Here is a 109,005-nt window from a genome sequence, read left to right as displayed (position 1 = left end):
GCATATTTTCCTCTTCTTTTAAAAAAGAAGTTTTCTAATCCCCTGCATATATGTATTTAGTAAAGTCTGAGAAAGATTTGTAAGTGGTGAATGTAAATTTCCTCTCAAAAGAAAAAAGGAAAACCAGAATCTTTAGGATGAAAAAGAACTATCAGATTATCTCTGCCAAAGGGTCTGGAAGGCTTTGAAGATGAAGTGCTGGATGTCACCACTTCACACAATTAATTTTTTCTTTCCTAAACTTCAGGTTAAGTCTGCTGGTATAAATTCCTCCAGGATGGAAATTAAAGATGATTAAATAGGATTAATTCCTGTAGGCAGTGATGCAGGAGATTTCTGTGGGAACTGCTGGCTATTCTGTACTACTGAAAATCGAGGCATTGGATTTCCACCCTCAGAACACAATACGGTGGGCTCTCTTTTGGTACCCATTTGTGTATACGATGGTGATGACAAATTGACTTGATGTGCTCATCATGGACTGTTACAGCTGCAAAATCTGGTTGGTTGTCATTTAGTAACCTGCACTCAGTTAAGGTTTTAAAACCAAATGCCCTGTCTCCGTTTTAGTTTGTTTAAAATATCAGAAAAAGAACCGAGGTTCTAACAATTATTAGAGAGCAGCTGCAGGTGGGTCTTGTCTTTTTCAACAGTCTGGTCTCTACTACACTGGATAAATGGCTTGACTAGAAGCAGATGCCACCATTCATTTATCTGTGTACAATTTTGAATGTTCCAAAAGTCTGTATTTTCAGCAGCAGCAAGTCCATGCAGCCGCATCAGATGCTAACACCTTAAAGCACAGACACCGGGGGCCAGAATTCAGGCTTTCCATCTGAAATGGCTCCCAGGATCTACCAGCCAATCTGTACAAACCGATTCCCTGTATTGCGCAGTCAAATGCACTCCCTGGTAGGAAAAGCAAATAAAAGTGTTTTTTGTTGGTGTTTTGCCTAGTTTCACGGCAGCTACCCACTTTTCTCAATACCCTGCAGAGCAGTCTGCTGGTGGTCTAAGAACCACACGTGGATATATTGTGCATTATCAACAATCTCAGCTGCAGCACCAACTGCACATGCACTGAGAAACTTTGTGCTTACTGCTCTTGCTCGCTTTCGCAGACCACGTATGCTTCACACAGAGCGTGGAACCTGCAGAGGCCTCTCGCCTTCAAAAGGCCCAAGCCAACCTTGTCCTTAACAGCAGTGAGGTTTTGTTGTCAATGTAATATCTTTTATAACCATTTTTTTGCCAATTGCAAAACAGGACCAGACCCTAGAGACGGTCTGTAGAAAAGGATTGTTTTGTTTCCACCCCTGGATGTGTGTCCAACCTATGTTGCAATGTTTGGCTGTGGACTCTTTTTTTTTTTTTTTTCCTTTTATTTTTTGTTAACTGCCTAAAAACAAAAGAGTATATCCGTACAAAGGATCTAGGCTTGAATTTTAAGCTGAGCTCCTCACACTTAGAATTACTAGAGCCTGAAAACAATTATGAAGCCTGAACACTTACTCATCTCTGAGGAGTTTTGCAAGTCACCAAGAAGTGAGTCAGGCATGAACTGCTGTCTGTACATTCAGGAGGCAGCTGAAATACAAAAACGCAGTTACCATAGACTGAATTGAGAGAAAAGAAGGGAAAGCGTCTTTTACTCTAAGTAACAGTAAGTACCTATTCTAGAAGTTTCACACCAATAACTCAACCCAGATAAATGACCTGTACCAGAGAAAGTTTACACGCACGGAAAATAGAATAAAGTAATTGTAAAGGAAGGTTGAACTGTAAGATAGAAGAGTGAAGAATTCTGATTCCATAACTGGATAGAGAAGTTAATTAAAGTCTTTGTTGTCTTCTAATATGCTGCATAGCAAATAGTGCTGTAAGATAATCTGCATTGCCAACTCCAGAACAGCAACTCCAGAGGACTCCTGAAAGTCAGAAGCAGTTGGATAAAGACAGCAAGTTACTGGAAAGCTCTAGCAATAAAAAAAAATCAGGAGACTGGCTTAAAAGTCATGAGATTTTAAAAGTATACAATTCTTTGTATTTGCCTGTTGGTTTCTGAGTCTGTAGGATGGTTTTGAGTCAGGTTTTCAAATTACTGTCTGCAAAGGAATGCCAGAACTAACTTTTTCTTGCAATACAATCTGAAGTGCTCAAATCACGCTGGAATTCCAGGAACTGGAGCTTGAATGAAAAAGCAAAATGCATGAGATGCTGCAATACTAAAAAAAATGTAAAGACAAATGAAGCACAGCAGTTGCAGAGACTTATTTTTTCTGCCTCATTTTTTTGAAGAGAAGACTGATGTAACAAAATACATCCCATAACCTAAGAATGATAAGACATTCCTTCTCCACCAGGGTTTCACTGTTGGGGCTTGTAAAGTCCGTTGAACTGATCAGACCTCTCTAGGAATAAAGGTCTTGGGAGCATTCCCACTTTTTCAGGGCAAAAAGGACAACTCATGCATGAAGCAGTTTTGGCTGTCTCAGGATACAGTCAGTGAAGTGGCTCCTCTGAGTTCTCTAAAACTAATCTAAACCTCTCCAGTTATACACAGTTGATGTTTCTAGACATTTGGCTTTATGTGCTCTGCATACAGATATCTTCTGTGAAAGAGAACTGTCCCCATAACTCATGCTAAGCTTCTGCAGTATATTATTTGCAGTAAAATCACAGTGTAATAATTTGCAGTGAGTTCCTTGACCTCCCATTAGGAAACATCCTCATGTGCTTCAGACCATTTGTTTTCCCCTCATGCAGTTTAAAAGTATGTCTACAGCTACAGCTCCTGTGATGTTATTTCTTTATTAATAACAAACTTCAGGGCAACAGTGAGAATGAGCTGGTGTGACTTATTAATTGAATGTTTGCCTTCAAGTGGCCTATTGTTGGTAACATTGGAAAACTGTTCAAATTGAACGCGTAGACTGACATGAAGTAAGGCAGCATCTTACAGCAGAAATTGTCCTGTTTCTCCTTAATTAAATTTGAAAGGAGAGAAACGATAGCCAATATATTTCTAAAGAGCAATGGTAAGCATAAGCTTTTCATTTCTTTCGGGAAGAGCTACACAACATGAAAGAAAAGACAAAAACTCCCTACCCTTCCTCCTCTGCTCCCTTCCCACTGCCTCCCCCTCCATCCTAACCTCAGTTGGACTACAACGTTTAGCGTGGGTGCTGTTATTACTGGAATATGGGGAATTTCATCAGGCACAGAGTCTAACCACTTCCCAAACTGCAATAGGCTATACCAGTTTATGCACGATAACCACATCTGTATCTAGACCTCTTTTTCTGGCTTTAACACTGTTAGTACAACTGAAGTGGCAAAACTCTCAGTAGAGACCATGCCTTGGCACAAAGCTTGTGACTCTATGCCGCTGAAGACAAGAGAGCTCTGATTTTGTTCAGCTTCTCTGTCATCACTGCCAGGTACCTATAAAACAACAGGATTCCTTCCTTAATCAGTTCTCATCCTGGAGCAGTAATGACTCCACTGTAGCATTCTGTAAATGGCTAAAGGGAATAAAAAGAAAAGCCTAACACCACCAGGCACAAAGAGCATTAACAATCCCCGACAGAGTTCATCCTAAAGTTTGGGTTCCGTTTTAACTGTCATAAAAAAGTGTTTTAAAAAACACTCTACAGGCCTGAAGTTCTGTGCTCCTAAAAGCAAAAGCGAATGCTGTAAATAATGCCAGATGCCCTGAACTGAGTCCATGACTGAGTTCATTCTTGAACACATGCTGCTATACATAAATTCTTCATATCTTATGTTCTCTTAAGTAAATTCTGAAACCATGAGTTCATTTTACCACTACTGCATACAGTCTTGTTGTTCAGTGAAAGTACTGCAGTCATTTGATCCACTGGTTTTCAGTCCCCCGCACAGGAAACACACCAGCAACATTCACAATTTTTAACTTCTTCTCCATCAACCATCATTCCTGTAGATGTTGCTCTTCCAAAATGATATAAAAGACACACCCTCCTTTGGCAATGGGTATTTCCTTTTAACGATAAAAGACAAATTAAAGAGGATACGAGTCTGTGGCTGATCAAGAGCACTCATCTGTACAGCCTGCAGCAGGAAGGGTGCTGAAGTGTAGGACATGTCTGAAAGAATCAGAGGAAATGGTGTCACCACAAGGTTTTGATCTCAGGTGGGAAAAAGGAAATTCAAGATTGAGCTGGACTCATCTCGTAACTAACTTACAGATACTACTGAAATCTCCGAGATCTTCTAAAATCTAAATCTTTATCAATATTAATAAACACTTCAGTAAGGGATGTTAGGATGCAAAATGGAAACTTCAGTGGTTAGCTATGAGACAGTTTAAATATTTATTTAGATATTCCTCACTTTCTACTAATTGTAATTAAAGACAAGGCCTACTGCTTGTTAGGAGGCACGTATTCAAAACTACCTACCCTCCTCTCCCAGTGCTGGGAAGAAAGAATCAACAAGGCCATCGTATGTGGAAAATAGTCCTGTACTTCCCCATTCTCCGTGGACTTTGCTAACCAAGTCACGGCATTGCTTTAACCCAGCACCTCTGAACAAAAGAATATTTGGTTTTGTTTAATTAAGCTATTGATTCTTGCCTGAGATTTTCAAAAGAAGGCGACAGAGTGAGGTGTACAACGCATACAGATGGTATCCACTGATGTTATCCAGCAGAGGTTTGACTGAAACAAACCTTGGGTGCTTAACCTCTCATTGTCATGGAGATGCAGGCTTTTAACTGCCGTCAAATTCGGTGGGAGCGAAGTACTTACCTACTTTAAGGATGTTGCCCTTGGCTCATTTAGATTGCTTAACTGATCAAACCAAAGCACTGCTATCACTAGTTTATTTAATTGCAGCCCTGGGAAATTCAGTACAAATGGTTTGCACAGTCTGATTAACACACGATTAGACGCACAATTAGGACACAATGCAAAACATTTCTTGAGAATAATTTCTAGAACGATCTGTAGAATAAACACATAATTTTTTGTAGACACTGTGAACAAAATAAGATACAAACTTTCCTTTTTTCCAGTTGAATATGCTCCTTGGTATATTTGTCTTTGCAACCTTCAGAAGGTATTTAGGGTTCAATAGTGGAACGTCTCCAGACAGCCTCTCCCCAGGGTACAGGGGGCCTTGAGGAAAAATAAACACTTCCCCCTCAGCCCCAACTAATTGAAATTCATATTGGAGTACAGGAAATGTACAAGAAAGTACAACACAATACGGCAATTGTTTGAATAGTGACATTTCACAGGATTTGAACATATGATCAGAGAAAGATGCTGCCCATTCTTGCACCACAGAGCTCGCCACCTCCTCTTTCCACACCTTCTTACCTCCAATGTCTTACCCCCAGCTACTCTTGTGCAGCCTCTTACATTTTACTTCATCTTCTTTCTTTTGTAACTTCTCATTTTCTAAAATGGCCACCTCCTTTGAAACTCTCAAATGATAAACGGAGAATCAAAAGCAACTGCAAAAAATGATCGGATGGTTTCCTCTGCATTTCACATTATGACAAAACAAGATATGATTTGTCACAATGCAATACCGGAGCTTACAGGTGTGCTGAGAAACAGGCAGCATATCATTTGCTGCCTGAGTTTGATTTGACTGTAAACTCTTTTTGGGTAGCAGCTACATGTTCATCTTTACAAATTGGATCATGATAGCCTTACTAGTATATGGGAAGTCCTCCTCCTTTAGTAGGTCTGTGCACATAAAAAGTATTATAGCCTCATCCCGTATTGGTAGGAGGTTGCCCGTGTCATTCTACACGAAAGCACCTTTGGGTACTGTGCAAGGGGAGGAAATTGCCCTGGGGAAGGGTGACGAGAGCGATCTGCTAAAAGGGACTCTCCTCCTCTCTTCCTCCCCATAGTTTTGCATTTCTGGTGAGCAGTCTCCACTGGCTGCAGGCACCCGGGCCTGGAGCTGTCGTTTCGTTTTGTTCACTAGAAGCTGCAGTCATACATTTTGAGTTGTAGTTTTTGAGATTAAGGACAGCCACGTACCATCATTGTGCTGTGAAAATATAAGCTTGGAGACGGCGGGAGAAAAGAGATTTTGGGTTTGTTCTTGTCTTTTATTTGGGTTTTTGCACCTATGAGCTGCTGTGACCTTAATGAGAATTTACAGGACAAATAATGAGCAGCACTTTCTGCCAGGGAGAAACCAGGGAGAAACTAGAGGAGCTGAAGAAATTTGCCCAGTGTCCAAACGGGTGAATCAGAAACATGAACGAGCCTATATAAATCCTCTTCTAAAAACACAGTGTGACTGCAGAGAGGCATGAAATATTTGCGGCCACAGTCTTTACCTAATGAGGTCTTATTTAAAATATTCCTGGCATTTTTGTGTTTGGTTAGCTCGCTTTGAAACACAACATTTCTTTAAGAACCCTACATCTTCTTTATAGTGTTGCAAGTTAAGCAGAAGTTAAATTTAACCTTGCCTTTGTATGCAAAATAGATAAGAATCAGAAGAAATGTACAGAAGGCTTCCTTCAAACTAGTGGTAATGGTTTTTTGATTGGGAAGTAATTAGGGCAGGAGTTATTTTTTCCAAGGAAGCAAAAAAGTTGTTGTGAATTACAGTATTGGGTCTTATCAACACCGAGAATTTCTGCCTCGTGTTTTCAGGAAGAGCTTCTTATATTAATATTAAGTAGACTTACTGCATTTTTCATTTTTTCCTTGAAATAAACCAACACCTATTATGCCTAAACTGAGATTATAATGTCTGCATAGAAAGTTACACCTGTTGTGGTTAAACTCACGTAAATGTCTTGCTTAGTTAAAACACCAGGAACTTCAGCAAGAGACTGGAAAAAAATCACGAACAAGGAATTAAAGCTTCAGAATCATGTAGTTTTCTATCAGGAACAATGTAATTTTTTAAAAATCTGTTGACAACTTTGTCCCAAACACTGTAAAGTCATGTGCCACTCCCTTTCTCTCCTTTCCAGCTCATCTCTAAAAAATCGTGAAAGTTGAAATCTGACACATTCAATCAGAGAGAAGCACATTGAGAAAGGCATTGCATGCCATGAAACTCTGGAAGCTGCCCTGTGTTAGAGGTAAGAGCTGCACAGTAATTAATGCCCTCAGTTTTATTCTGTATTCTGAAATATTGCACTACTATCAGAGGTGAGATATCAAAACCTCAGGAAGTTTAACTAGGCCAAGTGCAAGGTCCTGCACATGGGTCACGGCAATCCCAAACACAAATACAGGCTAGGCGGAGAATGGATTGAGAGAAGCCCGGAGGAGAAGGACTTGGGGGTGTTGGTTGATGAGAAGCTCAACATGAGCTGGCAATGTGTGCTCGCAGCCTAGAAAGCCAACCACATCCTGGGCTGCATCAAAAGAAGTGTGGCCAGCAGGTCAAGGGAGGTGATTCTACCCCTCTACTCTGCCCTGGTGAGACCCCACCTGGAGTGCTGCATCCAGCTTTGGAGTCCTCAGCACAGGAAGGACATGGACTTGTTGGAGTAAGTCCAGAGGAGGGCCACGAAAATGATCAGAGGGCTGGAGCACCTCTGCTGTGAGGACAGGCTGAGAGAGTTGGGGTTGTTCAGCCTGGAACAGAGAAAGCTCCAGGGAGACCTCAGAGCAGCCTTCCAGTACTTGAAGGATACTTATAAGGAAGATGGGGTGGGACTCTTCATCAGGGAGTATAGTGACAGGATGAGGAGTCACAGTTTTAAACTGGAAGAGAGTAGATTTAGATTAGATATTAGGAAGAAATTCTTTACTGTGAGGGTGGTGAGGCACTGGAACAGGTTGCCCAGGGAAGTTGTGGATGCCCCATCCCTGGAAGTGTTCAAGGCCAGGCTGGATGGGGCTTTGAGTAAGCTGGTCTAGTCAGAGGTGAGGGTTGGAACTAGATAATCTTTAACGTCCCGTCCAACCCAAACCATTCTATGATTCTATGAAAACCAGTACGTCTGTAACAAAATATGACAATTCTTGATTTCATAACAAGCAAGATTGGAAGAAACTCTTTACAGCAAGGGTAAACAATGCATGCAGTTTCAGACTCAGTCTTTAAGTACATTTCAGCAATTTGCCCACAGGTTTTTTAAAGGGCCCGTGCGCAGGTAGCTTTGTATGAACCAACTTTGTCCTACTGTATGTCCAGGTTAGAGCAGCAGTAGCTGTGGAAAGAACAAAAGAGCATTATGCACCTTCTCCATTGAAGTCACTTGGCAATTCCACCAAATCAAAGATAAGCAGACACAAAGGAAACCTCTTCCCCATACCTTCTCTACCCTCCCAACCCCAACCCACTTGCCAGGAAATGCTTATCTCCTCTGATCTTCTTTCCAATGCTCTTTAACTTCTTCCACCTTTGCGCATGTGTCAGCCAGCCTGGGGCTCTTCACCGAAAGATTTGGGGCAGGAGTTAGCAGGGCTCATTGACTGGTCTTTAAACTAGATATGAGAGGGGAAGGAGAGATAACTGGGCCTGTCAAGATTAAACCTGCGGAAAGCATGCCACGGTTTGAAGGAGACCACATTAGCGAGGACTCCCACTCTGACATTTCATCAGAGAAAGGTGATAGACGTTTAGAAATTACTGCTAGAGAACAATGGGAAAACCCTTTCCTAGAAGGGGAAAAGGGTACTAGGCTAAGAGTTAACAAAGCTCATGGACAGAGCTTTAAGCTGAAAGTTAAGGGGGAAGGGGATAAAACCAGGCCCGCTGGTAATGAACCTGAGTGTCAAGGGCCAAAGATGGGGGTGAAATCAGTAGCCCAGGTCAAGTGCATCTACGCTAATGCACGTAGCATGGGCAACAAACAGGATGAGCTAGAAGCCATTGTGTGGCAGGACAACTACGACATAGTCGCCATCACAGAAACGTGGTGGGATGATGGTCATGACTGGAATGCTGCAATGAGTGGCTATAAGCTCTTCAGAAGGAATAGGCAAGGAAGGAGGGGGGGGGTGTGGCTCTGTACATTAGGGAGCTGTTTGACTCTATAGAGATAGACTCCAGTGATGAAGAAGTTGAGTGTTTATGGGTAAGGGTGAAAGGGAAGGCTAACAGAGGTGATTTTGTGCTGGGAGTCTGCTATAGACCACCCAACCAGGATGAGCAGGTTGATGTGGTGGTATTCTATAAGCGGCTGGATGCAGTCTCGCAAACGCCAGCCCTTGTTCTAGTTGGAGACTTCAACTTACCAGACATCTGCTGGAAATATAACACAGCAGAGAGCAGGCAGGCTAGGAGGTTCCTCGAGTGTATGGAGCATAACTTCCTGACACAAATGGTAGGTGAGCCTACCAGGGGAGGTGCCTTGCTAGACCTACTGTTCACAAACAAAGAAGGGCTAGTGGGGGACGTGGAGGTCAGAGGACGTCTTGGGCTTAGTGACCATGAAATGGTTAAGTTTTCCATCCATAGTGAGGTAAGGAAGGGGGTTAACAAAACCTCCATCTTGGACTTCCGGTGGGCAGACTTTAGCCTGTTCAGAACCCTGGTTGGGAGAGTCCCATGGGAGGTAGTCCTGAGAGACAAACGAGCCCAGGAAGGCTGGACGATCTTCAAGAGGGAAATCCTAAAGGCCCAGAAGCAGGCTGTCCCCATGAGGCGCACAATTAAAGGGCGGGGAAAATGGCCGGCCTGGATGAACAAAGAGCTCTTGATGGGACTTAAGGAAAAAAGGAAGGTTTACCACCTTTGGAAGAGGGGACAGGCAACTCAGGAGGAGTACAGAGATCGTGTTAGGTCATACAGAGAAAAAATCAGGAAGGCAAAAGCCCAGCTGGAACTCAACCTGGCAATTAATATAAGGGACAACAAAAAAAGTTTCTATAAATACATCAACAAAAAGAGAGTGACAGAGAATGTCCATCCCTTACTGGATGCGGGCGGAAACCTTGCAACCAAGGACGAGGAGAAGGCTGAGATACTTAATGCCTTCTTTGCCTCTGTCTTTAATAGTCAGACCAGCTACCCCCAGGGTGTTCAGCTTCTTGGGCTGGAAGATAAGAATGGAGAACAGAACAACTCCCCTGTAATCCAGGAGGAAGTAGTTAATGATTTACTTATGCACCTGGACACGCATAAGTCTATAGGGCTGGATGGGATTCACCCAAAGGTTCTCAGGGAGCTGGCAGGAGAGCTCACCAAGCCTCTCTCCATTATCTATCAACAATCCTGGTCAACAGGAGAGGTGCCGGATGACTGGAGGGTGGCCAATGTGACGCCCATCTACAAGAAGGGCCAGAAGGAGGATCCCGGAAACTACAGGCCTGTCAGCCTGACCTTGGTACTGGGAAAGATCATGGAGAGGATCATCCTGAGTGAGCTCTCAAGGCAAGGGAAGGGCAGCCAAGGGATCAGGGCCAGCCAGCATGGGTTTAGGAAAGGGAGGTCCTGCCTGACCAACTTGATCTCTTTCTATGACCATGTGACCCGCTTTCTCGATGAGGGGAAGGCCGTGGATGTTGTCTGCCTGGACTTTGGTAAGGCCTTCGACACCGTCCCCCACGGCATTCTCCTGGAGAAACTGGAGAATCATGGCATAGACAAGTGTACCCTCCGCTGGATAAAAAACTGGCTGGATGGACGTGCCCAGAGAGTTGTGATTAATGGAGCAAAATCTGGTTGGCGGCTGGTCATCAGTGGTGTCCCTCGGGGCTCAGTTTTGGGGCCAGTCTTGTTCAGTATCTTTATTGATGATCTAGAGAAGGGGATTGAATGCACCCTCAGTAGGTTTGCGGATGACACCAAACTAGGTGGGAGTGTTGATCTGCTTGAGGGTCAGAAGGCTTTACAGAGGGATCTAGACAGGTTGGATCAATGGGCTAAGGCCAACTGTATGAGGTTTAATAAGGCCAAGTGCCGGGTCCTGCATTTCGGTCACAACAACCCCAAGCAACGCTACAGGCTTGGGGAAGAGTGGCTGGAAAGCTGCCCGGCAGAAAAGGACCTGGGAGTGTTAGTGGACAGCCGGCTTAACATGAGCCAGCAGTGTGCCCAGGTGGCCAAGAAGGCCAACAGCATCCTGGCTTGTATCAGGAATAGCGTGGCCAGCAGGAGTAGGGAAGTCATCGTGCCTCTGTACTTGGCACTGGTGAGGCCTCACCTCGAGTACTGTGTTCAGTTTTGGGCCCCTGTGTACAAGAGGGACATTCAAGTGCTGGAGCATGTCCAGAGGAGAGCCACCAAGCTGGTGAGGGGTCTGGAGAACAAGTCCTATGAGGAGAGGCTGAGGGAGCTGGGCATGTTTAGCTTGGAGAAGAGGAGGCTGAGGGGAGACCTCATTGCCCTCTACAACTACCTGAAAGGAAACTGTAGAGAGGCAGGGGTTGGCCTCTTCTCCCAAGGGAATAACGACAGGACCAGAGGAAATGGTATGAAGCTGCGGCAGGGGAGATTTAGATTAGATATTAGGAAGAATTACTTTACTGAAAGAGTGGTCAGGCACTGGAACAGCCTGCCCAGGGAGGTGGTGGAGTCACCGTCCCTGGAGGTGTTTAAGAAACGTCTAGATGTGGCACTTCAGGGCATGCTCTAGTGCCCAAGATTATTGGTCTGTGGTGGGGTGATGTGTGTGGGGTTGTGGGTGTGGAGTTTAGTTGGTGGGTGCTTTTTTTTTGTGTGGTGTTTTTTGGTTTTTTTTTTTTTTTTTTTTTATGTGGTTGGACTCGATGATCTCAAAGGTCCCTTCCAACCACTGAGATTCTGTGATTCTGTGATTCTGTGATCTTGTGGAGCACTAAAACGTTTTCTTCTGATTGTCATCCTATATTCTGATGTCTTCTCTCTGCACAGGCTTCAGACTTGCTGTGCTCAGAAATCCATGGTAACAGTGTGTCACTCAGTCCCCTCACATCGTATAGCAAGTAATACGACAGTGCTTACCTTTCCTGTGGAAGCAGGAAGCAGACCTTAATCGCTATTTCTTTAGTTGTCATGACTATTCAGTATGAATTAGATAGGACATTCCACAAGCGTGGCATACTTGTGGTTTGCTGCACTCCAACGCTCAGGCAGATCATTCTTCCTGGTGGAGAATAATGTGTATTGATCTCTGCTGTCCTGCCTCGAAGCCTTGAGCAGATTGTAATAGTGCACTCAGATAACTGTTCCCAGAGACTAGCCTTTGCTTATTTTGTTCTCTAGCCAAAACCATAACCATAACAATAAAGAGCATCAGTTTTAATACAAACACTTAATGCATGCCACAACTGGGCAATGTTTGGGCTGTTTATAATACACTGATTTGTTTTTCTGTTTAAATAAGTAAACTTAGCACAAATGTTTTCCCTCCAAAAGGAAACAACACCAAGAAGGGCTGGAGTTGCCAGGTTGCCCACCCATGCACTGAAATTATCCCCAAGCCTGCTCCACGGAGCCCATATGACACCACACTGTCAGTGCCTAGATAGGCAAATACGGCACCTCAACCAGGTGAAGATGTGGCCTGAGCACTGGTCCAAAGGAAAACAAAATCTTCTGGTCTCCCTCCTCTCCTTTCTTTACTTATTCACTCCTGACTAGGGCTTGGATTATTTCTTTAAGTTAACGTGTTTATAAATAGTAACTTTATTAACATCTGTTGTTTACTGTTCATTCAGACATTAATTGTCATTAAAAATTCACAGCTAAATATATGTCTGTCTGACTTTGGAGAGGTGATTACACATAAAAATTTCAAACCTGATTCTTGCAGTGGGGAATAATTTTCTAAAAGATACTGCAAAAAAAGCTCATGATCTGATCTGAGAGGGGAGAAGTTGGAGGACACCAATCCTAGACTGGAATTAGAAATGTTAATGTTAAGATTGCTACGTAGCGACAAATACACCAGGCCAAATGAATGGGACAGGGCTGTATCATGTCTCTGCAAAACAGTATTCAAACTCCTCTTTCCCCACGGAGTTCTTTTCCTGGTACATCCAAACCGGCATGCGTCATACGACTCAATCCAAGCCTTCCTCTGTTAGCTTGGAGTTTCCTACAGCTTCCTTTCAAACTTTTCTTTGATCCCTAATACCAGTTTCATTTTTCCGGAGGGACACTGTGACTTACTTTGACTCACTGATGGAGTGAATGCAGCAGCAAATGGAAAGCCAAACTACGTACAGCTGCAGGCTTGCTTCTCTCATCTGATGGCCAGGTGAGGAGTACCTGAGAGATCTTACGTGACACAGACAATATTTCTAGATGAGAGAGCTTTTTTATTAAAGAGAAGTGTCAAGGGAGTGCAAACAGCTCTCTAAAAAACACTCACCTCAGGTTATTATGGCAATTTTTTGAGGCGGTGAACCTGAAGAAAAGGAATCCAGAATTCACAAAGCAATTTATTGCTGAAATCTGCAGAGAGAGATGATACGTAAGAGAGATAAACTGCAGGGAGAACACCACTTCCTCTCCATGCACCACACTATTAAAGACAAATTTATCTTCTGCAGTTCTGCAGTAAATACTCTGATAATGTTTTTGCTATTTATTCTGCCTGTCCGCTCTGTGCACCTTTCTCTCTCTGGCAGACCCTCACACGTGGTCCTAGTTGTTTCCCCATCATTATCCTGTTACGAAGTACAGAAGTGCGGTTGATCTTGGTGCTGAAAACACAGACAGACTGCTCAGTAAAGAACCAAGAACTTTAATGCAATTTAAAAGCATTTATGGACTCACGTCTGTGATCTGCATCTCCCAAGAACACGTGTAATGACCTCGCCAGTCACCAAAGCCCTCCTCAGTGCACTCACAGACTACACGCTCCATTTGTAGGGAGGGGTGGAGGGATGCTTTCCATGCACTGTAAGAGTCATCTGTCTTGGGATTTCTGTGAATTTTAGAGATGAGAGGATATAGCACAGAAAAATAAAGTGCAAGCATTGCTGTCTCCTTGAGAGCCCTATTAACCTTCATACTTACACTCTGAAATAAAACTAGTTACACCCATAGAAAAAATGCAACCATGAGCAGAGCTTGGACCGCATGTTCAGTGTGCACCTGAGCTGAAGATTTTCCCGGCAGAGCCCAGTTTCTGTGCTGGTTGTTGTTGAATCAGCTGATATCATAGGCCCAGTGTGAATATCAGAGGAGTTGAGGTCAACTCTATGCATCTGCCCAGATGCATCCATTTGTGTTCAGCTCGATACTTCTCAGCACAAGTCATCCTCTGCTGTTAATCCATACCGAGCCATCACGCAGCCACGCAGAAAGCTTCACTCCCTGCAACAGCGCTTACATTCAAGTTCCCACAGAGCTCTGGTTTCAGCGAGGAGAAGCGAATGGTCCTGCAGGATTTTGTTTTTCATCGTTATGGTTTATTTCAAATGAAACAAACTCAAAAATACACTGTGCTTTGCAGTGGAAGAGGTCTCACGTACCCTTTTAAAGTAATGGCAGCAAATACTATCAAAGTCCTGTTTCATAATATTTATAAAGTCATTGATCCAGACAGTAAAGGGACAACTCTTCTATACTAGAAAATAGGAGAGAGACTTTCTTGCACTGTTCTTGAATGAACAAACATTTTTCCAAGGACAGAGTCCTGAAGTTACAGGTAATTCCTGACTCGTTATCTGCTGTATCCATGGGGTAAGCGAAAGGCTGTAATGACTCTCCTTCTAAAGGTGCCCTGAGTTGTGTTTGATCGTGCAATCAAGTCTGTGGTTTGCAGGTTAGAAAGGTGCCCTCCTGGCAAATCAGGTAACATCTGCTTTACCTCCCGTCACCAAGGTATAAGCTCAGTGTTTTGCATATGGAAACATACTGTTGCTTCACGTTCATTTCGTTTAAATCAGCCTATTAATTTTTGTACTATGCAGTCATTCTCAAGACCGGCATGACCTCAGTTTTTCATTACTTAATGACTTTCCCTTTGTGGGACAATGTACAGCTCTTCCATGTTGCTCATCCTTTTTGGAAAAAGACCAACTTCACAAGTTCCTTGACTGGATGAGGAGGGGAGAAAGGAAGAAAGAGCCTTCTTCATTGCTTTTTAGGGACTGAACTGTAGTCTTCCTTTCTTCAGGCTGGAGAAACTCCAAATAATTTCTGCCAGCACAAATAATGATGCCTGAATGGCATGCTCCTGCAAATGTAAACAGTGGCACAGCAAATGGTTTAACCTTTGCCTGAAGCATAATTTCTTAGACAGTGAGGTGCCACCCTCTCCAAAGCAGCTGCAGAATGTTAGGAGAGTGCCATTTTTTCAAGTGAAACCGAAACAGTAATAATCTCATATTTTCCCATCGCTACTTATCACCAGCGAAGTGTTCCTACGCATCTGTAACGGAACACATTTCTCTTGGGGGCAGAAAGCTTTAGTGTACGTTTCCAGTGAAACAATTACTAAAAAGCAGTCGGAAAGCACAATTTTGACCTCAGCATTTAAAGCTTATTTTCTTGTCAGACTCGGAGGCTGAGTGAAGTCATTGGGCGAGACTGACTGCAAGGCTGGCAGACGAAACCTGCCTGTTTCAGCAGGTCGGGGCAGACAATGAGGTCCACGTTCAGCTCAGGCAGGCCGCTCTGCCTACAGCGGAAGAAGGAGCCCAGCCCTGCTGCCTGCTTTGCCTCCACGTGAAACCTAGAAAGCCCAAGTGTCTGCTATGGCCACGGGAGGCCTGTGAGGACGTGGGCAGGGTTGGGACTGGTCAGGCTCAGCAGCAGCAGCAGGCACTGCTCCCACATCTCCCACCCAACCTCTTCACCCAAGCACCGCTCTCTCTGGAGCGTGTCCAGAGAACGGCAGCAGGTGAAAGGTCTGGAACACAAGTTTTATGAGGAGCAGCTGTGGGAAGTGGGGTTGTTTAGCCTGGAGAAAAGGAGGCGGAGGGGAGACCTTATGGCTCTCTACAACTACCTGAAAGGAGGCTGTAGTGACGTGGTGGTTGGTCTCTTCTCCCAGGTAACGAGCAATAAGGTGAGAGGAAATGGCCTCAAGTTGTGCCAGGGGAGGTTTAGGGTGGACATTTGGAAAAATTTCTTTACAGAAAGGGTTATCAAACATTGGAACCAGGGAAGTGGTTGAGTCGCCATCCCTGGAGGTATTTAAAAGACGGGCAGACGTGGTGCTGAGGGACATGGTTTAGTGGTGGACTTGGCAGTGTTAGGTTTACAGTTGGACTCAATGATCTTAAAGGTCCCATCCAACCTAGACGATTCTATGATTCTCCATTCCCTTCCTTCCCTCTGGCGGGAGCAGCCCTGGCCCAGCCTCGATGCTTTGCTCTGAATCCGAAGCATCCGCCTCAAAAGAGCGGGAGCTGAGGAGGACGGAGGGGCCTCCCTTTGCTCTGGACCATGGTGGGACCCATCACAGTCGGATGTCACAGAGGGGCAGGTCACCCTCACGTGTGCAGGTCACCCGGTCATCCACTCAACGTGCCCGCGTTGGATTTTTAACGCCTGAGTGAATGTGAATGCCCGCAGCTCCCTCTGCCCAGCGAACGGTTCTCTGGATGAATAATGGCCTACTGTATATGGCTCTGCAGCAGGGGTAGCTGCCAGCAGCCCTCCTTGGCCCGAGGGTCAGAACGAGCCACTGGGCCAAGGAGGGAACACTGGGCCACACCAGGGAACGCCGACCATGTCACGACAGTGGTGTCAAGCGGGACCACAGAGCCACAGCGAGCCTGCCATAACCTCCCTCACACGAGTGCACCGACCCCGCGCCGGCCCCACTTGGCCACGGTTCGGGGGCTGCCCTCTACCCCAGGACCTCGGGCTCCGGGGGAAGGCCCGGCCCCCTGCCTGCCCCGCTCTTCCCCAGGGGTCCGACCCTCTTCCCCCCCATCAGGTTTCCAGTGGGAAACACGGGCTGGGGGGCGGCCGCCAGCCCCCTCGGGCAGGGGACGGGTCGCAGGGGGCTGCCCCCGCGGGGGGGAGCCCCGCTCATGGCGGCCGGGGCGCCATGTGGGGGCCGGCAGCTGCCCCTCCGTCTGCGCGCAGCGCCGCATCTCCTCGGCCGGGGGACGAGAGCGGAACAGAGGGTCGGCAGCGAGCGGGGCCGGGGCCGGCCGGGCGGGGGTGGAGGGGAGCGGCGTCTCGGCCGGAGGGGGGTTGCGGAGCCGCCATGGAGGGCGGAAACAGGGTGGGGGGGATTTGCGTCAGTGAGGGAGCTGGGAGCGGGGCGAGGGCGGGCGGGACGGACGGAGGGACAGACGGACGGAGGGAGCCCGCGGAGAGGCACCGTCCCTCCCCGCTCGCCCGCCGCCGCTGCCCCCTCGCCCCATGGAGCTGTGCCCGGGGTCCCCAGCCCCCTCGGGCTGGGCGCTGCCGCTCCTCCTCGCCCTGGGCGCCGGGCTCAGCCACGCCACCCCGCACCTGCGGTACACCCGGCCGGGCTCCCGCAGCAAGTGAGTACCGCCCGCCCCGGAGGGGGCTGCGGAGCCGCTGCCGGCGGCGGGGCGAGCTGAGGCGGGCTGGGGCGGGCGGGCGGGCAGGCAGGGGCGGTGTGTGGGGGCTCCTTCATGCCGGTGCCCGTCCCTGACGGCCGTTGTCTTCTCCCCCCCCCTCAGGAACTGGTGCGCCTACATAGTGAACAAGAACGTGAGCTGCTCGGTGCTGGACGGGACGGAGAGCTACGTCCAGGCCCAGTACAAGTGCGCCTGGAACCAGTTCCCCTGCCAGCCCACCCCGGTGTAAGTAGCCGAGGAGGCCACCTGGGGAGGGGAAGCTCTTGGCCACCCCCTGCCAAGCCCCGCCGGAGAAGCGGCGGCTGCCGCTGCGCTCGGGCTGTTCCCGGCACCCCCAAAAAGCCTCCACGGCCGGGGCGGGAGTGTGCCTACCGCCTTCTGGTCCCCCAGCGCGCCCCGAACAAAGCGCTCCCTCTCATTGCAAACACAAGGCTGCCGGCAGCTAATTAGAGCCAGATTGAGCGCGTTGTTGGTCGGTACAGCCAGTCCGCAGAGCTGAAAGGGGGCTGCGCTGGCTCGTCTCGTCACGCCGCGGGGACACGCCTCGTCACCCCACGCTGGCCTGTCTTGTCACCCACCCCACAGTGGCACACCTCGTCGCCCCGCGGGGCATGCAGGGAGGCGGTGAGGACACAGGCGGCTTTCCGTGGGCAGCGGGAGCACCAACACCTGCTGGGAGCGCGCCTACGCGCCCTGGTCCAGATTTTGCCAGGGTACAGCAGCGCCCGAAACTGGTTTTGCGGTTGCTGTGTTTGTGGCTGGATGGGTGTATAACGGCGAGGGAGAGCCAGGAATGTGAGCCAGCACATTTACAATCTGGGGATCCCTGTCAGTTGTCCAGCAAGCAGGGCAGCCAGCGCAGAGATTTTTACAGGGGGTAATACCAGGTTACTTGTTTGATTTTAAGCTTCGTGCAGTTGAGTGTGACCACATAGTAGTCTGTAGAGGGACTGCCTACAGCACGGTGTGCTGTAGCAAAGCTGTGTGAGCCCGCAGGTATGGCAGAAGTCAGGGAACAGCTGTATCTCACTTACCTTCTGGCTAATCTCAGGCAAATCCCCTTTCCTCAGTTTCCCCACTTGAAAAACCAGTAATATTTGCACACTTTTATTTGAAAGCTGTAGGTGATAAGCACTCTGTGAAACCGTTTCACCGCCCCTAGAAATCAGCGGAAAGACACCCATAGATTTTCATGGGATTAGGCTCAGAGTTGGACTGAGGTGATGGGGAGGATTCATTTTTACAGCAACAAATAACTAGTTTTTATTTGGATGTGAAACAGTGAGGATGAGACTGGTACTGCTGGGTCCTGGGCGCTACTGAAATAGACTGTGGACATCAATGGTGCTGCCGCCCTGGGGCCTGTGAAAATAGGTGCTGGGCCTCTGGCATTCAAATGCACTGTTTTCTGTTTGTTGGGGTTGTTATTTTTGTTTTTAAAAAAGGAGCTTTTCTCTATTGGAATATATAAACACTGGAATTTGAGGGAAATAACAAAGGCAGCAGACAGCTGAGTAACACCGTCTTGTGTAATTTCCCTTGTTTCTCTTTGGAGTGTTGAACTGGCCATTTTGGACTTCTGACTGAGTTTATGGGCTGTGTAACGGGGTGTGCCCTCTGTCCTGCGGAGCCTCTGTATTGGAGGAGTGAGGAGGGGTTGAAACTGAGCTCTTTGAACACATAAATCACTAAGCGTTAAGATAAGGAATTTCAGAGGCGGTAAATTAGGATTTTCTTGGACTACCTGCTAGCAGATAATGAAGAAAGTGCAAAGGCATTGCTTCTAGCTCAGGAAATTCCTGAACCAAGAACTGCTTGAAGCAGGAGAGATCTTTGGCTCGAGTCGGAAGGGGAAGCCCATCTTGAGCGGGGGGCTGGACTGGGTGACCTCCAGAAATCCCATCCCTTCCCTTCCAGATTACACTGTGGTTCTGTGCAATGGCATTGCCTGTCCTTGTGCTGCTTCTAAACATCTGGAGTTGGCTGCTGTCAGAGAGAGAATATAGGGCTAAACAGACATTTGGTCTCGCCTGCTGTGGCCAGTCTCATGGGGTATTTTGTTCTTTTGCGGATGGAATTAGATACTTATCATAAGCCTTTTTTTCCTCAATTCGAATTTCTTCGGTGAACATAACTGTTATTTTCTTCATAACTGTGACGGCAACTGCAAAATAATTCCTTCTTAATGTAAAATATTTTAAGTACCTTTTACAGCACCAGCAGATTAACACTGAAAGTAGCTGGAATATCAAAATCTTGAAATGTTACTGTGTTCAAAACTCTGCTTATAGGGTGTGACTCTTATTTTTCTGTCTATTGCTGGTATACGCATTCTTTTAGTGGCAGACTAATAAAGGAACTAATCCAAAGCGTTTGAAATACATGGTTCAAATCCTGCAAACCCCTGCAAACAGGAGTAACTTCATTCCTCTGAAAAGTATTGTTTAATTCAGTAGGAGCAGTGGTCTGAATAACAAAATATGTATGTTTGTTAGCTGATCTTGACAAAAATAGGACAGGAAAGAGCTATAAAAGTGACAAAGAAATGACTGTGAGGGCTTTTCTGAAATTATTCTCTCTTTTCCGTTTTACACTTACGTAGAGAAGTTAAAAATGAACTAAATAGCAGATACTCATCGGAATAAACTACAGGCTCTGTGTAGTCTCCTGATACCCGTGGTTCATCTAAGAGCTCATTCTGCTGCAGATAGTGGGGACTGTGAGATCCAAATCAAACAAATAGTTTAACTGTATCGTATATGTATGGGTTTTATTAGTACTTAAGTACTATTAGGGGGATTTTTTTTGTCAGTCAGTGAATTTACTATTGATTTAAATGAATTTAATACTAGATTTAAAGAGCCCTTCTAGTGTGTTAAGTACAGTCTAGGTTATGCATACCAATTACTTAAATAGCTCACTGCATTTTATACGGGAGTGTTTCACTGCCTTAAACGTACAGCATACTCCTGAATCCCACGTGTTCTTCAGATACAAGAGAGTGTGTATTTCAAATATGGATTACAGTCAACACTGGGGTTTATTTATTTACTTATTTTTGTTTTAGAAATAGGAAGCTTTGGTGATTAAGCCTAAGAATCTTATGAATGCCTGAACCCTTTTTATCTGCCCTTTAGGCCCATTAAAATATCATTTGTCTGAAAAAAATTCCCACTGTTGGAATGACTGCACCTCTAGGAGTATTAACTGTAATTTCAGTTTGGCTACAGGGTTTATTTCCTGAAATGTGAAGTTGAAATTCAGGAAATGATTACACTTCATTGTTTAAGCGTTTTATAGGTGTTTGGGCTCAATAGTGCATTTCCTCACTGAAAAGTTAGTGAATACTTTGTCTGATTAGGGTGTCAAGGATAAATGTGCGTTGAAGTGTGGCTGCTTAAGAGATAGCAAGAGAGGGAGTAGAAAGAAAAAGCAGAAGGGCACTTTGAAGTATGTTCCCTTTGAAGTATGGTGAGTTCCTGATTTATTTTTCTTAAAACTGTGACTGGCAAAGGAGGGAGGAACTTTGTTATTAGTGGGTCATTGGACAGAAAGATACTTACACAAAAATATTAGTGTTTTTATCCACTAAAAAGAAATTGTATGTTTTGAAATTTAATATTGCTTCATAAGTAACTGACCCCTCCCTACTTCTTTTGTTGTGAATTTCCTTTCCTAGCTTTCTTATGAATGGTTTAATAACTTAATTAGCATTATTAGCAATTTGTAACTAATAGCATTGTCTGATTCTACAAGCAAAATGTATTCCCCTTCTGGCTAGATCCTACACGCTCTTTAGGGCTGTGGCCCCTCTTGGACATCCTCTGGTCAACGTAGCCGCTTCAGGGTAGGGTGTTGTTATACAAGTTGTTTTGCCTTTTGTGCTGTAGAGTTTGTTGGGACACCTGGCTGTACCATAGGTGCTCCAGTTTATGGCCCAGCATTTTTGGGCAAAGCTTCTTTCTCTAGTAAAGTTTTAATTTTAAAGTTTGAAGTGAACTGAAGTGGCTGAAGCAGAGGGGTGTTTTCTGGCTTTCCACCTTTGCTACAGAACTGGCAAACAGGACTTGCCCGTACGAGGTAGTAAATCAAATAGAAAAAAATGTAGATTGAGAAGAACCCTGTAGCCCCCAGCTAACAGCAGAGCCAGCTTCAAAGTTAGATCAGGTTGCTTAGGGACTTGAAGAAAGGATGTTTTATCAGATCTCCTAATTCAAGTGCCAGCCCCCACTAATTCTGCTCATGTGAGTAAAGATGTTTGTGTGCTCAGGCGTGTAACAAGTCAGGTCACCTGTCCTTAGCTTGTGGGGAGAGGATTTCATGATTTAGCGTGAGCTTCTCAACAGTGATGATAAATGTATAATAAGCAAACCCATTATTTCACTAGGCTGCGCATACTTAGAAAATGGTCAAGAAAATGATGAAGGAATCAATAGCTAAATTAGCAAGCCACTCCAAATCTCTCATTGAGCAATATTTTCCAGCTTCTTGTCATTTAATACTTAATCACTTAATACTTAATCACGGTTTTAATCATTGCCAAGACAAAGATTTAAGGCAAACGACTGAAAAAACTTTAGAGACTGTTAACTGCTAGTTTTCTGCAATCATAAATACCAGGATAGATGACTGTTCTTACAAGTAACGCACAGCTTTTAATAAGCGGTATTCAGTGCTTATTAATAAAGTAATATTGAGTAAAAGTGGAAATTTTATTACTGAAAAACAGCATATCAGACTTCAAGTTTAATGGCTTCATTGATGTACCATTTTCTGGCAACCCCAGAACAACCTGGGTGAAGCACATCATCCCCAGTCTAGGAACACGTAGGAAATCCACATGTAGTTTTCAACCCTTCAGCAGTCCCAATGTAATTTTCTCTGAGACTGTTCAAGTTGCTAGAAACTAAGCATACAAATCGGTGTCAGAGTGCTCAGCACCAGGCAGGATAGATACGCAAGTCAGCACAGATCAAAGCCTATGTTTGCCACTGGCTTCTAGCCCTGCATATCTCATAAGGAGAACTTTCAGGATGCACAAAAACTTGAAGGGAAAGGGAGGGCTGTTTAATGTTTCCCCTCCAAATATCTAGAAAGGTCTTTAGGAGATTTTTTTTTTTTCCTACTTCGTGTATTTTGTATGAAGCAGAATTTCTTTGTACAGGCTCCAGCTAGCTGACTACATAGGGAGGTTAGCCTAAGGGGTTGTGCATTGAAAACAGCAAGGAAACTGAAAAAACTTCAGAACGTACTTCAGTTTCCTGGAGCGCTTGTTTGAAAATCTTTGAGCGCCTGCTGCGTGTGGTAAACTTTCCTGGCTGTCTCCCCGAGTCTGAAATGTGCATCTCTGCCCCTGTGTGCTGAATGCAACAGAGTCTTTCTTCTCTGTGAACCGGGCAGGGAATTTTCATTTCACACATCATTCGAGTTTGTTGTAATAATTAAAAAAAAAAAGAAATCACAAACTGCTCTTCAGTTCACATTAGTATAAACAATCAGATTTTTTTTAATGCTTTTTTTGTTTGAGAAATGTGTGACCTGGAGGTCTGAGGCCTCTTCTGTTAAGCACCAAACTGTTGCCAAAACAACAAATTGTTAATTTTAGGGAGCTGCTGACCTGTTTAAGGCCTATTTTGTCATAAATCACCCAAATAACCAAGGAACTTTCTGTACCATTAGAAAGTGGGCAGTGCCAGTTTTACGCGTTGCAGATTGTTACTCCCATCTGACTTCTTTTTTGCATTCACATCTCATCTTTCCTCTCCCCTCTGGTTCACTTTTGACCTGCTGTCTTGAAAAGTATCAGCTCGGAAAACAGCGTGGCATTTTATTCTAAAAGTTGGGGTCCCAGCTAATCCCCCCCACGTTAGCTCCTGCATTCACAAAAATGTTGGTTATCTATGATATCTGTGTATGTTTTCAAATAATCTGTCAGCAGTAGCTCTTTCTTGGAATGATCCTAGAAATAAGCTTATTTCATGGGCAGAGAGGCAGAATAGATACTACTGGAGCTCAGTTTCTCAGGCAGCTTTATCAGGAGCAGTGCTCTGCATCTTTACCTGAGCTTTCCACTGGTGTAAGGTGAGAAATTTGGTCCCTGCTGCTGGAAGAGGCAGGTGAGGATGTTGTTAATACATAACCCATTGCAATATCACTCTTGTTCCATCACTGTTAGACTACGTCACGGTACTGCTCTACAAAATTTTTCTGAAATCCTTTTGAAAGGACTGTATTTTCAGGCTTCTCCTATTCCATTTTATTTAGTGGGTTTTCAGTAGCTTACTGTTGGTCTGTCAGCATGTGGTTGGCTGGCATAGGTTTATCCTGCAACAAAAATGGAAGGAAGCAACCATATAAGATAATTCAAGATTGTAAATCCGAAGAACGAAGCTCTGCTTTGAGCCCTGCCACAGACTGTTTCTGTAAGTTACTTAAATGCATCCTGCGTCTTGGTTTCTCTGCTCATAAGAGGAGGATGCCTACCTAGGTTTCAGGAGTGGTAATTGATGAACATTAAGAGTATTAAAATTTTAAACCTGAAACTTATTTTTTCAGTATTTCCTTCTGGACTTCAGCGGTCAACTTTTTCAAAATAAATCCTTGGCAACTGAGAGAGAAAGAGTTAGACAGACAGAAGATAGATATATATGTGTGTGTGTGTATGGATATATATACACACATATATACACATACAACAACTAGAAATAACTAGTATGAGACATGGGGCATGTTTCAGAGTGTGCAGTCCCTTGGTCGTTTCTTCCCAAGAAGAAACATTTCTCTCCCAAGAGAGAAAATTTTATTTTGAATCTCAGTTTTTTGGATAGAAGAATTCTAACTGAGATGAGCGACATCGAAATTAACTGTATAAGTAATGAACAATGTCACTGGAGATTTTGAATGGAGCTACAAATGAAACCCTGTGGTGTTGTCTGAGAAAAGTTGAGCATTTTTGTATTCTACCAGTTCCTGTAATCTTCTGCCCCTCTTATTGAAAAAAAGCCCAAACTCTGCAGTAAAATTCAGCCACTTTCTCTTGGATGTATTGAACTAATCTTCAGCATTAAAGAGAACCATGTAAGAGAGACCAGGCTGTCGTGAGCTGATTTAGGCATCATGATTCTCTCCTCTGGGTAAAGTCAGTGGTGGTGTTTTGAAGAAAAGTAATTCCCCACACCCTGACGCCTGCAAACACATGTACTGACCTTCTTTATATAAATTTTGGAAAGGAAAAATGCCAGCTAAAGGGAGAGTAGCAGTGGGAAGATGAGTCTTTCTTAAGTCCATCTGTAAGAAGAAGCTTAGTGTCTCTAATGCCAGATCAAAATCAAAAACTATTTTGGGATTCACTAGGATTCTTTTTAAATAGATTTTTGCTGCAGCGTATAATTGGGATTTATTACCAACTCCATGGCTTGCTTCCAGTGAACACCTAGACTTCTGTAAGCTAATCTATTCCTGTCAAAACATCTTTTCACCGCTTGCCGTAAATGCCTTAGGATAAATTCTTAGTAAAGACATATTTTTCTCAAATTAAGCTCATCTGTGGGTTGGAACACAAGTTAGCTGCCAACGCTGCTGTGTACTAGCAAAGTTACAAAAGAAGAAAATCCAGAAGTGGGATTCATCTCACCTTAACTTCCGTTGTCCGCCTTACAGAGGGATGAATGGGAGCATGGGAGCTTAGATACCTGGAGGAGTGGTGACTCAAATGCAAGTCAGTAGTGTCCAGCATGCTCTTTAGGTATTCGGATGTAAATAATGACTTTAGGATGAGATACATCCCAGCTTCGACACGACTGGCTGTATCGACTATATTTCTGTTGGCTGTAATGTAAATACAGACAACTAGCGCCTGTCCGTACCTACACAGTAGGCACCTGAAATTCAGGTGTGCTGAAACTCACTGTTACGGACAATTGCTAAAAGTCTCCGTGATTTCAGTGGAACTGTGATTTCTGATGCCGTCTGTAGGGATTGCAATTCAGCCTGCACTCTTGGGAAACAGAAAAGTTGGGATCAAACGGTTCTAGTTCAGTAACTGTGTAGTATAAGTGGCCAATTTATGTGTATTTTCAGCAGAAGCCTTTGCAGACTACAAACTAAAAAAAAAAGGTTTAGTCAAAATATGATTGCATTTAATTATATCTTCTAAGTAGTATTTTTTTGGGGTGTCTGTGTGCTACTTCAGCACTCCCATTGCAATGTATTGGAGATTTGGATGACTGAGACATACAAGAGCAGACTATATAATTTACAAAGAATGGATCTACATTCAATAAAAGTGTTAAATAGTGAAGACTCGCTATCTCCTATTCAGTAAGACCGTGATTTGCAGGCTGCTGAAGTTATGGGACCCGTTCCAACGACTACATAATTTTGGACCAACCTTGAAGTTTAGTGCTCAGAATAAACATTTTATACATTGCTTATGTAGAAACATATGCTGATTCTGCAGTCCCTTCCTCACAGTGAGAATGTGGTGGCACTTATCTCCTTGCATTTCCCATAAGGTTGAATGTTAATATCTAGTTACAGAACTGAGCCATATGTTTTCCCACCAATTTCGTCCAAATGTTTCTGATTTGTTTTATCTCTATTAGGTGACATTCTGAAGATCGGTGCTAACTGCTTCCTTCTGTGGTTTAGCACCATGAGAAAATCATAACTCGTTCCCTAGTCAAAATGTCTAGCGTTTGCAGCAAACATGTATTTTTAATTAAGCATTTTCCTGAGAAAATACTTCCCTCACAAAGAGGAGGAATATTTGAATGCTATTGCCACGCTGTATGACTTTATTTCAGCTGCAAAATACTTAGATATTAAAAGTGGAGATTTTCATTAGTGTTCTGAATGTGTTTTCTCATTTGATCAGCATGTCAAATTCACGGTGAAGGTAGTAGGCGTTAGTTCAAAAGTCTGTTGTGGGAAGATTCCTAAAAACCAGCTGTTCTTATTTTCTGTGTTGGGAGGAAAGATTAGAGACTGTTGAAATCACCCTCTATTCATGCTTTCTAAAATGATGATTTCATTTGTAGAATTTAGCTCAATTCACCAAAAGGATATGACCATCATCTTAGGCTGGAAGTCCACAAGAGGATGGGGTGACTAGGCACAATAAATGCTGGTGTATTGCATGTAACTTTTAACCACATAAGAATATTTTTTTTTAAAAAATATGTTTGAGACACTTATAAAAATTATTGTGTTTATTAACACTTACTTGAATAGCAGAAATCCAAGTCAACTGAAGGAAGATTTAATGTTTTACTGTCTTTTAATTACGTTCCAGCATATACAGGCATTAAAGTGGAGCCTTAATTCTTTAAGAGACCTAGGAAACTTTTGTGAACCCTTTTGACCAAATTGCCTTACTAGGTAACTGTATAAAGATTCACACCTACAAGTTAAAAGATGTGAAACCTGAGCATGTTATGTTCTAACCATGTAACTCTACCCAGCTGCACAGTGAAGCAACATTTCATCTCTGACTACACTGAGTGTGTTTTGTATGTTTTATGTGCTTGTGTTTGTATGTTATATGTTTGCTGTGACTTTGAGCGAGCAATTGGATTCAGAATACGGCGCAATAAAGACATGTCTGATTTGTATATTGTAGTAGCTCCCATTAAAATACGCAGAATTTTATGTAGAATGTCATTAAAATACGTAGAATCGCGAATTATTGTCAGGATGCTGTCCCTAGCAGAAAGTTATGGTTTGTTTTAATAGAACTCTAACCAAGAATATAATTGTGTTTGCTGTTAGACTGTTATATCCTGACAAAATCCGGGAAATCTCCAGCTCGTTCACTAATACCCACTAAGTGGGCAAAGTTCTGTCTTTAAAAAAGCTGCGTGATTGAGAATTTCCCTTGAGCTGGGAGCACGCTGGTGACTCATTTATCAGTGCAGCTGGACAGTGCTGGCACAGTGATGCCATTCCTTGCATGGGCAGCTTCCACAACTGTGCGTGAAGCATATCATTGCTAGAGAAGCTGTAGCAATGAAACTGTGGTTTTTAAGAAACTTTTATGTGACTGGATTCAAATTAGGAAGGCGTTAGGGTCTAAGTTCCTTTTTCCCAGCCTTACGTGACCAGCTTTGCTGCAGTAAGTGGGACTGGACTGGCGGTATAGAGGAGCAGTAGTCCTTGGTAAGTAAATCCCAGTTTAATTTCTGAGCCATCTGTGAGTATAGCTGTACTGTTACCATAGTTCAAGATGTAAAATATGAAAACTGTTCTACATCCAGATGTTGAAGCATTTTGATTCTAGCTTATTTTTGCTCTAGGAGAACTGTGGTTTAGGATTCAGGTTAGACTGTATTTGACGTGCCATTGCTGAAATCCAAACAGATCCAATTCGTGTATTTGCTTGAGCTCTCAGACTTGCAAGAATTTGCAAGGAATGGACTGCTACAACATTTTAAAAGTTGTAGATACACAGTGTTTATAATTTAGAATGGGAGGGTTCTTATGCATTTCAAATAATTTTTGTATTAAATCGTATTAATATGTTTTATTGGGATCGTGAAACTACGAAATAAAAAAGAACACGAATGTCAAACTTGCATATTTTTTATTTTTAAGATAGAGTTTGGAAAAGTTTTAAATTTGACTGTATGAAAAATCCTAAGCTAAGCTTGGTTTCTTTTACTTTGTTTATATTCTCCTTTTGTATTTGGTCTTGTCTCGTGATTTGTGTTTGTCTGAATGTTGAAGTCATCTGAAGGTGTCTACATTGATGAACATGATTACAGAGAAAGCATGTGAAGAGAAACTTGTCAAAAGTAGGATAGGAATGGCGGAAACGGTACAAGGAAAATCCTCATGCTGTAATTTGAGCAAAGAAGTGCAGAATTTGCATAAAAAACTGTTCTTATCCTTTTGTAAAATTTGTTTCAGCTATATTCTTAAAACTTTGTTAGGAAAAAAATAGAGAAATGTATCTTAATGGTGTTTGAAGATAGTAAAAATACTGCAATTTTCAGGAGCGAGTTTGGCCCTGAAAGCAGAGAGAGGAACACACACAAAGTTTGGAGCAGTTAAGTGTTTTATGGAAATCAGAGAAAAGTATGTACAACCCTTTCCGGCATGTGAAAATTGATCTGGAAGTTCAAAGTTTGCATTTCAGTAATGTGGTGGTTGTGAGAGAGGTTGTAATGACTCTCAGACCACTTCAAAACACTAAAGCATCTAGCTAATCCTGTCGTTCCTCTTGCCTCTGGCAGCTCGTTGGAAGGAAAGGAGTCAAACCCAAATTACCTACAAGAAGATGTAGTTTAATACTTTAGATAAGGGAGAAGGACAAGGCAGTTCCTGGGTGGCCGGGATGTTGTCCTTCCCAGTGGTGCCCTCTACACTGCGCTCCTCTATTTAATTTTTAAAGCACTTGACCTTGGGGCTGTCTGTGCTTTACATTTGTAAACAGGATTCGGCAGATGTTTTGGTGAAAATTGTAAAAGAAACGATGAGCTGGAGTGCAGGCTACGGCTGTTTCATATATGGTGTTGGGAAGGTAAAAAAGGATTGGAAACCCACTCTGAGTTTGCATGCTTCAAGTCATAACCTGAAAAGCTGGCAATCTCAGCAAATCACTTCAGTGAGGAGCAGCGAATAGACAGAGTTAGAGCCGAACCTGCCCCTGCCTTCCTAGGAAGATTCACAGGAGAAGGGAATCCAGAGAGGTTTGTTAGAATAAACTCTTCTTTGGCCCAAAAATAGTTGGAAAAATATAACATTGTCTTGAGTCAAAGTAACTTCTTCCACTTAAAAGAGAGGTTATAGATAAAGTAATTATGCAAAGGAGTAGGTCCTGAGTGCAGAAATTGGAATATGTTGTGGCAGAATTGGGAAAATATGGTTGGAAAAGAAACAAATTCACAAATACTAGTTAACCCTTTGAAACCCTTCCCCTGCCCTGAGTTTGCAAAGCAGCTTACCAAAACAGCAAATGCCTATCAGATGTAGGACGTAACACTAAAATGATGTCTCTGAAGGTGGAAGATGCTGAGTAAAAAAATACAGAATTATTTCAGCAATTATTTGCATGCACAGCAAGAGAAACCTTGAATAGTAACAGTCAATCTCTTCTTTTGTGCCTTTCAATAGAAGCTGTTTCACAGTCGGTGTAAGATTTAACCCTTTCCGTGTGGTAGCTGATTACTGATTATTTTTAAACAATAATGATTTTTGCATGTTAATACAAGAAAATGATTATTTTAATGAAACATGTAGTCTTTTTTTTTTTTTTTTCTTTCTTTTTCTGTGATAGCATGGCTGCTTCTGGTACCTTTTCTGCACTGTATCCTCTCTGTCCCAAAATACACTCCCCATGAACCCAGCCAGGCTATGAATGAAATCTGTTGCAGAGCTCCTGTTGAGTCCTCCGCTGCCCTCCTGCGTTTCTGCTGCCAGTATTACTACTTTAGGGACACCTCAGCTGTGAAGCGAGTCTGTCATTCATTAACAAATGCAAACTGTTGTTCTAATCTGAAATAATCTTAAAAAATGAAAATGTGATAGGGTGGTTAATAGTATGATACTAGTTTTATTCAGAGAGAGGAATTCACAGGAGAAATTGGGGTAAGTTTGTTTTATCTATTGCAGTATGTGTTCCACATATATCGATTTATAGAGCTCAGGTGATGAATCCCTGATTTATTTATTTTCCTCATCTCTCAACCCAAGATGAGCTGTACCATACATTGATTTAGTTTTTATAAAAGGGCAGAGCTTATGGGTATCTGGTGGGATACCATAGTGTCTGACTGCAGTTGAACTTGCGGTATGTGAACTGAAGGAAAGTTATGGAAGAAGTCTATGGTTAAAGAAAGCTGCACAACCAGAATCAGTTTGCTATTTATTAACTTTTGAGTGATTAATCATGGAAACTTCAGGTTGTATGTATATAACGTGTGCACAAGTTTATTTGCAAGATCCTCTTCAACTTAAATGGGGCAGTGAAGTAGGAAAGAGTTGATTCCTCTGTTGGTCATAGCCTTTCATCTGACTCCTTTCATGTCCTTATCTGACTCATGCTTTCAGCATTTTGTCCTTCTCTGGAATATCCCTCCTACCTTTGACTGCTCAGTACACGCAGATTCCAAGGAATGGTTTAAGTGGAGCCTGTGGAAAGACAAGTGGGACAAAGCAGGCAGACAGAAACATTTTTGATGTCCAAAAGAGTTGCTGCCAGCACAGCCCTGTTTGTGGGTTTGTGAGGAAAAGCAGTTAGAGGAAAAAGGTTTTGAATTTATAGAGTAATACACTGGCAGTCGCGGTTATACTCAGCAGTGTCTGATGAGACAAACCTTCACTTCCCACAGCGCGTTATCCCTGTGTTCATATGGCCATATTTGCTCTCCCTGGCGTGACTGTGTTGTGTGCAAGTACCTTTAAAACCTAGACAGAAACATTTGTTCATTCGATGTTTGAAGGAGAAAATGAAGCATATATGAAATTAATTGATTTTCATTTTTAAAATCCCTAGTTAAATTTTAGGTTTAATCTAAATAGCAGATTAGGTTATGGATCGTTTAAAATGCTTTCTGTTTTGGCAGATACCGAACGAGTTTCAGACCTCGGTACACAGTTGCATATAAGACAGTAACAGAGCTGGAATGGAGATGTTGTCCTGGGTACAAAGGGGAAGACTGCAGAGAAGGCCCAGCAGAAAAGCCAAATGCTGCTCGTCGTCCTACACCACCAGCAAAAGCTGTTGTGAAGAAAGGCTTGGGTAACTTTTTGTTTGAATTTTCGTATGCATGATCACGTCTGTTTTTTTGTTTTGTCTTTTAAGTATAAGAACCGTTATGGTTTCTATTAAACTCAACTACTGGCAGGTACGAAATCCATATGGAAGACACTCTGTGGTGGGAAAATAATTGCCAGGCAATAGCAGTCTTGATACAGAGAATTTCCTGAAGAATAACAGAGAGGTGGGTGTAGAACACTGGCCGTAAATGCCAGCTGGCTACTCATGGTTCAGGAAAATCTTTGCGTTAAGGTTGGGTTTTTTTGGTAAGAATTTGCTGGGGTTTTTGTGGTTTCTTCAATGTTCACCAAAAAAAAGGAAAGAGATATATTTGAGAGGAACTATTATTAAAACGAAAAAAAGCAGGTACTAATTTTAACAATATATAATGCTCTCTGGCAGTTTCACAGTGTTTTGTTTGTTCAAGGGCTTGTGCAGATTTTACAGATTCATGTTAGATTACCTGCCTTAATACTACAGGGTAAGGGAATGATAAGCCTCGGTTGCTGAAAAAATACCTTAAAAAATGAATGATGTTTGTTTGTATAAGACAATGTCTTCTGAAACGGCAAGAGGAGTGCTGTTACTGCAGTATTACGCCTTTTCTGCATTAACAAAAAATGATAAACAGATGTTTCCTTCTGACGGACTTTTTCCCAACATCGTCAGAGATTAGTGTCACGTATAGCACTTAGTCAGATTTCCACTTGTGTTTTTGTGTAGTGGAATGGACTGGGACGGAATATAAGGTTTTAAACCAGTCCTATAGATCATGTACCTGCTTTAAAAATAAGCTTTTTAAATATTTTGTTAGCCCACCTAAAATATTACTTCCAAAAGATGATAATAAAACATGGTGATATCTTTAATTAACTTGCACACTGCTTATGTCTAGAGATTGTTTTTTCTGCTCTGACCCTAGAAGAACTGTAATTCAGTGCAAAAGAAAGACCACCGTGTATGTTATAGCTACACTCTGTGTGTGCATACTTCTATTATTGTTAAAGGAATTGGCTACCCTACCAGTCTTGCAGAGTGTATTTGTAACTTCCTACCTTCTTTGTAATGTCTTTAAGCTGAAATCCAGTTTAAAACCAAGAAAAATTCCAACTGCGTGTCCTTCAGACCCTATCTCAGTGTTGCTCTCCACTGTATATCTAGAATGCATAGCTTGGAACCAGTGCTGAAATTCTTTTGTCTCAAGATTTAAGTGTTAACACCACTCCAACACAATATGGTCACAATTTGACAGGGAGCTTTTCTTATCCTTAGTTGTTTACTTATCATCTGAAAGAGTTACTCTGATGTTAACAGCTTATGTGTCTATATTCTGCTGTATTTAAAGAAGTTTATTTTCTTCTTCACTTTTGCATCTTAGCTTCATTGTGCGTGGGTTTTTTATGTCTGTAATAGTATGACTTAACTGTGCAAAGGTCTGTGGATTATGAATTGCATAAAAGATACGATGCAAAATCACAATCAGGAATATACATGAAGTAATTACAGAGTTTACCCCACCCATGCTTGGCACAGTGGGGTATATATGGGAGCATGCAATGGATCTACATATCGTGTGGATCTACACGTTAAAGTGGTATTAAATATTTGTTAAACTAAACCAATTGGTGGTCTAGCTGCAAGTTTCGTTAATGTTAGATGATTATTTGGGTTCACACTCAGTATCTTGACTTACTTGTGCCTTATTGCTTAGAATCCCAGAAAATAGGACTAGAGGGATCTTAAGGGGCCTTTTTACCAATCCCCCATGTTAGGATCAGCTATGTCTGTCCAGACTCCAGTGGTGGAAATTCTGCTGCTCATGTAGACAGTGACTTCTGGCATTTCACTTGCTCCAGCTGAAGCCCATTCTTCTTGTCCTATACCATCAGTAGGAGATAAGGACAACAGTTTACTTCTTACCAGTTTGCAGATATCTTTCAGAATATCTTCTGAATATCTTCAGAATATCCTCATTCTCCTTTCCTCTAGCCTAAATAACAAATTACTTTGGCTTTTCCTGCAGTTTATACTTTCTTGACCTTTGATAATGTTTTTTCTTCCCTCCTTCCCTCCCTCCTTCCCTCCCTCCTTCCCTCCCTCCTTCCCTCCCTCCTTCCCTCCCTCCTTCCCTCCCTCCTTCCCTCCCTCCTTCCCTCCCTCCTTCCCTCCCTCCTTCCCTCCCTCCTTCCCTCCCTCCTTCCTTCCTTTCTTCCTTCCTTTCTTCTGGATTTTCTAGAGTTGTAGAATTTTGCTTCAAACTGAACAGCCAGAATTGTGCATGGCTCTGCAGATGAGGTGCTACCAATGACAGGTGGATTAATTGATTTGTGCTAGGTAAAAACTAGATTGCAGCTAGAAGTCTACTTTTACTTTTTTCATTCAAAGAGGCTAGTGCTGGTGTTATTTTAATCTAACAATTTTGGATGCATAAAGCTTGTGCTTTTATGCACATTTTTATTGCCTACTGAAATATGTGTCAAATAATTAGGTATTTTTGAAGCAAGTGTGATAACCGGAATATCTTGCAGAACCCCATCAAGTTTGGAGACCAGTTCAGCAAAGTACTGGAGCACAAACCCACTTTTGGCACGTGAATTATTGCCACTTAAGTTTTCAAAGGGAATTCAGGAGCAGCACCTCCCAAGTTATTGTTATTGGAAGTGCAGTGGCTCTAAGGTGATTGTGTTGTGATGTATATGGATCTATAATGGTCTGTTATATATGCTATAGCTTAGATTAATTGCTGAACAGGAAGGGTGGTTCTGCTTGCTAATTTATTTCTTCATTGCCATTGTAGTATCTTGGCAGGAATTGGTCAATGTGCTAAAACTTTTAGTTTGGAGGGTTTTGATAACGTTTTAATTATAAACTACTGAAAGCAAGGATAGAAAAGGGAACAAGCATTATGCATTTTAAAACACTATTTGGCTTTCAAGAGAAGTAAAATTAGCCTCCACTGATTAAAACAGATACCACTGGGAATATTTACATCCAGACTTTGTTATTTCCATGAAACAGATGCAGAACCAACAGAAGAGCCGGAACCTCCACCATATGAGAAGAAAATGCAGTTTCTTGAGGATGAATTGTTTAGACTTACACGATCAGTGCTTGAACTTCAGTCCTCTGTGGCAGGCGTGAATGAAAACCTGAAGTTAACTGTCCAAGAAGATGCTAGTAAGATGTTGGTCACTTGGCTGAACAACCTTTATGACCGCCCAGAGCCTGATAGTGCGGTTGGTGGTGAAACAGACAGTATTCATCTGCCTGGACTCCTCAGCAATAAAGATCAAAAAGACCCTTTTATTGATTTTGAAATGGAAGATATAAAGTCTGAGCTAGCTGAGGTCAAAGAAGCCTTGAAGATGAGGAATGACAAGCTGGAGGAACTGAATGGAAAAGTAAAAGGCTATGAGGGACAATTAAAACAACTGCAGGAGGCAGCACAGGGACCTACAATAACAATGCCCAGTGACAATATATATCAGGAGTATATAGACTCAAAATTTGAGTCCCTCAGACAGGAAATACTGGAAGGATTTGAAAAGAAAATGGCAGATCTGAAGAACTCCTGTGAATACAAACTACAGGATATCCAGCAGCAGTGTGATGACAACGACAATAACTGTTCAGGAATAATTGATGTTATAAAAGGAAAAGAGAATGACTTGAGGAAAGAAATAAATACTCTCCGAACTCAGATTCCATCAAACAAGTCCAGTTGTTGCAAGGAGGGTGAGAGAAATTACTTTGACCAACAGATAAAAGATTTAGATAAGAAGATTGACAGAGTTGTGGAAGCACACAGGATCTTGAACGTTAGAATAGATAATGAAATCAGCCGATTGTCGACTCCAGATCTGGAAGACATGTTCGGTGAGAGGTTGGAGGAACTAGATGCGAGGATGAACATTACGGAACGAAATGCTGAAGAACATTGCTTTTACGTTGAGGAAACTCTCCGCAGTGCTATTGCTGCTGAGGTAGATGAATTGAGAGACTTGTTTGACCAAAAACTACGGGCCCTAGAAGATAGGCTAGGTGGCACTATTTTAGAGATTGCTAATACCACAGACCCAGATGGAATGTATATTAATCCTGGGCCCATCTTGCCCGGTGACACAGGATTTGCAAATGAGCAATTTACAGCTGAGATGAATTTCATGAAGAACAAACTACTGTCGCTTGAACACCTCTGTGGGCAGAAATGTCAGTCTGCACCACAAGGTACGGAGGACCTTCAGAAAGAGCTAGAAAATTGTAACAACAAATACAATCACTTGCTTTCGAAAACAGAGAACAACTCTGTTCTCCTGCAGTCTCTAAATAGCTCTCTCAATGAGAAACTCAACTTAATTAAGGGTAACCAACGTGACATCCAGAAAATGCAGAGAGATGTACGTGTGTTCCGGTACAGTCTAAATGTCATGGATAAAGATGTGAAGAATCTTCAAGATGGCTTGAGTAGCTGCAAGGAGCAGCTTCTGGGTGTCAATTCTACCTGTAGAAAAACACAACGAGGTGTCTTCCGAAAAATCGATCAAATGCAGAGGACATTTGCGAATCAAACTGCTCATCCCAGTGATCATTGCTGTGGGGAAGTGAAAGAGAGGCTAGAACAATTGAATGACCATATCCTGAATGATCTTAGCAAGTGCAAAGAAAAGACCCAAGGTATCCAGGAGGGTGTTTCGGATGTTGAGAGCAGAGTGTCGCGTGTTGAAAAAGTTTGTGGCAAGCTGGACTCTGTCTCAGGTAGTTTGGACAAGATAAAAGAAGGTCTGAATAAGCACATAAGCAGCTTATGGAACTGCGTCCGTGAAATGAATGGAACTATAGCATCTCATTCCACTGATATTTCTGGCCTCAAAAATTCTGTCCAACAGTTTTATAGTCAAGTCTCAAAAATCACCACGGACATTGAAGGCATGCTGAAATCTCAGTCTGACACAAGTAAGTGGTTTTTTGCTTTTTAAATGCCTTTTTTTTGTTTGATTTTCAGCTGGCTTTCTTTTCTGAATCATTTATAAAGGAATTAAGGGAGGAAAAATTTAGTATTACACAATTTCTACTTTGTTTTTACAGTGACTCTAACTTTGGCTTTTGCTCTAGAACACCATAGAGGACTTTGAGTGCTTTTAAAAGCACTCACTTCCCCCCCCTCCCCCCCCCCAAAAAAAAGTCTTACACGCTGTCAGGTTTATGTTGAGCCAGAATAAAGACAGTGGGAAAACTAGTATTTTTGGATACTGAGTAATAATTATCAGTGGGTCTTATTACAGTTCATTTGATTTGATTTTTTTGTTTTGTTGTGTGAGATTATTCTTGATTCCTCAGGGGAAACTGAAAAGTAAATGGAGAAAAATGAGGTCAAAGGAATTCAAATTTATGATAAAAAAGATTCCCTGTAAGTTTTGTTCTTAGCCTGAGCTCATGATTATAATTCAGCACCAACTCTTTGATTTAGGACTTTCGCAAACAAGCTCTGGCATATGTTGGTGTGGCAATACAAGACCTCTGCTTCATAGCTCTCCCAGAAGTTTGTGTTCCCACAATGTAGTTGGCAAGTTGGCAATAGGTGCACACCCCAGCTGGCAATGTTTTCACACCTCAGCCACTTCTGTTGGTAGCCCAACGTGTGAGTTCAAATCTACTTCTAGGTGGTTTAAAGTTTGCATTTAAGTGGCTGAGAAGCAGAGGCACGTTCCCTTTGGCTCAAAATGCTATGAAATGGTAACCTCAGCATGTTGGTAAACCGTGCCCTGAAGGTTTAGAGACCTTGCCAAATGCCACTCAGTTCCCTCTGCGGTTCTTGCTCCAAATTTCAGCAATGGGTTGTTTTTCTGAGAGAGACAAAGTTTACAGAAGGAAGCTGAGTTCCTGTTTCTGGTAGCATGATGCAAAACCATAGGAATTGGAGACTGGTTTGAAACTGCACTCTTAAGTTGTTTGATGCTTCTGGTTTTAATTCTGTGCACGTGCGAGATAAATAAGAGGCTGGTTTCTGTGACTGGCCCTAAACCAGAAGAAGTGGTGCTGAGGGAGAAGCCCCTGGGCTGTTGCAGCTGGTGGTGGCTGGGGGAGATAAGATGCAGGACTGTGAGCGCTTTTGCTTGAATAGACAAGTTGTGCTTCATTAAAGGTCTGAAAGTAATTCCTGCAGGGAAGAGTATCCTTCTTACTCCAAGCCGGAGACTTGAAAGCCTGTGATAAATGTGTTTGTTCTGAGTGTTTAGTTGTTTAAAACCAAATGTATTGCAGTATTTGACACAAATACTGCAGGTGAGACGTTCTTGTGCGAAATTAAAAAGCAATACCTTTGTCTTCCTTTAAAGGAAAAAGTGAAGGATAAAGCAGGGGGTCTGTAATTCTCAGATATTTCTTTTGGTGAAATCTTGACTTAAATTCAATAGGGTTAGGACCTTCGTCCCTAGATCTTGTGAAAGCAGACCCAGTCCCCATTAAAATGCAGGATGATGTATCTATGTAATCCTATTTCTCATCCATCTTGCCAAAAATAAATTTGCACTAGGGACCAACAATGGAGAAAGGTCCAAGATACACACAGTAATCTTCCTCCTGCTATTTAAAGCAGGTGTTCGAGTGGCCTCATGAGTTGTATTTATCCGCCCCTTTTACAATGTTGTAAAGCATTAAAAACCTCAGTGCGCCCGGGTTTCCATAGCGTAACGCTGTTCCAGGGCAGAGCTCTTCATCCACCATCGGGTGACAAAGGTCCGTGGAAGGACGCTGCTGCGGCTGCCGGGGTGCAGGCCCTCTGAGCATCCCTCCCTGCCGTGGGGTGCTTCTGGCCCCCAAAGGATTCGTGAAGCACACACGTCAATCCCCAAATGTTTCCAATTACAATAACACTGTCTGGCACAGCAGTCCAAGTAAGTTTTGATGGCTGGAGTTGCAGGAAGATTTTGGCAAAAGAGCCTTTTTTGGAAGTAGTTTGGGAACCCTGTTAACGTGAATTGCGTATGGCTTTAACTGTTTTTACGTCCCTGATCTACAGCATCGTCTCTGATACCAACATCATTTGAAAAGACGATTTTCAGTCCTGGCTGTAGATCGGTGTTGCGTTTCTTATGCACTATTTGCCAGCATATCGTAGCATTCAAATGATGTCATTTGACTTTGGAAAGGCCAAAACAGAAACAAATTTGTTACTAATAACAGTTGTTGAGGGCAGTAAGGCAAGGATACGTTGCAAGAAAAACAACATAAAATCTTATCAAGCAGTGTAAGCACAGCACACTGTAAACCTGAGCAAAGTGAAATGACTCTGATCTTAGGAGTATGGCTGTGTTTTCTTCCAAATTTTTTATTAGGGGGTTTGAAGTGCCTCAGTCCAAACTAACAAGCCACGTTAGTGAATTACTATACGTCAGATACAGACCCAGAAACTGGACCCGTATTTTAGTTGTTACGTTTTCTGGTGAAGATAGCACGACGTCCTGCCATTCCCATACACAAGGCGGTGGCGAGGGCAGGTGGTGGTCTGCTCTGAGCTCATGGGGGACAATGTGCTTCCCAAGGTAATGTAATCCAGCAGCTCTTTGTCCACCTTAAATGGTGATTTAAATGCCCCCACCTCCACATCTGGTAGGGTAATTTGTTGTTCTCATTGCACCCTGTGCATCTCTGCAGGAACGTGTGCTCTTCAAATGGCACGAAATTGAAAGCAATCTTGAAGTTAGTGATTGCTTTTAACTTACTGCCTATTCATACAGATTCATGAAGTTTTCCAGGAGTCAGAAGTGTGGTCTTGCAGCCAGATACCGCGCTGGGAGTGCAGTTTGCTTTGGTTACGGTTACTTGACCTGAACTGCAATTCCTCTTGTAATTGTCTCTGTAGCAGGGTTTCGAAAGCAACAGTTAAATGTTGTCTGCTGAAGTTACTGTCTAAGAAACCAAATGTATGCTCTACATCACTGCATCGATAAAAGGCAACATAAAATCTTAGTGTTGTAGCACAAATAAGAGAGTCATATAGTCGATTCCTCTAGGATCCCTATGAGCTTGTGCAAAATGTAACGTAGTTGTCAAATCCCTTTGGTGTCTATATAGGAAAATTCAAGTCAGGTCTTTTTTGGCTTCTTGTGAGTGCAGTCACATATTCCTTTACTCATTTTGTTTCTGTGTGTTTTGGGGGCTGAGGAGAGCGTGATCAGGGCAGAACAATACTAGAAACAGACGCACCCCAAAGATACACCTGCTTCGTGCATCCAGGTCCCTGCTTGTCTTCCTTCTCAGCAAGTCATTCCTCCTTCAGTGAAGTAAATTGCAGGTTAAAGCTGCCTAGTTGAATAAACTGGGGAAAAAAAAAAACAAACAAAAAAAAAACCCAAAACACTTTTAAGGAGGAGGGGTACAAAAGCATTCTTATTTTCAACTGAGGAGGGAAACCTCTCCTTCTGTTTCAGTTGCGGATGGGCACCTGAGAGCAGAAGCTGTTGCCTGACATGGTAACCGAGTTGTCACTTACACCAGTGATGACAACCAGAGCAGCAAGGACGCCGCTGCTGAGTGCAGTGTTACTGTTCTCAGCTGTAGAATGATCTCAGCTCTGCTCTTTGCCTTCCCCGGTAGATGGGAAGATGATGGGGAAGATTTCTGGCTTGTCCACTGCTCAGCAAAGCTTAAGCAGGTCCAGATAGATTCACCCCAGCCTTCATTGGGGGTTCATTTTCTCGTTGCCTTGTGAATTGAAAACACGTGTTACAGAATTTGGCATCAGGATAGGGTGGCTCCAGCGTTATCACCTTGTTTAGTGATTTATTGGTGCTTTCTCTTGCTATGATGCATCTCAGTAGAAGAGGCCAAAAAGGTCGGCAAAGATGGCAGACCAGATCCCTCTCAAACCACACATCTCTGATTACTGGCACTTCAAGTTGAGCTTTAGGCAGGTAATTTTGGATTTGACTTTATGGAGATGTAGTTGGACAATTCTGAATATTGATGTTGCATGCAAGGAAGCAGTTTGCACAGGACACGGGATTTGAGGATTTGAGCTGTTGATTGTTTTTTAAAGGTTTAGAAAAGTAAGCAGAGAAATATATTCACTTTCACTCTGTCAGCTCAAGTTGTTGTCTTAATAAAGCTCAGCTCAATTGACTAGAGAAATGACAAGTACGTGCATCCCAAGATAACGTATTTTGCCAATTTGTGTTTTAAATGAGGTTAATCTGAAGATCTTAGTTGAAGGTCTAAACCTTTGCCACTGTGGACAGAAGATGTCTCGCTAAGTTAACAACTCTGTTAAACAGTTCACTTTGATACTTTAAGCCTTTTTTTGAAAATTTTTATAAGATTTTTTTTTAATCCTGGGATTGTTACGAAGATAATTTTCATCTGTATAAAGTGAAAATTTCACTCCTTGGTCCTGTGCCTTGTGGATAGCGTTACCGAGTGAGCTTCAGTGGTGCATTGCTTATACAACTTTTGATTCTCATGAGAGTTAAAGTCAGCCAGCAAAGCTGAGGAAGACTTTTTTTCTAGCAGGCGTGCCTAGCACATGAATGCAGGTGGTGCAAGACTATGACTTCAGACAGCCTCTTGGTGTTCTGGAAGGCTTATGTGGACTTTTTATGAGACTGAAAACAAGAAACGAGATTCACAAGAGTAAAGCGCAGGTGTCAAGTAGTCACGAAACAGCACGTGGGTTGCCAGCAACACCGTCTGGACCCCAGCCGTGCGTCGCAGACAATACCTGCATGACTTGGTTGTAAGCTCTCTAGCCCAAAGGCTCAGCGTAAGGCCCTCCTGGGGGTCCCCAGCTGTGCAGCAGAGCCAGGGTAAGCCTCACACCATGTCTGCCTCTAGGCACAGCCATTCGGTGTAGCCCTAGCCACTGATGAATTTACCCAGGCTGATTTTAGACTGTGATGAATTGAAGTGCTCTTCATTCTCACCACTGAGACCTCAGAGCAGTGGTCTCCACTGTGGACCATGGCAAGCATCTCTGGTGCGATGACTTGCATCAGATAAATTTGCAAGGGGATGTTTGTCCATTTCCCCAGAAACTCACTCCCATCCCTGCACCTAAAGCCATGCTTTAGTCTCAAAACGCAACCAAAATAACCAATGCTAATGATGAATTTAGAGTGAAACTCTGGTTATTCTGTGTAAAAGCTGTCATTGCCTTTGCTGAAATCTACGCAGCTGTGAATTCACGTTCTTAATGTAGATGTAATTCAAGTTTATTCTTGTCATCTAGGACTTCATTTTTAGGAATAAGCTGTAAATCCTTTAAAGGGCTTAGAACTGGACCAGATACACAAATGTAACCATGTCAGCACTGTTCAACCCCGATGTCGTATGTGTTGGCTGCCCTACTGGAAAAGTCTTTTAATGGGTATCTCTTTTCTTCAAACAATAAAGGTTTTTCTGGTAGATTATATCCTAGGCTTCTGCCTTCTTTGTCAGAAAATATTAGTAATGAGAATACTTGGAATTTTAAGTTCATTGCTTTTCAAAGTAGGGAAAAAAATAATCTGTGAGTCGGTGTACATTTACTCAGGTTTTTTGCTATGCATACTTTTCTTTATGGTACTGCTAAAGGGTCAGCCTTGTGCTAGGTGTTGTGTGAACGCAGAGTTGAAAGTAGGAGCGGTGGGCGGTAAGGGGTTCAGGAGAACTGAAATGAAGGTAGAGAGAGAGGACACGATGGAGGTGAAGGCACCGGTTGGAATAGGTGTGATAGACAGCCCGCTGGGTGCAGAAAGTCAAAGCAGGACTAGCGGGTGAGTGTTCACGGGTTATTTGACTGCTGCTTGTCCCATCTCCAGGCTGTCTTCATTCCTTTCCTTGCGTCACAGGAAAGAGGGGAATCTGTAGTACTGCAGGAGTGGAACAGAGTTTTGCCAGTGCAGTCTTGGGTCTGAGGGGATGGGTGGCCTCAAATTGAGTCCTGTTTTATTTTAAAGGTTTTTTACAAAAATATGCATATTTTATATACTATTTTGGGTGAACAATTCTGTATCTTTCCTTTTCTTTTATCATTTCAAAGGGCGATCAGAAGTACCACGGCAGCCGTTGCCACCAAGACCACCCCTGCAGCCCCAGCCTGGCATATCCCTGCTGCCATCAAGGCCAAGGATACAACCCCCGCGACAGAGGACTCCCCTCCAGCCACCGCAGCCGAGACCTCCTCTGCGCCCAGTGCTGCCAGGGTCAGGAGTTGTGCCGTTTCTGCCTGGAACAACCGGGATCATCTTGGAGACTGGAGAGGCAGGGCCTCCTGGCACTGTTCTAATGTCAGGGAGAGGGCGGCTCAGAAGTGCGGATGGTCAGGCTGGTCAAAGTACCATGCCCATTGCTGAAGGGTATGCTGGAGCCCCAGGTGAGAGAACCAAACTAATGGTGAATTACTCCCGTCTAAGTGCAATGGACATGCCAGGTCTTGCTAGAGGGGTGACATTGAGATCTGTTACGCTTCAACAACCACCTTTCAGCCTTTGGTGGGTGCCCGTTATAGCTATTGCTGTTGGGAATGGACTTATGGCAGAGGTGATCTGTGAGTGGGCCTTTGCAGCCTCCAGCTGGCTGCAGAAGTAGGGGAAACTACTTCAGTGCCAGTTTTGTTGCCTTTGCCAAGGCTGCACAAAGCATGAGGTCAACAGGGCTGATGTAAAATCCTTGGTAACTACATCAGTCTTTGCCACTAGGGAAACTTACTTTTTTTCTTGCCATAGTGCTTGCCAGTGGATTTAGTACGTTACAATAAGAATTTGGTTTTCTTTGCCACGACCACCCCAGTTTAACAATAATTGAACGTTTCATACGAGTTGCTATTCGGTAGCTATTTTGGTAAGTTGCTGTTCAGTAACAAAGAATGCTTTTTAGAAGACTGCAGTGATACTTTGTCATAAAGGACTCTATTATGTACTGTGTCACACATACTACTTTTCTTTTGTAGGATATCCAAAGTTATCTCCTCCTACCACGGACTCACAAGGTAAGGCAGTTGTTTCCTAGAAATTCTTTACGCAGGTACTCAATCTTTATTTCAGTCCCTGGAAAGTCACGGTTGAGAGAAAGTGGTGATTTTTAGTATTTAAGTTTAGCATTGAGGAAAATCTGACAGATTTTTGCTGTACCTAAGCATTACAAATTAATTCACATCCTTCATGTGGAGGAAAATAGGAGGTTTTTTAGGTTTTGAAAACTAATTAATTTTTTGTTACTGTTACTTCGGTGATTTTTTTAAACACAAAGGGTTTCTATTTCCTAGCAAGTGTCAGTACTGAACTTTTTTTTAAGTGAAAAGAAGTATATTTCTTTCTGATTACCTTAATAAGATATGAATAAGGCCAAGACTAGTATCTTGAAGCACTGTTAGTATGTGAGCTAGTGCCTGAGCTTGTCCTTGTGGAGGTGTTCCTGGCTTTGTTAGAGTCACGAGGGCTCCTGTTCCTGACTTCCGTGAAAGCAGGAGCGCTCCCACTGACAACCACGGATTCAAAAGATTCAAAATGCAGTTTTCTTGGTTTGGTAGGGGATTTTTTATTATTTATAATTTTTAATATAACAGTTCATTTATGGATTTGTATGATAAACAGGTATAAACCTTGTGTGAGACAGGCTAGTCGGCCTCAATAAATACATTGATTGGGTGCTGCCAGCCCTACAGCTTCATACTCAAGATATTATCAAACCCTGGGGATTAGTATTCGGGATCAAAGCGAATATTCCCACACCCTCTTCAGGAAGAATGATTTAATCTAAATTTGTTGAGGAAACATGAAAAATAGATGAAAATAAAACATTAGGGCTTTATGGCATCCAAAATCCTGCCCTTGGGACTTAGTTTGATGGCCCTAACAAAATCACAGATAAACATCCTGAAGGCTGGTCTGGGGACTGACAAAAAGAGTTGTAAAGAGATCAGACTGTAATTCTGGTATTTATACTTTATAATTAAAAATCTGTCATAGCCTTAAAGCAGTCTTTTTGCATTTGAGGATTGTGGTGGTAAGAACAAGCAGTAGTAGATAAGGCTTCTGGAAGAGGATGAGAAGTAAGGAAATGTTTGTTTACCTTGATGCCAGCAAAGCCAACATAGATGTCTAGATTTCTGTGATAAATGGATTTCCTGGGGGGTTTCTTCCATTTTGTACAGGCTATTGCTGTTTATAGACAGCAGTATTTTAATAAATTTATGCTAAAACCGTGTGAAACAGTAGGTGTATGTTAAAAGTATTGAAAAGGCAGGGCGTAGCAGGCAGCGCGCCTGTTTGCTGCTTGGTGGAACATGTTGCAAAGAAACGTTATCATCCTGGGACCCAGAGAGAGGTGGGCTGGACCAAGGAGTTCCTTTTCCTGGTCCGTGCCCCTGAAGACCTATCTAAATATAAGATACACCTGCTGATCGGCCCTGTAACTTCCCCCCAAATGCCTTGCAGACCCCAATGGCAAGGTACAGTCATAGAAAACAGAGGGGGAAGGATGGTGCAAATAGCTGTTAGACTTCTGTGGAGTTAGAGCATTTACATCCACTGTCCCTAATCACCAATGTCTGCTTATAAACAACAAAGAAAGAGCGTTCTGGGGCAGAATACAGCAGTTAATAGTGTTGTAGAAATTAACAGCTGGGGAAGGGAAGATTTTTGGCTTATTGGAAGAGGAACTTAATGTTTACATAAGGCATCAAGGAGTCCTTAATATCTAATTCGTGCAGGACCATAGTTGAGGTCTTTGCCAGTCTTCACCCAGTACATTTTGTGATACTGAAGTTTAAATTTGAAAGAAGATCAGACCTTCTTGTACTATAATTCCTAAAATAAGAAGCTTGTACTATTAAACTGGCCATCTGAGTAGTCCCTTTCATTTCTGTTTCTGAATAGCTTTTGTTGTATAAAAGCACTGCTCAGGAAGAAGTTGAGGGTTCCAACTCCGTCCTCTGGGATTAAACTATCCCACTTTAGTGCTCTTCTTGAATGCTGAGGCGCGATTTGCATACTTTCAATTACCAAAGTATTTCTGGAGTTTTTCAGATTCATTAGCTATCTGTTTGCATGCATCTCACAATGTAACGATGTAGGTAAATATCTTCAAGGACTCAGAAGTATTAATGAGAGAGCGTAAGGCACAATGTTACATATTTGCTCTATTTTCACAGACAAGGAGTTTATGACAAAGTTGAGTTAAGTGTCAGGACTTAAGTGCATCCACCTAATCCCTTTTAATACAGAAAGAGTTGAACCAATGGTTATTTAAAGAAACATCAGCAGCAAATACTATTGAAGCATGGCAATTTTACAGTTACGAGAATTTTTGTTTGCTGGAGCAAAGAAAATTGCAGAGCAGAAGTAATGAATTGGCTGGTGAACTGGTCTGGGAACTGATGAGAAAACGCATGTAAGATCCCAGGTCACACAATTAGGCAAGGACAGAGCCAAGAAGAGGATTTGGACGTTCTGATCAGTGTATGGAGGGTCACAGTGAAAAAAATGCCCTGAAAGCACAAATTGCCTTCCGCGCCCTCCCCCTTCATGCAGTGTTGCTCCTGTCCTTAACCCTGCAGCTCCAAGGGAGCGTGGTGGCTCCTCTCTAAACGAAACACTGTGTCACTGTGCCAACGCTGCTCTATGTATCTGTGCAGATAAAGGGCTAATTTTGGTTTCGGCTTTTTTATTGTTCTTACTTGTCTGATACCCAGCCATCTTCACTTTCTCCACGGGACTTCAGGGAGCTAGCCTGTAGGGCATGTTTCAAATTTAAAGGCATGAGGTTTATTGGGATACAAGATTTATGTTGTAGGTGGTCCTTGATTTGAAGGAAGAATTTACTGAATACGTAAATTACTCTGCCATGCTTCTGACGGATTCTGCTGCATGTTTAGCTCTTTCTGTTGATTATTGGACAGGGAGCAGTATTCTTGTTAGTGCACATCACAGGGGAAAAGCATCTTTGCTGACTTTGAGGTAGAGAACATACGATCATCCTCAGTTGCACCACTGGTTGTGTTTTGCTGCTCTTTGCATGAAAGAACAAGCTCAATTCACAGAAGCATGCTGAAGGATGGCGTAGGAGATGGTTATTTGTGTAAGGAGCAGGAGGTAAGTACTAGGGCAAACCTTCTTTTGCTGCGATGTGAAAGGGAAGAGTTGTTGTCCTGGTTTGAGGACAAACCACGACAGTTGTAAGAACAGGAAGAACTGTTACTAACAAACTCAGGAGAAAAACAGCTGTGTCCTCATAATGCACCGAGTGAGTTATCTTCTGCATCAGAAACACTGTGACTTAGCAGAGCAGAGCTAATGGTCCCAGCTTTGTTGAACACTGGCTTTTGGAAATCAGTGTGGCACTTACGGCATGGCCAAACCATAAGCAGAGGGAATGTCCCTGAAAACGACATGTGTTAGGGTCAAACTGAGGAGTTAAAAAAACTCAAGGAGGTGATAAACTGCTGGTATTTGTCCCATTTGCTCTAACTGAAATTATGCACTTCACCCTCATTTAGATTTAGGAGTACTGGCCAAGCAGAGGAAATCTGGCATATCCTCCCTACTCCTGCCATGTCATAAGTGCATACTGACAAACAAATTACATACTTATGGTCTCTCTCTTCTGTGTAGATTCTTGAAGAGTCCTCATTCCAGTTGATGAGTAATTGTCAGCAGCACCATCACACTGTTATTTTTTTTTCTCCTTTCGTCTTGATGGCAAATGTTGACATTGTTTTGTTTTGCTTGATTTTTCTGTTCTTTTTCTGCTTCTGGCCCTTGGGCTCTGTGGGAGGCATGAACTGTGCTGGGAAGTCAAAAGGGAGGTGGAGAATCGAAATACAACTAGCAGATGGGTGGAAGTAGATGTAACTGAACAAAGGCCACCCATGTATCTTCTGTGGTCTCCCCAGAATGCATTATACTAGCTTAGATTGCCATTAGTACACATACCTGATCCTGCTTATGTGTGTGTGTATATATATATCTCAAGTGAAACCTTGAATACTGAAGTCAAAGAGTTTTTTCCTCCCCCAGAAGCATTAAAACTGTGGTTGAATCTTTTGTGAAACTTTTTGTCTGCCTAGCAGTTTCTTCATCAGAGCTGTGCATGTGGTTCCCAGCTTTTAAATGCTTTAAAATTTCTTCCTGATTTTTATAATTCCACAACGCTGACTGCTTAAGTGAAAGCAGTTTTCAAGCCTGGACCTTGCCTAGAGAAGCTGAACTTTGGTCTTTGCATGAAGAAGCGTGTTTGCGAGTGGGGACACGTAAGAGAAGGTGGTTCACCTCTCTGTAAGGTTCTGCAGAAGCCCTGCTGAGAGCTGTCGGTAGGACTTGTGAAAGCTTCAAACAGGCACAATTCCAGCTGGAAGCAGGGAGGAGGGTAAGAGAGCATGGAGATGTTGCAGCTTTCCTGCGTCTCCTTATATTGCCCACTAAACTGATGCAGAGGATATTTAGAGGGCTCTAAGATTTCTCCTTTGGACAAACTCAGATGATGCGTTAAACTAGGCTGCAGATCTGAAGCAATTTCAGCAGCAAACTCTAATAACTATTCTAGCAATTAGAGCAGGAGAATCTTGAAGGAAGCATGGGGAGCCAGGGCAGGAGTTGCTCCCTTATCCAGATGATGCCAACCTGAACAGAATTGTAGCTGCTGCAAACGGAGAGGACAGAGTTTCTGGGTAGGCAGCAAATAGTTTCTGCCGTTTATGCAGTATGACTGCAGGGTAGAGAAACCTTTCCAAGTGAGCCAACAAGAACGTAGTTGAAGGTGCATTTTCAGTTGATTTGAGTCTCAGGGTAAGCTGCGAATACAAAGGGATGCTTTCTGTAAGTAGCGTGGTATTAAGGTGGTGGAGCTTTACAGAAGGTGTCTAAGTAAGTAGACTTCCTGCAATTAATTTTGATCCTTTCAAATAACCTCATCTTAGCTCATGGGAGCACCTGCAGGCACACTGGCAGGTAGGAGTAATGAAGAAGGGCTTCTGTCTGTTTTCTGAGCGTGAGACAAAATACTGAATAAGGAGATTTCCAAAGATACGTGAGGCAGCTGGTTACTAGCCCCTGAGGGAAACCAAGGTAGTTATTTGCCATTTCTGAGGTTGCAGGCATGTCTTCCCCTTGCCTTCCCCTCGCCTTCCCCTCCCACCCTTCCCATGCCAAGTAATTCAGGAAGAAAAAAAAAAGGATAGCAGAATGTAGCAGAACGTTTGTATATCCACATTTTAGATGAAGTTTTGTCACTTTTTAACTTCAATTTTTAAGGGATATAATCTGAATTGAACTTTGGTTGCTGGTGGGCATCTCAGATTGAGAGAAGGAGAAAACCAAACATACATTTTAAGGAAGGCAGAAGAAGGAGCAGGGGTGAAACAACATGGAGATGACATGGATCCTAACCTGAACAGGCTAGAACAGAAAGAGCAACTGAGGACAACTTTAAGTGTGTTCGTTGTTTACCTAATTGCCGACCAAAGCAACAAGACTTGACTACTTCTAGCAGTGTTCCTGCCTTAGGGGAAAAGTTTAGAGGGAAGGGAACTAAAATGGGACTAACACGTGGTTGATCACTAAAGACTTGTCATTAAGTCAGTCTGTTAAAAGTAAAAATTTGTCTTAATTGTCCAAATTGTATTTAGTCCAATAGCAGCATTTAGCTAGTAAGCAGATAGCCATTATAAAATACCTAAGTGTCTGTTTGATCTGCTGAGAAAAGAAGAAAAAATTGTGGAGTGAAAAGAGAAGTGCAAGAGAGAAAAGCCCTAGTGATGGTTCTCTTTGCTTTAATACCAAAATGTTATTTCTTGTAGCTGTTTTCCCTACCCTTCAGCAGTGAAGGTAAGAGATCTAAGCTGTGCGCAGCTTCTCAGCGTGATGAGGAAAGCTGGCACGAGCTGTACGCCTTATCACTCCTGTTGCATTGTGACAGGGACGCAGAGCAGACATGTCCACGGGGAGCCTCAATCCTGAAGAAGGTCCGTGGCAGAAGCATTGTTGAATTGAGGGGTGTCAGGATTTCCACTGCCAGCATTTACAAGACACGTACCTTTGCCTTAGAAGGGGAAAGAAAAAAAAAAAGAGGCCGTGGCCCAGGGGGGAATTTTATGGTGCTGAATAAATTTCATGGTGAGACACCTGGGACCTGGGCCAGCAATACGTATTCTGCTAATTCTGGCATCCCTCAAGTGACAGGGTTAGTCCAAGTGGAGTCTGTGCAGGAACAGAGACACTGGATTATAAACCATCACAGGGAGAGGCTGTGCTGTCATCCTGATGCGGCTCTGACTCATGTTGTTACCCATTTTAGGACCTGCTGCTGCAGCCTCTCTGGTGTCATTTTCTGCTGGGCTCACACAGAAGCCTTTCTCTAGCGACGTCGGCGTGGTTCACTTTAACAAAGTGCTTGTGAATGACGGGGACTATTATAACCCCAGTACAGGTAACGGCCAAAGAATGGACCCACAGAGATACTAGATGGGCAGTAGCGTGGGTTACCAGTGTTTGATGCTATCTCAGGCCTTGCTGGCACATTGAGCAAACAAAAGAAGCCCCTCTAAACCCGACACACCAGGGTAAAAGCCTCCGTGGTTGTGGACAGGCGCACTCTTTGCCACTGCTGGTTTTCCACAACTGCCCAGCAGTACTGAGGCCCAAGTCACCGCTACCTCTGCTCTGCCAGCACAGCTGGTTGTGCTCCTCACCCCACCTCAGGCCAGCTGAGCCCAGGTAGCAGAGGTGAGGTCCCTTGCTAACCCACCTCACTGCAGCTCAGCCCGCTGGGTCGCCCCGGGGAGAGGAGGGAGGGAGGTGACACATACTGCCTCTCCAACGGCGGTCACTGCCGGCTGCTTCCTTCTCAAGCAGCGTATCGTGTCACTCGAGGGTGTTCGGCATGCCTTGACCTACTGGGGACTTGCACAGCATGTGGGTGCCTCTCACCTCTTCACCCCGCTCTAAGTCACGGCAGCTGCTTAGGCCAGGAGGTTTCCAGATGTGGACAGGACCTGCCTATGTCCTGAAGGACCAGTGGGCTCTAACACAAAAGCAGCAATCCTTTGCCTTCATGACTGCTGTCAGTTGGTCGCCTGCCCAGGCTGACCTTGTCACAGTTACCTATACATAGCAGTGGGTAACCCATGTCACTTCATGCCTGTCATCGTGCTTAGAGCGATCGGGTCTCTCCATTTTGAAAAGCTCAGTCTGCCTCTCTTCTGCAGGCATTTTCACATCACCGTATGAAGGGCGCTACCTGATCACCGCTGTGCTGGCCCCGGAGAGGGATGAGTACGTAGAAGCAGTGCTGTCCGTCTCCAACGCCAGCGTGGCTCAGCTCCACACAGCTGGGTACAGAAGGGAACTGCTGGAGTATCACAAACCCTACTCGGGGAAACGGACCTGTGGTGGTCCTGGGACGTTCCACCTTGTTCTTCACCTCAAAGCAGGAGATGAAGTAAATGTCGTCGTAACAGGAGGCAAACTGGCCTACACAGACTCTGATGAAATGTACTCCACGTTTAGTGGAGTTCTCCTTTATCCTTCCATTTCTCATGTTTAGGTTTACCTTGAACAGGAGAGAAGGGTAAGATATTCAGAAGAAATTAAGTGTAATAAAATTCAAAGCTTTAATATATTCAGTTTATATATTTGATTTCTGTGATGGGTTTATAGTCTATACTGAGACCTTTTCCTTGTCCCCCGTTTCCAGAGGTAGCTACGAAAGACACGTTCCTGTAGCTAAATTAACTCCTTCCCAAGCCCTTGTTTACCCGTACAAGCAGAACAAATGTTAAACAACAAATACGTTCTCAATAGATACTTTTCCACTGTGCTCTTGCTATTCCCTATTAAATTGCCTTTGCAGTCTTCTCCCTAGTTTATCACGTCATCCCTAGTGTATCAAAGTTTACATCTTTGCTGAAGTTTACAGTTGTGGTCAGCTATTTTCATGTTTTCAGTCAAGCAGGGGCAAGAAAGTGAGGTTGCATCGGACGGGCTTGATGACTTCTTAGTCCTTGTGTTATTTAATAATATGTTGGGTCAAGTGCATTCGCATAAACAATTTGTTCAAAGCAATTGCTCACCGTCGTGGTGCAAAGCAAAATGATACTTATCTGCATCAGTTTTCTTTTTTACCTTAAGGGCCAAACGCAGGGCTAAGAGATGAGCGACTCATTCCAGTCGAATGGAAGCAGCTGTGCAGGGAGAAGCTTCCCTTGCCTCTGTTTTCCACTGGGCGGACGCGAGCGCAAGGTGCAGCTGCTACTACTGAGAGATTTAGAACAGTTATCCTCCATTGATACGGTAAAAACCAGACGATCGGTTAAGCGTGATGCTCTTGAGATTAAAGCTTGGTGCTTGAAATTGAATAAAACAGGTCATAAAAATCGAAGTTGTCTGTGCTTAACTAAGAAAACTGGTGATTTTGAAAAGTTTAAAAAAGTTTTACAGAGTTTGTTTCTGGCACTCTCGCAGTATTGGCATTAAAAAGGAAGTTTTGTCTTTTTTGCATTGTAGAAAATAAATCGGAGGAAAAATTGTCTTATTATCCAATACTGTCAGATGCATAACCCAGCTGTCTGCACTGCGCCTGTGTTGTAGCAGCCTCCTGCACCAGTGCTCTTGAGTGAGGTTTGTTTTAATATTCGGCATCTGTTTATATGGCTGAAACAACTTTCTTAGCTTAAAAAACAGATAAACACATTTGGGGCAACAGTAGTTTATTTCTCGTACTAGCCACTTCTCGGTGGAGGTAGCAAAGATGATGTTTTGTCTCTTTTGAGTTAGCGTTTGGATCTCTTCTGTGGCTGAAAAAAAAAAATCCAGCCGTGCTTTACTGAGAGCAGGACTATTCAGCTGTCACCTATAGCTTCTTATATAAACTGATCTTTTTGATAGTCTGTTCACGCTACACAGAGTTGTATTTATCGTAGTGGTTTATGTAGTATGTTTCCCTTCTTACAAATCCAGAACAGCTGTTTATAGCCTCAGAACAAACAATTCCTTTAGGTGAAGGAAGAACTCCCTGCGCTCCAAGCAGCACAGCACGGTTTGACTGAAGCCCTTCCCATCTGAGGAGGTCAGATGAAGGCTTAACGCCTTTGTTGCTTAGTTTTGGAATAGATACTCCCTAATAACTCTGGTTTCCAGGCGATGAGATGGGGCCTTCCCACAACAAACTGTCACATCCTGGAAATTGAGCTGCTTTTGAGAAAAGCAGGCGGAACAACCTTTCCCTCCGCAGAGGAGCTCTGAGTCAGTCCCCGTGCAGCGGGGATCGCACCGAGTCGCGAGCGCAGGAAGGAAATTGCGAGCGGGGTTTTAAAGCACCTGGATTAGGAAGATCCCTCGGCACCTGATTTTCAGCAGTGACGGTGTTACTGATAAGCAAAGCCAGGATTGGATGGAGTTTGTAGCAGGAAGGCTGTTTCTGTACGAAACTACTACTCGGTAGCCAAAGATGTACAGTCAGCTTGCGCTTCACAGCTTGACAAAGGGAGTCGCCCCCGTCTCGTTTCCTTGCGCATTTGTCTCAACCTGTGCTGGAGCGTGAGGCGACAGCGTGCAGTTGGCGACCGCAGGCTTGTTCAAGGGGGGCTTAGTTCTCTTCTGTCTTAATTCAACAGCCCCTCTCTGTCCCATGCCTTCCTCGGTCTCAAAATTGAAAGGGAAGGACAGGAAAGAATGTCTTCTGTGTTTTCAAAAGCCAATTACATCAACCACTTTTTTTTTTAAAATACATAATTTCTCATTATGTACAAAAGCTGGAGAGGCACTTTTCCTTTTAGAATATTTTTCACTCTTCTCAAGAAAGCTGTGTTCTCTAAGAAGTTGGCTCAAGACTACGTGTGACTCAAGCATTGTTAGATTATTGTTGCCTGTTCTAAAAATGACTCATGGAAACAAACAAAATGAGCTGAGCGCTTAGGGAGACCTAGCTGGCAAACACCACCTCTTTTCTTTTTTCTTTTTCCCCCCTCCAAGTGAGCCATTTTTAAGAGTCAGCAGTGCAAGCTCAGCGCTAAGAGTTGCAAAAGGTGTATCATCTAATTCTTAACCTAACCGATCCACTAGATTTCTAAATCCAGCCCAGTTCTGCTCATGGGACAGGGCCAGAAAGTTGTTCTACCAGAAAGCTTCCCTGTGTACCCCAGGATCTGCTGCTGCCGATGCTGAGATTGTTTGAGCCCTTATAATGCAGGTATAAAGAATTCCCTGAACTATGTCACAGCAGGGCCCAATCTCAGCAGCGTGTTTTGAGGACACCTTTTAGAGCTTTTAGGGATAGTTTCCCATCCACCATCTCTAGCAGCGCAGGGGCTAAAGCTATGACCTTTGACAAGGAACCTCTGTCTTAGATTCCTGCCTTTGTTGAGGGAGACTCGACCCTTAATTTCCACTTCCTTGGTAATTGCTGTAATCAGGGTAGGTGGGACAGTTTCTCCTGATGAGGTTATTTTCCTGGAGCTTACAAAGTGGAATATTCACCAGCCGGGAAGACCACAATTCTGTAGCCCCTAAATAGCAAAGGGAAGGGGGAGCCCGAATTCCAGTCTCTGCTCCAGTGTCTGCTCAGATAAAACATTAATTAAAGCAGCAGCTGGAAGAGACTCAAGCACAGACACATTCATGGGCCTGCTGAGGGTTTGCTCCTTACAGAACAGCCTGGCTTCAAAGGATGGAGCAAGAGCCTTGCTCCAGAATACCCTCAACCCACTGACGGAGCATTTGCATCTTTGGCGAGAACCAGCAACAGGAGGAGGAAATACCTGCACTGAAAGGAGCGTTTCACACCGTGGGGTCGTGATTTGACTACCACCTCCAGAAACATCCACCAGCTCAAATAGGAAGCATCTGTTAACCAAGAAAGCCTCAAAAAAAATAATGCTGTAGGTGGGAGCTGTAGGCAGGTATGCTGCCTGTTTCATAAATCACAGTGCTGCCTCGTAGGTGGCTTTGCAATGCAGTCTGTGAGGACTGTGAGATTCTTGGGCAAAACAGTATCCATTGTGGCAGGTGCTCCCATTTCACAGCAAAACGGGAAGAAAACCAAACCGTACCAGGTGAAGCCGTAGAGACGTGTGTCTGACAGCCCCTTGGCCAGGCATGAGGCAAGGTGGTTTCTAAGGGACCATCCAAATATCAACACCAGCGGAGTCTCCAGGGCAGCATCGCTTGTGAGAGAGGTGAATTCCCGTAGCCGGGTCATTAGCAGCAGAACAGCTGAAGAATCTCCGCCATGCCGACAGCCTCTGCTCTGGCCAAACCTGGAAAGTGTGTCCTAGAGCAGCGATGGGGAAAGGCAACAAAGCAATGTACAAATCAGTCGTATCCCCAGGGAAGCTCAGAGCAAAGCAGGAATGCCAATTTTCACCACAAAACATGTAAAAAAACCCCTACCTCATTACTTTAATTTCCTATTAAGACTTCAGAGACAGCGGAGACATCGCTATACCGACCACTCAAAGCAATGAGGATTTTCCGTGGTATTCCACCGTGTATCCTTCCAATGTACGCCGGGTTACTTGCAGCAACTTTGTGCTGAGGGACCCCAGTCAGCTTGGTGAAGCCAACCAGCCAGTCACGAAAAACTACAAATAGTCAAAGAAATAGAGCGAGCTGTAAATGGAAAGCAACTTGAAACAGAATGCCCAGCGCCACCCAACGCAGCTTTAAAATGCACTGGGAATGCAAGGGAAAGGGCTCCCCAGCTGCGATGAGGAGATTCAAATCGGGACTGAATTGTTTCCTGAAGATACATTGTGCATTCGGAAGCGAGTTTTAGCTGCTGAATAAGTTAAGTCCTTGTGTTAACGGCCCAGTAGTGGAAACGGATCTATTTCAACCAAAACTACAAATGTGTTTCCAGTCTCAGCTTGGCGCCGGGAGGAACACGCGCTCCCTGTAGGCTTGCGCGGCAGGTAGGCTTTGGCTGCTAGTTGCTCCCAGATAATGGCTCAGAGTTCAAATTGTCACGTTACCAGGAATACCTGGGGGCAGTGTCGTGTCACCACAAGACAGACTCGCACTCGAGCCAGCACCAATCCTCCTGCAACGTACCCTGCAGACTCGAGACGAGATGCAGAAGAGCAGCTCTGCCAATTCTTTGTACGTGGGAGACTTCAAAAACCATCTTGTAACGTGTTACTACATAAGCAGGTTTTGGCATTTCTCCATTTTGCTATCTTGATTGTAAAAAAACCCCAAACATTACTGTAATTTTTCAGCAAAGAACATTTGAGAGTATGCTTTGTGCATGCATGTGTATACTTATATTCATGTATAGAAAGAAAGAGTAATATCCAGGAACATGAAGAAAACTGTGTGATGGACAACAACTGCAGATATGCCCAAATAAAGCCCACCTGTTGTGTGATGTCTTGATGGTCTTTCGCTTTTCAGTGAACGCAGCAGCACTGTGAGCCAAAATTGTTTGCTCTCTCCAACACCTTTAAAACTGCAGCTTCTGGCTTCTCTGTCAGGCTTCCATGTATACTTTAAGTGTTTATTCAGCGTCAAGCTCTGTTAGGTAGGCTTTGTGGTGCACAGAAGTTCTGCCAACAGTTCTCGCTCATCTTAGTTGCTCATTCAGTGCCCTGATTCCTGGTGACTAGAATAGAGTAGAATAGAATCATAGAATGGTTTGGGTTGGAAGGGACCTTCAAGATCATCCAGTTCCAACCCCCCTGCCATGGGCAGGGACACCTCCCACTAGACCAGGCTGCTCAAAGCCCCATCCAGCCTGGCCTTGAACGCTTCCAGGGATGGGGTATCCACAACTTCCCTGGGCAACCTGTGCCAGTGTCTCACCACCCTCATGGTGAAGAACTTCTTCCTAAAGTCCAGTCTGAATCGACCCATCTCTAGTTTTAATCCATTCCCTCTAGTCCTACCATTACCCGACATCCTAAAAAGTCCCTCACCAGCATTCTTGTAGACCCCCCCCTTAAGATACTGGTAGGCCACTATAAGGTCTCCTCGGAGCCGTCTTTTCTCCAGACTGAACAATCCCATAGATACAGACTATTTCAGTTGGAAGGGATGTACAATCTTCCAGTCCAACTGCCTGACCAATTCAGGGCTGACCAGAAGTTAAAGCATGTTGTTCAAGACATTGTCCAAATGCCTCTCAAACACTGACAGGCTTGGGGCATGGACCACCTCTCCAAGAAGCCTGTTCTAGTGTCGGACCACCTTCTCGTTAAGTAAGTGCTTCCTAATGTCCAGTCTGAACCTCCTATGGTGCAGCTTTGAACCATTCCCATGTGTCCTATCACTGGATCCCAGGGAGAAGAGATCAGCACCTCCCTCTCCACATCCCCTCCTCAGGAAGCTGTAGAGAGCAATGAAGTCACCTCTCAGCCTCCTTTTCTCCAAAGTAGACAAGCCCGAAGTCCCTAGCTGCTCCTAATGAGACATTCCTTCCAGCCCTTCCATTGGCTTTGTTTCCCGCCTCTGGACGCATTCAAGGACCTTCATATCCCTCTTAAATTGTGGGGCCCAGAACTACACACAACACTCAAGGTGAGGCCACACCAATGCTGAACACAGTGAGATAATCACCTCTTTTGCCCGGCTGGTTATACCATGTGTGATGCACCCCAGGATGTGTTTTGCCCTCCTGACTGCCAGGGCACACCGCTGGCTCCTATTGAGCTGCTGCCGACCAGCACCCCCACATCCCTTTCTGCAGGGCTGCTCTGCAGCCACTCCTCTGCCAGTCTGTACTTCTGCCTGGCATTACTCCGTCCCAGGTGCAGAATCCGGCATTGGGACTTGTTAGATTTCATCCCATTGCCCAGTTCTCCAATCTATCCAGATCCCTCTGCAAGGCATCGTGTCCCTCAAGGGAGTCAACAGCACCTCCCAGTTTGGTATCATCAGCAAACCTGCTAATGGTGCATTCACCTCCTGCATCCAGATCATGCACAAACACATTGAACACCCTCAGGCTCTACAATTGAGCCCTGAGGAACACCGCTGGTGACTGGCCACCAGCCAGATGTTGCCCTGTTCACCACAACTGTCCAAGCCCTGCCGCTCAAGACAGTTCCAGGCTGAGCAGTTTGGGCTACGTTGCTTATTCTCACCAGAGCAGGTATACGTGAAGTATCGTCGGACCTGGGGAACAGAAGGTTAGAGAACAGGGAGGCAGGAAGGAGGAGAAGGCAGGGAACAGGGAGGCAGGAAGGAGGAGAAGGCAGGGAACAGGGAGGCAGGAAGGAGGAGAAGGCAGGGAAAGACTGGAACAAAAGAACTGGCTAGGAAGGAAACCTGAGGCGCACCCACTCTCAGTGCTGGGGCGAGACTGGCAGCCACCCAGCTCTTAAAGCAGAACTGAGATTAATTCAGACTAAAGATGAATGGTTAGTTGAAACTATCTCTATCTGGCATACTTCCTTACAAGCAAAGGCTTTTGCAGCCCTCCCGAGGAGATGGTTTTGCATCACTTGTAATTAACCCAATGCACAGTTAATTGTGCCCCATTCAAAGCACTACACGTGACAGCCATTAGCAAAGGCCTCGCTCTCATGCGGCTCAACATCTGTTCTCCCCCCGAGCCACGCTGCTGCCGCAGCCGTTTGCCTGGCAGTCCTTCCCACCGCCCGCGTCCACCGCGAAGAATACCCCGCAGGGTCTGGTGCAGCGCTGGAGTCTATCTGCTATTCTTTGCTACAGCCCCCGCACGATTAGAGAGGTCGTGGGCAGCTCCGGAATGGGACAGAGACATCACTGGGGGTTTGATTAATTTGCCTAAGGCCAGAGGAGGGGAGGAAAAGCAGCGGGTATCGTCACGCTTAGAAAATACATTGCCAGAAGTGGCTGCCCCTGCTGGACAGGAGACCCCAACAAGCCCTTGCTGTGTCCAACAGTGAAACCTCTGGAAGTTCTGAACCATCCCTCTCCCTCCCATGCAGCACGCAGGACTTCTGCCCAGAAAACCCTTCCGAGCAGGCAGCCCTCACAGCGCAGTTCACCGCTGGGCCGAGAGCTCGGCCGGCAACTGCAACACGTGGGAGTGCACACCTGCTTCCCCAGCAACATGGCGCAGGGCTGCACACGTCGCCTCCTGGAGCCCTTGGCGTACAAACCGTGCCGTGTAGCTCCAGGAACGGTGCCCTGCGCACACACAGGGAAGAGCCCATTCTTGGAAACTGTGTTTCTAGAAACTGCGATTCTATTCGTTACATATCCAAGACAAAAAAAATCCATCCACCAAGAACAAGATTACTCAAGCGGGAGTCTATTAAGGGAAGACGGACACAGGAGAAACACTGCCAGCTCAGATGTGGACATGGGGCACACGTAGGACACACCACCCTTCTATTGCTTGCACTGGCACAGTCACGCACAGCAGATGACCAAAGTACTGAGGCCCGGGTGTGAAAGATGGGTGGTGAAGAGAGTGGGGTACCCTCGGTGTGAAGAGAAGGGTGCAGCGTGTGAGCAGGACGACACGGAGGGTCTGCTGCTGCGGCAGAAGATGGTAATGCTTGAGGAAGGAACTCTGTGTCTGGGCACAAGGGGGGCTCGGGGGTGCCGGCGGCAGCAACACAAGTGAGACGCTGCAAAAGGATCAAGAGGCATAACATCGTTTACGCGTTCATGCAGATCTGTCATACTTAGGTGTGACTCAAAGGGTTGGATTTTCTAAGGCAGGCCGCTAGGTAGTTGCATTTACCAAAACCAGCAAGAGACTAGGAAGAATAAGTTTCTACCGAAAGCTTGAGGCCCCTTTTCCATGACGGTTTCACAATAATTGCCTCAAGCAATTTAACAACTGTCACAGAAGACAATACTCTTTGCCTTGAAAGGAAAAAGTAAACTTGGACGGAATTAGGATAAAACTCCAAATTAGGGCAGATTTACAAGAGCTCAAACTATGCCATTGCAATATTTTCTTCAAGGCAGCTTGTGTATTGCCAAGTCGTGCCTCTGTTACCTGATACTCTGTATTATTAATGCACGTTTGCTTTTCATTATAGTTATAACCCAATAGTGGTACTGGCAGGCAATGCAAGTGTGATGACAGCAATTATTTATCGGTTGTACAAATACTCTGAAAGAAGTAAACCGGGTGTGAGAGACAGCAAATGTAGCGTAGTCCTTAGGAGAGCAACTTGAACTCCATGTAAAATACAAGTACAATTTAAATAAACCCACATTTACTAAATTAGCAATATAAGAATGGAATTCCCAAGTACAAAGGGAAGAAAAATTTTAGTTTAAGTTCGTTTATTGTGATAACATTGTTCTGAACATCAATAAACATTGCACTGAAGTGTGGGTTACTGTACCCGAGATAGTCCAGTCTTAACAAAAGCCACTGTATTGGTATGATCACAGATTTGACAATTTTGAACACACTACCTTATTAGTGATTGAGTTGCTTAACAATCAAGTATTCCACATCTTTAACATAAAAAATGAAACAAGTGATTGAAGAGAGTTTTCCCACCCTCAAAATAAACCAACATTTTAACTTTCATCTGGAAGTAATTAACACTGTAGAAAATATCCAAAATGATTCCATTCTGTTCAGCAGAATTTAACTCTGGAAACTAAAACTTCTTCAGGCAAAAGTGACACTTTAAAGGCATCTCAAATTCACTATGTATTTCTGATGTTTCATTATGAATTTGTGTTACAGTCATTTAAACAACTCTCATTCATATGACAGCATTTTCTAGAAGACTTGTATGAAATATTAACATGAAATCTCATCTCTCGTCTTTACCATAAGCGGATTCAGAGTTTGCTTCAGAAGTTCCATGACAGAGTTGACACAAGTGTTAAAACTTTTCCAGTTGGAAAAAAAAAAAAAAAGAAGTTTTAAAAGGAGTATACTGATGACTGGAAGGCAAGGATACATGAGCCAAGATCGCACATGCAATTGTATACTCTTAGGGATGAGAGCCCAACCTTTTGAAGTACAAAACATGCTTGGTACAGTTAAAAGAAAAAAAAAAAACAACCCAGAAATGTGTACCACTGAAGTTACTGATCTTTAAATCATTATTGAAATCGGTAATGTCCAAGTCACTAACAAGTTTTGAATTGCAATGTTCCTTATTTATTTCCCAGATAGGTATCGTTGACTCAGCCTTTGACAGGGTTCCAACGCTAAGAGGATCTGCATCTTCAACAACACAGTCTTAACAGGGGTGCGCGTCCACCTACAGACACACACACTTAGAAGTTCCTCTTTCATAGAAAGAATGATTTACCTTGCGCTGATTTTAAATAAGTATAGCACAACTTGTTCTCAAACATTAGTTTCAGGCCACTTCTCTCGACTAAGGTAACGAAGGACAGGCTAGTGCATAATTCTTATTTACTCCACTTCATATTAATATTGCAGCACAAGCCCACAGTTTGATAGTAACGAGATGTCTTTTCTAGGGTCAGTAAAGTGCCCAGCAGTCCAAATTACACGGGTACGTGATGACAGGTACAGTGCCCCCACGGCCTGTCCCTAAACAGGGTTAACAAACAATCTGAATAGCTTTAAATACCAGCCAGATTTAGAAAAACGAAACAACTCCCCCCCCACCCTGCTCATATCAGAAATACTCAAGAACACTTTTACATTTCATCAAAAAACAAATATCAAAGCTGTAGCTGTTACAGAGCAAAAAAGCAAAATTTTCAACGCAGCAACTTTTTGGACATCCCTGTAATGCAAAATGACAGGCTAGCAGAATGAGGAGCTCTCTAACCACGCAACTCCCGTATTCATACCAGCTGAAGTTACACGCATTTGGAGATACACCTGATACTCTTTTGCTGCTCATTTACTCAAGTCCCCTCCTATAATTCCACAGCTTACCTTTATAACAACCTGAAAAGATGAATGGAACTGAAATGAAGAGAAAAAATTAACCAAGTAAAAAAGTCAATCAAGAAAGATACAGCTGAACCTTGGTAACAGTCTGCCCCATTTGGAAACCCATCCCAGTTTCATGAAGTGCTTTTATTTTTAGAAAACCTGTGTAATACCACGGCCACTAAGTATAAGTTAAGCATAGTAAAGAAAATTTTGACATCCACAAGGGACTGTTTTAGGAGAGGCAGCTTCACTCCCTTTATGTAAAATAGAATCTTTAGATAGAATATTTCATCTTGTAATTAAAATACTTTATTACGTTGGATTATTTATTTATTTTAAAGTATTTAAGTGACTTAAAAGCTCAAATCCCGTTGATATTCAAAGCACTTGGTGATCATGAAATTTCAGCTTCTAATGAAATCTATGGCATAAAAGGTAAGAAAAGGGGGGAAAAAACCCAACGGAATGGTTTGTAAGCTTCTGAGAGTAAAAAAAAGAAAAAAGAAAAAAGCAGTAAGAGCAACATATACTTCGAGTTGAATCCTGTGAAATCCACATAAACACTGAGTAGATTCGTAACAGGATCAAGAAGTTGCTGAAACTGTCATGGAAAGTATTGTTCTTACTGTCTAAGAACAAGGATGCCTGTCAATTCACTTAGGTGCACGGCACAGCGTGACAGATAGGTATCCTTTCTTTCCCACTCTCCCACTACTGCTTTGAAAGAGAGGCTCCACCTTGATTTTGCTTGCCCCTGCTCTTTTTTTTTTTTTATAAACATAGGAATACGCTACAGTTTTATAAGGGAGAAGAAAAAAATAATTTCATTTATATAGTGATCTAAAAATTATCCCCCCAAGCAGTTCACCAACTATCTGGCGTTAGCTGGTGTTACATCAGAACTGTGGGTTAAGACTACTCAGTCTGATAAAGGAAAGAAAATATTCCTGGGGTGGGGGAGCAAAATCCTCTAAATGTACTCTTTTGCAGGTAGTGAAACAAGGAGAGCTCCTTTCCTGCCTTGAGCCCAGGGCAGCTGAAGCAGAAGGGCTTGCCCAAGCTGTTCCTGAGAAGGGCAGCCCTGGCGCAGGCGCCGCAGCAGGGAGCCGTATAAATGCCTTCTAAAGATCACACACACTTCCCGGCTCCCACTGGGACCTGTGTACGGGGGAAGAGCTCACCCCGGAGCCTGGTGGAAATTCTGGACGTTGCCCCTGGAAGGATCTTTAATGGCCCCAGGAACTTGCTTAAGGAGTGACAGAAAAGAGTCTGTGCCCAGAGAGCCCAGGACTCACGTTTAAATGACTGCAGTCCTTAAGCCCTCTGGGCTGGTGGAACGATACATTCTCACCATAGATTTGTCCAAAGGAGGTTAAATGCACTAACTCAACTTAAAAAGCAGAACTACCTTTGCCTTCAAGTACTTTTTGGAGAGAGAAATACTAGCTGCTTTTACAGCTGATAAATACTAGAACTTGGAATGCAATTTGTTCGCAGGCTCTGATCTGAACCTGAGGAATGACCAGCATGATGTTTATGAATAACCCAAAACTTAAAAAAAGGAAAAAAAGAACAAAAAGGTTTTTTTCCTGCTCTGCAGCATTTAACAACCATTCTCATACCTGGAATCTCACTATTGAGCTGCATTTCCTTCCAGCTACTGAAAACCTGCATTACGGAATTCTGGAAAGACCTGCAGTAGACAATTAAAAAATTAAATACATAATTTTTTTAGTATTACAATTCCCTGAATATAATCTGTACATACGTTTTACTGGCCTACACAGCATACACATACATATGCATCATCTCTGTGTTGAAAAAGGAAATAAAAATGCCAGCTCCCTAACTCTTACAGAAATGTTCAAGATTTTTCTTGATGAAATTTAACATGACATAGCGCAGCCTGAAAACAACAAAAGCCACACAAGTATCTGAAGACAAGTTTCATTTTAACAAGCTCATGAAATAGTTTAAGCATTGCATGTAAGAAAAGTAATAAGCAGAGTTAGTTTGAGTGTGAATTGTACAAGCACAGTCTTGTACATGTGACAAAAGGCATATTTACATTTAAAGAGGGGTTTTGTGTCTTCAGAGTCTGTCAGGCTAGTAACATCTACACATTTTCTGTATTTCAGCTGAGAAAGAGCACACTGGTCCTAAGTTCTGGCTCCTTTCAAAAATGGCCTAATTGCCCATCTGAACATTAGACCACGCTTCTTATTAATAGGTCTGACATTCTATTTGGCAGTTTCCATACACTTTTTGGCTTCATTTTAGAAAATATACTATTAAGACAAATACGAAAAAAAAATAATCTACGTTTACAGTAAGGTCTGTATGATGAAAATGCAGTCATAGTTTACCTCAGCATTTAGTTGCCCCAAAGCACTTGGGTACCATGACCATCAATGACAGGCCAATCTCAAGTGCCTTAGAACACAATAAAGAAAGAAACAAACAAACAAAAAAAGTACCCCCCACACAAAAAAATAGACAGCAACTTTGCATTTTCTTTGTTTTAAACCAACAGAGTTAAAGTGATTTCTTAAGTAAGACTTATGGTACCAGTATATAAATTAGCATCTTCGTTAAGAAAGTTCTTCACATTTAAACTGAAGTTGAGTAGCTGAATATGAAATTCCGTCTCTAGGTGAGAAGTATTTTTCAGGCCAGGTCATCCATGTTAAGGTCAGGAAGAGGCTCTCTCCAATAGCAAAAGGAGCTGAATTCTGGGCATGGAAATGCCGAACTCTGTTCTTTATTAAGCAATGGGAACACATGTTCCACGAGCTCACTTAGTCTGTAATATCTATATTAAAAAAGAAGAAAGACCATTATTTACAGTCTAGTCACTGTTCTTCAACTGTAGCCAAAAAGGAGCTTTAGAAGTCTAGACCAGAAAGCTATAGTCAAATAAGTCATCGCTACTGCAGAAGCAATTTCATTTTTATTTCGACAGTTTACTTTTCTTTTTGAAAAGTTTCAGTTAAGTATCCAAAGCTGTAAGTCTCTAGCAAGTAAGATTTTCACGTGTCGTATGTAATAGGAGATCAAATCATGGTCATAATCGCAATTATTTTGTAATCTCATTCCTAACTACTTTCTTTAGCTGAAATAACAAAAATGATCTTACGAAGATTTGTTTCCCTTAGTCCGTTCTTGGATCAGTTCACCCTTTGGATTCACAGTAAATATTCTGCAGTCCGGAACTCCCACTTGCATGTAGGCATATACATCCTGCAAAAAGCATGAACAAAAGCACATGCTTCAACATTCCCTTATTGAATGTGATACAACAAACAATTTCTTGAAGGAATGAGCAAAGCTGATCCAAAAAGGGTACAGTAAAGCTGACCCTTAAAAAAGTCCCCTAAACAACAGCCAAAAATAAAACAAGATTATCCCCCCAAACCCATACATACACCATAACAAAACATTCCTCCCACCCCCAATCCCTCAATTCCTGTTCCCAAGCCTAGGACCACAAACATGCACAAAATCTATACCACACAATACCATTTCTTGTGACAATATTCCTCTTAGAATACCCTCTCTCTCTCTCTAGCTCAATTACGGTAACATTGATCTGTAGAGAAAATACAGGAACCGTAAAACAGGAAAAAGGATTCAAGACTGAGGAGCACTGAATTAATACCCTTAGGTTATAAAGCCGTCAAAAATGCTGAAAAAGAATATGCAAAGGTGGAACGTATTTAATAAGATCTTGAGAATACCAACACATCTTTGTAACCTTTTTTCTATACAAACAGTTCTAGTACCTTTTAAGGTATCTGCATGTGAGTTTTCCTGACCAAACCCATAAAAGCACCAGTGACCCATTTGCTTATTCAAATTCAAACAGATACAAGTGTCTATGTCCTTTGCTTCCCAAGTATTTCATGCATTTTAAACCTTCAGTTAGAAAGGGGCAGACTTACATTGGGCCTGTTTCCAAAAGCAGCATAGAAAGGCTGTTTACTGGGAGCAAACAAATTCTTGATATCATTCAAACATTCGATTTTGAACTTTTCAGGCTTCTTTTCTATTACTTCCCTAAAATAAAATTTCAACAGTCAAATTCTAAATCATTGTTTGATAGAGGGTATCCTCCTTCCCCCATTTATCTGATATTTATATCATCATTGCTTCCTGTTGCTAGCATCGGTAGTTTATATAGACATTGGTCAGTAGCTTTCCAAGAATGATACAAGAGACAATAAAATAGTCTCTGTTTTCCAACATCCATAGTAAAAAAAACCTGTGCCTAGGCTAAGTGAATGGAATGAAATTCCCAGTTGAGAATGCAGTTTGTGAACTGCTTTTCGTGTAGATGACCATCTGAATCAGAAGACCAAATCAAATACACATCAGCTTGTTAGAACTCCCGCCTCTGACAGAAGAATGTGGGCGGCCTATTCATGACCTTAATGGAAGCTGCTGTCATTACCAGCCATGAATCATTTGCCTTTTTAGTAAAAAATAAGTAAAACTTTTCCACTATTAACTCTTCCCATCAAGAGGGGGCAGACTATGGCTGGTTCAAAAGACCAACGGAACTGACCCATAGCTTAACTCCATATTGCTTTTTAAGTAGCCATGTATGGAGCACTCCCAATATCACAAGATCACCTAGTGTATATTCCCCAGCTTTTTTTCTTTTCCCTCTATCTTGTGTAGTTGCACTGCACTATAATCAATCCTTGCAGCCATACCTGAAAAGACAAAATTGTACTGGTATAAACAGGACCTAATAGTAATCAGTCATAGACTAGAGGAATGAAGAAAAGGGAAGGTGAGCTGCTCTGTGACTGATATTTTGTGGTTTGTAGCCACTTCTAACATGCCCACAGAAACACAAGTATAATGCAAGTGAAATTCAGACAAAACAAATAGCTTATAAATGATCAACAGAGGGACATCAAGTCTCAGTAGCACATCTATCACCCAGTGGAACGTTTGGGTACAGCTACAGTGATTAGCATGCCAAATCTTTTTAATCTGCTTCTTTCTCTGAGATGGAGAGGAAATGGATGTATGAAATCCCACGTGCTTACCTATGAAAGGCAGAAAACAAACTGCTGGGGGACAACATGAGAGGGCCCCTAGGGAGAATCGTTCCTTTGTCATTCACCCAGTGTAGGTATCCTCTGGTTATATCTGCCATGCCAATGGCACGGGCGGAACAGTACAGAAACTTGTAGCCGTTTCTAGAAAAGAATTATCAACTTAGTTCATATTCCTGCTGAAGACTTTCTTCGCCAACAAAAGTATATGGTTATAGCAGTGTCCAGATGCACCCGTTTAGGTATTGACTCGTGGCAGTGTGCTGCACAAACACATAGGAAAAGTCTGTTCCACTGATAAAAACAATATTCAAGGCATATAATAACTTAAATACATGATTCAATCAAAACTGAGAAACAGGAAGTGCAAAAAGAACAGGGATGGCAATAGTAATGTGACACAATTAGATGGACTAGATCGTGCTTAAATAAGTGCCACATTGGTTTTATCCAGCTTCTTTCACCCCAGCTGTAGAATGATAGCAATTATTTAAATTATCTGCATCACATAATATTGGATGCCAGATCTTCTGTCTTGATTGTTGGATTTTTTTCAGGTTGTTGGCAGAATTCACCATGCAGAGTGAAGGACGGATACCAAGAAGCATTCATCCAGCCCCTGAACTGTCATTCAATTTGGCAAACAATTCCAAAAGTAATTTTCTATTATGCACTGAATACAAAAATTCAGGTTATCTCCCATGGACTGCAAGGGGCCACAGACAAAATTCAGCCACAGAACGATGGCCAACAGTAGATTCTAAGACCCCAAATATTTTTGGGGAAAAAAAGACTATTAAAGTTAAAAACAAACATTGTTTGTTTGTAAAAACAAACATTGATTATTTTAAGTGGATCATTGTGTGTTTAACAGCTGATCATCCTGTGCTCCTCCTCAGTAGCAACTATTGTTTCTGGCATCACTATATTTTTGAAAAAAAAGTTTGATAAACAAAGAACTAAATCTGGAAGGGGAGGAGATACGTAGGTTTATTCTGCTCTAAGTTACTGGACATAAACATTATAAGGCTATATACCTCTTAGATGAACAGTACGTTTATAAAGGTATGGTTCACAACACTTTTAAACTAAGCAAACACCTCACCACTGCTGCAAGGGGGAAGGCACACGGGCTGCCTCTGCAGGTTCTTGCAGATCAGAAGGTGAGCCTGCTCAGTTGACTAACCCAGAGAGAGGAAGGGGAAATTGCCGATATGCTGAATTACTGTTCTACTGTTTCACTGAGCTGCATTGACTTATGTCAGAAGCACAAAGTGACAGAAAACTTGAGCCAAGCCACCAGCCTTCTCTTTGTGGCAGTGGCAAGTTTTTTTATTAGGCTTGTTTCAGAACATGAAATCTATCCTAAGGGGCATTCACTTGAGTTTGGCAGCAAACGCATTAGAACACAAAATATTTATCCATTGGAAGAACACAATTTAAGTTTGAATTTACACTGTACTATGTTTGTAATAGGCTTTGTGATCAACCTGAGTTGGTGGTAACAGACATATACATGACTGTTTGAGAAATTATTGCTATTATGGTTCTCTTTTGTAGTCACAACAATATTACACACAGTTTTTAACAACTAAAATGCGGAATCAAACATTTAAGAGAACTAGTAAAAGTGGTAGCTTCCATTTCTGCTAAAGTATACATCTGGGGAAAAAACTGAGTTTTGTTTGTGAAAGACAGAAGTAGCTCGCTTCCCAACATTTAGACCAACAAATTATAATAAACTGCATAATTATTAACAATGATCCAATTACCTGCCCATTAATTCACAAATTCTAGAAAACCCTCATTGCTTCATAGATTACATACTCACTCATTTATGGAATGATACAGTTTCGCAATGCCCTGATGAGTCCAGTCCTTGCCAAACTGAGGGAGGATATGTCCTAAAGCATCAGACCTGAAAGCAAAATCAGAGAAAGTGTATGAGTTTTGTTAAAGACAACCACTAATGAATACACAATTTATAATGAGTATCTGCAGAATAAATATCTCTGTAGAAGGTCCTAACCATTTCAAAAGAGAACTAGTAACTACTGCAGACAGAGCAATTAGTGGGGCCATACCACACAAGTCAGTTTCCAGGTTAACATAAGGCTGCTAAACCTGGAGAAGTCTAACTGAAAGGGCAACAGTCACACGATAAATATTATCACTTTTGTATTTTTCTTTTAAAAAACATTTTCTAGCTTGCTGTAAATGCAGATAGAAATAAAAATCAAAGCAACAATTTTTTTTTCTATGAGTGTTAATGAATATTCTTTAATAGTCGTCTTGAATCAAGTTTCCTCATCTAATTTTGAAAAGCAGGATAGGATCAATAAAGCAAGATTAAAAAAAATAATCAAAGAAAATAAAAAAACCCAATGATACTTACTTGGTTATTGTTCCATCAATGTCCGATATGATGATTTTATCATTCCAGTTCCAGAGATATATTGTTCCTTCACAACGGCAAGTCCCTTGATACTGGGTTGTAATACTAAATACAACATCATTAGGGCCATCTCTGAGTTTCAACTTTGCCTTAGAATAAAACAAAAAAATTTAAAATGTAGGTTGCCCTCACTGTAAAATTATTAGAATCATAAATGAGCTACAGGAAATGGCTCATATACTCTTCCTCGTCTATTTTGATTAACTCATCAAAAAGTGAATCCCAGTTTAACACTGGCACAGTTTTGCTGGCAAAGTCTCTTTTGTAGTCTGGGTACGTGTATTTGTCCATAGCTCCTATATCTGCTTACAGCAGCAGATAATCTGACTCTCTGCTACATTAATTCTTGCTATTACAGTAGACTTACAGTACTGTCAAACGGAACTGCCTGTTTGCTATAGTGAGAAATAGTATTTTCTACTTAGTGGGTACTTTCCTCAAAATTCTTCCCTGATTAAGATCATACATTTAGGCAGTTGCAAAACTAGCTTGTAAGGTAGACTGCAATGAATAAACTGCATACCAATTTAAATGTACGTTATTAGACTGTTCAGATCCCAGGGTATCCGAACTGCAGAAGCCAACAATGCCACTTTTTTGGCAACATCTTAATACAGATGTTTGATTATAGAACTTTGTAAGAAATTATTATTTTTTTAATCCAAACTCATATTCTTAAAAAAAACAACAGGAAAAAAAAAAAATCAAATATTCCCTGCAGCTGCCCACACTAGCACAGGAAGAGATTTAAATTTCATTTTAGATTTCCCCATTCTTATTTTCTACTGCTAGAAAAGTAACCCAAAGATCATTTTTTATTTTGTGAAATGTACTTGTAAATTGCTTCTAAAAAGCAGTAAAAGTCCAACTCTTACAATCAGAATGGAATTATGAAGCATCTCATCTACAAGAAAGGCATGCTACTTACTATTTGGTCCGAAGACAGTCTAAGTGACTTCTTGTAAGATGTAATATTCCCATGAGTTGGATGCTCTACTGGGGCAGAATCTATTTTCAGGGACTCCTTCAACTCCTGCGACGTTTCATCACTAGAAGAATCATCTTCTGGAGGTCTAACATGACATCAACCAGAATAAATGTAAGCTACAGAAAATCCTTCTTTAATGGTGTAAGATTCCTACGCAGCAGTGATTTCTGCTTACATTGAGGATTTACTACTAGCCTGATAGCACGGATTAACAAAATCCATGGTCTAGTGAATGCCCAGATAAAGCCAGTATATGTCAATAAGCAAGTAAGACTTGTAACACATGCTAGCATTGGTGGAGCTCTAAACATTATTATTACTAACTGGCTCCACACATGATGGGTTTAGTAAAGACACAGTGTGAAGCGGCCACTAATACTGTGTTGATGAATTAAGTAAACTGCAGATGAAAAGGGATACTGAATAAGTAACAGTTTTTGTTTTTTTAAACAGCTGCCACAGTTAACTATATAATTTAACTGGTGGGTGATAAGTTAGTGGAGTAGCTCACCTTTTAAGTTTATTCAGACTTATTTTTCTGCTAATTAGAGATTTCAAGATTAAAAGCAGCATTTAATTTCTCTGAAGTATTCCATCACAATATGGTTTTTCAAATCTTTAAGACAGCAACAACATTTACAAGTACCTCCATAAAATCATGGGAGAATATGAAAATGCAAAATAAATTACCTAGACTGGGACAGTTTTGTACTAAATACTGCTTGCTAGTTTTCAACCACAATCTTGGGCAACTTGCGCACTGTAATTAATACTATTTTATTATTCCAATTATTTAATGTTACAGAAAATTGCACATGGTTTAAATTATTCATACAATATTAGGCTTTTTAAAAAAAAAAAGACAAACAATATCTCAGAAACAATACCACCATATTTACAGAGTAGTGGCCCATTGCTAAAGGTTACCATATATGTCTGTGTTGTTCTGTCAGTTATGTTATGATTTAAGAAGTAAACACAATAGGATTTAAGAAATAATTGTAGTGTATTTGTAGCTCCTACAATGTTTGCTGCTACGTTATTTTACTAAACACATCTGGTTCCTCTTCAGTAGCGTAGAGGAAAATGTTTCTTCCCACAGTAAATTTCTACTGAATTCCTCATTTGAGGCAGGGGCAGGGGAAGACACTATTCAGTCCACAAAATAGTCTTCAGACAGGAACACACCTACTATTAACTTGCTCTTTTATAGTTGCTGGCAGTTCATTTGCTCTTTGCGTCTCAGTTTTCCCCTCTTTTGCCTCCGGTATCTAAAGCAATATGATAATAAAAAACATATTGACATTTTAAGCATTTTAAACTGATCCAAGTGAATTCACAGTTCACACTTATGCAAATAGCTATCAATGTAGTACATAAAGTATATTAAGCCTCAGAATCGCTCATTCTGTAAATTATTATTTATGCTTATGAAGAGATGATCCACTAAAACACTTTATTATTTCATGAAACAAAACTGCATGCCTGGAGTTGAGAACTGCTAGTTTAACATCATGAATTTAGCATTAAAGGAGCTGTCAGCCTCTAAGCTTATAAAATTCACTGGTTTGGGGAAGAAGTAAATTGAAGCTTTCTAAGCCTTAAGTATGTGCCTAAAATATGAGTCTAAAATGGGGTGTCTCAGCATAACATTTATTATGCACCATAGCAGCTACTTATTTATTTGTGTATACATTCCTAAAACATAACTGCAGTGACTGAAGAGTAGCTCCGACAACTGCTTATGCCTTAGAAAAAAGAATTTTAAGAATATTGTGCAACAGCTGAATACAATAAATTTTCTTGAAACCACTAGTAACAGCAAATAAGGATATGGTATTTAAGACTAGTGCAGCTACAGCTACTGCAACACTAAGTAACTCTCAGCTGGCAATCAGTGACACAGAGCTGTATGAACTGCATTCTGAGGCACTTCTGACAAATCACTATTTTTTTCGTCTTTTAACAGCTAAGGGAAGAAAAAAAAAATTAAAAAATAAAAATAGGTCTCAGTTACCTGTTTAGTCATGCTTTCTCTCTTGCGCCAAAACCACCACCTTCCAGACTTCTTTGGCATCTTTTCTTTGACCCAAGACTCAACAGTAGCCTGAAAAATTAGGCATGCTTTTAATTTGTATAGAAGAACAAAATAAAGAGACAATCATGTGCTACAACATACAAAGTCTTCAAAAAAAAGTATAGATGTATCTATTTACCTTAGGCAAACTCTTCTGAAACACCTGCAAACTCAGAATCATTGGAGCCGCCAATGCCCAATTATAATACCTGTTTTAAAAACATGTTATTGATAAGGTATTACAAAATCTGACTAGAGGTCAATAAATATATCAGTGTACAAACTGCCCTTTGGTTGATTAAAATATATATTTGCTGCTAACAACTAAAAGTTCTGCAAGCAAGTTATTTTAATATATACAACTCAACATCAGTGGTAATTGCTGAAAAAAATCTCACTTCAGTTAAAGCTAAACTTAATGCAAATCTTCAGTTCAAAATCATTCTCTGGGACTGAGAAACAAATCCACCAAAACCACAAATTGCAATGGAAGCTGAGAAATGCACTCACTTTAAAGAGCAGATTTCAAATGAGATCTTCTATGACCTAATTACATGATATAGAGAATTTACCTGTTATAAATCCTTATTACCAAATTAGGATTGTCTATCAGTCCAGGGTTTTCAGCAAATTCATGATAAGTAATAATATGTTCCATGAATTTTTCTGCAATAGAAGCAGATTTTAATTAGAAATAATAATATAAAATCCCAAGATGTCTGATTAGTTTGTATCTAGGAAAATGCTTTCTGTCATTTCAGAGTCTTTGCCAATCTTGCAACATCATTCAAGACATGCTAATACAGCCTACCTGTTAAGAGTCTTGTGACTGCCTCCTCAGTAACAGGGGAAACCTCATACCACTTCAAGAGCCACAGTAATGAGAATTAAGAAATTAGAAGAGGGATGATAAGGAGGAGGAAGGAAATAATTCAGTTCACTGGCTGGAAAAAGAGAGCCATGCTTGTCTAAGCAAGTTTTCTTTAAAAATTATTATGGCAGGTAAGGGGCCTATGTACTACACTAACAGGGGAGGGGGAAAAATGTTGTCAGTTTTCCAAGGCTGTTTCATCACTGAATACTAAGAGCATTTTCATGACTAGTGACTATTGAGGTTTGCAGAAATTCATGTTTTAGTGCAAGACCCCTGCAAGGAAGACAGAGTTTTTTCAAATCAAATCCAGTATTACTACCACATTACCAAGAGCTGTTCTGAGCCTTTATTAATAAGCATGCAAATTTCACCTGATGCATTAGAGACTGGATGACTATGTAATGCAATGTAATACTAAAAATGTTGCAGTACATGCAATCCATGCAACTTCAATATTAAAATTAACCAGAGGATTAATAGAGAAGCATCAGCTGGTAAGAATCTAAAGGTTAACAAACATTTAGGATAGGAAAAGTACAGCAGGAGAAGAGATGGTCCAACACAATAGTCAATGTTTTTTTAATTGCTTGAAAAAAACCAAACCAAAAAAACCTAAACCAACTGAAAAAGAAGAAAATTGGAAAGACTTGGAAAGAAGGTGAACTGGAAAGAACATGAATTGTGACATTTGTGTAGGACTAAAAGTAACTGCAAACAGAAACAAGAGTGGTTGGTCAGATATGGAATATGTAGTGCAAAAAAGGAGACAGAAAGCTTCAAGACATCAAGTGCTTTTGATTAAATTGAGGTTAAATTCTACTATCTCTGTTTGGCAAATGCTTGAGAATTTTAGAAAATGAAAGATTATCCATTCCCTTTTCTCAACGTGAACATAACAATAAGCCAAAGCTTTGCAGGGTAGAAATTAGAGCTTTCAAGACACTTCATTTGTCTAGCTGCCTGAGCTTTATTACTGTTTATGGTTTCATTATTCACCTACCTTTAGAAATCTCTCCATTTTCATTGAGACCTCCACAAAGTGAAAGCGTAACATCAGGCAAGTCCATGGCAGAATCAGACATGCACTCTGTACCACTATCAGCAGCAGCACTTCCTACTGATTGGGGTGACTGGGAGCCGGAAAGGTTATCTGACTCTGTCCACTGCCTGAAGCCCGGATCAGAATCACTAGAGAGAAGAAGTCCACATTTTCCATAAGCATTTCACTTGCAAAGAAAATGTATAGATTTTAGGTTACAGAACACAATATGTGATTACTAAAAAAAAAAAATAATAATTTTGCTGTTGCATTTCTTTTAAGTACATCATTTTACAACGTCAATTTAAAATCAACTGTGATAGATACGCACTCATGCACGACACCAACTAAACAAAAACCAGACACAAACACACACCCCCAACCATTGGCAGACTGACATCTTCCAGTTCTCCTAACATTCACCTAAATTGGGAAATAATTACATTTCTCTTGCCTGCAACAAAATTGGATTTAAATGAGGAAGAGATCCTCTACATTCTATTTTTACAGAACAATACTATGCTCATCCGTCTTTACCTGAAAGCCATACAATAAGAATAAAAAGGACATTGCTTCATGTTTAGAACACTGTGTGTTTGGAAAAAATACAATAGAAAAGAAAGGTGGCCTTTTAAATAAAAAATATCACATTGTCATCTAAAGTTAGAGTTATTAGTTTGATCCCGAGTAATGTGATCAACAAGTACTGAAAAATTTACAAATTGAGTTTTAACATAAACCAATAAACACTTCTTCCTTATGAAGCTGTATTTTTACAGAAGTCTTCCTAGACAGTTAGTCTTTTAGAGAGTGTTTTTGGAGTACAGAATCCTTTGTTTTCATTAAAAATAACCAAACAAAAGTGAATTTTGAGACTGAGCTGCCTTGCATGAAAATCTTGTGGCATTTTTTTTTGTGTTGGTCTTTTTTGATATTTAAAAAAAAATTGTTGGAAGTGATGTACAGGGCATGCAGCAAATAAACTGATGTGTGCTTTTCTAGAGCTAGCAATATGGCAAGATAGAGTACTGGTGTGCAAAAGGAATGTGCAGTTTAAACTTAGCCTCCCCCCCTCCCCCCCTTATTTGCAGAACATACAGGTTCCACAAAGATGAAAATTCTCACTAATGATGTCCCACATGATCTTTTAATGTGTTTCTTATCAAATCAGAAGCAGATTTTCACAATAAGATCAGTACTGATTACTCCACAAAAGCCTAGAAACCTGAAGTCCAACTCTTTATCAGAACTGGTGCATAAACACCTAAATCACACATTTAATAACTCACACAGTGCAACTGCAATATAACCCTAGACCCATAGAACCGTTATTCAAAATTACCTTTTGGGAAAGTAGAGTGCTGCAACTTCAGGTTCCAAAGCCTTTAGGTCCTCCAAGTAAATATCGTCAGGCCCCTGATGATGACTTCGCTTGTGCACCCCTGTTAATTTTAACAAAATTACTAAGATGAAGCTATCCAGACACATCAAATAGAAACCTAATTGTGGAAAATTCAGACTTACTTGTAGCATTTATAAATCTAAGAGTTTAATTATAGTTTTATTCAGATCAGACTTTAAATAGCAAAAATTGAAAAGGTACATTTACACTTTTTCTACTACAGCCTCAAATTTGGTAGATGACACTGAAGCAAAGAATCAACAGCTTTATTACATACCTTTCTTTTTTGACGGAGAGTCAACTTTTGCTATTGGCTTTGTTTCTGGTAAAGGGTCCACCAACAGTCTGGAATGATGATCAGCATCTAATGGCAATGGATCTTGCGGTTCTATGATTGCAGAAGCAAGAGAATCTTTAACATCCATCTGCTTAAGCAGTGGATGAGTTCTTGGCTCAGGTTTCAGTACTGTACAGACAGAATCTTTCACATCATCATCATCTTCAACTTCATCAGAGCTGAGGATGACCCTAAAATGAGTCTTCTCTGATGGAGTAATGGTAGCTGTTCTGCGATGTTCCAGTTTCTCCTTTTTGCTTATCTGAAAAACAAAATTCTAGTCAATTCTTTCACTTCAGATGTTTTTTTTATTCTAGTTGAAACATTAAACTTGTACTCATGGTACAAGTCCTGGTCAGAAGTAAACCAGGTAAGAATTTCAACATGTATTTTCGCAACATAAAACATGTCCCACCTTCTTGGCAAAGTTCCCTGCAACAGAAGCTTCTTACAATAGCTTATTTATAAGTTCAGTAAAGAAACTGTCATAGAGGAAGTACTGACTTGACCAAACCATGGCAAGAAGAAAGCATAAATGTGGATGTACCAGGGCTTCTGTCACCAGCTGTCATGTTAGATATCAAATTTACTCTATCAAGGCCACAGTTCTTCTGGAATGAACTAGAATGAAGCCTAAAATAAAGGAAATTAACTTCTAAAGTTGCTTTCTTCAGTTTCTAACTAAAAACTCAAAAGTTTCAGATTTTTACTGCTAGGTTTTCTGGAATTACTTTTTGCTGACCAGCTTTTGAACTCAATAAATTCGACTATCTGCCAGCCACAAGGAGGTGCTACTTTCCTATTTCAGCTGAATTATTCTGAAGAACAGCAGCAGATTTCCAATCCTTTCTTAGGACACAACTTTAGATATGCTGAAATTCAGTTCACAAAGTGAGAGACAATAAATATATTTACCTTGGTTGATTCTGGGAATCCTCCCCATGTCCATTCCATGTGAGATTCAGATCTGAGCAAGCTCTCAGCAGGTTTAACTTCTAGTTCTGAATCACTTTTAGGGCAGACTGGCTCAGAGAAAGGGCTAGCAAATCAACAAGAAAAAAAAATAAAAGAAAAAAGAAAGCTAGTGTTTAAAATGCATCTGTTGTGCAGCTACTGTTGGTAAGAGTTTTCTACAGCTTAACAGAGCTTCAATTATTCGGCAACATGGCAAGAAGCCCAGCAGGGTTTTCAGATAGTGAGAAATTAGGTTAAAACCAAAAATCACATTAAAGGACTTACAGTGGAGGAATCTGTTTAGAGTGATCGCTATGTATGTGCGGTGTACGTATAGCTCTCCCCTCAGCCCATGTTCCATTTTTCAAACAAAACAGAACAAACCAAAAAAGTTTACCTAAAAGCGTGACAGAAATTAGCTGTAAATTCCTTTCCTCTGTAAAAATACAGTATTTGAGCTTGCTGTGCCAAGACTTCAGTAATAGAAGTCCTGCAAACCTAACTGAAAAATGCGCAAAATAACACCCATTTGTGATGCGGGGAAAACAGCATTAACAACATAACTTAGGAGAAGGAAGGGAGATTACTTGAAAATTTCCTTCAGATGTGTTTGGACTACATGACCTTTTGAAGTTCCAGCCTATTTTTCCTACAGCAGTTATCCATAAATCAGAAACAGACCTCTGAAATTTATTTTAGCCAGAACTACTTTTAAGCCAGAAGATCTTGCTCTACAAAATGCTAGAAAGGTGTGATTTCAAAATCATTTTGCTCTTATGATCTTAGGGAGGAAAGGAAACATAAGAGGTCGTTTTGAAGCAGCATTTAATGTTGGGGCAGGTCCAAGTCTATGCTTTCTTGAACAGGGCAATTACATTGCATATTATAGAAATGATGCTCCTTTTACACTTTGACATTCATAGAGTATTGGTGGGGTGAGGGTGGGGTGTGTTTTTGTTTGTTTGTTTGTTTTTTAAATATATATAAAAACCTCGGTATTTCAATTTGAATTTTAGGGACCAGAACTGGACACAGCACTGCAAGTGCAGCCTGACCAGCGCTGAATAAAGTGAGATGGTCACATCTCTATCTCTGCTCGTAATGACCCTGCAGATGCAGCCCATGATCCCAATTTGCCTTTGTTGCTACAGCAGCACACTAGTGACTCACGATCAGCTGCCTGTCCACCAGGACCCTCAGGTGCCTTTCAGCAAGGCTGCCCCCCACTACACAGATTTGAGCCTGTACTGGGCTCTTCAGTTATGTCATTCCAGATGCAGGACTTAACACTTGTCTTTGTACTTGTTGTACCAGGAGAGGTTTCATCTTGATATAAGAAAAATTTTTTACGGTGAGAATAATCAATCACTGGAACAACGTTCACAGGGACATGGTCCCCATCACAAGGCATTTTCAATTTGTGGCTGGACACGGTGCTAGATTAATCTCATCTAGTCTTCATTTTCCATGAAAGGTTGGACTAAATGATCTTTTGAGGTCCCTTCATCCAGGGATACAAAAAGGAAACCATTTAGATATTTCCTCCCTCAGTTCTCCTTTAACAATTTCCTACAGAAATTACAGTTTCTGTACTGTTAGAAGGGCTTATTTAAAGTAACATATTGATAAAAATACGTATTTGTTTTCAGGAGGAATATGAATTCATTTTCCCTACGTGCCAAATAATTTGTTTCGCTTACATCACAAGTCAACTGGAAGCCATGCAGACATATTAACCTGTTTCTAAGCCTAATTCTTAATATCCAGCAGTACTTGCAAAAGTACTTCAGGGCTTTGGGAACCTAAGCCTGCTCCACTTCCCCCAAAGTGTAAGTTTTCCATTATCATTCTCAGAGGTAAGTCTTTAGGCAAAAGGCCCATGCTTGTACTAGTGGGCTTAGTCATGCTAACATTGCTTGTTAAAACAGGAAAAACATTATGGTATCAGGTATCAAATAGTTAATGGTTATGCTTTTTGGTTTTATTCTAGCGAGTAGGTCAAACAGAAATGTCCTCATTGAAAAGACTTAGGCTATTATCTTCCCTTAGCTCCCTGCAAGGGTTCTGAAGAGCAAGATGACCAACCTCAACTAAGAGACAGGACTCCAAATCTGGTTATTAACTGTACAATAGCTACATTACAGAATGTTCCTTTGGTGGCTTAGGAGAAACAATTTCATGCAAAATTTGTCTTCTTCTAGATGGCTCATGTGAGAGAGAATCTCCCCCTGCCCCGCACAGCAAAGGGAAAGAAAAATTGCCAATTTCTCTGTTACACTGCAATCTGTACTGGATAGCTTCTTGTTAAAAAAATCCAAGCTACAAAGAGTCTAGGTATCTCGCGTGATGCACAAACAAGTTGTTAGAGCAGACTATCCCCTAAATACGCAAACAAGAAGAGAGGCATGAATTATATCTCCCAGATACAGCCTGCTAGGCTATGGTTAGAGTTTTCTAAGCTGGAAAGGAGTATCAGACTCTGTGCTACAATTATCTAGGTGATATAATCCATACAACACTGTGTCAATCCTCAGGGTCAAACACTGACTGCTCTACAGTCACAAACCACAAACCTTTGGGGAACATTTGAAGACTACATCTCATCAAGTACAATTGAGGATGTGGTTGTCAGCCCAAAACATAAAAAGGAATGATAATTGGATTTCCTGTCCAACTGCTTCTGTTCATTAAGAAGCTATGCACTGAGGGAATTAGCAGGCACCAAGCATGGTGTGGTACATTCAGACTCTACTGAGGCCACAGCCCTGGAAACACCCAAAGCAGAGAGATTATATGCACCTCAAAAAGTATTTTCTGAAGCGCTCTCTTCTATTCTGCTCTACCATCTACTGACACAGAAGAACAGAGTACGGTCCTCAGCCAAACTGAAAAGCAGTAAAACTAGACGCTCAAAGAGTTAAGATGAATCAAGATACTGCTCAGCAATCTATGTGCTATATACATGCCCTTCCCTATGCCTAATGTTCGGGAAAAGTATGAAATTTACCTCAAGTGATACCACATATGGACAGAGTGCTTTCTTATGCAAATAGAGATTGATGTTAGAGTGGTGAAATCCAAAGGGCGTGCCCTGAAAAACCTTGAAACCAAATGCAAGAGGAATGTAATACCATGATCATCAGAAACTGAAGAGCTTGAACATATGAACAAAAGTCCCCTCGTCACTATAACTGAAAACTGACTGGTGATCTGTATTACGTCATTTGTAAGAATCCATAATCAACTGATACTGTTTCTGGTACCTCTGGGTTAGCATTCCAGTAATGGGCAAATCCTCTGTTCTGAAGCGGAATATGATTCAAGCTGAGGACCTAGCTTTACCTCAAGTAATTTATATTATTTCACCTGGCAAATTCTAATTTACATATACGACACTTCTGCTTCGTGGCATATCAAGTGTTGCTTATGCTAGGGTGAACCATAGGGACTGTATTCAGTTTACATACCCATCTCAACCTAAGGAAATCTTATTAACTGTATGTTCTTTCTTTAATAGTGAATCTTAGTAAGGAAGATTTTTTTCCACTTGAGGGGGGAAAGAAAAAAAAAAAAAGAAAAAAGACAAAAATTTTGTGTAATACATAAAATGGAGAGGAAAGTTCCAAGTAAGTATCAAATGCAGCATCTGACATCAGAAGTTAGGTACGTTTGATAGTTTGACAGATCAGGGGAAAAAATGAATAAAAATGCATAATAATTCTTTAATAATTATTCACCATTATACATATGATGACATTACAAAGTGACTTACTTCTCCAGAGGGGACCAGTCTCCATCAGATAGAGGGTAATGATCCTTTGAGTGATAAATCAAAGATTCTTTTTGCTCTTCACCCTTTGGTGATGAATTTGAGGATCCTCTGTGGAGATACATGGGACGTTAAGTCAGCTATAAGATATCCACATTACTAATTCAGTTAGAAAAGTTACTTATATGTTATTAAAAATCCAAGATTAAAAGAAAGAATTGTATAGCTTGAAGAATTCACTGTTTGCAACACATCTTTACATAACTTAAAATGTATATAAAACCAATTATTAATACTTGAAAATACTGTAAGTTTAAAAATCTACTACTCTTGGCACATACTAAGTTTAATATTAAAGAAGTCACAACAACATAAGTTATATCATTTTATACAGACAGCTAATATTAATCAAAACCCAAAGATGAACACAGATATTTACACATAACCTTCACTATGTAAACCCTAGAAAAACTGAAAAAGTTAAATAGAAAAGGGAGTTTTGGCAATGCACTTTATGATTGCACATTTCACAAATTAAAACCAGTAAGAAAACAGGGGTAGGTACCAGCCCCACAATCTACCCATGAATTTATGAACTACAACAAGTAGCTAGAAGTACTGTACTTTCTGAGCAGCGGGGTTTGTTTTGCACTGGGAACTCTACTCAGTATCTATAACAAAAAAAAAACCCCAAACCCAAACAACAAAACCCAACGAACAGTATGACCCATTGAGCAGGCAGGCATTGTATTTTACACAGAAGTCCCTTTTAAATATTTCCATCATAAGTACTTCAGATCTTTTTCCAGCTTTCTGAATTTAATTGAATAAATAGCTGTTCTCAGGATACAACAGTTTTGAGGTTAGATCAGGGGCATCATGGCTACACAGTGGATAGAATACAAGGAAGATAAGCCTGGAATTTAGGTATAAAACACAATACAAATCACTTTAAGCCATTATTATGAAAGAAAAAAGAAAACGCCATTTTTCTTCCATTAGCAGCATGGTTGCACTGGACTTCTTTTGGAATGCTAACACTAATTTCTCTTATGGATGGAGAAAATATTTTAACATTACCTATTAAAATACATAAATATTTAGAATTTACATGCTTACTCAATAGAGACCAATAGACCCTACGCAGTTACAGTGATCTACCTCATTTGTAGAAGGCTTTCATTTGGAAGACTAGACTATGTTAAATATTGAACGTTAAAAATGTCTTAATAACTCCACTTCTCATTCAGAATTATTATTATGATGAAACATGATGGTAACAGCTTGACTTGAGAGCTGCAGAGAATGTACATCCTTTGCATTCATAAACCAAGCTAACTGTGATAGAAATATGTTTCATACTATCTTTGTCTGTATCCAGTGCTAAGTATGTCCAAAAGAGGAAAAAAGTATTATTGATACTAGTTGATATTGATACTAGATACTACTGAGTGCTAACTCACTGGGAATTAGCAACCAAATGGGTTCATATGAAGCATCCAAAAATAAAACCAAATCAAATTTCATCCATAAGTGGATAAATTTGAAGGTTAAAAATCAAAATGTGTGTGGTCAAAGATTACTGAAAGTAGGAGGGAAAAATCAGTATGCATCAACTTTGAGTTGCACTATCAATTCTAAGCTATTTATTTTGCAACATTTATAAACAGTGCTACTATTTTTTCCTCATTCTTATCCACTTTATACATGGTCTAAATAAATACATAAAACAAATATGTAAGATTTTTAGAGACAGATAACTACTTTAACTCTTTAACACTATTAGCAGTAGAGCAACAATGTTCTCTGAGTGTACATCTCAGTCCTCCTGGTATTATTTTAGGTAAGTCAAGCACTACTAACATATCTAAATCATCGCTAAAAAAGCCAAAGGGAATATTTTTAAAAATGCTGTATAAACAATTGGAAATGGATTTTCCCAAGGAACAGGAAACAGCTTGTTTTTCATTTTATAAGAATAGAACTAGATAAGACTGGTACCTGTGGCTGAATTTTTGACCTTCCTGTTGGAAAACCAGCCTTCCTTTTCCCAGTTTCACTTTGAAATCTGAAGCTATGTCTAATAACAGCTAGTTAAGTTTCTGTTTCTTTTTTTTAATCCCCTCCCTTCCCCCAAGAGCCATGCATTTATAACTACAAAAAAAAAAAAAAAACAACCCAAAACAAACCAAATCTGTTGATATTACCTTACATCCCCACAGGATGTGAAAGGAAAGCTTATGAACATTTTTTCAGAACTATCTCTTTAGCAAGGAAGAAAACAGTGTATTGTCTATTGCAAGGCACTTTATTTCCTGCCTTGGTCAGTCGCTGGAACAACCATATATGAACTTCACACACAGACATGTAGCCGCAAACCTACTGTCTCTGGCCTTCCATTACTACAATGTATATTTCAGTCCTGCATTTAATTGCTATTCACAACAAACCAGCATTCTTTAACAAAATTTGCCTTTCACATCGTTAGCACTCTTCTCTGACTGAGAATGCTTTTCTACTGCTGTTTCTGTTTATATATATATAAAAAAAACGTGGTTTACAAATAAAAAGCCTTTTCAGTCTTTCACTGTAAAGCGTACAACCCCCTCCTCCCCCCGGCAAACTAGAGTAACCTTTACGGAAACATCATGCTCACATGAACACAATGGTTCAGCTATGACTAAACACTTGACACTTCAGTCAAACCTACAAGTTTTTATTCATCTCTAGTCAAATGAAGATAATTGCTACAATAGCAATACGAATTCTAAATACTGGATGAAAACAGCCATTACTGGCACGACGTGCCTAAATTCTTCATACATTTATAATAATTTGTTAAATAAAGAAAAAACAATTCTTGGCTTATATTTTCTGTCTTTCTGTACTTGATGGTTGTTCTTATTTTTGGTGGTTATTGTTATCTTAATACTCTCACACTGAAGACAGAACAAGGATCTTGCTTTTCTTAAAGTGGAAAAAAGGAGAAAAGGAAAAATCCCAAGCCAAACAACATGCCAATTCCCAGACTTTAACTGAGCAGTGACTATCTAAATGACAATTTGTTGACATATGACAGTGAAAAACTAAGGCAAATGAACTAAGAAAGCCACAGACATTCTAGAAAACACTTTAAAAATCAAATTTTGTTTGTTGTGTGTTATTGGTCACAGGTGTGATAACAGATTCATGTTTTTAAGATATTCATGTTTTTCTGGTGGCACTAACATTTTTGACCAGTACTTATTAAATTTGAGACTCCCTTGAAGACCCACACTGAAGGAGGTTTTTCGGTTATACTTTAGTCTCTTACACCAAAACATTCTTCCAATTCCCAGACCAGATCTTCAATTTATTCAGACAGTACTACATTTAACAGTATTGCTACCCAATGTAGCAGCTAGCTTTGTCTAAAAACTAAGTCCACTTCTTTTGTTAAACAGCCTAAGAAACTTCCACAGAAAACAGATGAGTAGGCCTCTCCTGGATTATAAACATTAAGATACTTGATAGGAAAGATTATAGTCATAGAAGAAAAGCTATTACTCATATAAGCTTCTTCAGCTTATTAGTATGTGCTACCACTGTACCGCCAGCTCCACTTTACTAGTAGTTTATCCACTTCAAAATACAAGACTGATTCCCCCCCTGCTTTATGACTACACATGTAAAGAATTCTCTTTACTAATGCGAAGGAGCATTAATTTTTGTATTTTTCAGTTACCAAAGTAAACTTCAATTTATAGAGAAGTCAAATTCAGACGTGGTGTACTACAGGCATTCGACAGTGCAGTTTATACGGAGGTTACCAAACAACTAGAAGACCCCTCTGATTTATTAAAGAAATTACAGTTAAACTTTTTCCTCAAGACTCACAATAGATCATGACAATGCTTCTACACCAGAATGGGCTTAATTTGATTTCATGTTCATAACAAAATGGCAAAACTTGAAGGATTCTGTAAAGATGTGGAAGATAATGGTTTGGGGTTTTGTTTGTGCAAGGAAAAGCCTACCCATAGCCTATTGAAACTTATGGATTACTTGCATAGAGAAAAGGTACAAGTCACCTTTTAGATGTTCAGTGAAAGCAGTCACCAAGTATTTGACAGTTTACCTTAGGGGCTGAACACTTTTTTCATCATCTGAGCTTATTTCCATTTCAAAAATCTCTTCTGTTCCAGGGGAGGAGATTTGATCTTCCTTCCTGCTATCTTGTTTGTATTTCTTTCTTCTTCTTTTTTTCTTTTTCACAGAACCTGGGGTGAATACAGTCTCCGTTTCCACAGGGTGTGGAATTTCCGAGTTTGCACATGTCCTCTCATTTTCTTCTGATTTCAAGTGATTGTCAGTGTCTTTAAAAAACTGGTCTTCAGTGGGTATTGGAGATGTTGCCAAATATGCAGGAACTTTTTCCTAAGCAAAAAAAAAAAAAAAAATTTTAAAAAAAAGAAAATAACAGACTAATTTTTTTACTTTGTTTCGTACATTCAGAATAGTGGTCAGCCACAGCTTAATCCTTGCATCTATATTTAGACAAAAAACCATACAATAGTTCAGCAGTACGAGTCTGATATCCAGAAAGGAACCAAGTTCACGAGAAGGATTACCCAAGTTCAGAAAAATGAATGTTAGTATTCTTACAGTTTCAGACATATACAACTGATTTTGCTAGCTAAACAGAACAAATACCCAGTTAGTGGAATGCTTTTGAAATTATCTGCCCTTGAGCACACCAGTTCTATCCAGGCTTAGTAAATGTGTTGAGAAAAATAGGCTAATTAAATCCTCTGCTGTCTATTAATTTTGAAACAGATTCATAGAAAGGTATAGGTTGGAAGGGACATCTGGAAATCATCTGGTCCAATCTTCTGTTGAAAGCAGGGCCTTAGGGCCAGGTTATCCAGGGCCTGTCAAGCCAAATGTTGAGTACTCCCAGTAAGGGAGAGCTTACCTCTTCTCTGGGCAGCCTATTCCTGTGTTACACTGTTCTCATAGTGAAGAATTTTTCTTATACCCAGATGGAATTTCCCCCTTGTGTCCTTTGCCCCTTGCCTTATCACCAGGCATCATTGTGAAGAGAGTGCCTCCCTCTACTCTATAACTACCTTGTAGGTGTTGAAAGACTGTGGTTAGATCCCCGAGTCTTCTCTTCTCTAGGCTGAACACAGTCAATTCCAGCAATCTTTCTTCCTATGTCAACTTCTCCAAACCACTGATGATCTTGGAGGCTCTCCACTAGACTCCTTCCAATTTTCTCTCCTGAACTTGGGAGACCAGAACTTGGTGGAGCAGAACTGTGTTCCAGGTTTGGCCTAACAAGTATGAAGTTGAGTGGGACAATCCCACAGCCCTCCATCTGCTGGCTGTACTCCTGCTGATGCTGCCTAGGATATGTTTGCCTTCACTGCTGCCAGGGCACGCTGACGGCCTCTACAGCAGAGATGCATTTCATCCAGTCAGACCCCAGCCCAAACTGCTGTGTGGGATTCTTCCAACCTAGATGCAGGACTTCACAGATATCTTAGTTAAATATTGCGCGAATCTTGTTGGTCCAGTCTCCCAGCCTGTCAAGTTGGCTCTACATGGTGGCTCTTTTTCTGGCCTGTCTACCTCTCCTCCCAGTTCAGTGTTATCTGCAAAATTGGTGAGGGTGCATTCAGTCTTGTCATCCATGTCAGACACTATTTATGTAAAGTATCTTTCAAAAAGAAAAACTCAACTATGATTTACTCACGGTAAAACCAACAAACAACTCTCAATTAATTACAACTCACTGCCCTTGGAAGGAACAATTCAAATGAAGGAAAAGCTTTAGCAATCAACTGCCTGGTGTTTGTTTACATCATAACAAGAAACTTAAAAATACTGACACCTAGACTGAAAGAAACACACTGTGACAGGATAGAGACAAAGTGGAACAAAAGTAGAAGAGAATTTACAGAGCAGGGAGAAAAAAGTTATGGGCTCAATTTTGTGCTAAGAATATAAATACAAGATGACTGTTATTTTACAGAACTTTTATGCAGAAGATTAGTCAAGAACTACACTGTGATTAGAAACAGCCAGAGCAATGATACTACTTTTGATGTGTTCAAAGTCTGAACTGCTACTTTTTAATATCAAATTCAATTTTTCCATTGAGTTAAGAGTTAGAGACCAAGTTTTGTTCCACTGGTTATAAAGCAAAGTGGAGAAAGGAGAACAAAACACAGCCCTATACAGCACTAATGACACACAGATTTTGCATTGTGAAAAACCTCCACATAAAATTATAGCACCTAAAATAAAGTGAATATTCTATAAAATTAGTAATAAATAATCCATAATAACAAGACAGAATTTCAAAAACAAAACAAAAAAAAAAACCCAAAAAAACAGAAGAAAAGTTAAAAGAAAACTGGCTGAAAAATGATGCCTGAAAGTTATATTATAATAGTCCTGGTTCACATGAATTGCAGGATGTGGTTTTACTTTTAAACATCGAGGTGTGAAAACAGCAAAGACTGACCGCTTGGAAGAACCTTTCTGAATACACCAAGAACTCGATGAGAGCTTTATCATTTATACCTTAAGCATAGCTTCAAGAGGTGACCACAAAGTCACGTTCATCAGTAGCAGAAATACTGAGAGAAAAAAAAAAATGTCTAAGAGCACTAAAAATAACTTAGTTCTCTGCTTTGTAGCTAACTCAATCTATAGTTTCAGCATGAACTACCGCTTTCCAGAACACATTATATACAGATAAGGCATTCTTGTTATAAATTAAGATATACTAAGCAAGTGCAACAGCTTCTTTAAAACATCATACTGGGGATAAAGGTAGTGGTTATCACCCTTTCAGAAAGTCTAAAGACTGATCAGTTCCCATCAATGGCTGACACAGTCTACTGCTATAAAAAACTGCTTTCAGTTTTGAATTTAATCATGGTATATGCTAAAACAGAATCCAGCCTTCATTTCTCTTAAGTGTCATGAATCCCTACTCCAAGTTACCATTTAGGGTCTTAATGCTTATTTTCTCCTTCCACTTTAAATAATATTTAACTCCTTTCAAAGTGAGAGCTTCCTCCAACCAATCCCTCACAAAGTGGATCAAGCTCATTTCCTTGAAAGACTCTGATTACTAAAAGCAACAGGAAATGAACACTTCATCTTTTACTTCACTGAGACAAAGTTTTTTCTCTCTCCTCTAACCGACTACTTTCATTAAACCGTTTGGCACTTTGTATGTAGAACTTCTTTCCTTCTGCCTTGATGAAAAATGCCGCCAGATTAAAAAGTGATCAAAGACAAAGCTTGGGACTGACAAATATTATGATTACATAGGTCCCATATCCTTAGGATATCAGACTAAAAATGAACTATTATTTCTCTTTTTCAGAGACTTCCACCTGCAATAGGTTCTTGGGAAATTAATTACTATATTAGAATAAAAGAAGAATTCTCAAGTTGAAGTTACTGTTAACTGGAGAAAGTTTCAAAGATACAATTTTTAGCACAGTTTTTCACAATTTTAAGACAAATTAAAAATATACCAATATAGACAGTCTTTATTAGTACAGAGGTCAGTAACACAAGCTGTAAGTTCTCAAGGCAAAAAATTATTATAAGACACTGCAATCTGTATAACTGCAGTCAACAAGAAACAAAGTAAAAAAATAATTCAACAAATCTTTCAAATAAAGCTCTAATAAAAAAAAAGAGTTAGTTATTTTTTATCATTGGTAGCAGAATTGTTCAAAACACCAAGCATCTTGGCAGCACATGAAAGTGATGTTAAGATCCAGTCACAGAAAACACAGCTTTCATAAAAGTTACAATATTGTCAACACTGTATTAAGCATTTTTAACGCATTACTCTGATAATACTGCATTGTAGCCATCATGAAGCACAAAGCCCCTTACATTTTCCTCCTCAGTTTCTTGTACAAAGAAAGCTTCTCCATTGTCACCCAGTTTCATATGAAGATCAACAGCATCGCCATTAATTTCTATATCGATCTGTGGAAAGAGACAATTTAATGTAAATAATCCATCACAGGATGAATCTCAAGGCCCACTTCACTCTGAGAGTAAACTTCGTTCCATTGTATAATCACGTATCTTTCTCCTCCCTCTGCTTTCTGAAGGAAGTCTGTTATAATAATGATCTTTATTTTGTTAACCTGCAAAACACATCATGCTCCTAGCAGAGAGCCTAACACCTACAACACAAATTGAGAAAAAAACAAACAAAAAACCAACAAAACATCTGAAGACTGAATCTTGTTCAACTGATCTGGAGAGCTAGAAGCATAAATAATAGTAACTGATACAGTCTTTATTTCCTGGAAGAAAGATGAATGATTGAGACTATTTATGTTCATATGCTTAAAGCTCAACCTAAACTTGGGCCTAGTATGAATACAAGTCCTGAATACCAGAAGTTCAAGGCAACAAACTGGAATCTTCCTGAAGGCAGAGTTTGTTTCAATGGGATACAGATTTGCCACAATTATTTCTGCAACTCAGTTAATGTTTTTTTCAGATTTTCCTGCTCCCAAATTTATGGCGATACGACACAGGACCACTACCCTTCTGCAACCATAGTGCTTTCCTCAGTGGAAGAATGTTTTATATTGTCATAAGGAGGTACATTAACTTAGATTACATTGCACAGGAGGGAGAGATTATCCTTCCCCACATGTATGAAATAAAAGAAAAAAAAAAAACAAATGTCTTTTCAAAACCAAGATACAACTATTTTACTTCCTCCTCTTTGTGAAATCTTGGGCATCCAGTTAAGTTCCATCCCAAATTTTTCCAAAGAAAATATCTTCAATATTCAGATAATATTATCTTATTTTTCAGTAAATCTGCTTATCTAACAGTATCTGTATATATGCATTTAGCCTAGCTAATTAGAAATAATTTAATACATGTCAGATAGAAACACAGTGGACCTGCCTTACTGTAGAAAATGCTAGTGGCATTTCAGGTTAAATATAGTTTAGACATTTCGATCAAAGGGAGACAAAGTTAAATATTGTAATTGCTATGAGATATCCAATATGTACAGCCTAGTACAGCGGGTAGCAAAAATAGATGTTTCTACTATTCAACAGTTCTTTAGAGGTACCCAGGAGCTGAAATCCTCTCAAATTTGGTTCACCTTCTCAGAAGTGTAATTAAAGACATGTAGCAAGCTCAAGTTTCAGATCACTCTTGTTGTATCTTAGACATTAGAAAAAGTACAGCTATACCACCTCTCTTGTACCTTGCTGAAAAACTGTAACATAATCTGTTGCAGAACTGTTTAGGAAAAACCAACTTTTTGTCATCAGTGTGCTCATTAAGAAAAACATTAGCAAGTGTGAAATCAAAACAAAAACATCAAACAAGAAAACTGTTGCTAGCCTGTGTTACTATGATTAACTTATAACTTTAATGCATGCAATTCCCAGTATGACCATTAACAAAAAAATGCCCTAACATAACTGGTCTCTTAGTTGCACTTTATTCTCCTTTTACAACCAAAATATAAAGATGGAGGTAGTTGCCCGCGGCATCCTTTCACTTCTTAGAAAAGCAGCACATAATCCTGAGGTTTTATGATCTGTTTAAATCAATCCATCCTTTGGTAGCACACCCACTGGCAATACTCCCATACACACACACTACTCCCTACTGACTGCAACGTAAAGTCTCCCACAATAGGTCCGTTTTTTAAGTCAAATTTACAACCCAAGCTCACTCCCTAGGTGTAATTACTAAAGTCTACGGAAAGGTGATGGCAGAACAATCCACTCTGGTAGCGTCGCAGGCTCAGACTGGCTGGGTAGGTAATTGTACCAGGTTTTCTTTCAAATATGCCCACAAGTGAATGAAGCTTCAGTCCTGCTTAATTGCATTTTCTACAGCATATCAACCTTGAAGAGAGATAACAAGGAGTAATATTTATGATAGGTCACCAACCCTTCAGACATGCTCCATTTATCCTCCAGACATTCCAAAAATAGTTGCTTGCAACATCAGGGATCAGTTAAATGGCATTAAGCATGTCTTTGCCAGCTTACTTAAACAAGTAAATAAATAGCCATGTAAATATTTTAAGACTGTGAAATCTGCATGTTTGTATTATTCTTTTTGCATAGCTGTCAAAGCGTTTCTTTCACAGTGTTTTTTTTTCCAGAGTCCTTAGATTACCACAGGAAGTTCTGTTTTGCATTCCAAAACTATCCCTCTGTACAGCATATATGAGAAACTGTTCTGTACCACACCAGACTGCTAACTGGGTATGGGGGAGGGGGGGAGCTGGGGAAGGAAGGAAGAGAGGGAAAAAAGGGAATGCATTGGTATTCAAAACTATGTTTTGGCCCACTTTCTGAACTTACCACTTTTTCTTTAGAGCGCAATACACCAAGCTTCCCAAATCGGACATGAAAAGGAGAACACTGGTATGTACCATCTTGTTGCCGGACCACAATGACATCAATGCATCCTGAAAGGGTTGCCTGATTAATGCCTTTGTACAGCTCCTTCACAGTAACCAGGACTTGTCCTGCAAGTTGTCCTACGTAGTTCATAGTCTGAGACTAAGGGAGAGGAAGAAAAAAAAAAAGTAAATACATTTTAAAAACATAAAAAGTTCTTTTAAAAAATTTTTTTTAAAAACATCTAAACAGATGTGCAATGTCATTTATCAATTACGCTGATTATTTTAACAGGCTTTACACAAATGCCTTCAAGAGTCAACAGAATTTTGAGCCAATTAATACATTACTAACAGTCTCCAGAGTTATAAAACCTACTCTTAATAGCTTATTAACTTGAACATACAATTATTTAAATATTTTAAAGTAAATTTTGAAGCATGTAATTTTTAAAGCCCAAAGCCTAGATTCAAGTGATGCTTAACTACTCAGATAAGCTAGAGACAAATTCATTCTCTGAAGACTGCCTATTTAATACAACTTATCCTCTATTGAAAATGGAGATAACTGTACGTAAGGATACAAAAAAAATCTTAAGTCAGAAAAAGTTATGTATAGTGTACCTCATGTAACTCTTCCTTTACAGCTCTATATTTTAAAAATGGCAGAGTCACATTAAAGAAATTATCAAAAGATCTAATGGGAGACAGAGGAGTTTGAGAACAAGTGTGGGGAAAACAAATATGAAAGAAATCCAGTTTTCTTCCTATATAAGGAAAGTGCAACACCAGTGAATTTATTTGCCATGAAACAAGTACTAAAATCTCTTGCAACACAAACATCATGAGCTTGTAAAAACCTTTCTTGAAAAACACTGACATTGACCTTCAGAAGTTAAAACTTGAGGCAAGCAAGACTTCCACCTGTGGTAGGTGATGCCAGATATTCAAAGTTACTGAGACTCTCCCAGTAACTTTTGATTAAATAAAACTACAGTAAGTATCACCTATGGTTAAAATGGATACTTCTCTAAAGAGCTTATTGAAACTTGTAGGTACCTATATTTAAAACAGCTACTGAAGTAAAGTTTGCTCTGTGAATACACAATGAACCTAGCAACATGACCTTGTCCTGAACACACTTCTTGTCCATGAGCAGATAACTTACTAGCTAACAATCATTATTTCCACAGAAATTACACCTAAAGGATACACACTAAATTCCAAATACTACATTTTCATATGTGAAAAGCAAGTCTTACCAAGTTTACGTGCTCATGCAATATATTAAGTGTAAAGAATTACCCACTAACTACTTTCCACAGGTTCCACAAGTTTCAGTCCAGAGAAAACAAATATTTTACAGTTTTTTGTGTTTGTTCATACTCCTGACATCAGAAAACTGAAAAAGAACAGTATGTTGTCTAGGTGAAGAAATCTTACTAGATGAGAGTGGTGAGTTCAGGACAGAATACAAGGAAAGGAAGACATACACATGCTATAGCCAAACTGGAAAGAAACAAGAAATACAAAGATAAACAAAGGACGCATAGCATCACGTATGGAACATTCTGTCTGATGTGTGACCTATTAAAAATACTTAAGTTAATGAATGAATTTTGAATGACTGCAAGTCTTTCAGACTAAAATGTGAACTATGACTGCCAACAAGAAATAGGAGTCCAAAGATTTCTCTGAACATTTGAGCTTTAATAGAATGAGAAGGGAAAACCATGAAGGTGTTCTACTAGAAAACTCACTGCAAGCCTTCCTCATTCTGCCCTCTCCCGCATCCCACCCTAAAGACTGCTACAAGCTCACTTCAAATATATCCAAGCAATTGCATGCCTCTAAAGTTAGGGGTAGTATTTGGGAGAACAAAGAGCCGCTGCAAACAAGTAAACAACAACACTGAACACATAACAGGGCTTAAATTGTAAAAATTCTATTTTGGAATAATATTTCTACCAAAAAAAAAGTCTACAGTGAATTTGTCTATTTACTAATCTATTTTTATTAGCCTCTGAACAAGGTTTAGCATTTTTTCTTAATGGCTCTAAACAAGAGTTTAGATAGTGTTTTCATGATCTAGGTACTTTATGAATTGCTTCTGTTCTGAGCCTTCAAAGTCTTCCTCACCGTAACACAGGGTATAATGCATTCATTCAAAAGGAAGCTTCTTCTGTAACATCTAACAGTACCATTACAATTGTAAACATGCAAGAAATCTAAAATTACTTTCACAGATTTAGAGCAGCTACAGAAGTATTTTTCTCTGTCTCAGGCTTCTCAAGCCTAACATACATTACCTGATCATATTTAGATTTTTGAAAAAAAAAATAAAAAACTTTCTTCTCCACAAGACTTAAAAAGAAAGATGGGGGATTTCCAATACAGATTTAAAACTGCTTTGAAATTATCCACAGAATTACTACACAAGGTAACATACTAGAGAATTTTCTCCCGTAGCTTTTGTACAATATGGTTGATGAAGACAAAAAGAACAGACTGTCATTGAGTGACTAATGAGATTAGTAGAACGGACTCCCTATCAACATTAGTGATTAATAAAATTCAATTTCATCTCTAAGTAGGTTCATGTACAACTATAAAATTGACTGCCTGCTAATGAAGTCATAGCTCACTCTTCGTAAAAAGGGGAGGTCTCACTTCAACCCTTCCTCATCTGACCCTCTTAATAAGCTGATTTTAGCTCACTAACACAACTGGCAGAAGTCTACCCATTTTTTGTTGTTGTTTGTTTCAGTGGGTTAGTAAATTAGATTAGCTCTCAAAGAAGAACATGACAAACACCAGAGAGTCACAAGACAGACAGCAGCACCAGAGGGCTAGAAAAATAAAAGGCTAGGGCAGGGAACTGAACATCTTCCTTTTGACAAGTGAGATATTTGATGCATCTCATGGAACTGTAACCCAAGACGGAAAGGTAGCAATATCTCTGCTCTACTGTTTAAGCAATTAGTCTTCCACTACAGTGACAGTCAATCTTAATTCTTAGTCTTAGGAAAAAATCTCGAACACATAGTCATTATCATTCATGGCTATACCTTGGCTGCTTCCAAGAGGAGTCTATGGTATTGGCTTGCAAAGAATAGTTGGTTTCTTGTCACCACGGAGACTGAATTTGTTAAAAGAAATGTTTGTCACAATCAGGAATATAAGTCCTTAATAGAGTCTCCTTTCCATATATTTCATTTCAGTGAATAGGACTTGAGAAATGCACATTAGCAATGAATTCTCTATCATTTAAGTAGCAACTTAAATGTAGCAACTGTTTAAAAGATCAGTATTTCACACCAACTGGTAAGAATTGAGTTCAGTTGATAAATAATCTAGTTTTCCTCATATACATGCTCCCTGACCTTGCTTAGGCACAGAAAATCACCAAAAAACCCACAAGACCCACCTATTTTACATATATTCTTGCTTTCCTGTAGTAAAAGTTCTCTCTTTTACAGATCTGTTATACTTCTGTAGCTCACAGCACAGCCACTTTTATGATCATACATAAACAGAGTATCCTCTTATGTGTGAAAAAGCTATGAACTTTTGAACCTATTGAGTATTAAAAACAATGTTTATAAGGAAAGAAGCTTTTTATGATCGAAGTCTTAACGTAAACATTGTTTTGTACATTGTAAGTAAACAAACTTGTACATCAGAAACTAATTTATATCATTGCTTACCAAGCTGCAGTTCAGCTTTTAACATAACAGTTCGCTTTGTAAGATAAACGTGTTATTTAAGAAGGTTCAAACTGTAGCAAGTGAATAATCAGATAGAAATAAAGTGTCACTACATACCTGAGAAACATGAGATATTTAATTAATCTCAAATGTCAATAGAACCTCACTTAGGAGAATTTAAAATTTTGTGTGAGTTTCTTTTTTGCTTTAAGTTTTATTGTATATTGTTGGAAAACTTGTGGTGAGCACTATTGAACCTGACTATATAGAGGAACAGCATAAAATGTTACTGTGTTAATTCTTGCAGATGTGATAGAAATAGCCTGATCACAGAATAACTGGTAAAACAAAGTGTTTCCTCAGTAACACTCTATTTCGTGCTTAGTAAACGTTTGTTAGATGTCATTGTCCTGAAAGCAGAGAAAAGCAAAGAGCAGTATGCCTTCATAACCTGCTATAAGAACCTAAAAAACACACCAATCTCCAGTTCTGCAATTCAAGACAGAAGTGTGATGGACAAGACAAGCTAAGAAAGGGCAATGCAGCAATATTTCACAATACTGTTTAGCTTTAAACTTTTATTTATTTTGATACCCAGAGTATACATTACCTGATGCAGTCAAATTCCAGAACTCCGTATAAAAGCTGAAGTTAATGTAGCTCACCACTACTTAGTCTTCTAGGATAGGAAATTTAAAGGCTATCAATACCTAAGGTCTCATAGCAGAAAAACACTTTATGTCTCTTGAGTCATAGATAGACTGATTTTTGAAAGTTTATGCAAAAATTCTTATAGCTGAATATATTAATACTACTAAGCTAAGTGCAAGTGTAATTGGAGTGGGGAAAGAATCTCTCTGTCCTATATCATAAAAAAGATTTCTTTCTGGCAAGAAGCCATTACACTGCAAAAGGCAGAAACTTAAACTGCTGCTTCTTTTTTTTTTTTTTTAAGAGAGAGTGTAACAGCAAATACAATATAGGAAAAGACAGTATCTACTCTGGAAGTTCAAGAACTAAAAATAAAATTTTGTGCCTCCACCTACAAAATACTCAAATCAGTTAAACTAAAATTAAACCCATCCATGTTGGTTGACTTGCTCATGTTAGAGCAGTGAGGAATAGAATGATCCTCAGAAATAATGATTAAACAGCACTGCAGCTCAGATTAAGTATCTAACATGTTCTATGTGATAGACAAATTTTCAAAACTCATCACCAGGAAATGCTTACACTAGCATAACATGAGCGGGAGGTTTGTGGATAGGAATTATATCTATGTACTATTAACAAAGATGTTATTTTGCTGCTACAAAACCAACATGTTTTCCTGAATAATTTTATGTTATTCAGTATTATCCATATACAAGTGCAAGACATAATCAGAAGGCTGTCCACAAATTTCCTGTGCATTTGGAGTACTTTTTTAGTAAAAGTAAACAGCGTGATTTTTGTGTTCTTAAAGCCAACACCTTTTATACAGGTGCACCCCTATGAACATGAACACTACAAACGCCCAGTTCAACAACAGAAAAAGCAGAGTACAAGTTACTCAAAGGCAAGCTATCAGATTGCCTAGAGAAGCAATTGTATCTAGAAAGATACAGCTTTAGAGGGCATATATTTTAACTGTCACTGCAAAAAAAAAGTTACTTAAATGTAGATCTTACCTTACAGGAGAGTAGATATTTATACATCCCATTTATTTTGAGATTCATTTAGAGGATTAAAAGATAGTCTAACACTACATGATGTAAACAGTAAAGAAGTATTTGTTTTAAGAGATTGGGTAGAAAAACAAAATAAGAAAGCATGCATAGCTATGGCTTCTCTCAATTTATCTCATCTTGCCTATATTTGCACGTATATGTATTTATGAGGCAGGAGCTTTCCTTAACCAGAGAAAATCTTCTACAAGTATTTTACTAGCTTCTATTTTGTACCCTGAAAAGATTGGGGGGAAAAACCAACCATGTGAAACAGGACCACTGTCTACTCAGCAAAAATGAACAAACAAAAATATCTTTGCTCCTAAGTAAAGATTGGAACTGGGGTTTAAGATTGCTCCTAGTACTGCACAGAGCACTTACAGAAAAAAATGAAAAACAAAGTCAGTCTGTTGAATGCCTAGTTAAGGCTTCCACGTATTAGTAAATACAGGCAGTCAATTTTTAGATATTTTAACCATGCTATAGTAAATTATATACCCGTACTCAGCAATAAATCAGTCAAACTCACCAAGATTCCAGAAGGAACCCTTTCATGGGCAGCAACACCACTTCTATTGAAGTCATCTTCAAAATCATCCTGTTCTGAGAAATGCATCTCAGAAAACAGGAAACTAACTTTCCACAGTACAGGTAAATGCAAAGCTTACAGCCATAACAGAATGTTGTATCAGCATTTCTTCTCTTTCCATAGAAGCAGAAGAATTATGTAAATCTTCTGGTCTCTTAGAGAAAAGTGTTTGGTATGCTTTCCCACGCAATATTATGATTAAAAAGGAAGCGCTTCTTTAAGAAGGCTCACATAGAAACTCCCTCACCAATAGGCTTTGCTTGAAATGTCACAGCCCCCTTGCACTCTTTGAGATAAGTAATAACATGGGCAGACTTTGCCATATGTTTGCACTGATAGGCAATGATGTTGTTTTACATCAGGTCACATGACTTCAACTGAAGCTCCCACGAAAAGAAACAGGGATTTAGTTAATGATTCTTAAGCAAAGCCTACATTAGCTCACTTGGAGACTTTTCACCCACTGTTGCAACTCCACCGCCCGTAGCAGCATTCAAAGTCCTAGTTCAGCCTGCTGCACACCTAATTCAAGAATGCCTACCACTGCTCCATGTGCCTGCTCCCTCTGCCGATGGTTTCACTGGGCTAGCTGGTGACATTTTATAGGACAAATTTGATGACATTTCAGGGTCTGGTATTTGTGGGCTATTTTCCCCCCTTTTTGAAATTGCATTATAGTAGTAAAGAGAAAACTGACCTGGTGTCAAGTTAATACTAAATCATACAAAACCAATGCATACCAAAATAAACACTGTTGTCCTGTGGAAGTTTTCCTACTTTCTTTAAACTTTAAATTGTAAAAGCAGTATAATTTCGGTATGTGGACAACACATAAAAGCTTATTGTATACCTAGCTCCATGACAGAGAGTAAGAATTTTTTGATCTGAGGAATTTTGAAGTGTCATTACTTCTCTAAATAGTATCACGGATAGGTGAAATAACTGAGGAAGTATAGCAGCACAAGGAAACAATTCTACCCCTGAGTGGGAAAGACATTCTCTGAGGACCATTAACATTCCCTCCACCCATTCCCTCGCTACCTTAAACGCATGCATCTCTTCCTCACCCGCACAGTGTTGCTTTGCCTCTCCTACAGAAGAATGTGGAGGACTACTTCTTGAATTACAAACTAAAAAATAATCTAGGATCCTACTACCACTTTCACTCCATTCTCCTGTAAATTTCGTAATTTTATGCATTGGACTCTGGTGCAAGTACAATGAATCACATTATTGCATACAGCCAAATGGCTTTTAGGTTTCCAAAATAATTAATGAACTACACTCAAGGTGAAAACTAAATCAGTCTTGATGACAAACTCCTAAATTGAGTGTTGGATTACCACATCTGCAGTAAGGTTGCAATAAACTGCTACCATCTCCAAGCCCTTTCCTATACACTGAGTAGGTTTGTATTTAATGTGGCTCTTCACAGGAAAAGCCACTTGTTTTGTTAGCAGACATGACAAGTATTTTTATAGGATATTAAGAACTACTAGACAACTCAGTTCTCCTCTGCTTGTTCATCATTCCTTTATCGTGTGTTACATTAAAACACAGTAAACCACACACACTTATGAGCAGAATGGAGCCAACTTTGTAAGCCAGTGCTTCTTTTCAAACACTTTTGACCTAGCTTTATGTTATTTTTTTTCTGTATAACTTTCTGTTACATCTATTCTATTTCACTATTGTTCAGTATTTCAGATTGACATTATTTTCTCCAAAGCTTCTAAAAGTGTTTTAGAAGACAGCCTTTCTAGAACACCCATACAATTGGGTTCACTGCACAGGCAGTAAGGTAAGATTTTAGACAGGTAATAAGCTTTGCACGTTTAGTAAGCCTCCTTGTCTTTCATTTCTCAATATTAATAAGGTAAATAAAATATAATTCCCTCTGAGTAAGTTTAAGTACTATGCTATTTACTTACAATTTATACAGGAAAATTAGCTTTAGTGTTGAAAAGCAAATACCCCAAATTTGGAAAGTATTAGAAGCAATGTTTTTCATGCAACTTTAATCCAGGTCTTTGGTGTGAGTGGATTTTACTGTGGTTTAGCCTCAGAAAGCACATATGAGTTTTCCCACTAGCCTCACGCAAGTTAATACTCCTGACAAAGATCAGTCATCATTCTATGTTCTTTTTTCCCCCCTCTGTTCTTCCTGAGTCCACACATTTTATCCCATGGCTCATTAGTCAAAATCCCTGATGGGAAGTATGATTCCATTTTTAAATGGTACTTTTCTACAGTAACCTTTATCATATATTTGATTGCATTCATTTAGTTTTACAGCATCCCAGAGATGTAGTATTATTTTTTTTTTTTCACATACGCAATGGAAAACCCAGGCCAGGACATTAGGAATTAAAAATATAGGGGGTTTTAGCACAGTTAAAACTTGACTTTGCAGAGTTTCCCTCCATTTTTTACCTCTTTGCATATTCAAAACACTGCTTCCATAGGCTACATTTGTAGCTGCTAATCAGATTTACATATCCCAGATGGTCACTACAAAAATAAAAAAAGCCTGATTGCCTGTGAAAATTACGTATAAGTGATTTGATTGTACTATATAGGAACTGTAGAACAAGTGTGGCCAGAACACAGCTCCAGGCCTTTTCCCCGGCTTTCATAAGTACTTGTCATTCTAAATTCTGGAAGGAAGGAAGCAGAAATCCTATAGACACGAGCTTCTATTAGTACAATCACAATTCACTCAGACTTCAGGATAAATTTGCTGAGACGAATGAATGAGACAAAATCTCCTCTAATTAACATATCCTAACAGATACAGCAAATACAAGACAACCTTTGTTCATGTCCCGTACGTCTCCTTCACCTCATCCTGCCCCAAATCACTTTTACTTACTATCAACTAAGACTTAAGCACCCCAGTTCTCAGTTCTCACACCCTATCCTGACATTGGAAAAGATCCGTTCTCCCCAGGCCTCTAATTCAGTTCCTAAATTCCCCTCCACTTCTTTTTTTGTGTGCACTTTTTACACTTTGTCTATCAGGTGCAAACAAAATGGAAAAGTTACCAATTCTCCAATAGAGATTACAAAAATCAGGCTGGGACTGAAAACACTTCCCTGTGCTCAAATTCTTGATCCTAGCCCTGGTCTGAAGCATCTGCTTATTGAAACTGGAAATACAGTTCTGCTCGTTCCTTCTTGTGATAAAATACATTCAGTACAGCATGTTTGTTACTTTTAACTGCAAAAGTCTATCCATCCTCATTATGGACTTTTAAACCTAATTCAAAGGCTAATAACTTTGCCAAATTAAAGTAAATTTACACATGAATAACAGAAGACATACTGAATGAAGACCATCTGCCTCAGAGAATTTTTCTAAGAGAAAACAGCTAAAGTTTTTCCTCTAGTAGAGTGGAAACATACTGTCAAGTTTCACTTCTTATAAAAAACGAATACAGTTGCTAAAATTTTCCATATAGAGGCCGAAGGCAGCTAATATATAACTTGGAATGTTCCATTCTAGCAGAGTTACATGCAGCTAAAAATCAAGTTTTGCTCGGAAATGCTGAAGACTAAAGGCAGCATTACCTGCTTTCACCCACCATTCCCAGCAGTCCAAAAAATAAAAATAATGAAAAAAGACTATCACCAGTAATAACAGTACGGTACAAGAATCCAAAGAGTTAATAGATGTTAGAGAAATACCAGTGATACAAAAGCAATGCATTGCCCACTAAACTTGGGGTTAAAAAACAGTAAAATCAAATGTCTAGTTTTCCATCTATGATACAAAACAGCAAATTCAGTATCTTCAAGATCTCCTGTCAGGTTGAGTCAAGAGCCATTCAAATGAGAATATTTTTGCGTGCAGCTTAAGTATTCTTTTTATCTCTAAGGAAAAAAAAAAGATAGTAAGACAGGAAACGCGCAGTTTACTTGGACTTGGCCCTTTTGTAACATGTAAACAGTTATATCTGTATGATCTACTATGAATCATCTGATTCCAGTGTATTAATCTGAACATTTTCTTTTTTTTTTAGCAAATTACCTTTTTTCTGTTTGCAAAGGAACTTCAGTGAGAACAATACTTTAGAAGTCCATAAAGTGAGTTTTACTGTTAAAATGATCAGTTCAATCAAAAGCTTACGTTATCTTATGTACGTGAAGACCTTAACTTCTTTCAAGAGTACTGAAAAGAGGTAACTGGCTAATCCAAGAGCACAGCCCTTTGGAACCTGCACGGGCATATCCCACACAAGTGCCTGCCACTCTTGACATACCTACTTCCAGCAGCACAGGCTCTTCTACAGCCACATCATCCTCGGTTGAACTTCTTTCCAGACACATACCACAGAAACCAAAGTTTCTGAATAGAAATTCCATCTATCTCATTTTTACATGAGATTAGAGAAAACAGATGAAGCTTTTCCTGTATGTTTCTATAAAGCACTAAGCATTTCCCTAATGAGCAATCCCTTATCTTTCTATTTTCTGCATTTAAAAAGATTTCTTTCCAGGCACTGATCTGCCTCAGGCGTATTTTTATTTTCTTACAACCTTCCAGGATTCAAAAGTCAAAGCAGAAGAACAGTCTCATGTATTTAAGCATGAAATGCATCCTGATATATTAGTGGTTTGATTACCTTTAGAATGGACACACTAATATAAGATCTGAGACTAGTACATATCTTCAGGTTGACAAGAAAGAGCAGAAATATACTTATTCTGAGAAACACATACATGGAATACCCAAAAAGTTTTAAATATAGTGTATATAAACAAGAAAACTTTTTTTACTTGATAGACTCTCCATACTGTTGAACTGATGAGCATGTACCAAAATAGAAGAGCCTCCATAAATTTCATTTGCATGTAAGACCTAGCTATTTCATTACAAAATTGGGTAAAAATGCTAGTCTTAGAGAATTCTCACACAAAGGTATTCATAGCATGAGATACTGGGACCGGGAAAATTAGATATAGTTGAGCAAAGTAGCACATGCTTACTCATTCACCAAACACCATCTACTTGCATTATTGAGTTTTAATGAACACAGAGATCATACATTTGTCTGAGGGATGTATCTGTTCATCCTTAGCACACAATAGCATGTCTGCACTGTCTATATGGGACATGACAAACCTGTAAAGCAGCCTCGCAGATTTCTCGTTTGTGTTAACATGCACACATTTGATTTGGAGAATGAACAGCTTTAAGTCACCACTAAGTAATTTTATTTTTTTTTTTTTAAGTCTTTGTATTTCAGTTCCACCACAAACTAAATTCTATTGTTAGCCAAGTGAGAGACAGCTACTTGCATTTCTAATGGAATCTCAGCCACAATTCATTACTGGAAGCACTTCTTTGAAAGAATTTTGCAAAGAATCCTTTACGCATTTCCTTTAAAAGGCCTTTCATAACCATCAATCCAGAAGCAGCACATGAGGAGGCAGTTATGCAGTCTAAAAAAAGACAAGTAAACCTAAAGACTTGGCCTAAGACTGACTTAGCATGTGCTGGCTTCAGCCACGTAGACCAACACAAAAATGTCACCTAGTACACTGGAGACTTTTCTGTTATTACTTTGCATCTTTACATTTCTGGTATCAAACTTAAGCACTTTGGATAAATAAATGAGCCGGCTCCTCAATTATAATTCTTATCCCTACAGACAGCAGCAATACGGAATTGTCCCTTAGTTTTGGGAAAAGAGTGACTCAGACAATTTCTGGCAGTTAATGACAAATTACATTACTGCAAAGCTGAAAGAAACTGATAACAACAAAATAAATAGGAAGAGGAAGCTAGCATCCTTTACTTGGAAACTCCCTTGAAATATATACATAAGAAAAAAAGAAATTTCTATCAAAATTAAAAAAAAAATAAATCCCCCTCAAGTACGCTTAAACTCAAACACAAAGACAACCTTGCTTGACTTGGCATGACAGTTTCATATTGAATCAGCGTGCCTGCACAAACTGAAATGTAAGCTCTAATGTTAGTACATACTGGATTGTTTGTAACAACCAAGATGAGATAGCAGCTAGGCAAAATAAAAACTCATTTTTAAGTGAAACATTAAAATTACATTAAGAGAGTAATTTTAATTACCAGTTTAAAAAAATAATCTCTGCTTACCTATATAACAGTGAGATATTTACAGAGATGACATGTTTGTGTTACTGCAGAATCTTAAAAAGCAGCTTCAATGAGATCAAAGGTTCATAAAGAAAGCACTCCTGATCAGCACTGCCAGATGCAAAAATCACTGGGATACAAAGTTATGTTCTCAGAATTTGCCCAGTATGGGATGAAGACATCTAATGCGTATGCTTTAGACCTGAATTTGATCACAAACACATCACCCACTGTTTCGTGTAAGCCTGAAAGCTTTTTCACTATGGATCCACATAACATGCAACACCAAACCTCACACCAGAAGGTGTCCTTTCATCCCTTTTCAGACAGTTACACACAACGTATTTGCAAATGCTGTGGTCTTGCACTTAAGATGTATTGTGATCTGGAGTATAACCATGTGAGCACCTTCCAGGAAGAGGGCAACAAATGCAACTAATTTAACCTGTAGATGTTCCCAATGTGGCTTTGAACAAAATCCTTTCAGCTTTTTCTGATCTAGATTGCATGTTCTCTGGGCAGTATGATGCAATGCAAAGAAGGGCTATTCTGGGCCTCAAGATACATAAGGAGGTGTCAAGTGCAGCAAGTGCAGTTTATATTTCCCCATAATTGATCATGACTTTACATTAGTGGAAAGAAATGTTGGAAGTAGGGAGAAAGAACAAAAAGTTCTCTGCACTGCAAAACTGGAACATTTTACATGTCTTCCAAGTAAATAATAACAAAGAACTAAGCTTAATTTTGTAACAAACCAAAACGTTAAGTACTAAGAATAAGACAACTTCAAACACACCTCTTTTACATGCCATCAAAAAACCTAAACATTTTGATACACTTAACTGAAAAGTTGTACTATGAGCTTAAAAATTAATGCTATAATTGCTTACAAGAGCCTTTCATCACTATCTAGTTATTCCTACTGTAATTAAGAATAATACCAGATAAAACAGCATTTCATTCGAAGTTCCTGACATGCTGAGTTCATTTAGAAACTTTTTAACTTCAGCTTATCAGTTTAATATTCTATTACATAATAGTAATATGTTTTTACAGAGCACCTCACAGATCATTTCCTTACTTTACTCAAGAAAATACATCATCCTTGACTTTTGTAGGAGATGGCAAAATTGTTTACATTCTTGTATGTTCTGGGCTGCAAAAAAACCTATAGCAGGAGCTAGGAGAGAAGAAACAACTGATGGCCCTGGATAGAGCTAGTTGCCTAGTACGTACACCAACAATGATTAGGTATACACTGAATTACTGACATACCCACACTTTCACTAACACAAAGTGAAGGCATATCGTGACTTACTATTTTTTATTCTAATGAATATCTGTACATTCTTAAAATGTGTATAACTCCACATTTTCCTCTTCCAATATATTTTGCAAACATAAGGAGTTCAGTATTCAAAATTGTCTTAAGAAATGCTATTATAAAGTATAAAAAAAACAAAACCAAACAACCACCAAACAACTGAGTTCTGTAGGATTGTCTATCATTTTCTCCTCTGATGGTATCCTAAATAATACCATATACCATTATGGCATATGGCTAAGAAATTGTCTCTCGTAACAACAATGGAATTTTGTTTGCAAAAGAAAAAAGTAATCAGACGATGTGCACATACAAGGTGCAGCCAAAACACAGGTATATTTATGACATCACTTTGTTGGCTGGAAATGCACGAGTTTACACGGCATATTGTCTTGCTCTATTAAACATCATTGATGTCTGCTACATGTACTCAGTAATCACTTAACAAGAGGAAAAATGCAGTTCACACAAATTAATTTAGACGTGCACTTGGCAAAAACTCAAAACACATACACCAAAAAATGCAGACAGCATACTTCTAGTGATTAACGCTTCATACAGCCTGCACTAGGAAGGATAAATAGAAAAAAAACCCCAACAACAACAAAAAAACACAACAAAAACCAACCCAAAGGAGAAGTGCCCGGCAGGTAGGCAAGTTAACAGCCCGAGTTTAAGAAACGCAAATCCGTAAAACGCACGGAGCTCGGGGGCAGCAAGGCACCTATCGCGATTTTGAACGTTTCAAGAGTCGCACCGCCAAAGCGGAGCCAGAAAAGCCGACGTTTCACAAGGGGCACGCCGCCTTCATGTCACCAGCACGGCTGGCAGGCAGCTCCAGGGGGCCGGGCAGGGTGACAGCACCCACACCTGTCAGCCAGGGGAGAGGATGAGAAGGGGGATGCTCCCTCTTCCCCCCCGCCGGGTTCTCGGAGCCCTCTCCGGGAATGGGAGCGAGGCCGGGGCAGGCCCTCCGCCGCCCACCTTTCCCCGCAGCCGTCCTGGCTCGCTCGGCCTCCCCCCCCATCCCCTCACTTCTCCTCACACAGGCCGACACCCCGCCCCCGGGCGCGCCCCCTCCCCACCCCGGCTCCCCTTCTCCCTTACCTCCAGCGAGGCCCGGCGGGGCCCGCCGCCAGCCGAGGAGGGACGGACGGGCGGGCGGATGAATGGCGGGGGAAGAGCCAGAGAACGGCGGCGGGGCGGGGGGAGGCGGGGGGCAGAAGGGAGCCGGGACGCGCCGCGCCGGGCTGGACGCGAACTGCGCCAAGCGGCGGCCGTTGGTGCAGCGCGTGCACGTCGGCGCGCGGGCGGGGACGCGCCGCCGCGGGTGGGGAGTGGGCGGGCGGGCGGCGCGCGCGCCACCTCAGCGGCGCGGGTCCCGCCTCGCCCCGGGCGCCACGTGACCTTGGGGCGAACGCAGGGTTGCGGCGGGGGGGGGGGGGCGGGGGGGGGTGTGGAAAGGACGCGCGCGGTGGGTGCGCGTGCGCGGGGCGGGAGCCGGCTGAGGGGGAGCGGCGGCAGGGAAGTGGGGAGCGCGTCGCCGCTGCCATGTTCAGTGCCGGGAACTGGGGGGGGGACGACGACTGGGGTCGGTGTGGGGCAGGAGGCTGTGGCGAGCGCGGCTTCCCTGAGGCAGCCGCCCGCGGCTTGCCTTCCTCGCCCGACGTCCTCCTCATTCTCTCCTGTCTTCCTCGCCCCGCCTCCTCCTCGTCTCCTGTCCCGGCCCTGAGTTGTCGAGGCTGAGGTAAAGCAGCTCGGCTACCTACCGCCGTGGCGTGGTTGCCGCCCGTTCCCTCGGGCCCCGGCCTGCGGCGATTAGCAGGGAAGTGCTGGCTCTCTGCGGCTATTTATAGCCGTGGTCTGAGCTGTGTCTCAGAATTAACACCTCGTGACGGGGATGTTTCAAAAGAAACGCCGCGTCCGGGGTGTTTGCAGCTTTAGACATCTGGCAGTGCATCCTTCTTTTGAAAGTTACTAGTCTACTCACAGGAGGCTGGAAAATAAATTTTTTATTATTATTATTTTTAGATGAAAGTGCAGAATTGCAAAATCAAAACGTGTCCAGCAGGCCAGGTATGTATTACAGGTCAGCAGCCTCACTTGCCCGCTGCTTTTGTGATTCACCCCGCTGCTCACTGTAGTTGGCTGTGTTATGTGTTGTTATTTACTGGAGTCATTCTATTGCCCAGAGGCCCCAGATGATTGTGAGGCATAATATGTACTAAAACAGGATAGTATTCTCACCCTGAACAGCATTCAGTGTAAAAAAGGGAGAAGAAAAGAGTAGCATAAACAGAAATACAGTTTAGGTTTCACGGATGTGAATTGTTTCATCACTACCCATGTTACTTCTTTATTTTATTTTATTGTATGTTTATTTGTCTGCCAGTTACTTTCTCATCTGCCAATCTGTTCATGAGAGTTTTGTTAAAAGTCGGCTTTGCCCCTCTTCTTGTTAGGGCCGTTTTTGGGCTCTTACATAGGCTTCATATAATTGTCACATAAGAAAACAGGCTAGTTAACAGTATTAAGTGCAACTGACAAAAAGACATGCTAGCATGCAAAGAAGTGTATAGACAAAGTTTACTGTGATAGCCCATGTATCTCTCAAAAGATTCTTGACAATCTTTTGTACCAGTCCTACAAACAGATAAGAAGATCTTTTTATTAATCTGTACCTCCTGGTACAAGCTGCCTAAAAGATTATAGTCAGTGAGTTTGCTTATTTGCAAATAATATATTTAAATCCCTTTGAGCATGGAACTAAAAAAATCTATCCACACATAACATGCAGGCTGGATTTTTGAAGAAAGCAGTTCATGGAAGAAGACACAAATGCAGAATTACGTGTCTAGAGTGACTATATTATACATATGTAAAAAGAATGAAAGGTCAGATTTTATGCCTGCCCATTTTGATAACGTTGTAGTGTCAGAAATCCATAGTCGAATTCAGAACACTTTCCAGAACTCAGGATAAACGGATGCAAACCAGACTACTGGAGCAATTTTCCACCCTGGGGTGCAACCATGTTTCAGCTGCAGCAGTTTTCTGAAGAGGCCTTCCATTTGAATATAATGTCTTAATAATAATTACCTAGCTAACGTTACCATAACATCTGTCACAAATACTCAGTCTGTGCTTCAGCCAATAGATCATTTCCCTGCTTTACCAAGTTCCTTATTTGGCATCTTAGTTCCTTAGATTGTGAGGGTGACCACATCGTCTTTGTGTTCTTGTGATCTTATCTTTGCTAGTCATAACAGCAAGTGATTTTTTTAGTTGAGGGGACAACTCCAGACGGCCCAGTTCACAGGGAGATAAGAGGTAGGGGCTAAATCTATCATACATCCTCAAATACCAATTTTAAGCTAGATCCTATTATAAAATTAATCCAAAAGCAGGCTAGCTTCTTGGGTGACAGAAAAATCTTTTACTTGAAAAGGGGTGACAAATTGATAAGTCATACTTTTCTATTTCAGACCTGGAATAGGCGCTTCTGTTTAAAGAGCATTTGCTTGAAAACACAATGTTTTCCCTTCAGGTGACCTTTTCCTTTCCAATATTACCATCTCCAGACAATCAGAAGGCTGCAGAAGTAGGCAGCCCTCTGTATTTTCCTTTTGTATTCTCTGCTCTTTTGCACTTACACATAGAAGATTATGATCAAGCTGTAAAAATGGCTTGCATTTTCCACAGCTGTATCAGGTGAGATTTGTTTCCATTCTGATTGCGTGGAGTTAGACACTGTAGTGGTGTAGGCAGGATCTCTCTACATCTGTGTATGATTTGCGGTCCTTTTTGAACCATAACTCACTGGTAGGTAAACCAGGGCTTCCAGGCCACAGGAAACCTGCCACTTCATTTACATTCATTTTGCCTTTTCACCACAAATTTTTCACTATTATTTTCCCCATCAAGGAAAGGGAAGGAGAGATGAGAACAACTGCTTGAAATTACTTTTTTCTTTGGTGGAGGGGAAATAATTTGAAAGCGTGTTACCTAGAGCCGTACTTAAATCAGTGGCTCTCTGGCTGTTCAACTGACAGATCATATCTAGCAGCAATAGTGTGTGAGAGAGGTAGCCTGCTTAGGGCTAGGCAAGCAAGGATGAAGGATCTCCAGCAGGTTAGGATACAGAGCGCCAGGGGTAAATGACAGGTCTGGGAGGATATAGGGTGCTCGGCATGGCTTTGGTGAAGTCTCAGAAGATTTGTGGTCCTGCAGATAGTAGAGAGATGTAGGTGTAGGGATGTAGCACCAACCCCCAGCTTGCATTGGTCTCTGAGTGCTCAACATGTTGCTGACATTTGTAGGTGAAAGAAAAAATGGCCTTTTGCTTAGTTGTTACAGCAGTTAAAAAAAAAAAAAAGTCTTTGGCCACATGTGGCATAAAAGCTGACATCAGTGATGAGATTTTGTTATGTCATTTTGCCTTTTTTGTGTGCGTACAACACCCAGAAACCATTGTTTGGAGTAGTCACTTATTCCCATACCCACCATCACCCATGCTTATATTGCAGCAGTCAGGATATCCTTAAACTTTTTTTTTTTTTAATTGTTGACTCTATTTATATCTTCCCCGTAAACTTGAGGGGCTCCTTATCTCTGCATCTTAGTCATGACTTGCACGTGTCCTCTCAGGAGTGTTTCAATAACTTCTCCAGCATCAGAATGATATTATAAAAGCATGTCACAATTTAATTTAGTTTATTTAGTTCATCCTTTTAATCCCATTTAACAGTTGGAAAAAAAAATAAATACAAGGGAAGTCAGTCGCAAGGATTCAGGGCTGTACCCTGGCCATACCCTGAGCCTCCAATATATTTAAGCACACCAATAGTCCCACTGTAGCTGATGGGCTGGTTTGTAGGTTTAGGTTGTTAAGTCAGCACACTCAGATCAAGTCTCATGTGAGCAGCATTTCTCCCTTCTTTGTCAATCATTAGCAGGTGTTTCACAAACTGTTTTCTGATAATAGATATGATAGGGTTTCAGGCCTCCTGTTAAGAGGTTCCTTATCCTTGCCAAAATCACAGCCTAAGTAAGGAGGAAGTTTTATTCTGCTCCTGTCAGTATGAGTGACGAAACAGTGAATGGAAATGACTGTATCAAATAGGATGAATGCTAGAAGATGCAAGGTGGGGAAAGAGGGAAGGAAAGGTGTTGCATTTGAAAATGCAGAAGGAGAAAGATTACAGGAAAGACATCTTGCATAAT

General features: G+C 40.9%; 2 protein-coding genes across 8 annotated transcripts; one reads left to right on the top strand and one right to left on the bottom strand.

Annotated features, from left to right (window-relative positions):
- The first annotated feature begins 17,129 nt into the window (after positions 1–17,129).
- EMILIN2 (elastin microfibril interfacer 2) lies at positions 17,130–51,812 on the top strand. The gene is made up of 8 exons (XM_074576771.1): positions 17,130–17,357; positions 17,520–17,642; positions 30,980–31,155; positions 34,192–36,126; positions 42,188–42,520; positions 43,097–43,135; positions 49,438–49,569; positions 50,348–51,812. The coding sequence occupies exons 1-8, from the start codon at positions 17,233–17,235 to the stop codon at positions 50,683–50,685; spliced, it is 3,201 nt and encodes a 1,066-aa protein (XP_074432872.1). The 5' UTR covers positions 17,130–17,232; the 3' UTR covers positions 50,686–51,812.
- A 10,772-nt stretch (positions 51,813–62,584) lies between these two features.
- LPIN2 (lipin 2) lies at positions 62,585–105,493 on the bottom strand. 7 transcript variants are annotated; one of them, XR_012585713.1, is made up of 21 exons: positions 96,278–96,910; positions 90,295–90,495; positions 87,827–87,922; positions 84,036–84,334; positions 79,922–80,029; positions 76,111–76,234; positions 75,136–75,457; positions 74,799–74,898; positions 73,418–73,605; positions 72,116–72,209; positions 71,683–71,752; positions 71,484–71,573; positions 70,655–70,737; positions 69,407–69,551; positions 68,419–68,567; positions 67,855–67,941; positions 66,015–66,167; positions 64,899–65,013; positions 64,094–64,197; positions 63,526–63,769; positions 62,585–62,650 (listed from the first exon to the last, which is right to left on the bottom strand). XR_012585713.1 is itself a non-coding variant. In XM_074576776.1 (21 exons), exons 1-20 carry the CDS (start codon positions 96,362–96,364, stop codon positions 64,130–64,132), a joined length of 2,649 nt encoding a protein of 882 aa, XP_074432877.1. In that variant the 5' UTR covers positions 96,365–96,910; the 3' UTR covers positions 62,893–63,769; positions 64,094–64,129. The 7 variants fall into 7 exon arrangements, 6 of the variants coding, with proteins under 6 accessions (XP_074432877.1, XP_074432874.1, XP_074432873.1 ...); XM_074576776.1 differs by lacking the exon at positions 62,585–62,650 and adding an exon at positions 64,477–64,546 and having other exon boundaries at positions 62,893–63,769; XM_074576773.1 differs by lacking the exons at positions 62,585–62,650; positions 96,278–96,910 and adding an exon at positions 104,890–105,493 and having other exon boundaries at positions 62,893–63,769.
- Between the last annotated feature and the right edge of the window lie 3,512 nt (positions 105,494–109,005).

The sequence above is a fragment of the Larus michahellis genome, chromosome 2 (assembly GCF_964199755.1).
Source record: "Larus michahellis chromosome 2, bLarMic1.1, whole genome shotgun sequence".
In the NCBI taxonomy this organism is placed as follows: domain Eukaryota; kingdom Metazoa; phylum Chordata; class Aves; order Charadriiformes; family Laridae; genus Larus; species Larus michahellis.
This window is presented reverse-complemented; position numbering and strand designations above follow the sequence as displayed.

Bases quoted from the DNA above. Each gene is read 5' to 3' on its own strand.
- LPIN2 (XM_074576772.1), bottom strand. From the start codon at position 96,364: ATGCATTTCTCAGAACAGGATGATTTTGAAGATGACTTCAATAGAAGT. The intron at 71,753-72,115 runs GTAAATTCTCTA...TTTTTAAAACAG, and splicing joins GTAATAAGGATTTATAACAG to GTATTATAATTGGGCATTGG. The intron at 67,942-68,418 runs GTAAGTATCATT...TTTTGCTTTCAG, and splicing joins ATTGATGGAACAATAACCAA to GTCTGATGCTTTAGGACATA.
- EMILIN2 (XM_074576771.1), top strand. From the start codon at position 17,233: ATGGAGCTGTGCCCGGGGTCCCCAGCCCCCTCGGGCTGGGCGCTGCCG. The intron at 42,521-43,096 runs GTGAGAGAACCA...TTTCTTTTGTAG, and splicing joins AGGGTATGCTGGAGCCCCAG to GATATCCAAAGTTATCTCCT. The intron at 49,570-50,347 runs GTAACGGCCAAA...TCTCTTCTGCAG, and splicing joins CTATTATAACCCCAGTACAG to GCATTTTCACATCACCGTAT.